The 144179-nt window shown below is 35.9% G+C and overlaps 6 protein-coding genes, 3 long non-coding RNA genes and 1 pseudogene across 12 annotated transcripts; 5 read left to right on the top strand and 5 right to left on the bottom strand.

Annotated features, from left to right (window-relative positions):
* The first annotated feature begins 37660 nt into the window (after positions 1–37660).
* On the top strand, positions 37661–38560 carry LOC120777182 (peptide deformylase, mitochondrial-like). Its single transcript, XM_040108346.1, has 2 exons — positions 37661–38141; positions 38192–38560. The coding sequence occupies exons 1-2, from the start codon at positions 37734–37736 to the stop codon at positions 38501–38503; spliced, it is 720 nt and encodes a 239-aa protein (XP_039964280.1). The 5' UTR covers positions 37661–37733; the 3' UTR covers positions 38504–38560.
* A 3626-nt stretch (positions 38561–42186) lies between these two features.
* LOC120766604 lies at positions 42187–61506 on the top strand (annotated as a pseudogene).
* On the bottom strand, positions 61493–77624 carry LOC120766790 (C-1-tetrahydrofolate synthase, cytoplasmic). 4 transcript variants are annotated; one of them, XR_005704619.1, is made up of 13 exons: positions 77433–77619; positions 66956–67027; positions 66682–66892; positions 66088–66447; positions 65648–65759; positions 64737–64962; positions 64500–64673; positions 63288–64439; positions 62939–63224; positions 62601–62870; positions 62396–62524; positions 61923–62285; positions 61493–61803 (listed from the first exon to the last, which is right to left on the bottom strand). XR_005704619.1 is itself a non-coding variant. In XM_040092489.1 (11 exons), exons 2-11 carry the CDS (start codon positions 77070–77072, stop codon positions 62628–62630), a joined length of 2901 nt encoding a protein of 966 aa, XP_039948423.1. In that variant the 5' UTR covers positions 77073–77378; positions 77433–77517. The 4 variants fall into 4 exon arrangements, 3 of the variants coding, with proteins under 3 accessions (XP_039948422.1, XP_039948423.1, XP_039948424.1); XM_040092489.1 differs by lacking the exons at positions 61493–61803; positions 61923–62285; positions 62396–62524 and adding an exon at positions 77008–77378 and having other exon boundaries at positions 62628–62870; positions 77433–77517; XM_040092488.1 differs by lacking the exons at positions 61493–61803; positions 61923–62285; positions 62396–62524 and having other exon boundaries at positions 62560–62870.
* Positions 74659–75806, bottom strand: LOC120766791 (probable methyltransferase-like protein 15 homolog). Its single transcript, XM_040092491.1, has one exon. It carries the CDS (start codon positions 75779–75781, stop codon positions 74702–74704), a length of 1080 nt encoding a protein of 359 aa, XP_039948425.1. The 5' UTR covers positions 75782–75806; the 3' UTR covers positions 74659–74701.
* A 1961-nt stretch (positions 77625–79585) lies between the features above and the next one.
* LOC120781943 (dihydrolipoyllysine-residue succinyltransferase component of 2-oxoglutarate dehydrogenase complex, mitochondrial) lies at positions 79586–83882 on the top strand. The gene is made up of 7 exons (XM_040114109.1): positions 79586–79669; positions 79927–80036; positions 80090–80200; positions 82366–82950; positions 83097–83241; positions 83307–83612; positions 83672–83882. Exons 1-7 carry the CDS (start codon positions 79586–79588, stop codon positions 83804–83806), a joined length of 1476 nt encoding a protein of 491 aa, XP_039970043.1. The 3' UTR covers positions 83807–83882.
* Positions 83883–85931: 2049 nt separating this feature from the next.
* On the bottom strand, positions 85932–87294 carry LOC120782518. The gene is made up of 3 exons (XM_040114827.1): positions 86737–87294; positions 86316–86642; positions 85932–86208 (listed from the first exon to the last, which is right to left on the bottom strand). Exons 1-3 carry the CDS (start codon positions 86794–86796, stop codon positions 86026–86028), a joined length of 570 nt encoding a protein of 189 aa, XP_039970761.1. The 5' UTR covers positions 86797–87294; the 3' UTR covers positions 85932–86025.
* Positions 87295–89421: 2127 nt separating this feature from the next.
* LOC120767049 lies at positions 89422–89753 on the top strand. Its single transcript, XR_005704639.1, has 2 exons — positions 89422–89564; positions 89622–89753. It is a non-coding gene; the product is annotated as an uncharacterized LOC120767049 (long non-coding RNA).
* A 3992-nt stretch (positions 89754–93745) lies between these two features.
* Positions 93746–95031, bottom strand: LOC120782438. Its single transcript, XR_005706253.1, has 3 exons — positions 94936–95031; positions 94529–94878; positions 93746–94475 (listed from the first exon to the last, which is right to left on the bottom strand). It is a non-coding gene; the product is annotated as an uncharacterized LOC120782438 (long non-coding RNA).
* Positions 95032–99774: 4743 nt separating this feature from the next.
* Positions 99775–100175, top strand: LOC120766995. Its single transcript, XR_005704634.1, has 2 exons — positions 99775–99851; positions 99911–100175. It is a non-coding gene; the product is annotated as an uncharacterized LOC120766995 (long non-coding RNA).
* Positions 100176–116668: 16493 nt separating this feature from the next.
* Positions 116669–118099, bottom strand: LOC120778773. Its single transcript, XM_040110754.1, has 3 exons — positions 117955–118099; positions 117592–117897; positions 116669–117383 (listed from the first exon to the last, which is right to left on the bottom strand). The coding sequence occupies exons 1-3, from the start codon at positions 117956–117958 to the stop codon at positions 117070–117072; spliced, it is 624 nt and encodes a 207-aa protein (XP_039966688.1). The 5' UTR covers positions 117959–118099; the 3' UTR covers positions 116669–117069.
* Positions 118100–144179: the final 26080 nt, after the last annotated feature.

Below are 144179 nucleotides of genomic sequence, written 5' to 3'. Positions count from 1 at the left end.
ATCTGTCCTATTTTATTGAATATAGAAAAAATTAAAATCATGTCAATAGGTCGCTCCGTTTCATAACGGGGCATCTCGACAGGATAGAATTTATAGAATACTAACTGTCAAACGTATTGCTATTGCCATTGCCAAATCTGTATGTGGGCATTTGCTATCATAATACTCGTATAATCATTTGCGCAAAGGTGTAGGGTAGGTAGGTTCGAGCTGATGTAGCGCATGCTTTGAGCTCTTGAATAATTTATTTTATCACTTGCGAAATGACGTCGGGTATGTAGTAGCTGATGTAGGGCACGTTTTGAGCTTTTGAACTCCTTAAATCTTTTTTGTGGAAAATAAAAAAAGGATCTATATCCTTTCTTACAAATGGATTTCTGGGAAAAATAAGAATTCATATTTTTGGACTACTATATAATAATTGTGCTTAAGCATTCCTATATAAACAATGTAATATTTATTTTATATTCATTTGTGGTTTTGCGCGAGTTAAGGAATGTATTCCTTATAATAGTAACAAATACCAAAACAACCTTTTGTTTCAGTAAACAGAATGTAGAAACAACCTTGAGATGGAACAATTGAAATGCACTATCACTCCAACAAACAATCCGAAACAAACAAGTATCAAAACAACATTGAGTTTGAATACCACAACAACCTTATCTTAAAACAAAGCTATTGTATCTAAGCAACCAATATATGTATATGTATGTAAACAAACCTAAACAAATAATATAATCTGTATCTTAACAAACTATCAACTAGTAAAGCTTAGTACGCAGCTCGCAAGAAACGTAAAAACTTCATATAAAAAAACGCTTAAGAAACGGTCAAGATACTTTCCTGCGACAAACTTACTTGTGCTAGTACGCAGCTCTCAAGAAATCTAGTACCAATTTTTGATACTTTTTTTCAGTAAAATGTGAATATGGCAAACCTTGTTTTGCGAAGAAACATCAAATCAACAATTGTTTCTTGAAGGAAATTCGAAGTAATCGTCAAATTCATCCTAAATTAGTTGAAATCATTATTATGAAGTATATTCCATTTTGAAATGTTGTATAAAACCTACCAATCATCAACAACATTTCTTAAATCTCAATGAAAATATTTATGTTACCATATACATACACACATACATATTACGCACAAAGTTTGTTTTCTTTGTTTATTCTCTCTTGCTCTTCTAATGTAGATCATTCACAATGCGTAACCAGCTGCCAAAATTACTTGAGAAATAATGTATTTTTTTTCTTGAGCAATTACTTGAGAGCTGCGTACCAACCTTTAAGCTTAGTACGCAGCTCTCAAGAAACGTAAAAACTTCATATAAAAAAACGCTTAAGAAACGGTCAAGATACTTTCCTGCGACAAACTTACTTGTGCTAGTACGCAGCTCTCAAGAAATCTAGTACCAATTTTTGATACTTTTTTTCAGTAAAATGTGAATATGGCAAACCTTGTTTTGCGAAGAAACATCAAATCAACAATTGTTTCTTGAAGGAAATTCGAAGTAATCGTCAAATTCATCCTAAATTAGTTGAAATCATTATTATGAAGTATATTCCATTTTGAAATGTTGTATAAAACCTACCAATCATCAACAACATTTCTTAAATCTCAATGAAAATATTTATGTTACCATACACATACACACATACATATTACGCACAAAGTTTGTTTTCTTTGTTTATTCTCTCTTGCTCTTCTAATGTAGATCATTCACAATGCGTAACCAGCTGCCAAAATTACTTGAGAAATAATGTATTTTTTTTCTTGAGCAATTACTTGAGAGCTGCGTACCAACCTTAAATAGAAGTAAGAACCATGTAATAAGTTAGTCTTAAAGGTTGTTACGCAGCTCTCAAGTAATTGCTCAAGAAAAAAAATACATTATTTCTCAAGGAATTTTGACAGCTGGCACAAACTTTGTGCGTAATATGTATGTGTGTATGTGTATGGTAACATACTTAAATATTTTCATTGAGATTTAAGAAATGTTGTTGATGATTGGTAGGTTTTATACAACATTTCAAAATGGAATATACTTCATAATAATGATTTCAACTAATTTAGGATGAATTTGACGATTACTTCGAATTTCCTTTAAGAAACAATTGTTGATTTGATGTTTCTTCGCAAAACCAGGTTTGCCATATTCACATTTTGCTGAAAAAAGTATCAAAAATTAGTAGTAGATTTCTTGAGAGCTGCGTATTAGCACAAGTAAATTTATCGCAGGAAAGTTTCTTGACCGTTTCTTAAGCGTTTTTTTATATGAAGTTTTTACGTTTCTTGAGAGCTGCGTACTAAGCTTAATGAAGCATTGTTGTTGTCTTACGTGAGGTTTATTAAAGGTGAGAAAATATGTGAAGAACTATTATTTGATAGAAATTTAGAGACCGATACAAAAGGCGAAACCATATTCAATATATTGGAAAAGTTTTGCGTTGAGAAAGAGATTCCTTTGAAAAATATTATTTCAATTGCTACGGATGGCGCACCGGCTATGATAGGGTGCCATAAAGGCTTAATAGCGCACTTAAAAAATAAAATTCCAGATGTCCTTGGTGTACATTGCGTTATTCATAGACATTTAGTTGCTAGAAACTTAAGTGAAACACTATTTCAATCACTGCAATATGTCATCAAAGCAGTCAATAAAATCCGCAACAGCTCTTTGAATGATAGATTATTTCATCAGCCTTGTGTTACTAATGACGAGGATTTCAATCGTTTGTTGTTTCCAGTGGCGTAACTATAGGGTGGCAAGTCGGCAAAACGCCACGGGCCCCCAGCCCGAAGGGGCCCCCGGTCAGAGGAAATCTCAATTCCCAACATTTATTATTACACATACACATTACTTAAGTAAAAAGAAAAGTTTTGTCTTTAATTTATTTGTTACCTTCTTAGTTGCATACACAACTAATAAAAATATACATAGGTATTAAACTTTCAATGCATTAGTAAAAAAAAAATTTAACCCAGTTTTAGAAACAATGGTCAAAATCCAATTACTCGTAATAATTTCGGAAACATGTGTGGACAAACATACCTCAAAAATGTGTATATTGGTTTACATTTATATTCACTGGGCATGTCTCAGGGTGTCTCATCAGTGTTGCCGTTTTAGCGCATTACGCGCTAGATAGCGCAATTCTAGACTCTTCAGCGCTTTTTTTCTCAATACAATGCGCTAATAATTTTTCGGAATCTAGTAGAAAATTGTAAAAATTATTGACGATCGTAAATTTAAGCCAATAAGTTAATTGCCAGAGCCGTAAAACGTTAGGAAAATAACGAGCTGGGAATTCCCCAAAGGATTTAGTATTCCCCGACCACAATGTTATTGATGCGTTTAATATTTTGTCTCTTTTTTACATTAAAGTGTTATGTTATGACTGTCTCTGATTTTACTAACAGAGTTCAATTATAATGATACGTCATCAGTTGAAAGTTCTTAAGAAAAATTGCCACACTTTTATGTTGCCTGAACACGGTTTGAAGAAAATGACTAAAACTGTCAAAAAAGAAACGGCATCTGGTGAAGGCACACCACCGCACCCGAACGTAATGATGACCAGAAAGATATGTAGTTATTTAATTTAGTTGATTTTGATAAATGTAATAATGGTTAAATAAATTCACATAAAAACACATCTTCTCTTATCGCCATTAAAAATTCACAGCTAAAATTTAGCGCAATTTTGAAATGAGTTTGGTGTATTTTTTTCTTTCTCAAACGGTAAACCTGCTTAAAATTAATGTTGGTAATACTTGCTGATGCTTGGGGAATCCCCGATTCGAGTTTGTATATATGAAAAACTCCACTATTGTATTACGCAAGAACTCACCAAGCAATTAGCAGTTTATTGTTGTAAGAATTGGTTGTTTGTTGCAAGTGAGGATATATTTAATTAGTTAATTATGAAAATAGGTTGACAATGTCTACTCGGTAAGAATTTTATTCTAATATTTAAAATAATTTATACTATTACAATTATTTTAATTTTTAATCTACCCATAAAATTAATCATTTACATCGTCGGTAGGTATCGGTAGTAAAGTTTGAAATCACAAGATACGAAATTATTATTTAAAATAATGATTTTCATAGCGCATTTCAAAATCAATTCACTATTTTGACATTCGTAACCACCAAAACTATTTCGGTACCTATGTTCATCATTCTTTCAAAACTTACAAAATTTGACACTTGAATTGAACTTTGAACAATCGGTGGACTTTCGTTATAAACATTTTAACGGTCGCTTTTTTGGCATTTGTTAGCAATTGAGTAGATTTTTCAATAAATAAAAACTATAGTATTATTACAAACTTTTTGCGCTTTTGTTCTAGAAAGTATCAGAGTGGAAGCGAAAAACGAAAGCGAAAGAAGGAGTCTGAAGAACAAAATAAAAAGTTACCTAAAATAAGTCAGTACTTTAATAATCAAGATAGTATACAAGAAGAATCAAATGAACAGCGCGACGGAAAGGCAGAAAATGATGACATAAGTGGCAATATCGTAGGGCCCGATAACAGTGAATATTTAGATTCAGAGCAACCACAACCAGGTACGAGTAAATCTTTAAATGAATCATGTTTGGACATAGAAAAATTTAAATCTTTACCGCATGTTACTGATAAAGGTAACTTTAAAGAACTCAATTTTCAAGTAAAACGGTTTGTGATCGAAAACGGACACTGTAAACCAAAAGGCCCCTTTTTAAGGGATAGTAACAATAGATCTTTCTTAGATAAATATTATTACACTGTTTCTAAATCTGGCGTAAAGCTAGAACGTGCATGACTGTCCTATTCTCTATTGCTTCAAAAAGCATATTGTGAATCATGTTGGTTATTCGCAAATAGGGCATCTAAAAATATACAAAATAGGCTATGTTCGTAAATGCATCATGACGCGCATCATGACGATTGCATAACAAACAGAACGTTCAGAAATGCAATATTGCAACACTACAATAATCAAGCGTTCAAAAAAGCAACACTTCTATCAACTGTCATACATAATTTCTATCAAAAAATTGTTTACTGCATTTAACTACGATGTCTGACGAAAAGTAAGTGCAAAACATTTTTATTTTAATTTTTGTATTGAATTTAGTTAAATTATGTTGATAATAATTGTATAAATTAATATTTTTAAATTTTTAGTGAAAATCTCAGTAATGCGGGAGACGCAGTTATTGCTGAGAGTACGGTTGAATATGTCCTCGGGAAACGACTTTATTGTTTTAATAAATGATTTGTTTTTAGGTATTTTTCTTTTTAAAGACAAACATTTGTACCTACAAATTTTTCTTTTTGACTTTGTGTACCTACAAATACCCTTCTTTCTTAAATTTAAAGAAAATCTATCATTTCTTTGCTCACAAATTTCGTCTAGTGTTAGATTCAGCAAAATTTCCATTTTAGTACTATACGCGTTCAAAAATGCAAACAAATGTATCTGCAAATTGTCAAAAATAGTATAAGAAGTATCAAACGTCAAACTTGCAGTGTTGCTACTGTTGCTTATGCTGCAAGTCATGATGCATTTACGAACATAGCCATATTTGGATGGAAGGCTATGATGATTGGAAACATATTGTGGAAGCCATAGAAAGACATGAGACATCGAAAGAACATTTGCATTCATGTTTTGTACATCGACAGTGGCAGTTACATGGAACACTAGATGAAGAGCAAGAGTCCATCATCAAGAGAGAAAAATTTTTTTGGCGACAGGTACTCACTAGACTCCTTGATGTTACTCTGACACTTTCAACCTGTAATTTAGCTTTTCGTGGCCATAAAAAACTTTTTTGAGTATTGTTGAGTTTTTAGCCAAATACGAACCTATTTTACAAGAGTTGCTAAGCAAACCTTAGGGCCAGATTAAATACTTAAGTCCAAAAATACAAAATGAGCTCTCTGCTGTTCTGGTTCAAAAAGTGGAAAATACTCTGGTAAATGAAATAGTCACCGCACCGTTTTATTCCATTTTGTTTGATACTACTCAAGATATTTCCAAAACAGATCAATTGTGTGAACTTTACCGTTACTGTGTAATCGAGAAAGATGAAAATGGAACTCCAAATTAAAGAGTCATTTTTAGGATTTCATAAGGTTAAGGATCAAACTGCCTTAGCAATGTCCAAGCAGATAATAGAAATTGACAACAGTATTTCTCTGAATAAGTGCCGTGGACAAGGGTACGATGGAGCTAATACCATGAAAGGTACTTATGGCGGAGTTCAAAAACTCATAAGAGATATAGAGCCAAATGCAGAGCCAAAGCCATCGATCTTTCAAATGCTTCAAAGCGGTTGCAAGTCTGTCTAGAAGAACTTGAAAAGTATCGACATGAATTTGAAGATTTAAAAACGGAAGCAGATAGTATTGCAGTTAAATGGTCTATAAACCCTGAATTTCCTAAAACTCGTCAGAGAAAAGTGAAACGTCATTTTGATGAAATTTGTGAGGATGAACGTCTCCAAAATCCTGAAAGCTTGTTTAAAGTGAACGTATTCTATCGTGTATTAGACATCATCATTAATCAACTTAGATCGCGTTTCCTTGGAATGAATGAAATTGTTTCCAATTTTAGTGTCTTGCAGCCTGCCACTTTGCAAAACTTGAATGATACTGATTTATTGGAAAAGGCTTTAGCATTTGTCCATTAATATAAAAAAGATATATCTATGTCGTTTTCCAAAGAATTTCTCAGTTTTCGATCCTCCTTTAAACACGAAATAGAAAGGTCATCTTCTATAAGAGAACTTGCTGACTTATTAATAATAAAGAATCATTTTATATCTTCAAGCTTTCCTGAAGTGTGCACTGCATTTCTGTTATTTCTCACCATTCCTGTAACTACGGCTAGTGCCGAGCGATCATTTTCAAAACTGAAATTGATAAAAACTTATTTAAGAAATTCTATGGGACAAGAAAGGTTAAGCAATTTGGCTATTCTATCCATCGAAAATTCTATGGCCCGAAATTTGAACTTTGATGATGTCATTAACACTTTTGCTGAACAGAAAGTCCGAAGAAAGGAATTTTAATAATTAAAATTGTGTACTTAAAATAAAATTGTGATTTCAGTTCAATATGTACTTTAAATTAGGTACCTTTAATTAAAAGTGAATAATTAGAAAATCAGGAAATTAGAATTCGATGAATTTTGCAGCCTTGAACGGTATAGTTACGCCACTGGTTGTTTCATACTGAAGTTCGTTGGCTATCAAGAGGCAATTGTCTGACTCGATTCTACAACCTGTTTGACTCTGTTATAGAGTTCTTGGAAACTAAAGATACAGAAATTCAAGACAAGCTCATAACATCAAAGAATGATATAGCTTACGTGACAGACCTGTATAAATTGTTCAACGACATGAATCTCCAACTGCAAGGCGATAAACTAAATTTAATTAAAACAAAAAACGTCGTTGCTGCTTTCGCAGCCAAACTGCTTCTACACAAAAAGAATCTGGGCAGACGTGAGTTTCACAATTTTCCGAATTTATCAGTATCATTCAGTAACGACGAATTGTTTGCCTACTGCCAACATTTGGAAAACCTCCACATTGACTTCACCGAACGATACCAGGACATTTTGAACTTGGAAATACCAGACTGGGTGTTGGATCCGTTTTCAAATGTCAACACAGCAATGTCACCTCAGCTGGAAGAAAAACTTATAGAATTGACAACAAACGAGAAAATAAAAATCAAGTTCAAAAATGGTTACCAAGAATTTTGGCTACAAAAACCGATCTCGCAATTGTACCCTGGATTGTGGTCAATCGTTCAACGATTCATGATAGCATTCCCATCGTCATATTTGTGTGAACGTGGGTTTAGTGCTGTGACAACACTGCTTACTAAAAATAGAAATCGTTTGCTTGTTACCGAACGTGGCGACTTGCGACTGTTCTTGAGTAAATTGGAACCTGATATTACAAACTTATTAAACAGCATCAGATTCATCCTTCACATTAGTTTTTATATATAGATCGATTATTTTAGTTTTATTTTTAATAAAAGATTCTCTGTTTTAATACTATAAAGTTGTATTTCAATAATCATTCTTATTGGCAGGTGGAGCCCGTAAGAGTTAACTTGAGACCTAAGCGCCGTTGTATGTTACCTACTGCGCTTAGGTTTCAAGTTGCTGGTTATAGTAAATGTTTCGTTTAGAATTCTCCGTTAATATACATATATAGGTCACAATAATTAATTTGAAGTTATAGTGGTTTTTAAATATGTGAAAAAATGGGGGCGCTACAAAAATAATTATTCTCAAAGTGGGCGGTAGACAAAATAAGTTTGGGAACCACTGCTCTACAGGGTAGAGATTTAGAGCTATTTTCTTTCAATACCCTTGAACATTTCAAGGTTTGTCAAGACCGTTCTTATACAGCCCCTATAATGCTAGGAATTGTATCGAAATCGATGTAATTGAAAGCGATTTCCTACAGCGAAATTCATTTGCATATTTTTGTGGTTATATGTATCATGAATATTTTAAATTGCATAATTGTTCCCAGCCTTTGCCACTTTTTGAAAAAGATCAGATCCCTGAAGACGCATTCACTTTTACAAAATAAAAAGTGTACGATTTGTCAAATCTGGTAAAAGCTCCTGAACCCTTCATAGATTTTTTAAAAAAACTTGATGCAATATTGAATGACAATTTTGATTCTTGTTGTCATCTTGGAGGATTTTCGAAAAAATTACATAGTGTGATGAAGGATGTAGAATCTTTTTATTGCTGCGAAAATTCCTCCCCCTTCTAAAAGTTAACTTCTGTATTTTAATGTATTTAATAGAGTAGTAGGATTTTTGATGCATCTACTGTGGGAGCTTAGGAATCTTTATTAATTATTAAATTATTTTGTGCAATATTTTTATTAATATAATTTTTATTTAAATTTTTATGTAAATTATTAATTATGTTTATTTTAAGTTGTAAAGGTGAAAATTGGTCTACCGGGGAACCGAACACCTAAAAAAAGTCGGTAACTCGCCTTATTGCAAACCTCAGGGGTGGTGTGGAAAATGCAAAACTTAAAAATTCAAAAATAAATTATCAAAAATATTTATAATGTTAAGTCTGAAAATAATTATATGTATACATTTATATGCAATATCACAAACTTTATAAGGAAATAATGTATTATGTATTAAAATCCAGCTTAAAATGCCTAAATATCTTCTTTTTTCTTCTTTCTAAATTAAAATTATTGGTAATAATATTTCAAAAACTTACGAATACAAACCGTTTTATGTTTTCTGTCTGTCAATTGTAAACAAATACATTCAGAAGAAAGCTCACCACCGAGAAATATAAAAACTGGGCTGCATTTTATTAATAAGAACTCACTCTTCTTCTTCTTTATTGGCGTAGACACCGCTTACGCGATTATAGCCGAGTTAACAACAGCGCGCCAGTCGTTTCTTCAATAAGAACTCACTACATAAAGAATATCTGACTATCAGTAAAAGATATTTTTATGAGCGAAATATTGCACGCTATTGCGTTTAAATCAAATATTAGTAAATATATATCATTAATAAACAATTTCCTTTTATATTAAGCAACAATATTTATAGTTTTTGTTATTTAATAAAATAAATTTTCTAAGTGTTTACTTCCTCAATATATACAGCACTGCGTTGCTACCTCTGAAAATCCAAGATGGCCGCTATTCACCCCTCAGAAAGCTACCACGAAAAGGTTATCTACTGTATATACTGTGCCTGTGCGCAAATCTGCGAGAACTTCGCTTTAATGTGGATTGTGGCGAGACGTTCATCCACCGGAGTGAATGACAGTACTCGGCGACGAAGTCTCTCTCCTACTATAGTACTGCAGTAAATGTCACAAGGACCTCCTCGCCTCAGTCCTTATCCCGTCTTGGATGGTGGTAACGCCAGCCTTCACTCAAAAGAGGACATCAACCAGCTGGGTGGTATAGTAATCCTTAATTCGTTTGCCATGCCATGGTCGTCATCAAAAGTTACCCTGAAGTCGTGATCTGCTTGAGCCATATGTAAAAGAATCGTTTCTAGTGACTCCCAGGTGAATGGCAATCAGAGAACTTTCCTAACATGCGTGAACTTCTACACAAGACCCCATCCTCCATTCCAGACCTTGCATAATAAAAAAAGACGTCCCAAATCATGACACTTTCACCACCTTGGTAATTAAATCCACTAGGACCGTTGAGTGTAAATTTTTTCTCGTCGGAAAAAATTACCTTTTCCATTTTATCGTCCATTTCATGTGCGTTTTTGCGAACTGCATCCTATCGTCCTTTTGTCGGTGCCGGTGCTTTTGATTGCTTTTTATAAACAACGTTTTGTGTTGTGTTTAAAATTTTCTGAGCACGACAACTCTCGAAGCAATTAACTTTTTTTTTGCTGCCAGGTCCTTAATTTGAAATTTTGGTATTTTTTTGTTACCTTTGGTTTTGTTTCTTCTGGCCATAATTTCTGCCCAATCGTAAATAAATTCTGATAACTTTCTCAGATCTGCGAATTTTTAAAGCAATCTGCACATTACTCAAGCCATTTTCTTTATTTGCCGTTATAACTGCTTTCTCTTCATTTGACAAGTAGGGTCCCTTCGGCATGAATTTAAAGGATATGAAAAAAAAAACAAAACATAATAACTTAGACGATTCCAATAAATCCATGCAATGTCAGTTTTAAGATTTTTCCTTAAAAAAATATAACTTACCTATTTACCTATTAAATGCGCACTGAAATTAACAATGATTACCGTTTTTCACTGACAATACTTTAGGTTTGACATGTGCATGCTAATTACAACTAAAAAATAAATGGTTGCGTATGCAAAATGAAAATTATTCTCAGCCGGCGTAAAGTACCGTAGCTATTTTCAGAATAACATAATAGGAACTAATTGCTATTCGGCTAAACGAAATGGGCACACTGTATATACTTACATTCAAATATTATCCCCCGAAATAATATAAGAGGGTTTTAAAGGGTCGGTGTCAATATTGGAAGATGGGCGTGGCCGGACCGATTTCAACCAAATTTGGTACGTGACATTTACCTGATATGTTTATATTATGATGTGAAAATGGACGTAATCAGCCTACTTCACACATAACACAAATTTTAAACTTTCACTTTTCAGCATATAAATCAAGAATCAATTAATATATCAGAATAAAACTTCGCCGAACAGTGCATTTGAGGTGGGCCACCTTATGACTAACAATTGCACAAATTGAGCCTAACCGGTCAAGCACTTAGGTACTGAATATGTGAACCCAACGCTTAAAGTTGAATTTACCGAAAATATCAGTCAATGATGGAATATATAACAAAAATTAAGAGAGAATCCTCGCCTGATATACGTATGCTTGTGTGTTCCAAATGAGATGCATGAGGTCAATAATTCTCAATACTTAAAATTGAGAGATTACCTTACCTGGCTTTATTCCTTGTAAGTTACAAGAGTATTAAATGTTCCGTTACACCTGAACTTAGCTCTTTCTTTCTTGTTTTTTTGTTCATGTCTTGTTTTATAAATAAATCCAAAATTTATTTCATAAAAATGATGAGTACAAAGCTAAGATCTTTTAATTTTTTTGCAGCGAAAATTAGATAGATTTCAAAGTAAAAGGACACATTATTACTAAGAAAAGATGTTCTCTAAGTTTCATATTATCGATAAAATTCATCCATGAGTACTTAGATTCACATATCCTGTAACTAGGGGCTATAATTTCATTTCTAATATACATACATATTTGAACGTGAGATGTTACACCTTGAGTGCGCTATATGTGCAAACCTATATCTTGATACTCGTATGTATATCTTTTTTCTTGAATTATATACTGTTTAGTGAAAGAAACATAGGTGGAATGTGAGATATATCGGGTGATTTTTTAAGAGCTTGATAACTTTTTTAAAAAAAACGCATAAAATTTGCAAAATCTCATCGGTTCTTTATTTGAAACGTTAGATTGGTTCATGACATTTACTTTTGAAGATAATTTCATTTAAATGTTGACCGCGGCTGCGTCTTAGGTGGTCCATTCGAAAGTCCAATTTTGGGCAACTTTTTCGAGCATTTCGGCCGGAATAGCCCGAATTTCTTCGGAAATGTTGTCTTCCAAAGCTGGAATAGTTGCTGGCTTATTTCTGTAGACTTTAGACTTGACGTAGCCCCACAAAAAATAGTCTAAAGGCGTTAAATCGCATGATCTTGGTGGCAACTTACGGGTCCATTTCTTGAGATGAATTGTTCTCCGAAGTTTTCCCTCAAAATGGCCATAGAATCGCGAGCTGTGTGGCATGTAGCGCCATCTTGTTGAAACCACATGTCAACCAAGTTCAGTTCTTCCATTTCTAAAGTCTACAGAAATAAGCCAGCAACTATTCCAGCTTTGGAAGACAACATTTCCGAAGAAATTCGGGCTATTCCGGCCGAAATGCTCGAAAAGTTGCCCAAAATTGACTTTCCGAATGGACCACCTAAGACGCAGCCGCGGTCAACATTTAAATGAAATTATCTTCAAAAAGTAAATGTCATGAACCAATCTAACGTTTCAAATAAAGAACCGATGAGATTTTGCAAATTTTATGCGTTTTTTTTTTAAAAAAGTTATCAAGCTCTTAAAAAATCACCCGATATATGTATGTACATACATTAAACCTATTAGGCAGGAAGGCCGCGTCCATTGAATTTGAAGTTTAGTTATAGCACTTTAGGCTAAGTTCGGCTATTGTGATTGTTCGGATTCTTCCACCTGCATAAAATGAGCTAAATTTTCGATCTTCAATAGGAACTTCTTTTAATAAAGCAATGGCTTTCACGAAACAAAATGAACTTGTTTTTCGACGAAAAAAGGGAAAGTAGGCGTTTAACTATGTCATTGTTCGAAAATTATTTAAAAAATAAAAATTAAACTCCCAAAAATTTAAGCCAAAAAAAACGAAAAACGAATCGTCAAATATAATTTGATTTCGAAAATCTCTTAACTTTGCAGACTCTGAACGCGAAGATATCTTTGTAGCCAACATAGAAACGGAATGTCATTTTCGTGGAACTGTTGGTGAAAAAATATATGTAGTTAAAAAAAAAACAAAAAAATGCACTTTTTTAACATAAGCTGACAGTAATAAGACTGAAAATTCTACAGTTGTTGTGAGAACAGTGTGATGAGCTCGACATACGAAAAATATGACACAGCATACTACACTTTTTTCAAATACATTTTTTTGTTTTTAAATCTCGCTTTCACTATTATACTACATATTATTTTGGCATTAATGACGTTGATAGTAAAATGGTGCACGTAATACCCAATAGCCCGATTACGTCCAAATACAATACCGACCTCCGCATAGTCAACCAGGGAACCAGGGAAGTTTCAATATTTCACGGCGTTTTCAGGTGGACGGAAAGGAAAAATTTTAAAGGTCATAAAAAAAACTGACACATACGAACGCCACACCCTTTGAGGGTTTTACTATACTGACCTAGTACCATCACTCTGACTTGGAATTTCTCACCCCCCAGATTAGCTGTTGTACTGTGTTATTAATAGTATTTTACTTTGTGGTTTTCTTTATTTTCATATTTTCGAGTGGAGTTTCGCGCGGAATAAACCAGCAAAAATCTGCAAGCATTCCTTCTGCCCATTTTCCATTGTAGCGCCTCTCTATGTGCATAATATCTTGATGAAACCTCTCACCATGTTCATCTGATACCGCTCCAAGGTTTTTTTTCTTCTTAATTGGCGTAGACACCGCTTACGCGATTATAACCGAGTTAACAACAGTGCGCCAGTCGTTTCTTCTTTTCGCTATGTGGCGCCAATTGGATATTCCAAGCGTAGCTATGTCCTTCTCCAGCTGGTCCTTCCAAAGGAGTGGAGGTCTTCCTCTTCCTCTACTTCCCCGGCGGGTACGGCGTCGAATACTTTCAGAGCTGGAGTATTTTAGTCCATTCAGACAACATGACCAAGCCAACGTAGCCGCTGTCTTTTAATTCGCTGAACTATGTCAATGTCGCCATATATCTCAGACAGCTCATCGTTCCATCGAATGCGATATTCGCCGTGGCCAATGCGCAAAGGACCGTAAATCTTTCGCAGAACTTTTCCCTCGAAAACTCGCAACGTCAACAAATCAGTTGTTGTCATCGTCCAAGCCTCTGCACCATATAGCAGGACGTCAATTATGATTGACTTATAGAGTTTGGTTTTTGTTCGTCGACCGAGGACTTTACTTCTCAATTGCCTACTCAGTCCGAAGTAGCACCTGTTGGCAAGAGTTATCCTGCGTTGGATTTCTAGGCTGACATTGTTGGTGGTGTTTACACAGGTTCCCAAATATACGAAACTACAACTTCAAAGTTATGACTGTCACTCCTTTGAAGTTGGTCGCCTTGTCGTGGCGAAGGGGCTTAAGTAAGAGTAAAGTGTGCATCCCAAAGGAAACGCACTCTAATCTTACGAACTAAGAGGGACACTTCATAATTCCCACAATAGCGATATGGATGAATAAACCCTAGGTTTTACGCCCATCTCCTATTGTGGAAGTATGAGGATACCCGAACCAACACCACCCTAAGCCAAGGTGTCGAGGTACCCGTGCCGAGGGCTGAATGGTCAGCGGGGGGTAATAAATAGCTGATCGCGAACGGTCCCCTCCGATGCCCGGGCGAGGTTAGGAGGTATAAAAGCTATAGGACATGAGCTATCGGAATCCTATAAGGGAATCCGATGAGGACGAACTACTTGCCTCCAGCCAGGAGACGAGTAAGAGTACTACCGAACATACCAAACAAAGTATACCGGTAGATACAGCAGTGAAAACCACAGAGGTAAGGGACGAAGCGTCCACCTCCAAGGCTGCCATGAGCACCAACCAAAGTGCACTGGCGGCTAAAAGTGAGATCAAAAAGAAGCGCAAGAAATCCCAAAATCAGCTGAGGAAAAACCGGCACCAGAGGGCGGTCTTCATACTAGGGAAGATAGCCAAAGACCAGGCAGCCGGTACCCCAGTTGATGAGGCCGAAACAAAGCGCCTCAAAACCATCGTAGACGAATATGAAGGCTACCTGAAAAGGAAGCAATCACAACCTCAAGAAGAGAGCAAGCGAGAGAGCACTTCTCAGAAGAGAAATCGCTCCATCACAGAAGTACCCGGAACTCAGCCCAAAAAACCGAGGCGAAGCGAAGGTGAACACAGCAGCACAACAACGGCAAGGCATTTTTGCGATGTTGCCAGAGATAGCCTGCAAGTGGCCATTATAGATGGAAATTCCTCCTCTCCGAGCACAATGCAGGAGAGATGGGTGGAGATCGACGTCAGATTGTCGAGTATGGTGCTAAGCTATGTACTCGATAATCCTGCGGGTCCTCACCCGGAGTTTGACTCTTCTGAGACCCTCAGGGGCTACAGGGTCATCAAGTGCGCGGACCAGGCCTCGCTGGATTTCCTGACGGGTAGTGTGGCTAAAATTAGCAACGCCTTTGTAGGCCTCCAATTGAGGCTTATACCCGCCAAGGACATTCCGAAGAGACCTCGTGCTCGCATTTGGTTACCCCTCTAGAGGAGCCAGGCGAAAAACTCCTGCGTGCATCAAGCTGCAGAACAAATCTATACCTAGTATAGATGAGTGGCAGCTAATCAAGGAGGAAAAACCGAATAAAGCAAGCAAGCCAATACTAGTGGCCATTTGTGATGAGTCCATTGAGGCTCTGAAGAAGACTGACTACAAAATCAGCTTCGGAATCCGCAAAGCCAGACTAAAAATATTCCAAGGCGACAAAGCGGCTGACGAAGACGACACGGAAGAGGTCGACGACGCCAGCCAGTTGCTAAAGAATGTGGGCATCGAAGAAACCCGAGATGCCCAATAACATAAGATGCGTACAGATAAACCTGCAGCACTCGAAGAGTGCTACAGCGAATCTGACAACCCTCGTGAACGAGGGAAGCATCGACATCAGCCTAGTACAGGAGCCCTGGGTCAATGATGATACCATTAAAGGGCTAAACAGCAGCAACTATAACCTGTTTTACACACGGAACAGAGGTAAACCTAGGGCATGCATTCTTATCAATAAAAGTATAAATGCATTTCTTTGTCCCAATTACAGCACAGCAGATATCACAGTGGTAAAGGTGGAACAGAAGGATAAGCCCTTCTTCTTGGTCTCGGCCTACTTGGCCCATGACGAAGACATACCACCGGCCCCACTCACCAGACTAGTAGAGGAGAACAGGAAGGAAGATGTCCTAATAGGGTGTGATGCAAACGCAAGGCACACCGTATGGGGTAGCTCCAGTATAAACACCAGAGGTGAGTCACTCTTGCAGTATATTTTGAATAGTAATCTAAGTATTTGCAACAAGGTCGGTAAGCCAACTTTTATTTTCCCAAGCTCGGATAGGTTTCCGGGGTGGGAGGAAGTGCTTGACCTCACGCTATCAACAGACACAGACAGTCTCGTTGTGGATAACTGGAGGGTATCCGGTAAGCCTTCCATGTCGGATCACTCCTGGATACTCTTCAGCATCCGCGAGAAGTACAGTGCGCCTCTCACTTACCGGAACCCTAGAAGAACGGCATGGGGAAAATTTACCAGTATAGCAACAAAATGCCTTGAAAAGGGAGGCAATAAGAGCATCAGAAATCCTGAGGAATTAGATACAGAAGTAGAGAAGTTAGAAAAAATCCTAACCACAACTTTTAATAAATCTACTCCGCTAACAGTTTTGAAAAAGATAAAGTCTCTTCCTTGGTGGAACAGTGAACTCAAGAATTTGAGAACACAACTAAGGAAGGCTTTCAATGAGAGTTTTAGAACCAAAATCTGGCAGCCATATAAAGACAGTATGAAAGAATACAAAAAGCAGTCAGGAAAGCTAAAAGGACTCATGGCGATCTTTCTGTACATCGATAGAAAGTTGCACAGAAGCCGCCAGGCTGAGTAAAATGCTATCCAAAGATCATATTAATACTGCCTACATTAGGGCGGAGGAAGTGATTGGACCTCCTCGGCAAAAGAGTCTCTGGAGGTACTAATCACAACGCACTTCCCCGGGAGTCAGCAAATACCTTCAACGAGGGTTCAACCAGAACCACCGCTGAAAGCAGCTGACTATCGAAGCCAAATAGTAGACAAAAGAAAAATCAAATACGCCATAAACAGTTTTGCACCATATAAAGCGGCAGGTCCTGACGGGATTATGCCCATAATGCTGCAAAAACTGGCAGAACCAATGGTTCTAAGGCTAGAAAATTTATACAAAGCTAGCATACAACTATCTTACATCCCAAGAAGTTGGAAAAGAAGTAAAGTTGTGTTCCTCCCAAAACCAACCAGGCAGAAGAACACACGAGAATGCCAAGGATTTTAGACCTATAAGCCTTACCTCCTTTATGCTGAAGGTACTAGAAAGGCTAATAGATCTACACGTAAGAACAATAATGGCGGAGAAGTTATCGAAGTCCCAACATGCGTACATGAAGGGCCGATCAACCGAAACCGCCCTTCACGAGGTGATAAGTGTAATTGAAAAATCACTACATCACAAACAATACACCATGGCTGCATTTCTAGACATAGAGGGCGCCTTCAACAACATAGAAGTAAATGCGATAATTAATTCTCTGGCACATGGTGGGATAGATGACACTGTGTGCAGATGGATACTATCGATGCTTGAGAATAGGAAGATTATAGCTTCAAACGGCGCTGCAACACAAACAAGCTATGTGAGTAGAGGAACGCCTCAAGGGGGTCCTCTCTCCGCTTCTATGGGTTGCAGCGCTGAACGAAATACTACTCCAACAAAACGGTGGAGGAGTGAAAGCAGTAGCGTATGCAGACGATATAGTGTTGTTGGTCTCAGGCATGTTTCCTTCAACAGTCAGCGAGATTATGGAAAGAGCACTTCGTAGGTTAAACCTATGGGCTAAAAACAATGGTCTAGGAGTTAACCCGAACAAAACAGAACTGATGCTATTCACTAGCAGAACCAAAATACCTCAGTTTCAACTTCCGGTACTAAACGGTACTACACTCACTCTATCCCCCACAGCTAAATACTTGGGGGTGGAGATTGACACCAAACTGTCCTGGAAAATAAATATAGAAAAAAGAATAAATAAAGCATACATGGCCTACTATACTTGTAAGAAAATCGTAAACAAGAATTGGGGCCTTAAACCAAGTATAATCATGTGGATGTATACGGCTGTCATAAGACCTATACTTACATATGGAGCTCTGGTATGGTGGCCAGCGCTAAACAAACAATACAATATTAGAAAATTAAATGGAATACAAAGAGCAGCATGTGCGGGTGTTACGGGTGCAATCAGGTCATGTCCGACTGATGCGCTCAATGTGATCCTGCATCAACTACCAATGGACATTTTTATTCACAAAACAGCAGCTATTGCGGCGATAAGAATAAAAGAATTGGGAGGTTGGAATCAGCAGAACTACGGACATAGTGTAATTCTAAAGAAGTTCACTATTAATAAATCAGACTACATTCTCCCAAAGCTGGATTTCAATAGACACTTCCAGGTGAGGATACCATCTAGACGAAAATGGAGAAGAGGTTCAATGGTAGAGGAAGATACCACCTCAAACTATACCGACGGGTCCAAAATGGACTGTGGAGTAGGCACGGGGGTATTTTCCGCTGATCTAGGCATATCTCTCTCTATACGTCTACCGAACTCGGCCAGCATCTTCCAAGCAGAAGTACTAGGCATAGAAAAAGCCTGCGAAGTTCTATTAGAAAACCACGGGAATATACATAAAGCAACTATATTTACGGACAGCCAGGCGGCCCTCCTGGCATTGTCTTCACCCATGACAAATTCCAGTACAGTTCACAACTGCAAGAGATCACTAAGCTCAATAAAAGACAAGCACCAGCTAAACTTGATCTGGGTTCCCGGCCACAGGAACATTTTCGGTAACGAAAAAGCAGGCGAGTTGGCAAAGGCAGGAGCTTTCCTCAATGAATCCATGGCGGAGCTAATACCAAGCCCGCTAGGATCGATAAAAGGAGAGATCAATAGACAATTTCAGCAAATTGCAAACAACAGGTGGAAAAACATTACAAAATGCGTCATAACTAAACAATTATGGCCAACATATGACAGGAAAAGAACCAATGACTTAATAAATAGGTCAAGAAAAAGTATTTACAGAATAACAGCTACCACAACAGGGCACTGGCCATTTGGGGAACATGCGTCCAAAATGGGATTGCCCTACAACGACATCTGCCGTGGCTGCGGAGTAGCAGGGAACAAGGAAACAATCTTCCACTTTCTTCTGCGAATGCCCAGCTCTAGCACAGATCCGACACAAAAACACTCGAATCCACCAAGCACCAAACCTTGAATGGATTTCCACCAAAAGCATATCGGACATAAGTAGTTTCATCGAAACCTCAAAATGGTTTCAGAGAGAAGGTAATAGCAGATACAGGAGGTTCTACGAATAGTGTATCAAAATGGCACATCAAGTGCTAATTGAGCCCGATAGGGCTGCACTCCTACCTACCTACCTACCTATGACTGTCAACAGGGACGTGAGAGCCAAGTCGCGAGTGCGATGACTGTTTGTTTGATGACAGGAGATATTTCGTGTTACCCTCGTTCACCCATTTGTTTTGCTTCCTTGTTCAGTCTGGAGAAAGCAGAACTAACGGCGCAGGTGTTGAGGCCAATGATATCAATATCATCGGCATACGCCAGCAGCTGTACACTCTTATAAAAGACTGCACCTGTTCGATTAAGTTCTGCAGCTCGAATTATTTTCTCCAGAAGCAGATTGAAGAAGTCGCACGATAGGGAGTCGCCTTGTCTGAAACCTCATTTGGTATCGAACGGAGCTGACGGAGCTTTTCGTGTTGCTCAACGTCAGTTTACACATCCGTATTAGTTTTGCGGGGATACCAAATTCAGACATCGCGGCATAGAGGCAGCTCCTTTTCGTGCTGTCGAAAGCAGCTTTGAAATCGACGAAAAGGTGGGGTGTGTCGATTCTTCTATCACGGGTCATTTCCAAAATTTGGCGTATGGTGAATATCTGGTGGGTTGTTGATTTGCCAGGTCTAAAGCCACACTGATAATGTCCAATCAGTTTGTTGACGGTGGGCTTTAATCTTTCGGTAGAACCATATATGCGACATTTAAGTGGCTTATCACACGGTAGTTGGCGCAGTTTGCGGTTTCTCCCTTTTTGTGGATTGAGCAGAGCATACTTAAATTCCAATCGTTGGGCATGCTTTCGCCCGACCATATTCTGCAAAGACGCTGATCCATGCTTCTCAGTTCTTCGCCGCCGTGTTTGAATAGCTCGGCCGGTAATCCATCGGCAGACGGGTAATTGATATTCGAACTGCCTCATGGTCGGGCAATGGAACGTCTGCTCCATCGTCATCGATTGGGTAATCGGGTTCGCCTTCTCTTAGTGTTGGTTGGTGATTTTTCGATCCGGAGACATCCAGGTAGCCTGATGAATTTTCTTATGCTGGAGTCTTGAAATAACCATATTTCGGGACACGGCTAAGTCGTTCAGCCTCAACCCATTTGGGGTTGTTTCAACTGTGAGGCTGAATTTACCGACCGTAGTGCCAAAGTTACCTTCTTTGTCCAGCCTGGCGTTAAAGTCGCCAAGCACGATTTTGATATCGTGGCGGGGGCAGCTCTCATAGGTACGCTCCAAGCGCTCATAGAAGGCATCTTTGGTCACATCGTCCTTTTCTTCCGTCGGGGCGTGGGCGCGGATCAGCAATATGGTGAAGAACCTAGCTTTGATGCGGATTATGGCGAGGCGTTCATCCACCGGAGTGAATGACAGTACTCGGCGACGAAGTCTCTCTCCCACCACGAATCCCACATCAAATTTGCGCCCCTTTATATGGCCACTGAAGAACCTACTCGTCTCTGTCCTTGTCCCGTCCATCGCATTTCTTGAACGGCGGTGATGTCAGCCTTTATTTTCGCGAGGGCAGCGGCACCTTCCCAATTAAGGGTCGGGACATTCCAGGTGCATGCACTGAAATCGTGGTCCTTAATTCGTTTGCCATGGTCGTCATCAACAGGGGGATCTCTTATCCGGGGCTTATTGGTATGATTTTTTACGTGGCGGGTCCCAAATCCAGCGCACAACCCTATGTAGGTGATGTTTCGCCTTCTTACTTTAGCTCGCCTTCAAACGGATGTTCTTAGGCTACCCAGAGCATACTTGGTCAAAGACCGGAAGTCGTGAGCTGCTTGAGCCAAATGTAAAATAATCGCTTCTGGCCACTCCCAAGTGAATGGCGATCAGAGAACTTTCCTCACTTGCGTAAACTTCTACACATGACTCCCTCCTCCCAGTACACAACATTATGTTCATTAAACAGACAATTAGGTTCCGGCATGGTGCATCGCATTCTTCATCAGACTAACTGGGTTACATTCTTTCATATTAAATTTATCTAGAACATTGTTAATGTACGCTGTCTGACTTAGATATAATTTATCTTCATATCTTTCTACTTTTATTGACTTGAAGTATCTAATTCCTAATAAATCTGCCATTCTAAATTACGCATTAGGTAACATACAAAAGCACATATGTACATGTTTTTATTTATATTTCCATGGTCAAGAAGGCAAATGCATCAATCTACAGCTGAATTAACGAATCCTATTTCTTTTAAAGCGTTTTCAAAAGCCTCAAACCACCATCTAGCCGCCTACTTCAACCCGTAAAGTGATTTATTTAATTTACATATTTTGTTACTCGGATGTGATAATCATTCAGGAATTTAGATTTCCTCTGTTAAAGTACCATTCAGGAATGCAGTTTTGACATCCATATGATGAATTTTAGGATTAAATTGGTTTGCTATAGATAATATAAATCGAAAGTTGGATATTCTTGCAACTGAAGCGAATGTCTCTTCATAATCTATAAGATACTCTTGTGGGAATCCACGAGCAAGTAATCTGACTTTATATTTGCTTGGATTTCCAAATTCATCAATTTTAATAGTAAAAGCCCATCTTCAATCCACGATATTTTAGTTAGGTAAGTTTTACTATAAATATGAGAATCTAACTCCTCTTGTATAGCTGCTTCTCAATTAGTTCTATCTCTTCTATTCCTAATCTCATCATATGTTGTTGGTATATCGTTACAAAAAATGTACGCATTCGTTAAACAATTATTCAAAAATCTATATGAGGTCTGTGGCTTATATTTTAACCTTTCATTTCTTCTGACTTCAGTTTCCTCATTATTTGTTTGAGTTGTTGGTAATTTTTCACTGATAATTATATTTGGATCAGTATTTTCAAATGCTGTTGTATCACCAGGCTGTTTATCTGATTTTAAATTATCAGATTTCTTTTCCGTACTGTGATTCAGGAAATTAGAGTCTTTCGATTCTGAATTAGAATTCGATATATATCATTCAGGATATTTTCTACCTGTTCCATACTAGTATTTTGGAACTTTGAGTCATTTAACACAGTCCTAGAATTTTCCAGATTTTTCTCATCTAGTATAAATTTATTTGAATTCACATCACATAACTTATAGCCATTTGGTTCATACCCAACGAGTACAGCTTTTATTAATTTATCATTAAATTTTCGCTTTCTCATTTTATTATACACATACACTATGAAACCAAATATTTTTAAATATTTGGAATTAGGCTTTTCGTTATGCCACATTTCAAATGGAGTTTTCTTATCCCGCAAAGCTCTACTTGGAGTTCGGTTAATTAAATATGTTGTTGTTAAAACAGCTTCACCCCAAAAACATTTAATTCTAATTTGGCCTCGCTGATCATTGCTCTTGCTTTTAATACGCTTTTATTAGCTTCACTTGTATGTATGTTTATTTGTAACTTTTTTAAGTGGTACTGAATCTAGAATATTTGAGCGACACTGTAGGAAGGCGACAGTAAGTTTAAGCAGCTCACCAAAAAAATGCGATTAAAAGTATGCAACATCCATATAAAACTAGTTTGGGTGACATTTGAAGAGCATATGTATATACTGAAATATATGTATATCCTCAAAGGAAGTATACTTTATATAGATATATGTACATATATACTATAACCGCGCACCAGAAGAAATAATATCAAGTATGTAATACAAAACATGTGACTTTTAGGTAATAAAAAATTAATACTTATTATAAAATTTTTGTAGTAGAAAAAAATTCAGTTCCTCATATAGATTTTCGAATAATTGTTTAACGAATGCGTACATTTTTTGTAACGATATACCAACAACATACTACTAATACAACTAATTGAGAAGCAGCTATACAAGAGGATTTAGATTCTCATAGTTATAGTAAAACTTACCTAACCTTAGCAGAGACACCAGAGGATAAAAATATCGTGGATTGAAGATGGGCTTTTACTATTAAAATTGATGAATTTGGAAATCCAACCAAATATAAAGTCAGATTAGTTGCTCGTGGATTCACACAAGAGTATCTTATAGATTATGAAGAGACATTCGCTTCAGTTGCAAGAATATCCAACTTTCGATTTATATTATCTATAGCAAACCAATTTAATCCTAAAATTCACCATATGGATGTTAAAACTGCATTCCTGAATGGTACTTTAACAGAGGAAATCTAAATTCCTGAATGATTATCACATCCGAGTAACAAAATATGTAAATTAAATAAATCACTTTACGGGTTGAAGTAGGCGGCTAGATGATGGTTTGAGGCTTTTGAAAAAGCTTTAAAAGAAATGGGATTCGTTAGTTCAGCTGTAGATTGATGCATTTGCCTTCTTGACCATGGAAATATAAATAAAAACATGTACATATGTGCTTTTGTATGTTACCTAATGCGTAATTTAGAATGGCAGATTTATTAGGAATTAGATACTTCATGTCAATAAAAGTAGAGAGATATGAAGATAAATTATATCTAAGTCAGACAGCGTACATTAACAATGTTCTAGATAAATTTAATATGAAAGAATGTAACCCAGTTAGTCTGATGAAGAATGCGATGCACCATGCCGGAACCTAATTGTCTGTTTAATGAACATAATGTTGTGTACTGGGAGGAGGGAGTCATGTGTAGAAGTTTACGCAAGTGAGGAAAGTTCTCTGATCGCCATTCACTTGAGAGTGGCCAGAAACGATTATTTTACATTTGGCTCAAGCAGCTCACGACTTCCGGTCGTTGACCAAGTATCCTCTGGGTAGCCTTAGAACATCCTTTTGAAGGCGAGCTAAAGTGAGAAGGCGAAACATCACCTTAAGAGGGTTGTGCGCTGGGTTTGGGATCCACCACGTAAAAAATCATACCAATGAAAAAGAACAGAAGAACAAGCTATTTTCACAGTAATGCATGAATTTTTCCTTCATTATTATTGTTAGTTTATACAAAGAATTATTTTTCACTTTTTAGTTTGATATGCTTTAAAAGCGTGTTTTTTAGTTTTTTAAACTATATTTATTCTGTTATAGATCTTATCAAATGTTCGGAAACTTTTTAACGGTGGTGTATGTGGAACAGTCAAATGATAGCTTATACCTTTTTCAACACAATAATCTCGCATTTCATTGGATAAATATTCTCCACCATTATCAATTTAGAACCCTTAGATTAAAATGAACTTCGATTTTTGATATAAAATCTTTAAAAGTTGAAAATACGTCAGATTTATAAGTTATTAAATAGGTTACACAATAATGTGTAAATTGATCCACAAAAATTTCATAATAATTTTTCCCATCAATACTAGATATCAGAGTGAACGACGAATAGTGGCCTCTTAATATACTCTTTATTTTAAAAATTTTCAAAGGGAATTCGAGTTCGTTATTTACCACAACATTTTTTTAAAGTTCTACGTCTTCAAACATATTGTTTCGCACAATTTCTAGGAACTTCTCTTTGCTCATGTGTCCCAATCTCTCATGCCACAAACGATAATTTTTATTTACTATTAATTCATTTGCATAAACTTTACTCTCCTTGTTTTACGATTGCAATCTCAATTGGTGATTCCAAAATAACATAATTGGTAAAAAGATTTATGTTATTTATCATATTATCTGATGCTCCAGATTCCAGTCTGAATGATAATGTATCGTCTTCCCTTTTATGCATATTTTGCTTCAACATAAATACATATAAAACCTCTCTCTGGTTACGTAGTTGCCACTTGAGCCTGTTTTTCTTTTTCCTGATGTTGCATACTCTTTTTAAATATAAAGCAATCCCTTTTGAAATGACCATTCTTCCCACAACGATGGCATTTTAAGTTAGCCTTATATTCTTAACTTGTTTGGGTTTGAATTTACTTTTCCATAAAATATTTTTACTTTATTTTAATTTTTGTCATTTGTTGATACCGCTTGCAAAATTTTAATGCTAGTATCTTTACTGGAGTTTTTAAGTTTAATTTCGTTATCTAACAAGTGATTTTTAACAAATACCAAAGTCAAGTTTTCGACTGACAAAGTTTCGATGGTAGTTACAACTCCATCATAAGAGGATGATAAATCCACCTCCTCAATTTTTGCTCCCGATGCCATTAATTCATTAATCAATTAATCAAATTTATTAAATTACCTTATTAATGACACTTAAAATCATCCAGTGGAACATAAACGGGTACAACAACAATTATGATGAACTCTTATTACTCACAAAAGAGCAAAACCCAGACGTTATTTGTATTCAAGTAACACATATGTATCTCAGTTACTCCCAGTAACAACATTTCCTGTCCCAGGCAATACAGAGGTTATTTTTCGAATTTACATAATATCCAAAGCAATAAGCAAGGCGCTTGCATTTTAATAAAAAAATCATACCACATGAAATTATCGATTTAAATTCCACACCGTCAACAATAGTTCTTAAAATCAACTTGAATTTTAGCTTTACTATCATTAATACGTATATACCACCTCAACAAGTTTGTAACGAAACTGATTTGAAAGACTTACTTTCCCAACTATCCCCACCGGTTTTGTGGACAGGAGACTTCAACGCGTGGAATACACATTGGGGTTCCCGAAAATCAAACACAAGGGGTGCAATCATCGAGAATTTCTTATTGAACATCAACCTAGAGTGCGATATTACTACGTGAACTAAAGTCTGCATTACAAAATGGCAAAGCATCGATAGGGTATTCTACCCGATGCTTGCAAACTTACCTACAGCTGCTAAAGAAAGACTACTCTGCCTGTACAACACAATTTTCCTCAAAGGATCACACCAACAAAACTGGCGAATAACCACCATTGTCATAATTATTAAACCAAATAAACCATCGAACCTAACTACTTCTTACAGACCAATTTCCTTGCTATCCTGTTTAAGTAAAATTTACGAAAAAATGGTTTTCATGGTTTGCTACAAAAAATAATTTTATAAATCACAACCAATCGGCTTTTAAATATCAGCAGAATACAATGGAATCACTTATTCAACTCCAACACTATGTATCTGACACTCTTTCCACCAAAAACCATGCCACTATCCTGGTCACAGATTTCGAGAGAGCTTTTGATCGCATTGGAATTCATGCAGTGTTAAGCCAATTAGCAGCTTGGAAGACAGATCCAAAAGTTTTTAGAATAGTAAAAGCTTTTATGATCCTAAAAAAATTTCAGGTTCGCATAAGCAATGTTTTATCTAGTTTGCATCCTCTCAAAAATGGTATACCGCAAGGCTCGCCACTATCGGTGACGCCTTTTATTACAGCTTTTGATAAATTAACTGAGATATGCCTTAAAACTAAAGGCGGTACGCGGACGACGCTATTTTTTAATGTAATACAAAAGATCTCCAACTGCTAACAATATTTTTAAGAAAATACTAACAGAGTTTAAGAAATGGGGCATCAAATCTGGTGCAACAATTTCTATTCCAAAATGTAAATTACTACAAACATATTTGTAAAAAGACAAAATGTATATATCTACATACAGTTAGTTATTGTAAAGAATCCGTAAGCAATTCAAACATTTTAGGAGTATATTTTGATAAAAGGTTTAATTTCCGGTATCAATGTTTAACCTAAGAAATAACTTAACAAAAAGAGTACACAAAATTATATATTTAACTACAAGAGCTTTAATTCTCACTAAAATCGACTACAGTTTACCTATTTTTTGATAGTGCGTAAACTCTAATCTGAAACTGTTGGATTCTCCTTATCATGCAGCGATCCGTCGGAATATAAACGCTTTCCCTACATCACCTATTAAGTGTATCTTGGCGAAATGTGGCCTACCAACAATAAAAGGTAGGGTATACGAACGAACGATGCAACTAATTCCAAAACTGATATTACTCCAAATCCCAGCTTACATAAAACCGTAATTTACGCGTCACGACATAAACGGAACTTCACGACATTTTAGACAAAAACCACTTTTTGCCTTTGTATCAAATACGGAAAAGACTTAAACATAAGTATATCCGCCCCTAAAGTACAAGAGGGTCAGCAAACAGCCGGAGTGGTTGTTAAAAGAAAGAAACTATCAACATGTTTCTTCACGCCTTCAAAAAGAGCAACACCAGTAATTTAGTATTTCAGAAACTCTTCTTAGAGTTAATGAAAACCTATGAAAAAAACAATTGGACTGCAATTTACACAGACGGGTTCAAAGCGGTAAGTACAACTTTTGATCTCACCATACCAAATGGAGAATTTTACAGCCGAGGCTTTTGCCGTTTTCAAAGCAGTAGAATATGCGATATATGTAAGTATAGTAAAGGCAATTTGTTAGTTGCTCAGACAGACTTTCTTGTCTATCTGCTGTTTGTAACAGCTGCAACACTGCCTCATTTATCTTGAATATTCCTGACCTGTGCGTTAAATACAGTCATAAAGTTGCACTACTCCGGGTACCAAGAAATGTTGGCTACAATAATAGCCACATGACAGAAACGATCTCTGTAATATGCTGGATCGCTACGTTCACGAAATTAAACAGACGGAATGGAAACGTTTGACCATCGGTACTCAACCTTCAATCCCACAAGGACAAAAGTTGTACATCCTAGGAATATATCTCGCCTACAAGCTACCATCTTTACACGTCTAAGGATCGGCCACACACAACTCACACATAAGCACCTTTTTACTGGCAAAGTAAAACCATCTTGCCCTCTCTGCGCAAGCACGCTATCACTTCATCACATCTTTAACGAGTGTTCGGCTTTATTAGGCAAAAGCACACTTTTTTTCCAAACTATCAAGAATTATTAAAACTTCCTTCGTTTGCAAATTTTATAAGTATTTATAACTTTATTACCGACTGTAACCTACAAAACAAAATATAACTTTATATACATATACATATGTACTTATTTGTTTGTTCAGAGTCGATGGCTTTAATAGCTCGTACTCTCTTTTAAAAAAAGGTTTAATACTTCTTTGTAAATTTTTCCTAATAAATAAATTATAAAAATTAAATGAATAACAAGTGAAGTGTCACCCTTTAATTTAAATGTTAGTAATTGTTGCCTAATTGATAGCAGAGAAGCGAAACTTTTACGTTCATATACAAATGTATCTTGTCTAGTTTTCGTCAAGTTTCTTTGGCAGAACTATCGCCATCGGTAAAAGAAAGAAAAGAGTCACTTAAAAATTCAATTAAAATACTTTTGGCAGTTCTTTCTGCTCTAGACTTTTTTTTTAATTTCATAAATGTACAAGAACACAATACGTCATTTCACTTGAGCCGTCGCCTCACCCGAGTCGTTGTTTCACTTGAATCGTTACTTTATTTGAATCGTCATTTCACCCGAAACGTTTAACTTGAATAGTCGTTTCATTCGAATCGTCACTTCACCCGAATCCAAGAATGATAGAATACAAGATTACGACACTAGTTTACAGTTAGTTTTTTTCGGTTTAGCTCTTGACAATTCTTACAAAAACAAATACATTGTTCAACAATTTCGTGACGTAACAGTTTTGCGTTGAGAAGAACAAGCATAGAAATGCATACAAATTGTAAACCGAATAGTAAACACTTTTTGAAATTCCCAAAATAATATTAATTCATTCGTCTTTGCAGGAAAAATTTCAGTGGAATGTTTAGAATATTGTTGCGAGAAAATATGTATATAATTAGTTTTAGGCACATCCGCAATAAATAGAGTAACATGTGTGGAAATTGTTCAAATGAAGAAAACCAGTGAAAGTGTACTGTTGTATTTATTTAAATTTCTAAGCATAAATATATTAATTTTTTAAAATGAAATGTGCAGTGGCTTGTTGTAATAATTATTGTGCAATTAAAGGATCGAAAACGAGTTTTTTCAGTTTTCCGGCCGATTTAAAAGTTGCCAAAAAATGGGTGTTATTTTGCAAAATAAATGATATATTTAATACTAAATTAATAATTTCACAATTCTTTTATCATATTTTCATACATCTGATACATCTGAACTTATAATATACTTATGTATGTATATATTTATACATATACATCACAAGAAACGTCTTCTCCATTTGAATCACAACTTAATAGACAATTTTATTATCAATAGGCCGATATATTTCTTTAGAAATGATTCAAATCTTTTCACTCAACAATATTCAATCGCTTCACTAAAACTTTTCATTAAAATCGAAAGAATTAATAATATTTTGCGAATTTACAAAAGTGTTTACTTTTCTGTTTACAATTTGCAAGCCATTTGACTGTTTTTCACTCTTGTTCTTCTCAACACGGAACTATGACGTTTCGTAATGGCGGTTGTCGTAATCTTGTATTCTATCATTCTTGCCCGAATCACTTGAATCGTCGTTTCTTTTTATTTTATTTTTATAATTTTTGACGTTGACTGGGCCCATAACCTATAGTATTTAACCTTTAGTTCTTCCAAAGTTTAAATGAAAAACCGATCATCTTTTCTTGTTTTATTATTTGTATTTTTAATTTTCACTTCTGCACAACTAGTCTGTTCTAAGAATTTTTAAAGAATGAATTTAACGAAAAGAACTAAAGAAGAGCAAACCATAAAACTGCTGATCCTGCCACTTGCTCTCTGCTCTGCTGTAGCTGTTAAATGTTTGCATGAAGCAAACCGATGTCACATTTCTTAGAAAGATAGTATGTTGGTTTACTTCAACAATGGGTTTTTCCCAAAATTTGGGCGGTTCCAAGCCCATCGTCCAATTTCGACCCCTGCTTTTATAAAGCCCTCTTGTGTTATCCTAGATGTAAAATTGAATGCCCTGACAGATTTAGTTAGCCACGCCCAAATTTCTAAAATTTTAAGTCCATATGTGCCCCTCACCTCTGCGATCCTATGTACCAAGTTACAGTTTTATCTCTTAATGTTCGGCTTAAACAAATTGTCAAAATCGGATCATAACTTTCCAGAAACAGACCATAACTTTAGTCCACAGATACCGAATATGTGAACCACACATTTTGACTTTTTACCATATTCCATAAATACATAATATATAAACTTTCGAACTTCTGGTTAACTTAATACTGCCTATAGGCCAACATGTGAATTATGTACATCAATGAACTTCTGAGAAATTTTCTTCATAATAATAATTTACCTTGGTGACTTCTTCTTCTTCTTAATTGGCGTAGACACCGCTTACGCGATTATAGCCGAGTTAACAACAGCGCGCCAGTCGTTTCTTCTTTTCGCTACGTGACGCCAATTGGATATTCCAAGCGAAGCCAGGTCCTTCTCCACTTGGTCCTTCCAACGGAGTGGAGGTCTTCCTCTTCCTCTGCTTCCCCCGGTGGGTACTGCGTCGAATACTTTCAGAGCTGGAGTGTTTTCATCCATCCGGACAACATGACCTAGCCAGCGTAGCCGCTGTCTTTTAATTCGCTGAACTATGTCAATGTCGTCGTATATCTCGTACAGCTCATCGTTGCATCGAATGGACCATAAATCTTTCGCAGAACCTTTCTCTCGAAAACTCGTAACGTCGATTCATCGTCCAAGCCTCTGCACCATATAGCAGGACAGGAATTATGAGCGACTTATAGAGTTTAGCTTTTGTTCGTCGAGAGAGGACTTTACTTTTCAATTGCCTACTCAGTCCGAAGTAACACCTGTTGGCAAGAGCAATCCTGCGTTGGATTTCCAGGCTGACATTGTTGGTGGTGTTAATGCTGGTTCCTAAGTAGACGAAATTATCTACAACTTCAAAGTTATGACTGTCAACAGTGACGTGAGAGCCAAGTCGCAAGTGCGACGACTGTTTGTTTGATGACAGGAGATATTTCGTTTTGCCCTCGTTCACTGCCAGACCTATTTTCTGTGCTTCCTTGTCAAGCCTGGAGAAAGCAGAACTAACGGCGCGGGTGTTGAGGCCGATGATATCAATATCATCGGCATACGCCAGCAGCTGTACACTCTTATAGAAGATGGTCTCTCATCCGAGGCTGGTTATAGCTATTCACTGGCGGTGTTTTTGACGTGGCGGGTCCCAAACCCAGCGCACAACCCTATGTAGGGGATGTTTCGCCTTCTCACTTTAGCTCGCCTTCGAACGCATGTTCTTAGGCTACCCAGAGGATACTTGGTGACTAAAATTGATAAAATACGATGTTTATTTCCAAATATGGATAGGTAATTCTGAGAATGGTCCCCATATACATATCTCCTAAAATTTTAAACTTTCGGGAGATTTTATACTGTAAGTAAGCGTAAGTAAGTATGCGGCACCGGTGCACACGCCCTGAGTACTCGTTTGGGCCACGTGCTCACATATCCACACGATTTATATTGGGTTTACATATTATGGGAATGAATCTGTGGCCCCAGAAGAAAGTGAAATTGTGTTTGGCCTGAGCAGTTTAGATACTCAAAATGCGTCAGAGGCGAACAAAATATATGGCTATTTGGTTCAATGAGAACAGGGGGATGGTTTTTTGTAATAGTATTTTTTTCCTTTTAGTATTGAAATTACCCATACAAAAACAATGACAACATTCAAATCTACAACTATGTACTAGAAGGAATGTAATGCTCGTCTCAATAAACATCATCATCGTCTTCTGAGTCACAAAAATCTGACAGATCGGAGAGATCAGCATTCAAAGTTTAATTTTTCTCTTTATCACTAAGTTTTTTCCTTGACATCTTTTATTTTTTCAAATTAACTGAATTAACTCGTCTAAAGCAATAATGAAAGAAAAAAATGTTAAGTGTGCACCGGTGATCACGCGACCACAGTAAGTAGTTTTACTTCCTGGGGCTGCGTGATCACCGGTGCACACACGGAAAATTGATGGAAAAAGTAAACATTTTTGCTTTCTGTTTTCAAATATTTAATAAATGGACATAAATATAATGATATCAGAAAAAAAAAATTTTGATCCGATTGAGTAAATCACGATTTTGGGGCTTTGCGCGAGATGTGTTAAGATAATTTAGTAATTTAAAAGTGAAAATGCATAAAATTGATCAACGAAAGCTGGTGTATTTCGTTGATCATAGACTCATAGACTACATACATACATATGTATGTATAAAGATTTTCGTTATTCTAGCAGGCTTTATGATCTACATATTCGGACCGTGTGAGTTAAATGCAATAAATTGCATGGAAACATGTGCTGTGTATACTTAAGTAAAGCCAAAAGTTAATGCAATCAGTCCTAATCCTGTTCTAATCCCACCTGACGTCAATCAACAAGTATAAAATTTAAATGAAATTAAGGTCGATTTCAAAATAAATATTTCGGACACGATTCGAAATATTTTACTGACACTAAGTGAGTCTATGATTTACTATATACATACTATAAGTAAATAAGAAGATGGAGGATGGAGTCATGTGTAGAAGTTCACGCAAGTGAGGAAAGTTCTCTGATCGCCATTCACTTGGGAGTGGCCAGAAACGATTCTTTTACATATGACTCAAGCAGCTCACGACTTCCGGTCTTTGACCAAGTATCCTCTGGGTATTCTAAGAACATTCGTTTGAAGGCGAAATATCCCCTCCGCAGGGTTGTGCGTTGTGTTTGGGTCCCGCCACGTAAAAAATCATACCAATGAAAAGGAGCAACAGGCATCGTGCTTGGCGACTTTAACGCCAGAGTGGGCTAAGAAGGTATCTTTGGCACTACGGTCGGTAAATTCAGCCTCCACGACGAAACATCCCCAAATGAGTTGAGGCTGATCGACTTCGCCGGGGCTCGAAATATGGTTATCTGTGGTACTAGACTCCAGCACAAGAAGATACATCAAGCTACCTGGCAGTCTCCGGATCGAAAAGCCAACAACCAGATCGATCATGTTGTGATAGACGGAAGACACGTCTCCAGTGTTCTAGACGTGTGTACGCTCCGAGGTCCTAACATCTACTCGGACCACTATCTTGCTCAAGCCAAGATTCGCACCCGCCTCTGTGCAGCAAAAAACGCACGTCAACAAACACACGGAAGGTTCGATGACGAGAAGCTGCAATCACAACAGACAGCCGAACGATTTGCTACTCGGCTTGCACTCCTGCTCTCTGAGAGCACTCGTCAACAATTCGGTATAAGGGAACGGTGGAACGGCATTTCAAACTCCTTTCGTACAGCTGCAACCGAAACCATTGGTTTCCGGAAAGTGAGACGCATTTGCAGGCAGAAAAAGAAATAGGCCGAAATGCGTAAGTACGAAGAGCTTGATAAGCTGGCCGACAGAAGAAATGCTCAAAAATTCTACGAACAAATGCGGCGGCTTACAGAAGGTTTCAAAACCGAAGCATACTCTTATAGATCCCCCAAAGGTGATCTAGTGACCGATGCCCAGAGCATACTTATATATGGAGGGAACACTTCTCCAGCCTGCTGAATGGCAGTGAATGCACAACGCCAGGAGAAGGCGAACCCGATTCCCCAATCGATAACAATGGAGCAGACGTTCCATTGCCCGACCATGAAGAAGTTCGAATAGCAATTGCCGCCTGAAGAACAACAAAGCGGCAGGGGCCGACGGATTGCCGGCCGAGCTATTCAAACACGGCGGCGAAGAACTGAAAATCTTGGAAAAGACCCGTTAGAAGAAAATCGACACACACCACCTCTTCGTCGATTTCAAAGCTGCCTTTGACAGCACGAAAACGAGCTGCCTTTATGCCGCGATGTCTGAATTTTATATCCCCGCAAAACTAATACGGCTGTGTAAACTGACGTTGAGCAACACGAAAAGCTCCGTCAGGATCGGGAAGGACCTCTCCGAGCCGTTCGATACCAAACGAGGTTTCAGACAAGGCGACTCCCTATCGTGCGACTTCTTCAACCTGCTTCTGGAGAAAATAGTTCGAGCAGCAGAACTAAATAGAGAAGGTACCATCTTCTATAAGAGTGTACAGCTGCTAGCGTATGTCGATGATATTGATATCATCGCCCTCAACACCCGCGCCGTTAGTTCTGCTTTCTCCAGGCTTGACAAGGAAGCACAGAAAATAGGTCTGGCAGTGAACGAGGGCAAAACGAAATATCTCCTGTCATCAAACAAACAGTCGTCGCACTCGCGACTTGGCTCTCACGTCACTGTTGACAGTCATAACTTTGAAGTTGTAGATAATTTCGTCTACTTAGGAACCAGCATTAACACCACCAACAATGTCAGCCTGGAAATCCAACGCAGGATTCCTCTTGCCAATAGGTGTTACTTCGGACTGAGTAGGCAATTGAAAAGTAAAGTCCTCTCTCGACGAACAAGAGCCAAACTCTATAAGTCGCTCATAATTCCCGTCCTGCTATATGGTGCAGAGGCTTGGACGATGAGTCGACGTTACGAGTTTTCGAGAGAAAGGTTCTGCGAAAGATTTATGGTCCATTCGATGCAACGATGAGCTGTACGAGATATACGAGGACATAGCCAATTAAGAAGAAGATTAAGATATTATATAAAATATGAGTATAGTCCTATCACAATTTCATGAAATAAAGAATTTTCAATTCATATACACAAAGTTCCTCATTTGTTTATATCGATCCTCGTCATGCTCAAGCTTACTGACCCAAACACTTCGACTATTCAGGAGATTAAACAGTGCAATTTAATTCAAAAACATTTCGAAGTTTTGAAAATTTTATTTTTACCCATTAAGATAACATTATTTTACTTAATACTGTAATTTTTAGGGCATAATTCTGATTTCTCTGGCGCCGCAATCTGAAGGTACCGTTGGATTAAAAAATATAAAGAGTTATAGTTACCGTAAACGCTTAGTTTACGAGATATTCGACTTTAAAGTTTAAAAATTCCCAAAATTCTAACAATTCAACAAGCTATTTCACTACATTTAACACACTTTATGCACACTTTTCACTTCAAATTCATTTAATTAAACTGTAAACATTTAAACAAATTCACAATTTACACTTTTTGCAGATTTTATAAGTAAGAAATTTATATTTTAAAAATTTCCTTTTACACTCGTAGTGAGCATCATTTATGTGCTAACAAATATGAGAAAATGAAGCGCTGCCATATGATAATAAGCAAATATAAGTATGTATGTAATTCGCTGATTTTCTCTTTTTCGCTATAATTCCTCTTTCTTTATTTAGCAATCTTAGTTCTAATAAAAGCAAGCGTCTATAAATTATATTTCAAATTACAATGAGTATAAACAAACTTTCCATGCTTATGGATGTTTTCTTATTTAAGGGGTCCCGGTGGTCTAGAATTTTCAAAAAATCGATTTTCAATAGTTCGAAAGTATTGTCCTTTAAGAATATACTGTAAAATTTTTGGAAGATTATTTACAATAGGGGTATTCTCTTGCTCTTGCAAAACCCGGTGCACGGTGCAAGAATTGCAGATTTACAACGGCACAACAACAACCACACGCAGAAAAATATTTGCAAGGGCTATAAAATATGTCAGACCAAAACCTATGTATATTTGCGTGCAATGTCAAGCAAAAATATAATTGCAACCCTGTTGTAGTTGCCATTTTACATAAAGACATATTACGTCGTTAAATTATTGAGGAAGATAAGTTTTAAATGGATTTTATTATTTCTATTTAAATTTTAAAGATTTGTTACAGTTTTTTTTTTTAAAAATGTATGCAGAAGGTGCGCCAATTCACAATAGCCATCCTTAATAGTCATTCACAACAAATTGACCGAATTAGCCATTCATATATCACTAGATTCTGCAATGGGTGCTCTCGTGCTCTTGTATATTTCGGTATAGTATTTTTGCAATCTGCAATTCTCTTGCTCGAATACCCCTATTATTTTAGCTTCTACAGCCGTTTTAGCAGGTAGCGCGCGGTCGAGGGGCTCAATGAATGGATGCTTTGTACGTCATTTATCTCAAAACTACTTTTTTCGGCATGCCGTTGATAAAAAAAAAAAAAAAACTGTCCATCTGAATCACTTGAAATTTAAATATGGTGTTTATAAGATCAATATCTATCGCTGGGACTACGATCAAATTTTAATTTTAAGAACTTCGATTTTTTTTCGATCTAAAACTGGTCCAAAAGTTGCTGTTTTCAGAATCTGAACTTCAAAAGCGCAAAATTTTTTTAATTTTCAATTTTTTTTTTTTGTAGTCCCACCGATAGCTGCACTCCTACTGATTAATAATTTATTTGGTTTTTATGTTTTAGATTTTCTGAAGAGTCAAAATCAACAACGGCACCGGGAGTCATTTTTGAAGATAGCTTTTTTTGGACGTCATTTTTAAGATTGTTAAAAATTTATTTTATTTAAAAAATATATATATTTTTGTACTTTTCATAAGTGTATAAATAAACTGTAAAACTTTTAAATCATTGCTCTTTTTTTAAACCTTGAAAAAAAATCAGAAAACACCCTTAATTTGGAGGTTATAGACCACCGGGACCCCTTAAATTTAATAAAAAGCTAAGTAATATTAAATAATAATATTACGTTTGTTACGTAACTTAGATTTTTACTACGCAAATGTACTTCAGTCACCCTCGGCATTGGCTCGACCAGGGTTATTTTTTTAAAGCGCGGTCGAATGCCGCCAACACAGAAATGAGTACTACGCGAAAGTACTTCAGTCACCTCGATATGATATAAATTTTATATTATCATAGAGTTTTACTCATTTGTGTATATTAATAATATAACACACATATTGTACATTTACATACATATGTATAAGGATGTTTACAATCGAATTATAGCTTGACAAATTTTGGAAAGTATTTTTTATTATAGTTAATACAGAAAAAAGGATCACGTGAAAATACAAACAAAGAATAATCGTTGAAAATCATACATAAGTATTTGGTGTTTAAGATGTGGCAACATACGTTTTCCTCATAATTATAAACAATCTAACCTTTTCAACGATGTGTGTGCTAAGTGATTTTTAAATTAATAAATATAGCTAAAATATAACAAAATAAAAGTGAAAATTGAACTAATTTCAATGTTTAGAGTGAATATTAAAATATACAACTAAACTATACTGGAAAAGCTCCCCTATCCACACATGCTCCATTTATACCGAAATTCGTATTTTTACCCGACCGCCAAAGTAATCGGAATCGTCACTTTTTCGGTGAAAGCAGAATTTTCTCAAATATTTGCATCTCTGTGGCAGCATTGTCCACAGCTGATGGATTGATAAGACAGATGTTCATATAATACTGAACATAAAGTTTTTGAAGAATCACTTGTATATATTGTTTATTAGCCGTTAACAATGCAATTGCAAATAGTACGGTTATTAGCATGGAAGATAGCGAACCATGGAAAACGATTTATAACTACAAGCAACAGGAAGGAGAAAACCTTTCGAAAACTTTACCAAGAGTTTTGGTCGCCCAAGTCTATACGTAATCCTCCTTATGAGCATTTCACACAAATTGGGGATCCAGTTTTACGCACAAAAGCTGCAGAAGTGCCTGGAGACCTTATTAACAGTAAAGAGGTAGAACATATTGTTGAAAAAATGATCAAAGTATTACGAAAGTTCGATTGCGTTGGCGTTGCAGCACCACAAATTGGAATTTCGCTTCGAATCATTGTGATGGAGTTTCGAGAAGGATTAATAGACATATTGCCAAAACCTGTTTACGAAGCGAGAAAGATGTCTACACTACCACTAACAGTAATATGTGAAATAATTTAAAAATTTGCAATTAATGAATTATTTACCAGGTTGTAATAAATCCAACATTGACTGTAACTAACTACGAAAAGCATAAACATCCGGAAGGTTGTATGAGTGTTCGAGGTTATTCTGCAGAAGTGGAACGTTTTCATTCAGTTATGTTAAAAGGAAAAAATTTCAACGGCGTAGAAAATAAAGTTGAATTAAGTGGTTGGAACGCAAGAATAGCGCAACATGAAATGGACCACTTGGACGGAAAACTTTATACTGATCGCATGGATAGTTCAACTTTTATTTGTACATGCTGGGAGACAGTTAATGCTAAAAGTGGGCGTGTTGAGATACCTTTTTATAAATAAGTTTTTATATATGTATGTACTTATGCAAAGCTTGCCTCCACACTTAAATTTTTTGTCGGACTTTTTCGTTCGTTCGAAATTGTCTTCTATTTCGTTTTTTTTATGTTTTAGTAAGAATAAGTAAACTAAATTATGTTATCTATTATAATTATAGTTTTTTAATTTATTACGTTTAATGAGTAAAACACAAACTAGCTTTTCTGTGCTTATACAAGTTAAAAACGTAATTATTTATTTTCCAATTTATTTCGAATGTTAATATTTTCACGTTTACTTTACATCTCGCGTAACTAAAGCCCAAACATATACTTCGCAGCTTTTCTATGTTGGTGCAGCAACATCTTATTTGTGGCTACCTTTACAAGAGGTAAAATATCCTTCTTGCTATGCGATCTTACTCTTCAGGCGATCATGCTGTGAGCAGCTTTATTTTTTCATCGCATGCCGGTCTTTTATATTTCGAGCTAATTTTGTAAAGCACACAAACTTTCAAATGATTTACAAAACAAATTCATGGGAAATCTTCATAGAAATTATTTATAAATGCAAAAATATATTTTTTTGCAAAATTACCTTAAAATTAGAATAACAAAAAAATAAAAAGTACTGTTAACATGGAAATGCATTTTCACTATACAATGCGAGGCATTCTGTAGCTGAAAAAAAATTTTAATCAAGCTATAGCCAAAATATATAAAATTGCAAATTCAAATTAATTGCCCGTTGTGTACAGTGAGTAACAGAGTAAAAAATTTTTGGACATATAATAGAGGTAATATTTACGCGATTTTACAGTTCTGTTCCGATTTTGACCATTTTAAGCCATTATATACATATGTACATATATGACTTTAAAGGTACTATGTGTGGAAAGTCTTACCTCGATATTTTTATTGATGCCTGATTTGTAAACTGGGAAGACTGGAAAGTAAAAGAATCCGATGGAATTTGTAATTGTTTTATATAGGAAGTGGGCGTGGTAGTTTCCGGCTCCTATACAGCCTCCTCGTAGTGAGTTATGTATATGGATTTGAAATTTGTGTATTCCTATATCCCTGCGGATTTTTTCTTTAAATGTGAACGTTTACTTAAAAAGGCATGTAAAATTGTATTATTTAAAGTAATGGCGATTTGAGGCTATAATATATTTCCATTTTTCTGAATTTGATGAATAGTTTCACCCGGTTTGAAAAGCTCATTATACAGCACGCGCTTCTGATCCCACCAAAAACAGAGAATTACATTGACGTCATGGGTATTCCGATTTATAGTTGAAATGGCTGGTTAGACAGGTTTCACATATGTATTTTTTTGTGTTTCAGGCACAAAGGTTCGACATATTAGTTGTTTACGCCTCAGATGAATAACAGATACTGAACAAGTATGGAAGGGCTAATTTCGGATGTAACCAAAAATTTCATACTCTTGCAACTTACAAGGACCAAAGCTGGAAATACCTTCTGGTGTTGACATAGCTATTAAAAAAAATTTGCGAGAGAATTCAACATTCATTATTCGATCACCTTTGGTGTTTTATTAAGTTATATAATGTGTATTTTTGTTTAATAAATATATTTTACTTCCCGTCAGAAAAATTATATTAAAATCACCCTCAAATAAGTAATACATATCTGGCATAAACTTAACCAAAGAGACAAAATTTAATATATTGAGTTGATGTGCAAAACGTCCACCAGAAGATGGAAATTGATGATCTTGACCATATATACGGCATAAAGCTAACCGGAAGTTTCAAAATATTTTAATATATAAATGGGGAGATGGGTGGAGTATTGCCTTTATCTATTTTTGGCATTACTACATATTATTAACAGAAACAGATGCTCTCTGAGTTTCAGTAAGGTACTAACATACCTTCAACAATATACCATATAAAGTGTAAAGTCAACCGGGTGTTTGTTTCCTGATTTTGGTTATACATATATTCTGAGGGCTAGTACAAGTTTTCAGCCGGTTTTATCCAATTTCAGCACATATGTAGATGCTTCCTTAGGAGAAAAATAAGTCCACTTAATATAATTAAAATAATTCACATTTTGGCCGATATATGGGGTATACCGACAGCCGGAAGTTTGAAAATTTGTCTATTAGGTATATGGGGACTTGGGGAAGTATCAATCCAATGCAAGCCTTTTTTGTTACACAGTTCTCTCTTAATTTCAATTATATATCTCACACATTGGCCGATATTTTCAGCAAAAGAATGGGCGTTATTATCACCAAATTTCATTTGAATATTATCAAGCTGTCGCAAGAGCTGCCAAAATGATTAAATTAATGTAATTAGGAAGGAACCACAAATAGTGACCCGATCCTGTGGGAAATAGTTACCCGATTTTACCCCTTTTTTCACAAGGTGACATCTCTCAGAATTTCAATAATATACCGCAGAGTTTTACAAATATTTTCGCTAATACATCAACTATAGGCACTGTATAAGTAGACTAAAATGTTCGGTTATACCCGAACATAGGACGTCCTTATGTATTTTTCTATAAATATATTAAAAACGAATATTGTTCTTGGACCCTTTTTAGGAAACCATCGCGATTGATGTACCCTAACATGTATTTATACAAGGTTTTAGATTATGAATTAAGGGGCACATCTGAGGTGAAAATTCGAAAAAATATCTTTTTTTGTTTTTGCTTTTTTTGGCTGCAGCTGTAACTCGAAAACAAATCATCCTAAAGTTTTGATTTTTTATAACGCTTTTATTAGCTTCACCTGTATACAAGGAGTAATACATTTTTGTTCATACTCGAATGCTGGTCCTTTACTCTGGTTGATTTTGTCAGTTTAATTTGGGTTATTTTTCCCATACAATGACATTGGAGCCAAAAATTATTTAATTTTTGGGCAAAATTTTACATTTTTTTAAGTGTGCAACTTAAATTTAGATAAATTTTTTTTTTTTTTTTATTCAAGTTAAATTTACAATCTGTCTTAATGTTAATAGACAATAAGTAAATGTGCTGTTAAGGTACAAACAAATTGTGAGTGTTACTTCATTAAGTGACCCTCTGTTTAGTGACAGTATAATAAAAATAAAAATCCAAACGACATACATACTAATTTACATAATTATTTGCTATTTTCTTATGTTAAAATAACATAATCATACACTAGTTTGTGCTAAAGTTATGTATTTACATTACGTGCATGCGTGCTGGTTTACAAGTTTAATATGTCTTTTCTTTTTAACCTTGTTGTAGTGGGTGCCTGTAGTAATGCCACTGCTAAAGGATTGGGATGGATCTCTAACCTGATTTTGTATCTTTCACTAAACTTTTTTATTTCATCTTTCACTTTGCATATTTTTAAATCTCTGTGAATAGTATGATTTGAAACATACCATGGAGCTTTTGTAATTGACCTGAGAGTTTTTGATTGAACGCGCTGTATTATTTCAATATATGTAAATAAAAAAATAATAACAAAAATTTTATATAATTTATTGGATTTTTATCTTGTGGAAATACATATGTGTACTACATTACTCTGAATTTCTAACTGATAACTGCTTGTAATTTATACTATATATTGGTTAAATGGAAACTTCTGCATTGAACTTTATAGGTATTTTGTTATAACATTTGGGAAAGATCACTTTCTCGTGAGACACAAAACGCGATTGAAAAACGAAAATATTTTAAATAATAATAGTGTTAAAGTTATTAACGCAAGTGCCTTTGGCCATACATATGCTACATATACAATTTGAAATTTTTTTTTATTCTGTAGTTAATAATATAATGGTAAAAACAAAGAATCCATAACTATTTATTTGAAAACATTTAAGTAATACATAAAACAAGACCAAATGTCGTCAGTATAGTAATTCACCTAAAAAGAAGTGAACTTGTCACATGTGGAAATGGCAAACATTTTTAAAATTTTTCTTTCATAGATTGTTTTTTCATATGAAAAATTTTGGGAGTATATGAGTAATGTGAAACTACCTAACGTATCTATGACGACATGATAAACTACAGTAACTGTGCATTCAGAGTGAAATCTGAGTGAATTATGTATATCTGACTGAAATCTGTATTTAACTGATATACAGATTTCAGTCAGATATACATAAGTATGTACATAATATGTTATATAAGTCTGATCCACAATATTAAATATTCTGCATAAAACTTGTTAGAACAACGAAAATTATTATAAGTTGTATTTAGGAGTTGGGGGTAGTATTCAATAAGATATAGAACTGTAATTTGACAGAGGGGATGGCAATAGCAAAGGACACTTGTATAACTCGCACATTGGCCAATATATGTAGTATAAAGTCAGCCGAATTCTACCCATATTATTTTCAGATAAGGATTCTCTTAGTTTCTGTAATATATCTCAGAGATTAACCTATATTTTTGATAAAAAGTTCGCAATAAAAATTGGGGTCTATACATTCAATGCCTTGCGGTTTGAATAATTTTATCCAACAGTTTTCGTCTGATATGTGAATTTTTAATTATAAGGTTTAGCCCGATAAATTCGTTGGTGCTTAGTTTGAATATTGGAAAGTGAAAGAATCAGATGGAATTCAAAATTGTGTTATATCAGAAGTATGCGTGATTGCAGTCCGATTTCACCCATTTTCGCACTGTAATATAATAATATCAAATTAATGTTAGTGTCGAATATAGTTGATATTAAACCTTTTAAGAGCCAAAAAACTAATATATGTAATAACATGATGCTAGAGTATATTGAAAATTAGTAAAAAATGTTCTTGTCCTCTCTGCTTGTAATCATGATATGAGGTCTACTGACCTTAGGATGTAGGTTGACTTTATTGGAGAAACAAAATAACTTTTATAAAACGGAATGACCTTTGTAGAGTTGGCAACTAGTTCATTTCAGTTCATATTTTAACAATTTGTTTGTGTAATTAAATTTCAATTGGAAGCGGTTACATACCCAATATGCCCTTTATGAAAGAAATTCCTCCTATTTTCAACTTTTGAGATGGATACACTAATTCTCCCCAACATTTTAAAATATTGACTGGATTTACAATTTTAATAGTTGGTCCGGATGCTCTTTTACTGATAATTTTCAAAAATCGTTATTAAGTTTATTGGTTTAATAGCGAGAATGACTTATTAACTTTGTTGTATTCATACATAAGTACTCTGTAGCTACATGTTTCAAGATTATACGAATTGGGAGAAATTAAGCATTCATTGTTAGACGCAATATTTATAGAGTCACATAGTTTTATTGCCATATTTAACCTCGTGCCAGCAAAAATGACAATCATCATATAGGCCAACTACATTCATAGTTAGGTAAACCTTTAATACATGGTGGCGCAAAAGTTCTCCTCCTATCAGAAGATGCTATAAATTTTGCAATTGACCTCTAATGTCAGTTCTGTTTCGACATTTGTGTAGTTAACACATGCGAAATACACGTACATATATAAACAATGGTACGCTACACTGCTCCAGAAAAATTTATTTGACCAATAATCCGTAGGTGACTTTGGCACAACGTGAATTTCGTCGCAGATTTCCTGGCCGTCCGACGCCTACTGGTGAAACACTGCGACGTTTAGCGGCTCGCCTCGAAGGGACTGGCACAACACGAGATGCTGCCAAGCGTGGCAGACCCCGGAGTAGCCGTTCTGCAGATAATATTGCTGCTGTTGCCGAGGATGTCATGGAATCGCCGTCGACATCGACCAGACGACGTGCCACGCAAATGGCTATCAGTCGACGGTGTTTACAGCGAATTTTGGTACAAGATTTGAAGATGTTTCCGTACAAAATCCAGACGGGTCATCACCTGTTAGCTGCTAACCGCCAATCGCGTCTAACATACGCTCAAGTCATCCTTAATCACCACCAAAACCGCCAAACGGTTACTGTGAGTAGTGAGCGCTACAGAGCAATGACCAGCAAGTTCTTTTTGCCGCAACTTGATGAATTGGGATTGGAAAACATGTGGTTCTAACAGGACGGTGCAACGGCACACACTGCGCCACAACAAAAAAAAAAATACAGCCAAAAAACATTTATTAATTTGATTAAAATATCGCACATTTCGAAAGACTTAAACGGTTTAAATTCGGGCAAAAATCACTATGCATATATATTTTTATTTTTTACTATTTACGAAAACCGGATGTTTGAAAATTCTAATATTAATTGTATATGGGTAAGATCCAGTTATCACCTTATTTTATTAATTTTTTGCGATTTCATTAAGATAACACAAATATTCGCCGATATGTGCAGATAAAGTTAGCCGTGTGCAAAGTTTTATTCGAGATATTCGTTGATGGTTTATTTTAATACTGGAAAGTGAAAGTGTCAGATGAAATTTAAAAGCGTGTTATACTATATAAGAAGTAGGCGTGGCCCCACCCATTTACGCACTGTAACATAGGAATGTAAACATAATGTCACCTACAGAATTTGGTTGAAATTGGTCGAGTAGAACCCGGATATGGGTTTTCACCAAAATGTGGGCGGCGTCACGATTTCGACATCGGCTCACATAAAGACCCCTGTTCATTTATATATATTCCATTATTATGACATAAATTTTTTAATTGGATTGAAAATTTATTTTTGTATATCAATAGTTGTATGTAAGATATTTATTTAATAATTTTGTGTTATCCCACTGTAGCATCGCAAATAACCACAATAACCATGCACAAGGGTCTAGGACAAAATGGGGTAAAACCCCTTGTGGTCATTTGGTATTAATTATGGTATATATGTAAGTTTTATAATATTTACAGAAAAATATTTTAGCCAACAAGGACATTATGATTGAAACCGATGGAGAAATTTTCGCTTTTCGCAGGTGCCAAAATGTATTTTAGGAATCCTAAAGTGTTTTGACAACAAGAAGCAGTTAATTTTAGATGATTCAACAAACAAACGTCTAGCACGATCTGAAAGGGAAGATAATGCTGCTCCAATATGGATAAACGCGTTATTATTTGCAACATTTAATGAGAAAGAAGAACAGGTAAAACACAATTTCTAAACAAGTAAGGAAGGGCTAAGTTATTTTATACTCTTGCACGTATCACAGTCAGCTAAATACATTGAGCTGTTGGCAATATTGGAAAATATATGTAGCTTAAGGCTTCAACTTCACTGTTCGACGAAATCGCTAATGGATTACAATCAAAAAGAAAATTATACTAAACCATCCTCACTCGCTTTTATCTATTTTAGCCACTGCCACATACTATTAACATGTCACATACTAATTAAATGCTCTCTGAGTTTTATTAAGGGGGGGAGGGGATAGGGTTTTTCACTTTCGAAAAATCGATTTTTTTGGCTTATCTTATTGTTTAACATTTCACAAAATGGTTTATCCACCCACAAAATGGCGGAATTTTTAGTGGAAAATAACAGTTTACACTTTAGAAGGCCGCCAAAAATTTTTGAATGCAAAAAAAAAAAAATATCAGAGAACGTTGGGGGGAAGATTTGATTATACTTTGACTAATTTGTCTTGGTTTTTTATTTTCGGATAATTCCTAGCCGAGTAATGGTGAACACCGCAAAGTGTTTTTTTTTTCAAGACGTTCTGGGGAAAGCACTGTTACCGGCTTATGCCTGTTATATTCTGTAGCAATATGTTGCAAAAGTATAAATACATATATGTATGATTTGTATAAACCTATTCTAGTTATGCTCAATTATGTAATTGTATGTATGTATATTTTCATGCGATTAATTAAGTCCTTATTTATTTTTACAGTACTTCTACTTGAAGGCTATTGATGCACCAGTATGCATCATCCCAATTCAGCTATTCGAAGTTTATCAAAATTTGTAATTCAAGATCTTAACGGTCATATCCCGGAGATAGTTATATATCCAATGAGCATTCAACTATTGGAGTCGAAATTGGATGTTTTACTATTCCAAGAGCTAGGAAATGACTCGCATTGCAAATTGAACTTGTTAACTGGAACGATGAATGGCCAACGTTTGAGAAAGAAATTTACGATATTAATGTTTTCGAAAACAGCAGCAGTGGTACATATATAGCACAGTTATTGGCGACTGATTTGGATGTTGATGACGTTGTAATGTAAGTATGTAGTAAGTGATATTAAAATACAAAACAACTGTAACTAAGTCACACATAACGTTTTTTTTTAAATAGACATTCTATTGTTGGTAATTTGGCTGGTTTTGAAATCAATGCAACTACGGACGAAATTACCCTTAGAGGAGATAACGTTTTAGACTACGAATGCCAAAGGACTGTGGTGCTACAAGCAAAAGCAGTAGATTCATTAGTCACATCATATGCAAATAGACTGCATAGCTCATTTGCGCAATTAAATATTAATGTTTTGGATATTAATGACGAGACTCCTGTTTTGAGTGTGGTAATTATCTGGATAGCAATAACCAGTATAAATTGACATATTCCATCAATTAATTACTTAGTAAAATTTTTATTTACGTTTCGGCGAGTTTTAAAAGCGTTCTGTTTAATTTGTCAGCAAAAATCATCAATTTTTGTAGTCGAAAATGCTGAAAGTCTCACTTTGCTTACGAACCAAATTGTAGTCTACGATCCTGACACGACTGCTAAATTGAACCTTGAAATCAATTGGGACAAATCCAATGCCACCAAAAGTGGACAACCAGTTGCCAAAGAACTATTTATGAGGTCTGTATTAAGTCAATATATTACCTGATAAGTAACATACATTTTTCTGTTTTAATAGCTGTTTCAAAATTGACTCTGAAATCGGTGGAAAGCACACAGTCCAAGGTTATTTACGTGTTAATCCAGATTTTGATCGATTAATAGATTATGAAGTATATGACTCAATCGTTTTGGTGATTGAAGTTATAAATTTCCAACAAGAAATCAATGATGCTTCCTCAGCAGGTTTGTTTAAAGTTAATAACGCATAAACGTTATAACATAAAATAGTGTGCAGTAACTTTTCAAACAAATATTACTTAAACCTGTTTTATTGAAAGATTAATAGTTCGATAAAGATCTTGTTTGGGTAGACTCTCAATTACTATTTCTAAAAAATGTTTCCAGTTCGTAAGTGCAGTCCTTCAAAATAATATTTTTGACACTGCCAATGGGTTAAAATGTTTCAAAAATTGATTTTTATATTTTATATAAATATTGATTCTCTCGATTGTTTAACATTTATTAAGCTTTATGTTGGTGCACATTGAGGACGCTTCAACCGGGCTCTCTTGAAGTGTTTAAAAGTATACCAGAAAGGGAAGCTAACCATACTCCTATAGGTAATTAAAGGGAGATTCTTGTAAATATTAGACATATTAGCTGTACATATAATTCATGGTAATTTAAATTTACAGGTACTATTTGCGCTTTTGACATAGATGGCCTGGCAATAATAATATTTCTTTTACTTTACGGTGAGTGATTATTTCAAATACTGAAGTAATTCCACTGAAATGCCATAAATTAAAATTTAACTTCAGCTCAATTGACAACTTCATTGAAGATGGAATGATTAGTATAAATAATTTGAGTGGCGAATTAAGCGTCAGCGATAACATACAGTGCGATATACCGAAAATTTATACCTTGAATTATAATATCATTTTAAAGGACGGACAGCATATGACATCCGGAAAGGTAAAGAAATGTATAATTTAAAAGTTTGTGTAATCACATTACAAAACGTTGAAAATGTTTACATACATACATATGTATATGTATATTCCATTTCCATTGCTTTACAAATAATAGATATTAATAATCAGATTCCAAAATTGGATAACTTTAAACAAACTATTTCATTATACGAAAACGCCAGTACCGGTTTCTATATAACTCAAATGAGAGCACACGACGACGACAGAGACGGTAACACTCGCAAGATATGTGTTAAACAGAATTCCTATTATTCTTACTCTGAAATCTAAACGTTTTTGCCAAATTAGTCGGTTCTAAAATAAAGTATTTGAGCACTTTGATTGTTTTCTGGTACGAATAGCAGAAGTCCTAACCGTGCCTCAAGTTCATAAAACAACAATCGAAATGGTTTACATATGTTTATTTCAGCTCCACATAATGTATTGGAATACAATATCGTGAATGGAGGATCTAAAGAAATCAATAAATTTTTTTATTTAATTTTTTTTTTTTTTTTTGCATTTATTTATTTACAATCTATCAGTAAGACAATAAGTAAATTAGTTCAAAAATAATAATATAACATAAATAGTTGAACTCCAGTGAGAACAGCTATTATATTCAAAATTCTATAATTAAGAATTTATTTACAATATTTACAAAGTTTAATCTCTAAAAGGTAAATCTAAAACGTGATTTCTTTTAAGCCTTCGAGTTGTATCGCTATTATCCAGTAGAGTTATTGCCAGAACATTTTCATGAACATGTAGCTTTTCAACATACCTTGTGCTTATACTTTTTATTTCTTCTTTAACATATTTAATATTTAAATCTTTGTGTATTTGATCATTAGCCACAAACCAAGGGGCGTCAACAATAAGTCTAAGAGTGATGGACTGATATCGTTGAAGGATTTCAATATTTGATTGGCTTGCAGTACCCCATAACTGGATACCATAGGTCCACATAGGCTTCAAGATACCCTTATAAAGTCGAACTTTGTTCTCCAAACTAAGCTGTGATTTTCGCCCAAGAAGCCAATTCATTTTTTTTTGTTTTAATATTGAGCTTCTTTCTCAAGCTTTTAATGTGGCTTTCCCAAGTTACTCTTCGATTAATATCGAGTCCGAGATAATTTGCGGAATCACTAAGTCGAATTTGTGTATTATTCAAAAATACAGGCGGACAGTCTCCTCTTCTCAGAGCAAATGTGACGTGTTTCGATTTCTCAGCATTAACCTTTATTTTCCATTTCTTAAGCCATCGCTCAATTTCTATTATTTCATTTTGAATAACTTCAGTTACTTCCACCGCAGTAGTTTTGGATGCAATTATAGCTGTATCATCAGCGTAAGTGGCTACTTGAACATCACTAACAACAGGAAGATCAGCAGTGAATATTGTGTAAAGGATAGGTCCCAGAACACTGCCCTGTGGGACACCAGCACGGATACTGTATAGTTTTGACGTTTCTCCTTCCATTTGAAAATAAAAGTGGCGATTGTCTAAATATGATTTCAATAAGAGAAAAAATGGAGCAGGAAGTAGTTTTTTCAGTTTATTTAACAAGCCTGGATGCCAGAAATACTGCCACAGAATACAGCTTTTCCTCTAAACCATCTGTAATTATATTCACTATACGATGACATTGCTCTGGAGTCCCATGACCTCTCCTAAACCCAAACTGATGTTCCGGTATTATATTGCATTTATACAAAACTGGTAACAATCTCCTCATAAGTATTCTTTCGAAGACTTTAGAGAATGTCACCAGCAAGCTAATAGGACGGTAGGACGACAAAATATTTTCGGGTTTGTTTGGTTTTGGAATCATTATAACCTCCGCACATTTCCATTGTGTAGGAAAGTGGTGTAACCTCAAAATTGCATTATAAATTAGGGATAAAAATATAATACTCTTTTGAGTGAGCATTTTCGTAACTCTTCCGTCAATTTTATCGTAGCCTGGTGCCTTTTTTTGGTTCAGTTTGGCGAATTCTTCTTTAATTTCAGAAACAGTTATTTTACGAATTGGAAGACACATTTGACAAGGTACATCCAGGAACTGTATTATTTCAGTATCTTCAGGTGCAAGGTTTGAATTTGGTTGAAACGTTGAGTATAAATGTTGTGCAAATGCTTCAACCTTATCTATGGCAGTTTTACACCAATCTCCGTTATAATTACGTATGGAAACATTTCGCTTTGTAGGTCGCTTTAAATATTTGGTAACTCTCCAAAGGCTGTATTCGTAGTCTTTCGCGTTAGGTTCCAGACTTTTAAGAAACTCTGCAGTTGCTTCATTTCTTATTTCATGTAAGCGTTTTTTAAGTTGGTTTGATGCTGTATTGTACCTTGTTTTATCTAATGGACACCTACTGGTTTGCCAAATTTTCCGAAGCTTTCGCTTGTTACTTATAAGGTTCCTAAGCTCAGCTGACATAAAAACAGTATTCGCTACCATAGTTTTAGCTGGTGCAGTACTCCTCATACCTCCTTCATGAATGATGTTTGTAAATGTTTCCACAGCCGTATCCACTTCTAAATCAGTTTTGAGAGAAATATTTGTATTTAGTTTGGTATCTATCCAATCTTGAAGTAGCAAAATATTTGTCCTAGGTGTGACAATTTTATATTTATTTGAGAGTGCTGGAAGAGCAGCGCCATAAGTAATTATAATAGGCCAATGGTCTGAGCTTAGGTCAAAGTTGTCAGAAATATCCAGATGATGTCGTGATACTCCAAAATAAACTGCAAAATCCAAAATATCTGGTATTTTACGGGGGTCTGATGGCCAATACGTTGGTTTCCCCGTAGATATTGTTGAAAAATTGTTGGTATTTATACATTTATACAACTCTCTTCCCTTGGGATTTGCCAATCTTGATCCCCACCAAGGATGCTTGGCATTATAATCACCGCCTATAAACTTACAGCCAAGTTTTCTAAAAAAAATTGCAATAGTCTTGTTCTTTGAAACAAAATCGTGGTGGAAAATACACTGAGCACACATTAATATTAAATGACATGCATTTAACATTAATGCAAGCGGCCTGTATAGCGTTTTCATTTATTATTTCCACGATATTATATTTAAGCCCGCTTTTTATTAATATCGCAGAGCCACCATGAGCTCTATTATCTGGATGATTTGCAACAATTAGATCATATCCATGAATTTTAAAGTCTGACCTATTTGTAAAATGAGTTTCTGATATCAAAAATATATCAATGTAATTAGATTTGAGGGCACAATTCCGATTTCTTTGGCGCCGCGATTTGAAGGTACCGTTGGAAAGAGGAAGTCCTCCTGATTAAAAAATATATAGGGTTATTGGTACCGCAAACGCTTAGTTTACGAGATATTCGAACTTAAAGTTCAAAAATTCCCAAAATTCGAGCATTTCAACAAGCTATTTTACCGCATTAAACACACTTTACTCACATTTTTCACTTCAAATTAATTAATTTAAACTATAAACTTTTAAATAAATCCACATTTTACACTTTTAACAGTTTTTTTACCGAAGAAATCTTTATTTTAAAATTACATTTTACACTCGTAGTGAACATCATGTGTGTGCTAAAATTACGACGAAATGGAGCGCTGCCATGTGATAATAAGGAAATTCGCTGAAATGCCTTTTTTCCCAAAATTCCTCTATCCATTCATATGGATATGTTCTTTAATTAAATTTAATAAACAAATATGTAATATAATATACTAATATTATATAATAATATTATATAATAATATTTAACCATTTTGTAATGAAAACTCAAAGTTTGTTTGAATATTAGTGCAAGATAACCAAAAAATATAACCACTTTATAACGAAACTCAATATATTTTTTTTATTTTAACGCAGAAAGGAGTACTACGCAAAAGTACTTCAGTCACCCCGGGTATTCGCTCGAAGTATTTTTTTAAAGCGCGGCCGAAGGCCGCCAACGCAGAAAGGAGTATTACGCGAAAGTACTTCAGTCACCCCGATATGATATAAATTTTACAATATTATTATAGATTTTTACTTATTTATTTTTATTAAACATAAATCGCATATTATACATATACTTACATATGTATAGTATATATGTAAACATATGTATATATACATATGTATATAAACAAAGAAAAATCGTTAAGAATCCTACAAATTTGGTGTTTGAGATGTGGCAACGCTCGTTTTCCTCATAATTGTAAACAATCTAACCTTTTCAACGATTAGTGTTCTAAGTGATTTTTAAATTAATAAATATAGGTAAAAAATTACAAAATAAAAGTGAAATGTGAACTTATTTCAATCTTTAAAGTGTATATTTAAATATAACAAGAGAAAAATGTGAAAAAATTTAGAGAAACATAGAGAAATAACATGTTTTCTTAGTGCAAATTTTTGAATTTTTAAACGTGAATATTTCAAAAAATTTTAGTTATTTTTACATTATTTTCGGATATTCCTCCTCTGGAGAAGCTACCCTATCCGCACATACCCCATTTATATGGAAATTCGTTTTCTTTACCCCGCCGCCAAAGTAATCGGAATCGTGCCGATTTGAGGATAATTTTTACTTCTTCTGTGTGGTTGGTAAGCCCATTCGCATTCCATATAGCAATTCGAATATCTACTTACATATTTTTGATATTAACAGAGATATCATATTGAGGAGATTGTTTGTTAATTCAAATTGTTTTGCTAATAAAGCCTCGATTCTTTCGAATGGATCCTCGTTACTTAAATTTCTATTTCCGCGTAGTATCTGTGCATAAGTTGGGCAGCTACTCCTGTTGTTAAAATCATTTGTCCCGTAAGAAGTGGAAACCTTATGCTCCTGAGGAGCTTTACTTGATTGCTGACTAAAGAAACGACTATTAGGTTTCTGCTTTGCAACTAATTCTTCATAAATTTTGCAGCCCTTATAGCTAGCAGCATGATCTTGTAAGCAATTAACACATTTGGCAGGTAAATCCTTGTCTTTCTGACACTCTGTGGTTGGATGGCACATAGAACATTTAACGCATCTAAATGTCTTTGTACAATACATCTTGGTATGTCCATATTCCTGACATCGAAAGCATTGTACTATATCAGTTACTTTCCTGGGAGGCTCTACTTTAATAACTGCATTGCTTAAGTATTTCAAATTATATATTTCCGCATTGTTATTGTTCGGTTCAAGATCAATAAAAAATATATTTAATGGATGCTTAGTAATGCGATTCCTAATATTACTAATATTCCTTACGCTATGTCCTAACTCTTCAATTTCACTTTTAATTGAGTCAATTGGTGTAGAGAAATGTAGATTCTTAACTACAACTCTAAAAGAACGCTCTTGTTTTAACTGATATGTGTGAAATAAAACCTCGTCTTTCTTAAGTGTTGTTATAAATTTTCTATAAGTATCCACGGATTTAATCATAACGCGTATTTGACCATCGCGTTGTGACTTATATGTAAAAACTTCTTTGGAAACAGTTTTCGATATGTAATTTAGCATACCCTTAATATCATTAACGTTAGCCAGTATTATTGGCGGAGGCTTCGGAATCGTATTTCGCTCAGTTGATTCATCTTTGTCTTTTTGTGTTTTCTTTTCAGCACTTCCAGTCTCCTCTTTATCCTCTGTCTCCACTCTGCTTTCAAGAATCGCAAACCGATTAGAATTCTTGGACGTTCCAGGTGTTGGGTCTAACAATAGTTTTTTCTTTGAAACGTTTGGTGAGCTGTAAATAGGCCGTTTGTTTGTCTTTTTTGTCTCAATCCTTTGCCAGTCCATAACAGCTTCAATACCGCCGTCACTACTCATGATGCAAATATGCACCAGGTAGGCAGATGTACTGATAACGAAGGTTTCTTTGTTCACTTATGTTATTGGTGCTTTTTATTGTGCTAAAGTGAAAATAAATTAATTTAATATATTTTTACTATTAATTCTTTTTAGAAATATTCTATTTTTCTTTGGACAATTCTAATCCAGTCGACTCGATTTTTTATTAAAATACTCAAAGGTCTTTTAAATAAATTGGATGGAATTTTATCTGTGAATTTCCAAAATAATACGGTTTTAGACAGAGACAATGGTGTAACATTTTACGTAATTGAAATTGAGATTAGAGACCACAATTCCGGAAGTGGACGTAAGTACGAAATTTATAGCAAAACTATTTTTGAATATAAAACTCATAACTAATAAATACTAATACAAACTTTACAGTAACTTTAGCAATTAGCTCTATTGCGCTAAATGTAATGTTAATTAAGAAAGAAATGTTACTTGGGCAAGGTAATGCAATTTTACTACTTTCTAATAAATATACATACGTTCTCTGCAGTACTTGCTCAAAGAATGACGTTTTTATGAAACAAATTTATGCCAGGTACTTCTTCTTTTCCGTTTAAAATTCTTTCTGAGTGGGAGCTTTGTTTCTATTTACAATTTTATATAAATTAAAAACGCAGTACTTAAGTCAAGTCAATATTGTCTCTCATATAATTATCCAACAACTATTGCCAATAAGGGGAAAACATTTCCATAAATTAATTAAATGGTTCTATATATATTGAGAGAATATTTATGTTAACAATACATAAAAATAAGATTAGTATGCAAATATTTCCTTGAAAATATGTTGTCGTATGAAAATAGTGGCTTTGGGAAAATGTAATTTTTTAAAACGGTTTTAGCTATAAATCAGATATACACTTTTGCTAATATAACGCTGTTGGATGTCAAAGACAATGCGCTTACAATGATACATTCTTCAATATTCTCGCCAGAGTTCTCAGAAACTGATTTAAAGGTAACCATTTTAAGAGTATATATTACATAACTATATATATTTTATTAAAAATAAAAACTAATATCGGTTAATTAAGCACATTTAGCGTTTTTTAACATATTTTCTTTTAAGGAAACATACAGCAAGATCGCATTAAAAGCTGTAGACATAGATGAAGAGAATACCCCTTACTCACAGATAAGTTTCGCCATAGCAAATATTTCACCAGGTAATATCTTGATCAAACTATTTGATGCTATAATAACATAGTCATTTTGTTAGGCTCTTGAGTTCTGAGAGCTCTACATACATACATATGTACATAATTGAAATATTTAAATTTCTTATATTCATGTCATGAAAATACGATTTCATTAATTTCATTTTTCACAAGGTAAGTTTTAAGAAATTCGTGATACCTGTATACATTTGAATTCACGATGATGCTTGGGTTGTTATAGTATAGAATTGATAAATTATAGAGCGATTCTTTCGAAGGACAGCGTCAGAGGTCAACGTTTTCCTTTTTTTTACTATTTTGAAAAATTTGTTATTTCTGATATATTATTTACTCATAACAATAAAATCTGAACTCTAGTGCAGTCAACTACAATCAAACATTTTATCTGACCAGAGTATTTGTAACCAGAAACTTTATCAAAAAGAACACTTTTTTCAGCGCAAAGTAATGCCATTCATGTAAAAAATTACAACGACTTATTCCGAATTGACAACAATGGATATTTAATCACTAACAAGAATTTAAGGGGTTATTATGAGCTTTGGCGTATAGAAATTGCTGCATCTCGCTTATCCAGATTGACTAGTTCTTCTACATATACGTACATGCATATAATTTTCACGCCCCAAAAATAATTTTTCCCAAACCCAATAAAGCCATCAGACTTTGGTAAATATACATTTTGAATATACACACATTTACTTAATAACATATTTACTTATACTATATTATAGTACATAAACTTTCTCAAACTTGTAACGCAAGGTATTTCCATGTAGATCACAATAGTATTATTATATCCTGAACAGGGTATATTAAGTTTGTCACGAAGTTTGCAACACCCAGAAGGAAGCGTCGGAGACCCTATAAAGTGTATATATAAATGATCAGTATGTTGAGCTGAGTCGGTTTAGCCATGTCCGTCTGTCTGTGTGGAGTATATATACGAACTAGCCCCTCAGTTTTAAAGATATCGTTTTGAAATTTTGTAAACGTCATTTTCTCTTCAAGAAGCTGCTCATTTGTCGGAACGGTATCGGAACACTATAACATATAGCTGCCATACAAAGTGAACAATCGAAATAAAGTTCTTGTATGGAAAACTTTCACATTTGACAATGCATCTTCACAAAAGTTGGCACAGGTTATTTTCTAAGATAATAATGTAATCTCCGAAGAAATTGTTCAGATCGATTAACTATAGCATATAGCTGCCATACAAACTGAATGATCGGAATCAAATGCTTGCATGGGAAACTTCCTCATTTGACGATATACATATCTTCACGAAATTTGGTATGATTTATTGTTTATAGAAATAATGTAATATCGAAAGAAATTGTTCTGATCGGCTCACTATAGCATATAGTTGCCATACAAACCGAACGATCGGAATCAAGGGCATGTATTGAAAACTTTCGCATTTGACGTGGTATCTTCACGACATCTTATATGGATTACTGCTAAAAGTAATAACATAATCTCCGAAAAATTGTTCATATCGGATTACTATAGCATATAGCTTCCATACAAACCGGACACCTAGTTACTAAAAGCAATGCACCTGTGAAGGGTATATTAGCTTCGGTGCAGCCGAAGTTAATGTTCTTTTTTGTTTTGATTATTTTCATATGTCAGATATCTTAGCTCGCCTACTCCTTATTAAAGTTTTATTCATATGGATCCCGTTATTCAGATATATAATTCAATTAGCTAAACACCAAACCCTTAATTGTGAATAATGTAAAATAGCTTTTATTATCTCGATACAAAAATCAAATACTTAACGTCGAAATTTTTAAAAACAATTTATAAAGTCATAAACATTATTAGAGAAGATAAGTTGCTTAGTTACGTAAAGTAATTACCAATAGTTAAGGTACTTAATTTTTGTATAGCTCACAACGAAAAACAATACGCATAGTGTAATATACCAAAACCAATCTCTCGCTAATACTTTTCACAGATGCCCATGAGTATTATTATATTAAAGAAAATCGGAAGCAATCTAGTCTTTACGTGAAACATAAACTTCCGGCCGACGTTTATTACGTAAGAGTATAAATCAATAATAATAGAGTAACAAATTTTACCCATATGCGTCACGTTGCAATTTTTTCATTTGCTAAACTTGCTTTTTAACCGAGGCGTCATTAAATTCCTGCTATAGGATGTATAAAAAAACAATGTTCAGATACATATGTATGTATGTATGTAAGTATGTATATAATTTGTAGACCTATAATATTTCTATTTCGTAGTAACCATTAAAATTTGCCATACATGACTATTTCTAAATTACATCTAAATTTCGTGTATCTCAGAAAGTATTTTTATATCAAACATTTTTAGAAATATTGTGTAGGCATTAGAGTATTCTGTTTATTGTAAAAATTATTTAAAAAAAAATTTCTATATTTAATAATGAAGCGACAGTTATTGGCAGAGTCCATTCTGATTACTTAGACCCAACTAACATCTTCGGTTGATATTGCACACTAACTCGAAATAAAGCATTATTTGACTGCCGTCTTAAGAATTCCTGCTTCATGTTATCAAGAAACTATATATTTTTTAAATGAATAAGAAGCATAATATTGTAATGAATAGTCCAACTTGTCATTAATTATTTTATCCTTTAATTTTAATTATTTCTGTTGATTTCAATGTATTTATTCGATTTCATATAATTAATTTTCTTTAAAATGTGCACGAAATAAATCTACTATTTCCCTCAATAAATGAAAATTTAATAATATCCTTAAATCAGTTAAATATTCATGCAGTGCATGGCGGAGGCACTTCTTCCAGTGAAATTCACAATCTTAAAGTCGTTTGCGTAGACAGATCAGAAAATCCGGTATTCCTTAATAATTTCTTTTATACCAACTTCACAGGTTTGTATGAAATTCAAAAAAATATAATTTTATTATTAAATCTTATTTTTTTAGAAAATGAATTGGGTATGCAAGAAGTGCGTGTTTTACCAGAAGCTTATGATCCCAAGGTTTGGAGGTTTGGAGAAAAATGAGGACCGTTTCAAACTTTACTATTTCATCTTAGGTGTGATTTGTTATAATGTCATGTAAATAATATACGAATACACAAATTTGGTCATTTCAGGTGATGTATTTATACATCATGCCAAATATTTTCAGCTGAACAAGAATACGCTATCGCTGCGACTATTTAAATCACTGGATCGGGAATTGGAACCCCAACTCCAAATACGCATTAAGCTCTCAAATGATAAAAATGGGAACGTCACAAACGCGAAAAACGCGAATTTCATCCTTGACGTAATTATAGAGACAAGTCAGTACATATGTATGTAAGTTAGCCAATAACATTTCCTGCTGGAATTTACGGAATGAACAATAATGTTAGGGCAAATAAAAATTATTTTTACTTTACAAAATTACGTTTTAAGTTAACAATTGAAAACGTCAAAAGTTATTCAAAATATAATTTTATATACCTATCTAACACCTTTTCCATATATAGCGGGTTAATCTACGCATTTGCGTAGCTAGCTAATTTCGCTCAGCGCTGCTCGGTTTTAGCTACCGCAGAGTGGTTGTGAGTTCAGTGCCGAATTCCACGTGCATTTTCTATTATACTTTTTGGCTCTGTTCTGTTTCTTGTTCCTAACAGTTCCTTTTAACCGCAAAGGATTTTGTTCGAATATCATTTTATTTAAAACAAGAAATACTTTAATTAATTAATGTTTTGAGCTTAAAAGAAAACAAGAAAAAACGTTAACTTCGGTTGCACCGAAGCTAAATACCCTTCACAGGTGCATTTCTGTTAGTAACTAAGTGTATACAAACTGAACACAAGCTATATGCTATAGTTAACCGATCTGATCAATTTCTTCGGAGATTACATTGTTGCTTTAGAAAATAATATATACCAAATTTCGTGAATATATCTTGTCAAATGTGAAAGTTGTCCATACAAGAACTTGATTCCGATAGTTCAGTTCGTATGGCAGCTATATGCTATAGTTAACCGATCTGAACAATTTCTTCGGAGATTACATTGTTGCCTTAGAAAATAATATATAACAAATTTCGTGAATATATCTTGTCAAATGTGAAAGTTTTCCATACAAGATTCCGATCGTTCAGTTTGTATGGCAGCTATATGTTATAGTGGTCCGATATCGGCCGTTCCGACAAATGTGCAGCTTCTTGAAGAAAAAATGACGTTTGCAAAATTTCAAAACGATATCTTAAAAACTGAGGGACTAGTTCGTATATATACAGACAGACAGACGGACAGACGGACATGGCTAAATCGACTCAGCTCGACATACTGATCATTTATATATATACTTTATAGGGTCTCCGACGATTCCTTCTGGGTGTTACAAACTTCGTGACAAACTTAATATACCCTGTTCAGGGTATAAAAAATAGGGCGTAAAAAACACGAATATTTACTACTGCCGTAATTGGCCTTGAATGTATTAATAGTGGATATTTAATAAATTCTGATGAATTAGGTATCGACTCATCGTAAGATTATTTGTATATAGAAGAAATCTAATATCTGAATACTAAAGTGTTCATTGAGTTTTGAAGTTGAGGGGTAATGTGCAAAAACAATAAAATAGAAAAATAATTTAGGTCCAAGCAACTTTTTCTTGCATTGCTATCTTTTATTACTATTTTTTAACTAGCACAACACAGTTACTCATTTAAGAAGACATTGAAAATTTGTTTTCTAAATATAGGGTAGTTGTAGTTAATTTTGAAAGGTTCTTCTGCTGAGCTAGGCGAATTTTCGCATACGCTCTTGATTTGAGTAACCAATAATTTTCTTATTGAACTTAATTCATAAAAAAGATCATAATCGTTGTTCGACTGCTCACTTATAGGTTAACGATGTCAATGATAATGCGCCAATATTTTCTCAAGCTTTGTACTCTGGAGGAGTTTCTGTAAATGATGCGATTGGAAAGGAGATATTGGTCGGAAAGGCAAGAAAGAGTTTATATATGTAATGTATAGATAAATAATTTATAATTCAGATGCGGATGATGTTGACGTTAACGATACAGTATTTTATAATATCGGCGAAACCTCCATTGAAAGCATCGCTGCTGGTATTGACAGGCATAAAACAAATCGTTTTACCATGAATCATACGACTGGAACTCTTAGATTGGAAAATTATATCCCTGAGGATATGCATGGATTTTTTGATAAACAAGTTATTGCTAAAGATACATCTAATCCTCCCCATAAAACCAATGCAGCCATAAAGATTTACGTTGTATCTAAGAAAGATCGCGTTAAGTTTGTGTTCTTGAGTTCGGTTGTAGCTATCAACAGCAACGTAGGATTTGTATGTTTCATTTCGGTTTCCTGTGAAATACACATTTCACTTAATAATAATATTATATTTTACTGCTATCTTCATCTGGTTAGATTCGCGAAATATTTCAAGAAGCATACGGCTACGATATGTGCAACATTGATCTCATCGAAGACAGCACCCACCATATACTTCTTAATAGACTCGAAAGCAACGACACAATGGTTTTCATAACAAATGTCATTGCCCATTTTGTCAAAAATAATGATCCTGTAGATGGTTTCGAGATACAAAGGTAAAAATTTGAATTGATCATTAAATCCATATGTGACTTACATATGTATGTATGTATATACATGTATATATGTACATATACATACGTTAATAAAAATAAAGTTACAAATTTTGTTGCAAAAACGGCAACTAATTTTGAATGATGTCCCTCACTTGGCTTCGGAAAATGTTGTGGATCCAACTGTTGTTAACTGGGTGCTGATTGCTTTGATAGCTGCATGCGCAATTTTGTCTCTAACCACAATCACCTTGACATTACTATTTGTATTGAAAACACGTGCTTTCAAGCGACAAATAAAAGCATTCGAGGCTCCTAAGTTTGGCTCAATGTCATCGACTTTGAACCGCCATAATATACCGAATACAAATATTTTTTCAGTGGAAGGTTCAAATCCTGTGATTAATCGTAAATTATCACTGCGAGGTGCTTACGATCAATCAACCAGGTGACTGCCATTGTTTTTTTACTCTGTAAATTCACTATATATGAATTATCTGTATACATATTGTACATAATCACAGTTCTGACGAAAATAACGAATTATTTGATTTACATGAAGATGCAACTTTCGAAGTGAGTATGTAGTTTTGAAAAAAATTTGGTACGTAGTATTTTTGCGTAAAATATTTTTCAATTATTATACATGAATATCCCTTTAGGATAACTTGTGCGTGCGCAAATATTTCATTGTTGCGATTGAGGCCTCATGAGTATCACTTTCCTCTATTATCTTCTTTATTTTTCCTCTTGTATCTTCTTTAGCAGTGGGTTCATCGCCTTCGGTTCTCATATATTCCGGAATTTAGCAAATCACTTACGAATGGTTTCCTCGCTTGACAGAGAGTTCGAACAATACCATTCGAATAATAGTTTGGCTTTATTATTCAGCAATATATTAGTTCTTCATTAACATCACATACTTTTTAAAAAAATGTTTAACTTTCCGCCATTAAAAATGTCATTCTCACGAACCAATTGCTTGACTACTGTTAAATTTGTACATGTATCTTTTAACAAATAAAACGCAATAATAAAATAATAAGTTAAGCCGTTATGAAATTAATTTTAACAGTATATTAATTGAGATTTCTAATTATTTTTAAAAATGTTTAAGTTTACATATTACCTGGGCTGAAGTCTTTATCCTACAATCTGCCTTAATTTTGATCACAAATCGAAATCTATCAAACAATTCACGGCAGTATTTATTATTGATGGTTTCACCATGTTTGAGGTTGACGTTGGAAATAATTCTTCTGAGTCCAAATGGGTGGATAAACTAGTAATTGACATTCGAAGATGCTGGTGCAGTTGTAACGTAACACAACAGTTTATATATATACGCGAACTAGAACCTCAGTTTTTAAAATATCAATTTAATTTTGCTTACGTCCTTTTCTCCCAATGAAGCTGCTAATTTGACGGAACCGCCAAATCGGACCACTATAAGATAAAGCTGTCATACTAACTGATCCATCAAACTCAAGCCCTTATTGTATGGAAAATTTTATATTTAATAATGTATCTTCATGAAATTTGGCATTTAATGCGTTAAAATTTCTGAAAAAATTGTTCAAAGCGGACGACTATAGCATTTACCTGCATTTCATACTGATCGATCCAAGTGAAGATCAAGATATCTTGATTCCCTTTTATGCTATAAAAAGCTTCTGTGAAGAGTAATATAGTTTTGGTGCGGCCGACGATAGCATTTCTTTTAATTGAAAACTTAATTTAAAATGAATGAAAGGACATTTTATAAATGTAAGTTTACACATTTATTTATTAATTATATATTATTTACTTTATAGTACATAAGAAGCGATCAACCTTAGAACAATCCTTCAATTTCTCCAGTTTCAGTGTTTAAATCAATGTCGTATATTGCAGGACGAGTTGAAAGACCAGGCATTTTAGTGATTTCTCCACACATAGCAACGACGAAGCCAGCTCCTGCAGAGACGTACATATCTTGAACAGTGAGAGTAAATCCTTTGGGCGCTCCCTTAATGGCGGCATCGCCAGTTAATGAGCCGGAAGTTTTAGACATGCAGACCGGTAAGGTACCGAAACCCTTAAAAATAATTAGAAGAATTATAGACATTTATTAGGTATTAGAACTAATAAAATCATTTTACTTACAGCAGCATTCAGTTTTTTCAAAGAATCCATAGCTTTTGGAGTTAACTCAACTTTGGCTGCCCCATACATATTTTGTGCAATTATATTCATTTTATCCTCCAGAGGTAAATTAATATCATATAATAATTTAAAACCACTTGGACTTTCACACGCCTTTATCACCGCATCGGCAAGCTCGGAGGCACCTTCACCACCATCGCTCCAATGCGTACATAAGACAGCTGCAAATGCACCGGCTTTTAAAGCAGCTTGCTTTATGAGATTGTGTTCCGCCTCCGTGTCGGACCTAAAAATACACATACATATTTTATATAATTTTAATGGAACATAATCGGATGGTATAACTTACGTGTGGCGATTAATGGCTACTATAACTGGGAAACCGAATTTCTGACCATTGGAAATGTGTTGAAGAAGGTTAGGTAATCCTTTTTCAAGCAATTCCAAATTCTCTTCGGTATATTGCTTATTGAGCGGAGCTCCTGGGGTGACTGCAGCTCCACCACCATGCATTTTCAGAGCCCGAACTGTGGCTACTAGCACCATTGCATTTGGTTTGAGACCAGAGAAACGACATTTGACGTTACAGAACTTTTCCATGCCAATATCAGAACCAAAACCAGCTTCTGTACAAACGAAACCTTTTTTACCCACCAATTTCAGGCCGATTCTATCAGCAACTATTGAGGAACATCCATGCGCAATATTTGCAAATGGACCAGTGTGTACCAGAACAGGTGTACCTTCTAAAGTTTGCATTAAAGTAGGATCTAAAGCATCCTTCAGTAGAACAGTTAGTGCACCAGTAACACCTAGATCATCGGCAGTCACAGGCCTACCCTTGCGATCGAATGCCACCACCATGTTTGCTAGCCGCTGTTTCATATCTTCCATGTCTGTAGCAAGTGCCAACACAGCCATTATTTCGCTAGCAACTGAGATGGCAAATGAGGTTTTACGAGTGAAATTCTTCTCGGAGGGCGATTGACCAATTGTTACTTCACGTAAATAACGATCGTTAATATCAATGACACGTTCCCACATTATTGTGTCGGGATCGATATCCAAACGGGCAAAACGGCTTTGTTCTTCTGGTGTTAATGAATCAGGATCGGTTTTCGAAATTCCCAACCGCTGTAAACGGCGCAGTTGAATATTCGAAAATTTACGGTGACCTTTAATTCGTGGTACCAGCCGATCGTACAACGATTGATCCTTTTGGGTATTTTCATGGAAAATACGGGTATCCAATTGGGCAGCAAGCAAGTTATTGGCTGCCGAAACAGCATGGATATCGCCCGTTAAATGCAAATTAAATTCATCCATTGGAATGACTTGTGCATAGCCACCGCCAGCAGCTCCACCCTTGATTCCAAAAGTGGGACCTTGTGATGGTTGTCTCATGCAAGCAATTGCATTACGACCTTTATGGGCACAAAGTGCCTGAACAAGCCCAATCAGTGTTGTACTTTTACCTTCTCCAAGGGGAGTGGGTGTAATACTAACGAAAATAAAAAAGAATAAAAAAAAAATACTAGTTACATAAAAATAAAATACTAACCCAGCTACCACTATGTATGAACCATCAGAACGACTTTTCAAGCGGTCTACCGTACTCAAGGATATTTTTGCTTTTTTGTCTCCATAAAGTGAAATCTCCCTGCCTATCAACCCAATCTCTTTGGCCAAATTGGAGATATGTTTGGGCTTTTGAGATCTCGCAATAATGATGTCTCTATAAACATAAATACAAAAGGTGTTACACTAATAAGACGTACAAAAAACAAACAACACCTACGATGGTACAGGTCTAACTTTAGCCAAAGTAAGCGGTGCCAAATCCCAAGTGGTTTGTACTAATTTTTCAGCAGCTGACAAAGCCGAACGAACAGTGTTTTTCATTAGCATGGCTACAGTCATTGGTCCAACGCCGCCAGGAACTGGAGTAATAAATGAAGCTACTTGTTTTGCTTCGTCAAAAAGAACATCACCGACCAGCCGCGAGTTTCCTTGTTTGGTAGAATCTAGAACATTTACAACATTTACTTTATTTGATTAAGAGCAGATCAAAAGAATTATTTTTATTATTTAAAAGTTCAGAAATGATGTTATGAAGATATGGCATCGCACGCTGCTATAATGCTCCTATTCGAATCACGAAAAGTTGTTTACGCAAATACTGACCCGGGGCCAAACAACTTGAACTGATAACAACTTGACTTAATCTCTTCGACTAGTTATAGACCATCTCTATGTTTTTCTTATCTCAATCTTGACTTTTAACCAATCACGTACTCCAGTTTCCCAGGGGAAAAATACCGTATATGTTAAAGTAATTATAAATCCACATATTGCGGAAGAAGAATTTTTAAAATACAGAAAGCATTTTAAAACAAAACAGTAAGAAATGAAATCGCAGCCAGGTCTAACCTTCTATACTTTTTTATACTAATTGTGATTAAATATAATTCTTACCTTATTTATAGTAGATAGTTTATATATGTACATTCAGAAAGGTGAAACACCCCATATTTAATATATGGGAGAAGTAAAATGATTTATATACGGTTTAAGTTCAAAATAAAAAGCTGTTTACATTGGAACTTTTTTAGGGCAAAAACTGAAACTTCAGGAGGCGTTTGCAAATAAAATTAACTTGGAAAATAACAGACACCCTAATATACATAGTATACGGAAGAATGTATTTACCTGGCTTAACATTAATGCCACAGTCAATAACAACAGCTCCTGGTTTGATCCAGCTTCCTTTTACTAATTCTGGCACACCAATGGCAACGACTAGAATGTCGGCGTTTCGGCACTAGAAATAAATAAATACACAATTGAATTACTTAATTACCAGATGAAGTTCGACTACAAGGAGAACACAAATCCAAGTTAAACAATTCTTCCTTTATTGATAGGAAAAAATATTTAAAATTTTTTATGTAATTACAAACTATATTTTTTATGTTCCAGTTGCACATCCACTTTACCAATTTTTTATAAAAAAACCATCATCAAATTATTATTTTTGTATGTAGAGAATTGTGCAACAATTAAGAGGGAGTTATTTATTAATTATCACATTCCAAATGACATAAAAATTAAGAAACAAATATTCAGCATTATTGCTCGAATATACTCACAATTTGCTCCAGGTTTTTAGTTTTGGAATGGCAAACGGTCACTGTGGCGTTCTCCCATTTTAACAGCTGTGACACAGGCGTACCAACGATTTTACTTCTACCTAGGACAACAGCTTGTGCTCCTGCAATTTGGACACCCGTCCGTTTAATCAATTCAATACAACCCCATGGTGTACATGGTAGATATCCATTTAAATCTCCGATAGAAACACGTCCCTCATTTACGGTATGTAGCCCATCGACATCCTTATCTGGACAAACGGCGTCGGTTACCTTATGAGAATCAATTTTAGTCTCAGAATCAAGAGGCATTTGCACTATAATGCCATGTACATTGGGATCTAAGTTCAGTTCCGTTATCTAGAATAGATAGATTACATTCTTGATATACATATGTATAAGTATGTTCATATATCTGTGTACAAAAATGTTTATAGATATATACATCTGAAGTATACGTATGTATGAACTACTTAAATATTTGTTCACAACAATTACTGATTATCACTGTCCATTTATCCGCGGACTATTTTTTGATTGATTTATTGTTGATAAACGTTTTGGCATAAACACTTGACTGAAGGGATGACTTACCTTCTCCAGCAAATCGACTTCGGCCACAGTACTTGGAAGTTTTATGTGTTCAACGGTAATGCCAATTTCTGTTGCAGCCTTTACCTTCATGCGAATGTAAACGTTTGAATCTTCACGCCCACCCACTTGTAAAATTCGCAAGCCGGGTGTAAAACTGGAAAGCTTAGCCTTTACATCTTCAATTTGCCGTTTTAAAGACGCACGAATTTCACTTAAAAACGATTAGGAAATGTTGAGTCTGACACACTGATTTCATGAATTCAATAACACTTACTTGGCCACTTCGGTGCCTGAAATCAGTTTGGCGCTACCCGACATCTTTTTTGTTGAAGTTTCTGGAAAGGATCTAAAGCACAAAAAAGTCCGTTCAAAAAATATGCCACTCTCCTTTACAAAAGTTAATCTGAACCGTTCTATTCAAAAGTCAAAAGCGAAATGCACTTCTATGACTAGTGTTTAACGAATTTGTAGCACAGCTTGATCAGCAACACAAATTAAGTTCGGTTTGTACTGGATTATCGATGTGATCTTCAGGTCATGCAAGTAAACTTGTTTTAATTCTACAACTGATTGCAAGTATTATCACCCAAATGTGTCGATAATGTCTATTTGAGGGTAAAATAGGCGTGATGACATTTAATATTTTGTAAATTGTGCATATGTATGATACCAGAACTGCAAACTGGTAAAGACATAGAAGCCTTAAAAATTATCTGTTGGCAGTGTTGATCGTTCTCTTATAATTTTGAGCGCGAGCGATAGCTTGTAGGACGTATTTAAGAGTAGGTGCATATCAACGGTATATGACGACTGATTGGGGATATTTAAACTAATCTTGGTAAACTGCTAAGAAAATCAAATTTAAGCTAATTAACTAATTAAATAAACTAAATATATTTCATTCGCGGTGCACAAGAGGTTTAGAACTGAATATGTATAGTAGGTGATTTAATGCTAAATTATAGCCAAGTAATTTGTTATGTAAAGATTTTATAGCCTGGTTGTAACTTGACAACGTGCGACGGATACGCTGAGAACGCTACTATCTCTCTTATAAATCCAAATAAAAGTATTAGGACACTCCAAAAAATTCCGAAACGGTATATACCTTGCTTTTATAAAATATTGTATAATTTACCTCGTTTGATTGGCTTTGAATTCTTAAACTTAAAATAAGAACGCATGTTCAAAATCTGTTTGATTAGAACTCAGCGTTGACCATTGCTAACAACAGAGTCCGAAAATAGAAATATGTACATATATACGTGTTACTTCTTATTTTGTACAAAATGTACACTAAAACAAATTTTGTATTTTCAAAAACTTATTTGTAGGTTTTGATATGCAATTTTACGGTGTTTTTGGAGATAGATAAGTATAGTTCTCTATGAAATGTTTGCTAATATTTTTGTTCCACATACATAACATATACATACATAAGTTTCAGTAAGTGTATAGCGACATTGTATAAACAATGAGACACCCTAATAAACTGGTATACTATATATGTATGTATATTCCCAAATGTTATATACTTGCATGTTTGGTTCCAGACTGTGATTATATTGTAACAATTGGTAGAATGTATTATCACAATTTTGTATATGAAAGCTTATAATTTAAGTTTATATACATGCATACATATACCTTCTATAAATGTCAAACATATTGATCGACACTAAAGGTAAATAAATTCTGTGTGAAACCCGGTAAATCTGCGACAGAGACTTTCGATATGATCAAGCAGGCTTACCCAGATGCTGCTTTAGTAAGAAGTGGTGTTTTTCGGTGGCACCAGGCCTTTTTTGACAATATGACTTGTGTGCGCAAAGTTTTGAACTCGGACCGTCGACTAAGTATTCGTTTAATTGCCCAGATATTAAATTTGTCAAAATCTGTGGTTCTTTTGCCATTGTGATGGAGCACTTGAACATGCGAAAGGTGTGGGCGAAGATGGTCCCAAAAGTGCTCACTGACGACCAGAAATTGCAACGAATGTAAGTGTGCCAAGAAAATTTTAACATGTGTGAAAGTGACCCCCAATTTTTGAATAACGTAATCACAGGTGACGAGTCATGGATATTTGTGTATGATCCTGAATTTTTTTTGTTTCCTTGCCTGAAAAGGCCGATGAAAGGCAAGCATTTTGAGACTTCAGAAGGGATCCAAGCAGCATGCTCCTCGGCTCTTAAGGCTAATCGCGCTGGCAGCGCTGCATCAAAACAGAGGAGCCTATTTTAAAAGTTTTTAAAAAATTGAAACGATTGGTTCAATAATTTTTTTAAAATCGACTCAGCCCTATTACTTTCCGGACAAACCCAGTATATTTTTTGCTCGTTTGCTTCACTGAAAAGTTATTTTATCTGTTAATTACTTTGTAGTGATCGCCAGTTGTATTAATAATCGTATTTAAATAGGAATTTTAAGTTGCAAAGGCATGTATTACATAATTTTTCATCAGAATCCTCATCGTTTTCCTGACTCTATAATTCATAGTCGTTGGGTCTGTAATATTCGGTTTTACAATATTATAACAATTGATTATTCGGCTTAGCAAATCTCAATGCCCTCCTTAATATAGATAGATAGACAGACAGATAATTAAATGAGGATTACACCGCGACCTAGGGTCTATTGTGCCCTCTCCTCACTCACAACGTCTTAACTAGTCTCAGCAAATTGACGAGTTCCAATATACTGCTAGGTGCTATTGAGGCGATGTGATCCCTATTTAGAAACATGAATCTAAGGGCCTTAGTCCTGCGTCTATAGACTGCTGTGCAGCAGGTGTTCTGGAGTTTCAGACTCCAAGTCGCAAAACCGACAATTTGCACAAGAAGCTAGGCCCATGTTAAATAAGTGCTTCTTGACTTGCAATGGCCAGTGTAGAAGGCTACCAGTAGCCTGAGTTTTTCCCTTGGGAGACTGATTACATATTTAAACCTTTTGAGGTTGTAACCATTCATTAGCAACTTTGCATGGCGCATGCCTGGGAGTTATTGTCAATGCCTCTCCCTACCCACTTCATCATTACGGAGCAGCTCCTTTATGATGTGGGGACCAACCGCTATGAAATGTTCCGGTTCTACCATGTTGGTGGATGCTGCAGAGCGGGCAAGCTGATCAGCCAGTTCGTTCCCGGCTATCCACCTCAATATAATCTGTAATAGTAACATTTGAAGGAATAAATACGCCCGGCGACTTCTACATGAGCAACTGTTTTTAATGTGGAATTTCCCGAAAAACGTGACTTAGAGAATAATAGTTCTTATTAAAGATAGGCAAAATCAGTCTATTGATATAAATTACCGGAAAGATTGTAAAGAATGCATATGAGTAAAAAACTGACAGTAGGTGGGACAATGACGGACCTTTTCGACAAATTTTATCCCATTTTGGGACATTACATTCTCTTGTCAGCTTTATGGAAGGGTTTAAAAATTTGTATAGGAAATGGGAAGACATTATACTTCCCATATAACAAAATTTTAAATTCTATCTGATTTTGTCACTCTTTGTTTTGGTTTTCTCGTTGTAAAATTGAGATAATCTCTGATCTGATGAATCTAAACATAAAGATTTTTAATTAATATAATATTATTTCATATAAAGTAATATAAGAGTATAGATCGCACCACTGTTAGACTGCTTTTGTGTCAAAGTTTCTGACAATAAGCGATCTCACATTCGTCATTTCATTTTTATTATTGCAAACTTCTTTGAAAATCAAATCACTAGTAAAATAGATATTGAACCGAATAACCTTTATGTATAAAATTGGAAATTCTATCCATATTTGTACACCATACAAAGTTTGACTTAAATGTAACGCTAACGGGAAACTGCACTAAGTTAAATTGAAAAGGCCCTAGATGATGTGAATTTCAACTCACGGAGCAATGTTATACACTCTACTGGATAAGTGACATCTGTTCAGCTTATTTGTGGTACTGTACAAATTTCCTTGTTGCAGATGATAACAAAATGTATGTATACGTGATGATACCTATTAGAAAGCTTCTGTCTGTGTATACAAAATATATTTGAACGTTATTTTATTTAGACCCCTATTACGGTTTCAACACAACTGCATTTTGGTTTAAGTTTCGATACTATCGATATCAACTCAAATAATCAATAATCAAAATAATTCGGTTGAACTGCAGTCAAAATTCAATTATTTTTTGGTATTATAGATTTCTACTCTGTGCTAATTGAATTTACTAGAGTACGTGGGGATGTTTTTCCTGTCAAAACGTTAGTTCTTTATTTTGTATAAAAGACACATTGACCGCTTTTGAGAGAAGTTATGCGGGGATATGCTGAAGAAAACTTACATAGAGGTTGGTATCTGAGTGATTCAAGGAGACAAAAGTGATCTGTATGCAGTTGCCTAGTCAATCTCCTGATCTCAACCCGATTGAGAACATATAGAGTGACCTTTAAAGGAGCAATTGTGGTGGAAAGCATAGAAACTTTGGGATGATACCCCATTGAAAATACATTGTATTATGTTGTCCATATATAGATAAAATTTCAAAAAGCAATTTAGAGGCAATATAAACGTAACCCAATTAATTCAAAAGTTAAAATTATATTGCAGGAACTGTTATGAAAATCAATAAAGCTTTCACATTGTCCGACAGTATCAGTTGCAATACTTTACGCTATATAGTTTAGAAAAATATCGCTCACTATACATAAGGTACAATTTTGTAAACGGTATGATAACACATCCCAACAGTAGAACCTTTAAGTCTAAGGTTTTGAAAATTTAAATTACTGAACGCGATACATAATTCGAGAATTGTATCTTTAAAATTTATTGAAAGTAAATTTCCGTCCTATTTAACTAATTTAATAACCGTTTCAATATACATAAGTGACATTATATGAATAAAGAATAATAGACATTGATTTATTACCACCTATACGATTTTGACATCATCTCCTTAATTTCTAATTTCGTTGAATTCTATTCAAAGAAGCTAATATGAAACTTGGCACTTTTACTAAACTGCTCTTATGTTGAACGCGTAAATAAAATTACTACTACTACTACTACTTCTATATATAAATCTAGGAGGATGGAGTCATGTGTAGAAGTTCACGCATGTGGGAAAGTTCTCTGATCGCCATTCACTTGCGAGTGGCCAGAAACGATTCTTTTACACATGGCTCAAGCAGCTCACAACTTCCGGTCTTTGACCAAGTATCCTCTGGGTAGCCTAAGAACATCCGTTCGAAGGCGAGCTAAAGTGAGAAGGCGAAATGAAAAGGAACAACAAGCCTCGGATGAGAGACCCTCCTTTTGATGACGACCAGGGCAAACGAAATAAGGACTACGATATCAGGGCATGCACCTGGAATGTCCGGACCCTTAATTGGGAAGGTGCCGCTGCCCAGCTGGTTGATGTCCTCGCGAAAATAAAGGCTGACATCATCGCCGTCCAAGAAATGCGATGGACGGGACAAGGACTGAGACGAGTAGGTCCTTGTGACATTTACTACAGTGGCCATATAAAGGAGCGCAGGTTTGGTGTGGGATTCGTGGTGGGAGAGAGACTCCATCGCCGAGTACTATCATTCACTGCGGTGAATGAACGTCTAGCCACAATCCGCATCAAAGCGAGGTTCTTCAACATATCGCTGATTTGCGCCCACGCCCCGACGGAAGAGAAGGACGAGGTGACCAAAGATGCCTTCTATGAGCGCTTGGAACGCGCTTATGAGAGCTGTCCCCGCCACGATGTCAAAATCGTGCTTGGCGACTTTAACGCCAAGGTGGGCAAATAAGGTATCTATGGCACTACGGTCGGTAAATTCGGCCTCCACGAAGAAACTTCCCCAAATGGGTTGAGGCTGATCGACTTCGCCGGGGCTCGAAATATGGTTATCTGTGGTACTAGATTCCAGCACAAGGAGATATATCAAGCTTCCTGGCTGTCTCCGGATCGAAAAGCCACCAACCAGATCGATCATGTTGTGATAGACGGAAGACACGTCTCCAGTGTTCTAGACGTGCGTACGCTCCGAGGTCCTAACATCGACTCGGACCACTATCTTGTTGCAGCCAAGATTCGCACCCGTCTCTGTGCAGCAAAAAACGCACGTCAACAAACACAAGGAAGGTTCGACGCCGAGAAGCTGTAATCACAACAGACAGCCGAACGATTTGCATACAGAAAAAGAAAGAGACCGAAATGCGTGAGTATGAAGATCTTGACAAGCTGGCCGACAGGGGTAATGCTCGAAAATTCTACGAACAAATGCGGCGGCTTACAGAAGGTTTCAAAACCGAAGCATACTCTTATAGAACCCCCAAAGGTGATCTAGTCACCGATGCCCAGAGCATACTTAAATTATGGAGGGAACACTTCTCCAGCCTGCTGAATGGCAGTGAACGCACAACGCCAGGAGAAGGCGAACCCGATTCCCCAATCGATGACGATGGATCAGACGTTCCATTGCCCGACCATGAAGAAGTTCGAATAGCAATTACCCGCCTGAAGAACAACAAAGCGGCGGGGGCCGATGGATTACCGGCCGAGCTATTCAAACACAGCTGCGAAGAACTGATAAGGAGCATGCATCAGCTTCTTTGTAAAATATGGTCGGACGAAAGCATGCCCAACGATTGGAATTTAAGTGTGCTCTGCCCAATCCATAAAAAAGGAGACCCCACAATCTGCGCCAATACCGTGGGATAAGCCTCCTCAACATCGTATATAATGTTCTATCGAGCGTATTGTGTGAAAGATTAAGGCCCACCGTCAACAAACTGATTGGACCTTATCAGTGTGGCTTTAGACCTGGTAAATCAACAACCGACCAGGTATTCACCATGCGCCAAATCTTGGGAAAGACCCGTTAGAAGAGAATCGACACACACCACCTCTTCGTCGATTTCAAAGCTGCCTTTGTCAGCACGAAAAGGAGCTGCCTTTATGCCGCGATGTCTGAATTTGGTATCCCCGCAAAACTAATACGGCTGTGTAAACTGACGTTGAGCAACACGAAAAGCTCCGTCAGGATCGGGAAGGACCTCTCCGAGCCGTTCGATACCAAACGAGGTTTCAGACAAGGCGACTCCCTATCGTGAAGAAAATAGTTCGGGCTGCAGAACTAAATAGAGAAGGTACCATCTTCTATAAGAGTGTACAGCTGCTTGCGTATGCCGATGATATTGATATCATCGGCCTCAACACCCGCGCCGTTAGTTCTGCTTTCTCCAGGTTGGACAAGGAAGCACAGAAAATTGGTCTGGCAGTGAACGAGGGCAAGACGAAATATGTCCTGTCATCAAACAAACAGTTGTCGCACTCGCGACTTGGCTCTCACGTCACTGTTGACAGTCATAACTTTGAAGTTGTAGATAATTTCGTCTATTTAGGAACCAGTATTAACACCACCAACAATGTCAGCCTGGAAATCCAACGCAGGATTGCTCTTGCAAACAGGTGCTACTTCGGACTGAGTAGGCAATTAAAAAGTAAAGTCCTCTCTCGACGAACAAAAGCCAAACTCTATAAGTCGCTCATAATTCCCGCCCTGCTACATGGTGCAGAGGCTTGGACGATGAATGTATTCGACGCAGTACCCGCCGGGGGAAGCAGAGGAAGAGGAAGACCTCCACTCCGTTGGAAGGACCAAGTGGAGAAGGACCAGGCTTCGCTTGGAATATCCAATTGGCGTCACGTAGCGAAAAGAAGAAACGACTGGCGCGCTGTTGTTAACTCGGCTATAATCGCGTAAGCGGTTTCTACGCCAATTAAGAAGAAGAAGATAAATAAATCTTAATATGACCTTTTCTGACATAATTCAAAATTAATATATCACTACACTTGAAGATTGAAGATGTGTTGAGGAAATATATGAAATTGTTCGTTTCTTAAATTTTTTTATTTTCATTCCTTTCCTGTTATAATTTATACATATGAGTTCTGTATAGCATCTAAAATTGTTTAGCTTATTGGCTGAATATTCTTTTTTTAACTTTATTATTTTCTTTTCAACAATGTCATTTTACTTTAATTGCAGCTCGTAGTTTAGCAGATCTACTTCGGCTGTTTTTCATCACTTCCTCCTCGTTGGGAAGAATTACGTGTTTATGTAGCTGCTTCCAATTCGATCGTACAAACATTTCAATTAATTCCTTATCATGTGATATATCATGACCACAATATTTCAACGGCACCGGATTTGCAAGGCCTTCGATTACATTCCCGTTTATATGTCGCTTTACTATTGTATCCTCAAGTGAATGAAAGGTTATAGCGACAAGTCGGCCTTCGTGTCTCAAATACTCGTTAGCTAATATCATACCGTAATTGATCTCATTTAATTCATTATTAATGAATATGCGCAATGCCTGAAACGTCTTTGTGGCTATGTGTGTGGGCCGCTGAATTTTGTCCAATCGATGTGTATCTTGAAGACACGAGGCCACTAAATCAGATAGCTGTTTGGTAGTATCAATCTTATAAAAACAGCGTGCCTCAACGATCGCACGAGCAATTTTTTTCGCTCCCTTCTCTTCACCATACATTCGCAGTATTTTCACAAGGTCAGCTTCCTCGGCACGAGCAAGAACATCTGCGGCTGTAACTTGGTCACCATTTCGTCCACGATCCATGCGCATGTCCAAAGGACCATTTTTAGAAATAGAAAAGCCACGGTCCGCGTCGTCAAATTGCATCGAAGAGCAACCGAAATCAAACAGTATGCCATCAATGGAATGCTTCTTTATTTTATGCTCTTTTAAAAGCTTCGGCAAATCAGAAAATTTTCCCAATAATGGTATTAGTCGATTTGAATATTTTTTACTTAAGGAAATAGCGAGCTCATATGCAACTGGATCTCGATCAAGAGCAAATACTTTTATATCGTTGTGTTTTTCTAAAATCTGTTTACTGTGACCACCGGCCCCGAAAGTCATATCGATAAAAATTTTTCGAGGACCTGGGTTAAGATAGTTAATTGCTTGCTCACAGAGCACAGGTACATGTCTAACTATTCGTCCATCAGTGCTATTCGTAGCAGTGTTGTAGTTAGACTTTAAATATATTAAGGGTTGGTTAATTCGACGAAGCATTATCATTAATAAGATATTTAAAACACGATCCCTTGCTAATTATAAACTAATGTTTGTTTTGGTTTTTATAACAGTTTTTCGTATAATATTTTAATCACTTTCGCCCTTTTCGCCTACTTTTTCATCATTGAGGTACTGTAAAAATTCAGACGACAGCACTTGACTGCACTGTTCCGCTGACAATCCTGTTGCTGTAGAAGCGTACCTCCGCTGATATTTCTTAGCGTAAATATTACTAGCTAATCTTTCTAAAGAATCAATTTGTGCATTTAATTCGACATTGACCTCAGCAGTAAGGCCAGCTGGATTAGAGAGAATTTTGACTTGCTTTCGTATCTGCTCTCCCAAGTCCCTATTAAAATTCGATAAATGTATGTTAGAATGAAACGAACTACAAAATAACATTTAAAATATCAATGAAAAGAAGGATTTATAACATGTTTGTAGCAATAGACACGCTTTTAAATGTACGATACAGATATAAAAGTTCTTAAAGAGGTGTGAGGAAGTTATAATTACTTTTCTTACGAATTGGGATGATCTGTTAACAAGTTCTTGATATTGTGAACTTCAATTCTAATTTCAAATATGATTCTATATAACCATCGAAATTAGAGTTGAAGCAATTCTGACATTAATGAATGGAAGAAATTAATTCAATCACACCGAATTCAAATAATTTTTAACTTAATCTGAGTAATAAAAAAAATTTCTACAACAAAAAACCTTCAACTTTGTTGATCACTACTACCTTCTTATCAGCGTCTTCAAACTGTAGGATAATTCTGCCTGTATCGATTCATATAAAAAAAAACTCAACATATTAAACCATTTAAGTTTTTGTCTTCAGTAATCAAGTATCATCAGTGGGTGATTAGCCCGGGGCTGTTGTTGTTGTTATTGTTGTATCGGCAGAATTCTACCAAAATGACAGACCCTGGTCGGATAAAAATTTCGGGTCCGTTCCGGTTACGTAGATTCGACTGTCGTGGAAACGGTAGCCCAGGTTCTTTAGTTCGTTGGTAGGTCTACTAATTTTTTATCCTCGTAAAATGATTGTGTTATGTGGATTGTTTTGTCTTCAGCATACACCTTTGACCTTATCGGATTGGGAGGTCCTGCCAGTAGCTAAGCTACTGCCGGCCTCATCGCGACAAGATAACAATTCACGAGGAGGCCTTACGCTTCAGCCGGATTTAGACGAAATACTATATATAAAGGATTTAACTTACTCGTTAGATGAAACACCAAGGATGTATTCTTCCGAAATTTTTTGATAAGCGTATTTTGAGCACATTTTCAACAGTAACAATCAACACACTGTGCAAAATCTTTTGATTTATTAGGAGGCCCAAATAGTAATGACACAAAAATTGATCTTGCGCCAGCTTAACTACCTTTTAGCGACAGCACCTCTTTTAAGAATATTATAATACTGCAACTATAATAGTAGTAGTGCAATAAGTCAATAATCAAACGAAAAGCCAAGTAATCTGTACTTGAGATGCACTTCTGTAAAACACAAATCAAGTACTTTCAATAATCAGCAATAGTATTGACTGATAGAACGTAATTTATCGTAAGTACATTAGATAACGTGTTGCTACAATGAGAATGGAAAGATGAAAAGTTATGAGTGAATAACGTTATTGCATACCTGCCCACTTTTGTTTTGTCCGTCGGCCACTTCTCCAGAACTTTAAGAAATCTTTTATATTGAACTGACATAACTCGCCTTGATAAACAATGTTGTTCTACGATAAGGTATTGTTACTAGGAATCCACTAACATTTCCATTAGACAATGCGATTTCATAAGACCAAGTATTCGAGAAAACAGCTGATAATACAGTTTGAGAGCCGCTATTAAAAAGTTCTATCAAATTAATAAATCGATAGAAAGTATTCCATTTTCGTTCGATAAGCATATTACACTTTAAGCTGACAACATCAGAACATTTCAACAGAAGACTAAAAGCCCAATGAGAAACATTTGTACGTCTAACGTTGTTTGTATTAATGTTTCAGTTGTCATTTATATTTATCAGGTAAAACTAATAAATCATTCGCAGTCATAATCGTTAATAATTATTGCTCAAGTTATAAAATGATAAATACTTTGATCAGCTCGTTTGCATATGGTGTTCTCAGGCCTATTTTTGATGATGGATTGCAACTATTTCATTAATTCACTCTTAAACTTGAAAATTTTTTTTTGTCAAATTCTTACGCATCCAAAACCAAATAAATTAGGTTAGTGTTTATAATCCTAGTTACGACTGGGCAAAAGCTGTTTTGAATACTACATATATATATTAATTTTGATAAAATCAATTTAAAAAAGTTTTTAGCCCTATTTTTCAAGATAAAAAAAAAACAATACAAAGAATCGAAAAAAAATTGAAAAAACTTTTCTACAACATTGGAAGATGTTTTGTGAACTATGTTTGGGCAATGTAGCGAGGAATGTGTGAACAGTCAGCGGTGGCCGGGTTCGGAATTTCGAAAACGAATATGATATCGACCAAACCCATTATAGGTTAAGTTTCCAATTATGTCTAAACTTTAAATACGCAAAGAATCGTGTTCAAATTTCGGAGGAACTCGATCCCCTAACACCTTCCTGTTATGAATAAAGATACATATGCATATTTTTGTTTAAAAATTTCAGACAAAATTTTATTTGTAAATATGTATGTATGTATTTAATACATGTGCGGATAAAAAGATATGTATGTTGAAATAATACCCTGTAATGCTGCAGCTGCTCCTGAGTTGTTCTTTCACATTTGAAATCTAAAAAAAAATTAAATTATTATATATGCACCAAATTCAATAGATTTGCAGAATTACTCACTTTTCTTGGTTGTCCATTTCTTTATTTTGTCTTGTTGTTTTTGAAAAATAGCTGGTTTACAGCAAAGTGCTTTTCACCTCATGTGGTGACTATTTTGTACTTATTTCTTGTGAGGTTTGAGCAAAATAACCTCACAAAATGAACCTCAAAGCAAACCTCACAAACCTGTTTTGAAGTTTTCTCAGAATAGGGCTGTTATTTAACAATCCAGTGATTGAACTCAATAGTGAGTTACGTGGTAGACGATTTATTAAGAAATCCGTTATCTTTATTGTCATTTTCAATAAGTTTTACTTTCCTATTGACAACAAGTTGTGTTTGTGAAGGTTCGTTTAAACGCGTTTTATAAATAAATGGATTTTAACTAAAGTTTGATATGGAATTAAATTTTTTTTTGCACTATTTATTATAAAATTAATGATTAGAAACGAATTAGTGAAGTGTTAGTGGATATAAAAGTTAAAAATATAAGTGTAAAATGCGTTATAAATCGGAGAAACACGCATTTTAAATGGTTGATTTTTTGAACTTTAAATGCAAATACATATGTATATATATTTTAACCCCGTAATCGGAGGATGCTATTCTAAATCGCATTTATTTGTGAATGTTTCTAAAGTACGAACAGTCCATTTCCAGTCACAGAAGAAGTGTAAGTATATATGTATGCATTCCTTCAAATTTGAAGTTATTGTGTCGAATGACTTCTTAAAAATATTCGAAATACATAACTCTTCAAAATTAAAGTCAATGGAAACGATTTATTATTTTTTACCAGTTGTTGCGTATCTTTCGCTGTCAGATGATTTTCCAGTGCTATGACAGCAGTGCAAGATTGCTTTCGATTGGTTCGTTTGCGGGAAAGTGTGTGGTGTAGGAAATAACAAGAAAGTTTCGGGAATCCGAAATATAAAATATTTCAATTAGAAAATCTCTTGAATTAAGCGCATTGTAATGTCGGGCTTAATTTCGATAACAGTACGACGTCTCCCACGCGATGTCCTTAAACTGGGAATGCAAGCTGCACTTACTCAGGAGGTATGTATTGATAAAATATGTGTTCTAGTAGTGCGAAAACAGTACAGAGCAAGTGCAGAAATTTGGAGGCCAATCCGGAGTAAAGACAGTATTTGCGACTGATGGTTATGTAACATATCAAAAAATTCTGAAACTTTAAATGAAAATGAATTATTTTATTTCATTTAATGATTTTTATATGTATCACATGACGTTACAAATCTGTTGTGCAATCAATTTTTGTTCAGATCAAAGTTGATGCTTTATTTCTCTTTTAGGTTAAATCAGCATGTGTAATACGCCAATTTTCAAAGTTGGCAGTGGTAACACAAATTCAGGCCATTACAAGAAGTGATGCCCTTCCTTCCGTCGCATACCCCTCTCAAAGGTAATATTGAATATTTAATGGTTTGCAAGAAAAGCTAACGAAAACGGTTTCAGAACTATCAATTCTTTTGGAACTCAAGGTTTTCACACCACTAGTAATTTGTGGACCACTGAGACGGTAAAAACGCCTCCTTTCCCTGAGTCCGTAGCCGAAGGAGATGTCAAGTGAGTGAGCATTTTTATTTATTTACAGTTATAAAGTGTACATAACTCTAGTTTTTCTTATCTCCTTTTTGATTGTTAATTTAAAAAAGCAGAATAAGTAAATTAGCAAAGCGATATAAAATATTAACAAGCTTTATATATATTATATTATAAATATATTTATATTTATATTCTCACCTAATTTGACTCGGACTGAACCATTAAACTTTAACTTCGCAACTGATGAGACTTGGTATACATATTATTTGGCTCCATGAGAAGGTTGGAATTGAAGATGGCCGGAAAAGTATAAACTGCCACAGCTAAACTCCATGCTATGAAACAAAACTGTAATTAAGTACAACGAATCTATTAGAAAGCGTCATCTGTGGTTTGGAAATGTTTAAAAAGTACTTTAGCTTAATGCGAAAAATATCCACGGTATAAATTATTCCAGTCCCATATTTTAACAAAATTTATGCTGGATATGTCGATCAGTGATCACATAGTTGCGTGGAAATATGTTCTTAAGTATACTTGCGTAATTCCATAGGTTTATGCAATCACCAGACCTTCCCTCAGCTGCATATATCCGATATAGTTATTTCCGACTTTCTACATGGCATTAAACCCTTTATGTTGGTCGAAATGTGTGATATTTTAATGAAATTAACTGCACAAGTTTTTTTTTTTATTCATGTAGTTTATCGCCGAATTTGAATGGAAATGATATAAACCTCTTATCACTAATATCATAAAGTTCAATAAATTAAAGAAAGTAGTTAGTGTTGTAAAGGTGTACTTCTTATTGTTTAATATAATACACTACGTTAACTATTAATTAAATTATATGTATTTACCATTAAACTGCACAAAATTTGTCGCAAAAACAAAAAATGCTTGTAAAACAATATTCAGTCTTCTGGGGTGTGATGCATTGATGTTCAACATTTCTTCACTCGAAACTTCAATATCTCCTTAAGTAAGTTTTCTGCCTGCGTAGAGTCGAAAACGTGCTTTCACAGAAAATGTTTTCAATTAATGTTTTTAGTTCTTTCCCATCTGAATCTGAAATTCAAAATTTTTTAATTAATAACATTTATTAATTTAAGATTGTTTCGAGCAACAAAAAAAATTCATTACCCATTTTTTATTTCCTTTAGAACAAAGTTAAATGAGTTTTAAATTTTGCATATTTAGATATACTGTGAGTGTTTGTGAGGTTACTGTCGTAGAGCACAGATTTCATTGTCGTCTTCATTAGCTAGTGCTTTTGCAGTGCCTACTCCTATTTCTGCTTTAGTTCATTTTTTAACCTTGATAACTGCTGGTGTTTATTTATTAAATTGGCTGAGCTAAAGCAGGCATTCAAAATGTGCGAGCGATTACGAACTCAGAAGCGAGCAATACGCATTGACGAACTCTTTCAACTGAGGTCATAATTTGATCGCATTCTTCAAAAGCCAAACAAATACTCTCACACACTAAAAAAATCGATGCAAGGACTCAAGGTGCTCTACAGTTTCGCATAATTAAAGCGTTAATTATCTTATTCGGTGGTAGTACGACATTGCGATAGTTGCCTATCAGCGCGAGCACGTAAGCTAATTAGTTCGACAGAAAGTAGAAATGCAATGCGAACTTGAAACTTATTTTTATGACTATAAGGCAGAATTTTAGCTATAAAATAAATATCGATTCTTTGAAAATCCTACGGTGGCCATATCCCTTAACACAAAGTTTTCATCCTTACAAATTGTGAGAGCACAAAATGCCCGAATTTAGCTTCTCCTTACTTATTTTTTCTAGATTGGTTCAACCTTTTTATGTTCGTGTAAAGTTGTTGGGACGTCTACTTTATCACGAGCACACGTATTTTAGTGGCATAAAGATTCAGTAAAGGTTGTGAAGTAATCGAAAACTTGTCTGATACAAGTCGTCTAATGACTTTTGATGAGAAGTGAGTTTATGAATATGACCTCTAAACTGTTTAGCATTCTGTCGAATAGCGCTTATATTGCTTAGAGCCTTTTTTGGAGGCGATAATAAAGATTTGTATTATTTGTTTTATCGGCACGGTTCAAATACGATCAGAAGGTACAGAAGGTTTATAGATGCATACATAATAAAATTATATAATATACTTCCAGAACGCTCTAAATTAAAAAGTAATTCTTTTTTTTAAGGTTCACTGTAAAAGTTGGAGATTATGTGGCTCAAGATCAGGTTGTTATGGAAGTTGAAACCGATAAAACTGCAATGCCTGTCCCTGCGCCTTTCGGAGGTGTAATTCGTGAGATATTAGTAGAAGATGGTGTGACAGTGAAAGCCGGTCAACCTTTGTTCAAAATAGAAAAGGCGGAAGGTACGCCAACTGCCGCTGCCGCTGCACCGGCAGCTGCAGTACCTCCACCTGCAAAACCTGCTGCTCCTGTACCAGCTCCAGCTGCACCCGCAGCTGCAGCACCGCCACCAAAACCAGCTCCTCAGGCTGCAAGACCACCACCACCACCTGCAGCAAGAGCTGCTCCTCCACCACCACCACCAAAGCCCTCAGCACCTGTGGGCCAAATTCCAGTTGCTTCAGTGCCACCTGCCCAAGCCGCTCCACAAATAAAGGTACCACCAAGTGATTATTCGCGTCAGATTACCGGCACCCGAACCGAGCAACGTGTGAAAATGAATCGAATGCGCCAAAAGATTGCTTCTCGTTTGAAGGACGCACAAAATACAAACGCGATGTTGACTACATTCAACGAAATCGATATGAGGTAAGTGCTACTTTAAAAACCATTTAATTAGGCAATCGTTTGTCATTTGTACATTTCTTGGTTTTAAGTTCATTCATTGTTTTATTTTTTCCTTTAAAAATCTTTTCTTATTATTATTATTATTTAAAAATATAAATTTTTTTTAGTGCTGCCATGGAATTCCGTAAAGCTAATCTAGATGCTTTCCAAAAGAAGTTTGGCATCAAGATTGGATTTATGTCTATATTCTCTAAAGCTTCTGCTTACGCATTACAAGATCAGCCCGTAGTTAATGCTGTTATTGACGGTCAGGTAATTCTATAATAACGTTTTATTTAATTTTAAGTCAGTAACGTATTGTATTTATATAATTTTAGGAAATCGTGTATCGCGATTACGTGGATATCTCAGTGGCTGTTGCTACACCCAAGGGTTTAGTAGTGCCCGTGATAAGAAATGTCGAAAGTATGAATTATGCGGATATTGAAATTGCCTTGGCTGCACTTGGGGAAAAAGCAAAACGGAATGCAATCGCCATTGAAGATATGGATGGTGGAACCTTCACCATCAGTAATGGAGGCGTATTCGGTTCATTGATGGGAACGCCAATCATCAATCCTCCCCAAAGTGCTATATTAGGCATGCATGGCATATTTGAGCGACCAGTTGCGGTAAAGGGACAAGTGAGTAAAACTTTCTTTTTAAGTGTAAACAAATTAATTTATTCATATTAAATCATTAGGTTGTCATACGTCCAATGATGTATGTTGCTCTTACTTACGACCATCGACTGATTGATGGACGTGAGGCTGTGATGTTCTTGCGTAAAATCAAGGCTGCTGTAGAAGATCCCAGAATAATGCTGGCTGGATTATAAATTCAATCTCAAACGAAAAAATTCAAAGAAAGCTTAAAGCGCTAATAAAAAATGGAATATGTCTAACATATAAATATTGAACGGCTTATTTATTTTGGTTTTACACTCATTTATTGTTTTACTTCTACGTTTAAAAAAATCTTTTTAATTATGAAATTTTTATATTAATTTATGAACTAAAAAATGTATTATTTACTTAAAATCTATTCACACATACGCTTTAATACTAAAATTACTGTATCACATTTTCTTTATTTTAAATCGGTGTTTTAATTGATGTTTATTAAATATTTCCTCAAGATGTAAATATATTTATTACACCTATCACGTATTTATAGTGAATGAATATTGCTGAAAATATATAAATAATCCAGTCGAGAAGCTAACGAAAATTGATGTAGAAAATGCTTTTTATTATTTAATATAACTTATAACGAAATTGTTGTATATCTACGCTCTAATTGCCAGAATAGTTTAAAAATCGTATATCGGAGCGTTTGATTTGCTGAATTTAATATCGCAATGAAAAATCCCATTGCTCTCCCTCAGCTGATGATGCAAAATCTTTTCATCAACATTGTTATTAAGAATGATAGAAAATATCTACTTTTGTCATTGTTGCATTATTTTTTTAACTCGAGTACGAGGGCGGTACATTGCTTACCTGTCTTAGAAAAGAAAAAGTGTTATCTTTTTTGCTACATTATAATACATTTTGTGAAAGAGATAATCTCAAATTCAGTTCTGTTATGCCTGGCGAGTGACATTTGCAAATTTGGAAAAAAAATCAGACCCGGTGCGTTTTTATGGCGGAAAATCACTTTTCTTCTCGACGGACGGATCTCATCTCGTAAATTTCGGCAAATATGATCGAAAGAAGTTCACACAATGATAGTGATGTTTACCTAACGGTTGTTATATACCATGACATGACTGAAATACATAACAATGGGATTTTCCACAACAAAGTGCCAGACTGACACAACGAATTGATTTCGCGATGCTTTTTGTTTCGGTGTTATCATTTGAATATTCGTTGTTATAAGTCCTAATTGTTCTAGTTTACAGATTCAGATCAATAAAAACAAAAAAAAAACAAAAGCATACACGCTTAATATTCACTTTGCTTAGTAAGTGCCTACATATACATACATACATATGTACATATGTACATCTGTATTTACTAATAAAGTAAAGTGGCTTATTATATTTTTTAAATTTGCATGAATAATGAACTCGCTTGCGAATTTTGTATTTGCGGTATTTTTAATCCGGTTTTTGGGATTAAAATCTCTTTTTGTTAACGCCGTTTTGGAAATTTGTTTATTTTGTCTTTTCAGTTCGTTATTTGGAGTTAAAAATTAAATTCAATTAGATTTTAAGGATTACAAGAAAATTGAACTCAAATGTTAATTGAATTAATTTTTATTTATTTGTAATCTTTTGCTAAGTAATAATTACATATGTACTATATATCTTTCAAAACATTCTTACTGGAGATTTACGTTAAATTAATCTTAATACACCCAACTCTTTTTTTGCACCGTAGATAAGTTCCTCAGAAATCCGTGTAAAAAAGAGGCGTTTCCTATACTAAAATGGGGGATACGTTCCATGTCATCTGAAAACCGTGTAAGATGGAATAAAGAACTATATTTACTTATAAAAACCGTGTAAAAATGTTAAAAACTATAAAATTTCAGATATGTATACAAGTTGTATGTTCATATGGCATTTTATTGAACATTAAAACTTAAAACACATAATTCATAAAGGTGGTAAATTGGTAGATTAAGCGAAAAACAAAAGAAATCTGTTAATCCAGAATTAAGAACAGAAAAATTAGAATCGAAATAAAGAAAAAATATTTACATAGCTACATGATTGTTCGTCGCTACTTGATAACAAGTGCAATTGTTTGCGACGAACTGGACTAAAGTCGGTATCATCGCTGGAGATATCCATTTCAGCAATGTAAATATCATGCGAACAGAATGTGTATCGAATACGGGGATTTCCCAGTTACTACTATGTATGTTCATTTCAGCAATGGTGCTAAGTGTGGTAAAAACAAACATTATTACAAGACAGTGATTTTGAAACCGTACAAGATTAAAAATTTGTTAAAATTATTTGTTTTTTTTTCAACCGTGTAACTTCAAATCCATGTAAAAAGAAACCGTGTAAAAAAGAGTTGGGCGCATTTCCAATAGCCTCCATTATTTATTTGATTGCTGTTTCGTAATACGTTTTTTCATATCAACCCTTCCAATAACATTGAGGTTAAAAAGGGGCATGTATTTTTCCCACAGTCGCACTTCTGTCTTGAAACCTGTTTGTGGTACATATGGGGGAAACCTTTCCGGATCCAATGACATGTTCTTCACATGTATTTCCGTGCCCTGCATATAAGTATATAGTCACAACAGTAAATCAAGTATTAATATGTTTACTGATATAATACATATATGTATGTATGTACATATTAGTATTTTCAGTTTTCACTGACCTTTGCCACTGGGCACTTATTTGGCATTTTCGCAAATTTTTCGAATTCATTGCGCAAAATTTTCAATAAATTGAAGCGGTTGCTGTTCTGTAGAAATTTGCAGCCATCAAACTGTGTTATGTTGACAATTACAAACTCCGATTGAGAGCTCCGAGTAGCTGTTACTATTAGGTCGAGGTAGGGATTCACAATGGCAGTAGAAAACTTCAAGCTAAGTGAAAGGCCGTCCCTAGGTCCAGTTGGTTGCGGAATTGAACAATTTATGTATGAGATAAGTTGTGATCGTTTCGTACATTGTATTGCAGAGAAGCGAAATGTAAATGAGCGCTATTTAATATACATAAGTAAACCAACAAATGAAGTAAATACAATTCTTTTAAATTTAACGCTTCTACTTCATGCTTAACAAGATTACAATTACCCAAGTTGTGACAAATTGTGTGTTACACAAGAAAACGAAAAGGTAGAATGTATACTTCATTGCGAGATTAGTTTAAACTAAAAGCTTTAAGTTAGAGATAAATACTGATTTATATACATATGTAAGTACATATTTTTATTTATATTTTCATATATTTCAAAACGCAATAATTCGTTAAATACTTTCAATCGGCTAATTATTGTTTTGACTAATGTATCATGTTTCACAGGGTATAACAGCTTAGTCCTCGAAAGCCTTATCAAAAATTTCAAATTGAAATGAATAATTTATGAATAGATAAGGTACTACAATACTGTTCATTCGTCGACCTTCCCTACGCTTAGTCCTTAACTAGAAATTTGTTCGGCAAAAGAATTATTTCAATGGTCTGCCGCATCGGGTCAGCTGTAACAGAACTGTTTTGTGTACACTTGTTTGTAAACTTACATATAACTTATAAGTACTTGAATAAAGATTACGAAATTTTTTCATGAACTTGGTTCCCATGTTTCTTGTCAAAAAAGTAAGTACGAGTTCATAAATGGGTGCAATGGGACAACTGCCACGCCTATTAATGGAAAGCGTATAAAGAGCCATACCCCAAACTTGGCACAACGAATCACACTTATGGTTTGAAAATCTTTAAACGGTGGGCGTGGTTCGGCCTCCCAAAAAGTTTAATGTATATATTTTCCAAACCAAAAAGCACGATAGTATGAAAATGGTGAAATCGGTAGAGTACCCCGCCCAATCCCCATATAACGGATTTGTTAAAAACCACTAGAAGTGATAAATCAATAACTAAATGCGTCAGAGACATTAAATTTGACTTATACGATGACACAATAGGGTCAAAAAAATTATACTATGGGCGTGGCACCATCCACTTAGAAAACATATACATGTATGTATATCGGGACATGCTCCACCGATTTCGGTATATATATGTATATATATATATATGTTTGCCTTCTATAGTATATTTCGGGATTTGGCAATCATAGTGTGGCAGTTTGGCAACTCTCAACTTTATAGTAAAGTTTGACACTTTTGACATTCTAAAATAAGATAGGATAAGAGTGCGAAAATGGAAGAAATCGTACCACAACCACGCCTACTTCTCATATGACATAACACTAAATTCCATCTGATTATTTTCCTTTCCAATATACACGTCAAGCATCAATCAATGTATCGGAACAAAACTTTGCACGAGTAATGTGCCACCATAGGACCAAAAATTTACCAAATCGAACCAAACTGTTCAAGCCCCTAGGTACCGAATAAGTGGATTCAGGTCCTATAGTTGACTTTTCACCAAAAATATCAGTCAATGTGTGGGATATATCAGCGAAATTTGGAATGAATCCTATTTTGATAATAGTATGTCTGTGTGTCAACAATGGGTTGAATCCTACCAATGAAAGAGGATGTTTTAGGAGAGAACTTGACCTAGCCTCTATATTACTAATATCCGAATTTTCGAAGATCCAGCTGACTTTACTAAATATAGATGGAAATGAAATGTGCGCTACCTTAATTAAACCCAGGGAGCTTTTTATTAGTATGTGGCACGTTAATAGTATAATTGGTAAATTAGTAATTGGTAAAAATAGATAAAATCGGGTCAATACAACCCCCAACTCCTATATTTCAATATTATATTTTGCCAGCACCAGAAGGAAGTTCTCGGACTTTGATTGCAAGAGTATAAAATGTTCGAATACACCCGAACTTAGCCTTCCTTACTTGTTTTCTTTTGATATTGTTGAAATTAATGGAAAGCATTTAACAGTATTAAATAAATTGCTGCCACTGATTATAATGCTTTTATGCGGCCGGTCGACATTAAATACGAGTAAACAATTGCATTTTGGTTATACAGGGCGTTTATTGGGAAAAATGTTATAATTCTAGAAAATGCATTGCTTTGTTATAGGTACCGTTTATTCAACACTTGCTCCCTTTTCCCGCGTTATTTATTATAGCCTGATATCTTTGATGCAACTAAATTTTCCGCATACTTCACAGGAGGGATCTCCAGGTATGTTGGAGCATTTTTATTTCATAAAATTTAAATTTGTAAACTTTTTATCAACACCCTCATCAAATAAAATTGTATAACGATGAAGATTCCAAATTTTCAGCACTTATTAATTACGATACTTTCACAATAATTGAAAATACAAAATTTGCTTGAAATTATTTTTTCCATGCACTCTTAAGCGGGATATACACATGCAGACTTGTATGCAAGTTATCACAGCTATGTAGCATAGCCAACAAAATGCTAGCAAAATATACCGATATTACTCAATTCAGCAATATTCTGTAAATATACAATATCATTGCTCAATAAAGTTAATTTCGAAAATTTACAACAGCACATTTCGTCGGCACTAAACCAGAACGGAAGCCGTGCCGCCTCAATGTAAGCCGTTTCTCGACCAAACTGAGGTTTGCCGTTTTGCTATAATATATAATTATTGCTTACGTTATCATTATAGAGTATTTAGAAATAAGTACTAGTAAGTAAGAATTCGTACATATGTAAGTTTATAGTAAATAAGCAAATTCTGTATAAAAGAAATTGTTTAATAAAGAAAGTTGAGTTCAACTTCACCATTCAAAACAGCGTGTTATCAATCATCTGGTGGCAACCATTAACTTGCATACCGTGTCGCAAGTCAGTTCACTATACACTTGTGCGACATGTTGTTCAGACATAATTTCGTTGTCATCGTTGAAGTGCACGGATATGGCCTCAGAAGAGGAAATTATAGCGCTACTTGTAATTTCGGTGTGCGCGGATATGTTGGCTCATATAAGTATGTCCTGCACCAGACTTTTCCGATTTTTTAATTTTGTACAATTCTCTCTTTTAGGAATTTCGCATGTCATTAATGCGCTTTCCTACTATATCAATTGTGGCATCATCATCAATTTGTTTACAAGTCTATGTCAACTTTGTATTCTTTTTAACTTTTTCTTGCAAAATTCATTTTTTATTTCCCAAAGCACTTTTTATCCTCTAAAGGCTTCAATAAATTCCCGCCAAAATTCGGTTTCGATTATAGCCATTGGGATGTGCGCACAACCTTTCACTACAAAATTTAACCCTCATCGAGACCCTCGGGTCTGGCCAGGCATATTTTGTTTTTAAATGTTATTTAAATATATTTAGAGTGTAGCAAACGACTTGCACTTCCAGGTAGCTTCCTAGAATTTTATTGTCTATAGAATTCAGAAAAATATTCAAGGATATCGTATCGAAAAGGACGAAAAAAGGATATAATATTACACCTTAGTGCACCAATGATGCTTGGCTAGACCCCATATATTTTGTATGAAAATATATGAACTTTGGTATGTTTCTATCACTTCGCACGGTTGATTTATCTGTTTTCATGTTCGTTACATGTTCAAATTGGTTAGTATGTTTATCTAGGTCAAATACTTTAGCCGCTAGAGCGTTTCAAAGGTTGAGAAAAATGTAATTTTTCTCAAAATTTTACATTTTTTGTGAACGCTATTGCCACGTCCCTGGTAGGGATAGAGAGGAGGTTGAGGGCTTTCCTGAAAGCCCCAGGGGTGAACTAACTGCAAAATGGTTTTGATACCCCCCAACTGTAGTGAAACAAAATGGGGGATATGGTGAAAACCCATTTTCGCCTATTGCCACGCCTCCGGTGGGTCCTTGGGGCGAATTATACATTTCCTGAAAGCTCTTTAAATTACCTAACCGGTGCAATTTATTTGACCCACCTAGGTCGAATACTATAGCCGCTAGAGCGTGTTAAAAGGTGAAGAAAAAATGTAATTTTTCTCAAAATGTTACATTTTTTGTGAACGCTATTGCCACGCCAAGCGTGAACAAGGCAGTTAATTTGATTTCAATCAAATCGAGAGGTAAGAAATTTCAAAAATGTGTATATATTGTACATATATGAGCGTAAATACAACACGTATTTCCATACAAATGTATGTAAACTAGCCTAGGCCCAGCCAAGCACCATTGGTCTCGACCAGTGTTAAACAAGAATGAGATCGGTCTGCATACCGCACTATACAAATTAATTATTCGTTTTGTGTTTCGTGGGCAACTACGGGCAACTGCCTCGTTTTCTTTATTACATTTTCTTAAATACAATATTTTGCTTAAGCCTAGATACAAATATTGATCTTACATTCTAGGAAGTACCTCTAGTGAAATATTCATCTTACAATCTGTGAATTACATCTTGGGACCACTTAAGGCGGACCGTGTTAGCAAAGTACAATGTTTCAAAACTGACCATATGGGTCTTAAGTGTCATGTTACATATTTATGACAAATAAAAGATGTGTTCGTGTAATATGAACTGGTGGTATTAACTTACACGTTGTTACACGTCGCAACAACGAGCAGAAAAATTGAAAGATTTCAATTTTGTTCATACTTGTATGCATATCCGCCTATACACGATGCGACGGTAGGAAATACTTGACATGTAGCACAGACATGTCTGCAAGTGTATATCCTGAAGTCAAAACGTAAATGACTGCAAATCTCACACACAAGTGGCGACTGAGCTAATAGATAACGGATATATCAAAGCAACATGTGACCTGATGTAATATTTAAAAATGCATGTTTATACATGAAAACTTTAAAATAGTAGTAGTTTTTGAAGGAACCGCTAGGCGTTTAATGGTTAAATGCTTTATTGATATTTTGCCTTTCACTTAAGCTCAAACATTCTCTATTGGTTTGGCATTTGGTGACTGCGTTTGCCAATCTAAAACACCAATATGGTTTTATTTTTCCTTTGAGTATCATTCGTATCATTATCTTCTTCCAGAATCCAATCCTGATCATTTCAGGGGACTTCAGTAAACCCTTTTTATACAAATTTTCCATTCTAACGCACTTCAGGCTTTCTGTGAAACAGCTCAAAACCCCAAATCCATAGCAGAGAAGCATATACATATGTATGTACATATGTACATATGTTTATATAAACATTACTTAACACTACTTTGAATAAAGGGCTTGAACAATACAAAAGTTCACTCATCTGTAAATAATACATTGATCTAATAACTGTTAAGGGGTCAGTAGGGTAATCTGTTTTCAATTTTTTTTTTATTTATTTTTTTTTGCATTTTCTGATCCCTTATACCCTTAGATTTAATGTAGAAACCCACTTTACCATTGGAAGATTTCGAAAAAGGCCCAAAAATAATAATTAAGGATATGCTAATTTTTCAACGTTTATGTCCATCTTTGTATGCTTTTTCAGTACCTAAAACTTTAAACGCGTTTTTCTCAAAACACATTTTTTTAAACTGGCGGACATAATTCCGGTCGAACTACTCAACCGTGTTGTTTAATTTTTTTTAATGGTCACAAAATGTTCACAGTTTAAAAAAATTGGAAAACATAATATAAAACGTTAATTACGTTTTCATTTATCAACATTTTTTCATGATTCTAGTAGGGCCTATAACCATTCACCTACGTTTTAAGAATAAATTGGGTTTTTGTGTTTCAGATGATTTAAACATGAGAAATCGCGTCTGCCAGTGAAAAAACGCATCTCATTCACCCAGCCATTCCCCAAAAGATGTCATCAAAAAATTCCGAAAAAATTTGTTTATATCCGTATACTTCACGATATACTACCTCATGATATGTGAAAAAAGTTCTATTGTAAAATAAAATATTGTAAAATAAAAATTTCTATGAAAAAAATGTAAAAAAAACAGGACAGATTATCCTACTGACCCCTTAATCTTTTCCTGCACCCAATGCTACATTTTTATACTCTTACAACATGCTGCTACATTATTAGAAGAATATATTATATACAAAAATATCAAAATAAATCTGCGATTAGTTTAAGGTGATACAAACAACCGTTAGGTAAACAAAATTATTATACTCTATATATTGTATAAATACATATGTATGTACATATATATAAATGATTAGAATGACGAAACGACTGAATTCCTAGAAACTGTCTGTCGGTCCATCTGTTTGTCTGGGCAAGCTGTAACTTGAGTAAAAATAAACCAGTAAGAAAGGGCTAAGTTCGGGTGTAACCTAACATTTTATACTCTTGCAACTTGCAAAAATCAACCAGAGGATCGGAATCTAAGCAATTTTATACATATACAGCAACAATCACCAGAATACACAAAAAAACTTAGAGTTATAGAAGTTTGTATATGTGTATATGTGTGTGTGTATATACATACATATGTATAATACAATAAGAATATGTCCTTTTTATGAAGACCTTCACGTGATATTTGCACGTCGCATAAGTGTTCAGCCACCAGCGATTTATCAATCAACAGAGTTGGTGTCAGCGTTGGACGATACATATATACGAGTAGAATATATTACCCCAGAGATAGACCCCGACACTAGTTCTTCGAGTCCGTTACCCAGTCCGTCCGTTATTATGTATCCGTCTGCAGATGAAGTAGTTAGTCCGTCCGCTAATTTTGCATGCACATCTACACCTAGAAGAAATATGAAAAGATCTCATAGCAATTCAAATCCATTTTCATTACTTTTCGAAATCTAAAATAAGAAGTTGGAACTAGAAACGAAAAAATTGGAATTTGAAAAAGAGAGAGAGGAAAACAACTTTCAATTGCAGAAATTACGGTTGGAGAAAGAAATGGGAGTAGAAATGGAAAAAGTCAGATTGGAACACGAACGATTGAAAAGCTTAAATAGCTCATAAGTTGCCAAAATGTAATCATCTGTATTCCAATATAACATTTTTTCCTTTTTGACTCTTTCTGCCTAATACATTTGTTGGTTTGTTTTACTTGTAGTGATTTAGTGAATATGGTCCACCTTGCTTTTTTTACTTTATCCGTATTAAGTTATTTCTAGTCAAATAATTTATGTTACTTGTTTATTTAAAGAAATTGAATTTTATTTGAAAAAATAAATAAGAAAAGAATTTTTAAATTAAGATATTTATTGATTAAAACAATTGTTCAAAGATTTGTCGTCGCCTTATCTCCACTTCATTGGTACGAGCATTTGGTTCCCATAACGACTCTTCAATACTGTGCTCCGATTTCTCAGGTTGGTAATCGAAATAATCGTCTTGTTGGAGTATAAAGTTGTGTAACAATACACAACAGAGAATCCATTTGTTAACTTTTCTCATACCATTTTCATTTTTTATTTGAAGCCTTAAACCTTTTAAACTACCAAATCTTTCCTTCAGCATTCCAAAACAATGTTCAATTCGAATTCTATATCGACTGAATGTTTTGTTAAAAGAATTCCTTTGGCTTAGTGTTAAATTTCTAGAATATTCTCTAAATGGCGTTATAACAGTACTCGATAATTTATATGCACTGTCACCTGCAATCCATTCACCTTCTCCAAAAAATGTATGTGCTTCAATGGACAATTCGCTGTTATTAAAAATACGTGCATCATGAACGCTACCTGAAAAGCCTAACATCAAGTGCCTTATTTGTAATCTATGAGCGCACACGGCTTGTGCCTTAACGGAGTAAATATGTTTTAATGAAAAATACGCTTCTGGGTCCTGTGACGGTTTTTCCGCCAATGGAATTTCGGTACCATCAACGTATCCTATGCAGTTAGGTAACTCACTCTAAGTTTCTAAAACGAGCTTTTTGTGTTCTTCCGTATTTGGCCAAAATAAATACTGGTCCTTGTATTTCAACAACGCATTAAATATTCGTTCAGTTAAATTCTAAAATATAAAAACATGTTCAGGTATTATGAGGAAAACTGACGAATTCTGACCTGAATGACACCACCATCACTGATTCCAAATAAACCTGCAATCTTCGAAAGAGTAGCTCCTTCATCGCTAGAGCCTAAGCGATACAACACAATTGCAATTTGTTTGCCCGACCGAATTTTGTTGAAAATATTGTCTCCCTTTATTAGATCCAAAATAGCATCGAAAGTTTTCCAAGTGACACGTGTGATCTTCTTGAATCGGGTTTCATCAAGTTCCCATCAGAATTCATTTAAATATGCCCTGGATTTCGATACACTATTTTGAATAAATTGTACGCTGTATCTGTATTCTAAAGCCAATACATGCATCAGGTCCTCCATTATTTCATCTTCTTTACTTTTCCTCTCTTCTGCAAAACAAAAAATGTAGTCATTTAAAATAAAACCAATTTAATTTAAATACATACCATTGTCCTCACAAAAGAATTCAATAATCATTAAATCATTTAACGCTGCTACTTCCAATAAGTTCAAAAGATTTTGTTTATTACTGATTCTCGGCATTTTTTATTACCCACAAATGAAAAAATAACATACTTATAGTAATACTGCCACAGTTGCCGAAGAGCGCTCATTTAACTTGGGTTGTTACCATATTGCAAATTTACTATTTTTCTATAATTGCGACGTTAAATGAGTACCACTATTGTTTGCTTAGATACATTTGCTTTGTTTTAAGATAAGGTTGTTGTGGTACAGGTTTATACAATGATACAAACTCAATGTTGTTTTGATACTTATTTGTTTAGGATTGTTTGTTGTAGTGATAGTGCATTTCAATTGTTCCAACTCAAGGTTGTTTTAATGTTTGTTACTAGTACAGTGTATAAGGAATACGTTCCTTAACTCGCGCGTGATCATGGTGCAAAAGCAAATTTTTTTCTTACATCTAATCATTCTAATCAGGACAAATTGCGCATAACTTCCAGTTAATATTTTTTATTGACCGTACGATCCTTTGGCAAGAGCTCCTGATGCACGATGCCTCTACAAACGAAGAAAATTGTTAGCCTAACATTTAACATGGGGTCATGTGTAGAAGTTCACGCAAGTGAGGAAAGTTCTCTGATCGCCATTCACTTGGGAGTGGCCAGAAACGATTCTTTTACATATGACTCAAGCAGCTCACGACTTCCGGTCTTTGACCAAGTGTATCCTCTGGTTAGCCTAAGAACATCCGTTCGAAGGTGAGCTAAAGTGAGAAGGCGAAACATCCCTGCATAGGGTTGTGCGCTGGGTTTGGGACCCGCCACGTAAAAAGCCTACCCCAATGAACAGTAACAACCAGCCTCGGATGAGAGACCCCCCATTTGATGACGACCACGGCAAACGAAATAAGGACTACGATTTAAGGGCATGCACCTGGAATGTCCGGTCCCTTAATTGGGAAGGTGCCGCTGCCCAGCTGGTTGATGTCCTCGTGAAAATAAAGGCTGACATCACCGCCGTCCAAGAAATGCGATGGACGGGACAAGGACAAAGACGAGTAGGTCCTTGTGACATTTACTACAGTGGCCATATAAAGGAGCGCAAGTTTGGTGTGGGATTCGTGGTGGGAGAGAGACTCCGTCGCCGAGTACTATCATTCACTCCGGTGAATGAACGTCTAGCCACAATCCGCATCAAAGCGAGGTTCTTTAACATATCGCTGATCTGCGCCCACGCTCCGACGGATGAGAAGGACGATGTGATCAAAGATGCCTTTTATGAGTGCTTAGAACGCACTTATGAGAGATGCCCCCGCCACGATGTCAAAATCGTTCTTGGCGCCTTTAACGCCAGGGTGGGCAAAGAAGGTATCTTCGGCACTACGGTCGGTAAATTCAGCCTCCACGAGGAAACATCCCCAAATGGGTTGAGGCTGATCGACTTCGCCGGGGCCCGAAATATGGTTATCTGTAGTACTAGATTCCAGCACAAAAATTCATCAAGCTACCTGGCTGTCTCCGGATCGAAAAACTACCAACCAGATCGATCATGTTGTGATAGACGGAAGACACGTCTCCAGTGTTTTAGATGTGCGTGCGCTCCGAGGTCCTAACATCGACTCGGACCACTATCTTGTTGCAGCCAAGATTCGCACCCGCCTCTGTGCAGCAAAAACGCGCGCCAACAAACACAAGGAAGGTTCGACGTCGAAAAGCTGCAATCACAACAGACTGCCGAACGATTTTCTACTCGGCTTGCACTCCTGCTCTCTGAGAGCACTCATCAACAACTCGGTATAAAGGGAACTGTGGGACGGCATTTCAAACTCCTTACGTACAGCTGCATCCGAAACCCTTGGTTTTCGGAAAGTGCAAAGGAACAACTGGTACGACGAGGAGTGCCGCGCCGCAGCGGAGAGAAAAACAGGCTGCCTACCTCGCAACGTTACGATCGACCACAACACGTGCGGGATGGGATAGATACCGAGAATTGAAGAGGGAAGCGAGACGCATCTGCAGACAGAAAAGAAAGAGGCCGAAATGCGTGAGTATGAAGAGCTTGATAAGCTGGCCGACAGGGGTAATGCTCGAAAATTCTACGAAAAAATGCGGCGGCTTACAGAAGGTTTCAAGACCGGAGCATACTCTTGTAGAACCCCCAAAGGTGATCTAGTGACCGATGCCCAGAGCATACTTAAATTATGGAGGGAACACTTCTCCAGCCTGCTGAATGGCAGTGAATGCACAACGCCAGGAGAAAGCGAACCCGATTCCCCAATCGATGACGATGGAGCAGACGTTCCATTACCCGACCATGAAGAAGTTCGAATAGCAATTGCCCGCCTGAAGAACAACAAAGCGGAAGGGGCCGACGGATTGCCGGCCGAGCTATTCAAACACGGCGGCGAAGAACTGATAAGGTGCATGCATCAGCTTCTTTGTAAAATATGGTCGGACGAAAGCATGCCCAACGATTGGAATTTAAGTGTGCTATGCCCAATCCATAAAAAGGAGACCCCACAATCTGCGCCAACTACCGTGGGATTAGCCTCCTCAACATCGCATATAAGGTTCTATCGAGCGTATTGAGTGAAAGATTAAAGCCCACCGTCAACAAACTGATTGGACCTTATCAGTGTGGCTTTAGACCTGGAAAATCAACAACCGACCAGATATTCACCATGCGCCAAATCTTGGAAAAGACCCGTGAAAGGAGAATCGACACACACCACCTCTTCGTCGATTTCAAAGCTGCTTTCGACAGCACGAAAAGGAGCTGCCTCTATGCCGCGATGTCTGAATTTGGTATCCCCGCAAAACTAATACGGCTGTGTAAACTGACTCTGAGCAACACGAAGAGCTCCGTCAGAATCGGGAAGGACCTCTCCGAGCCGTTCGATACCAAACGAGGTTTCAGACAAGGCGATTCCCTATCGTGTGACTTTTTCAACCTGCTTCTGGAGAAAATAGTTCGAGCTGCAGAACTTAGTAGAGAAGGTACCATCTTTTATAAGAGTGTACAGCTGCTGGCGTATGCTGATGATATTGATATCATCGGCCTTAACACCCGCGCCGTTAGTTCTGCTTTCTCCAGACTAGACAAGGAAGCAAAACAAATGGGTCTGGCAGTGAACGAGGGCAAGACGAAATATCTCCTGTCATCAAACAAACAGTCGTCGCACTCGCGACTTGGCACTCACGTCACTGTTGACAGTCATAACTTTGAAGTTGTAGATAATTTCGTCTATTTAGGAACCAGTATTAACACCACCAACAATGTCAGCCTGGAAATCCAACGCAGGATTGCTCTTGCCAACAGGTGCTACTTCGGACTGAGTAGGCAATTGAAAAGTAAAGTCCTCTCTCGACGAACAAAAGCCAAACTCTATAAGTCGCTCATAATTCCCGTCCTGCTATATGGTGCAGAGGCTTGGACGATGTCAACAACTGATGAGTCGACATTGCGAGTTTTCGAGAGAAAAGTTCTGCGAAAGATTTATGGTCCTTTGCGCGTTGGCCACGGCGAATATCGCATTCGATGGAACGATGAGCTGTACGAGATATACGACGACATTGACATAGTTCAGCGAATTAAAAGACAGCGGCTACGCTGGCTAGGTCATGTTGTCCGGATGGACGAAAACACTCCAGCTCTGAAAGTATTCGACGCTGTACCCGCCGGGGAAGCAGAGGAAGAGGAAGACCTCCACTCCGTTGGAAGGACCAAGTGGAGAAAGGACCTGGCTACGCTTGGAATATCCAATTGGCGCCACGTAGCGAAAAGGAGAAACGACTGGCGCGCTGTTGTTAGCTCGGCTATAATCGCGTAAGCGGTGTCTACGCCAATTAAGAAGAAGAAGAACATTTAAATTTTTTGTTCTTAGCTAATGCGGCAGTTTCAATTAGGATGATTGAGCTTTGGTTTCCACTTCATAACCATAAACTTTGGCGCAAAATTCCCAGCGACCTGAATGGCACGAGACAATTGATACGTTTAGCTGGTGATTTGACGATTTGCCAATACTATTTTCTTTACTTTATTAATATTTTCATCTTTTCTTGACGGGCTTGTGAGTCTGCCACGCTCTTTGTCGTTCACACCTTCTTGTCCCTCTGAGAACATTTTGTTCAACTGATAAATTTGCTTTTCCTTTTGTCTAAGGTAGCTTCGCCCTATGCCACAGTCAACATTCGGATTGCTTCCCGCATTTCATTTTGTTTTTCCTACAAAATTTTATAATAAAATCATTCATAAAATTGAATGAAAACATGTTCTAGAACTTGGATATAGCACCGGTATATCCGTTATAGTGATTTCTATCCATTTTGACGTTAAACTTTTTATGTTATTATAAAGTGGTTTAGCGCTGAATATGAATGAAATTGGTCGGGATCTTGTTTTAAACCTCATATCTCTCTCAAATAGTTTTGCGAACACCTGAAAGTATTTCACAGCCTTTGGTCTTTGAAAATTGTGAGAGTACAAATGCTCGGTTGCACTCTTCCTTACTTTAAATATTTAGATCAGTTAATAAAATAAAATATAATTCTCAATATTTAAGTTTGATGGTTGAATACTTTTCCTCGATACCTTATTTGGTGACTAGCATTTACTCGATCATCACACACTCACAATCCTGTGCATTTCTTTCTAACATATTAGGGGTTTTCAAACCGAAACCTGTTAATTTGGTAATTCGTTAGTTGATACTTCGTTAAAAGGCTTAACTGTGAACATACTTACTTTTTGCTCTACCTCTGTAGTATGGTAAATTTTATTCCGAAACAGCTGATTCAATTTTATTAAAGAGTTAAAATGCCTCAACAAAGTGCAAAATCAAAAATTGTCAGTAATTTAATTGAAAATTATGTGGAGCAGATCAAATTTATTACTGGTAAGTACTTTAAATTGATGTACAGAGGGGCATGGAACTAACTTTCAAATCATTTCAAGACATATTCAGTGAAGATGAAGATTTGGTAGAGGATACCATTGACTGCGTGTAGACCCTCATATCAAGTGACGAAGTTTTTAAAAAATGTAGTGGCAAGCAATTCCCGATTGATATACAGCTAGCTGTCGTTCTATATAGAATGGATACTAGTATGCTGCATTCTTCACAATATAAGACACAAATTAAAAAGACAATCGTTATATCATTTTCTGTTTCCAAATACTGTTTAATTAAATTAAAAATTACAATTATATCAAAAATTAATTTTTCATTTTTATATATGGGGTATTCCATACCAAATCGACCAATTTTGAACCCGACCCCTTTAGATTTTGCTGAAACTTATCCATCCTTTTCTACCCTTTGAAAAACATTTTTGAGAATTTTTTCAAAATAATTTGTCCAACTTCAAAAAAAGTTATGATTTTTTTAAAAAAAAGCTTTTTTATTTTCAAATAGACATAACTTTTGTAGAAATTGAATTTTGGGTATCTTTTTTTAAATTTTTGTTTTTGAATGAACTTTTCGAAAAAATACGAACTAGTCCCTCAGTTTTTAAGATATCGTTTTGTCGGAACGGCCGATATCGGACCACTATAACATATAGCTGCCATACAAACTGAACGATTGGAATCAAATGCTTGTATGGAAAACTTTCACATTTGAGAAGATATATTCACGAATTTTGGAATTTATTATTTTATAAGGCAACCATGTAATCTCCGAAGAAATTGATCAGATCGGTTAACTATAGCCTATATGTCATACAAACTGAACGATCGGAATCAAGTTCTTGTATGCACAACTTTCACATTTGACAAGATCTATTAACAAAATTTGGGATATGTTATTTTCTAAGGCAAAAATGTAATCTCCGAAGAAATTGTTCATATCGGTTAACTATAGCATATAGCTGTCATACAAACTGAACGATCGGAATCAAGTTCTTGTATGGACAACTTTCACATTTGACAAGATATATTCACGAAATTTGGTACATATTATTTTCTAAGGCAACAATGTAATCTCCGAAGAAATTGATCAGATCGGTTAACTATAGCATATAGCTTCCATACAAAGTGAACACATAGTTACTAACAGAAATGCACCTGTGAAGGGTATTTAGCTTCGGTGCAACCTAAGTTAACGTTTTTTCTTGTTTTTAAGTAAAATCGTCATTTTTTATCCCTGCTAGTCCCGGAGCGGGCCGATTTTTTTTTATATTTTTTTTATTAATTAAAAAAAATTGTAAAATTTTCAAAAATGAAAAAAATAAAAAAATATAAACAAAAATCGGCCCACTCCCATTTAGATATTATTATACAAAACATATAAAATTGTTACATATAGATTATATTTGTACTTTAGTTCAATCATTACCAGTCTTTCTTTTTGCTCTAGCTCCAATTTTTTTTTATTTCAAAATCTTTATTTAACTTTTTTCTGTCCAATTCTATCTTTAATTGTAATTTTTAAAGTGTCGTAAAATGGCGCATCCTGGTGACATTGATCCTAAAAGAAATTCTAAATCAGTAAGGATGCTGTTATAGTCCCTATTTCAGGGAACACGAAAAAATTTTTTTGAAAAATGGCGACTGCCTGAAAATAAAAATCATTTTTTACGTTTTTTTTGAAATTCCTGAATTTTTTTTAAATATTAAAAACAAAAATTTTGACATGATGCTGGTAATAACGATAAAGGATTATATCTTTATATAATTCACACATTTCAAGTAAACCGGTTGTATAGAACTTGAGATAATGCCGGTACCGTGTGGAAAAAAATAGTTTTGAGAAAAACGCGTTTAAAAAATTCGATACGGCCGAACCGGGCTAGGTACTGCGTCACTAAAGTAACTGTAGCTCTTAAAATAATTTTAACTTTTAAAAATCCTTTGGAGTATATGTTCTTAAGGGTCTAAACTTTAAATATATGAAAAAAAAATCGAATTTTTCAAAATTCTAGAGTAGAATACCCCCTTAGCTTTTTCAAATTTAACTTTTCTTTTTCAATTTCTATTCGTTGCTCAAAAAACTGTTCTCTTCTCTTTTGTATATCTTTAAATTCACTAAGAATATTCTTTGAAGCACGTTTTTTCACTTTTTCGAGGAACGACGGAGTGGTAGGAGGAACTGTTGCTACCTCTGCTCCTACTGTTGTCAGTTCTGCTTTGTCGTTAAGTGAACCCGATGGTTCTGCAGATGATTGTGATGATTCGGCTGGATTTTCCACTACCTCTACAAGGTCTGCAAAATCGCTGCAGTATTGTGACACTTCAGAGTTGCACGTCTCTACAACACAATTGGCTTCGGATTTAATCCCAAATAGAGCCGAAAACCGTTCATAATTCGGACACATTTGTGAAAGTTTTTCTGAAAGAACGGAGAATTATTAAAAAACCAAAAAAGTTTCACTTAACATTATAGCCGTATTTACCTTTTATTGAGGAAACATCATGGCCAACGTCTATTCCAGCACCTGTCGATTTGCGCCTCTCCTCAGCTTTATTATACATATGTACATCTGCTTCCAGTACCGGACCTTGCAGCGCAACATGTTCGTAGTCGCATCGATATTTGTTGTTTCAATTAATTTTTATACTCTCGCAACAAAGTTGCTAAGGAGAGTATTATAGTTTTGTTCACATAACGGTTGTTGTAAGTCCTAAAACTAAAAGAGTCAGATATAGGGTTATATATACCAAAGTGATCAGGGTGACGAGTAGAGTTGAAATCCGGATGTCTGTCTGTCTGTCCGTGCAAGCTGTAACTTGAGTAAAAATTGAGATATCATAATGAAACTTGGTACACGTATTTCTTGGCTCCATAAGAAGGTTAAGTTCGAAGATGGGCAAAATCGGCCTACTGCCATAAATAAAGATATTAAAGTGAAATTTGGCACAAGGGATCGTATTGGGGAGGGGCATATTTGGACGTAATTTTTTTGGAAAAGTGGGCGTGGCCCCGCCCCCTACTAAGTTTTTTGTACATATCTCTGAAACTTCTATAGCTATGTCAACCAAACTCTATATAATCGTTTCCTTTAGGCATTTCCGTATACAGTTTAAAAATGGAAGAAATCGGATAATAACCACGCCCACCTCCCATACAAAGGTTATGTTGAAAATCACTAAAAGTGCGTTAACCGACTAACAAAAAACGTCAGAAGCACTAAATTTTACGGAAGAAATGGCAGAAGGAAGCTGCAGCCAGGCTTTTTTTAAAAATTGAAAATGGGTGTGGCGTCGCCCACTTATGGACCAAAAACCATATCTCAGGAACTACTATACCGATTTCAATGAAATTCGGTATATAATATTTTCTTAACACCCTGATGACATGTATGAAATATGGGTGACATCGTTTCACAACCACGGCTTCTTCCAATATAACGCTCTTTTGAATTCCATCTGATGCCTTATCTGTATAATACATATGTACATACATTAGGAACCAATGATGATAGCGGAATAAAACTTTACACAAATACGGTATTTGAAAACTATGTAAATGACGGATAATGAAATCTCGATCATGCGAGAGTATAAAATGTTCGGTGACACCCGAACTTAGCCCTTCCTTACTTGTTGGTAGTACAATTGGGCGCTTGGTTTCTATAAAAAGACGTATTAAAGTGTTTAGTTGAAGCTAATTGTATAAAGAACTACCTCAATTTCCACATTTTCTAGTAAATAATCTAGAACCAAATGGTTTTCCTCCTCACTCCATTTTTTCTGAGGCTTTGCCCTCTTGCGTATTTTCTTTTGAGGTTCCACTGAAAATAAGTATTTAATGAAATAAAAAGCAATTATTTGTTAAAGATATACTTACTTTTGCAAAATTTTTCCAAATTCACAATTACCAAGCTTGCCAGATGAATAGTTCGTTACTCGGTAGAACGATAGTCTGTTAATTTTACAAAAACAAAATACATGTAAAAACTACAGAATAACGACTAACGAATTATCAAGGCTGGTGTGAATACCTCTATTATAATTTAACACAAACACATCATACACAGATCTTGTGTCTTTGCTGGTTTAGACTTTATACCATGCCTTCAGGACTTGGAGAAATGATGTTGAACATTTAACTAGGTTTGGTTCTACTTTCCAAAAAACCAAATTAATGTATTAAATCTGAAATTATTATTAAATATTTTTTAAACTCTTTCAACGTGTTGCTAAAGAGTATAATACTTGTATCACCTAAAACTAATCAAGATGTGTTGAAATACGGTTGACTGTCCTTCCGTCTGTCCACGTGGGCGTGGCTCTGCCCATTAAAAAGTTGAATGCATATTCCAAACCAATACATCAAATACATTGGGACCTGCTCGGCCGTTTCGGTATATAGCATCCTTCTGACACTAATATCTTACAGTGCGAAAATTTAGCAAATCGGACTACAATCGTGCCTACTTCCCATATAACACAATTAATTGAAAATATTATGTTTGTGTCAAAAATGGCTTGAATCGGGTCAATAGGTACCCAATATTAAGATTTTCGAACTTCCGGTTTACTTTCTTCTTCTTCTTAATTGGCGTAGACACCGCTTACGCGATTATAGCCGAGTTAACAACAGCGCGCCAGTCGTTTCGTCTTTTCGCTACGTGGCGCCAATTGGATATTCCAAGCGAAGCCAGGTCCTTCTTCACTTGGTCCTTCCAACGGAGTGGAGGTCTTCCTCTTCCTCTGCTTCCCCCGGCGGGTACTGCGTCGAATACTTTCAGAGCTGGAGTGTTTTCGTCCATCCGGACAACATGACCAAGGTAGCGTAGCCGCTGTCTTTTAATTCGCTGAACTATGCCAATGTCGTCGTATATCTCGTACAGCTCATCGTTCCATCGAATGCGATATTCGCAGTGGTCAATGCGCAAAGGACCATAAATCTTTCGCAGAACTTTTTTATCGAAAACTCGCAACGTCGACTCATCGGTTGCTGTCATCGTCCAAGCCTCTGCACCATATAGCAGGACGGGAATTATGAGCGACTTATAGAGTTTGGCTTTTGTTCGTCGAGAGAGGACTTTACTTTTCAATTGCCTACTCAGTCCGAAGTAGCACCTGTTGGCAACAGCAATCCTGCGTTGTAGACGAAATTATCTACAACTTCAAAGTTTTGACTCTCAACAATGACGTGATAGCCAAGTCGCGAGTGCGACGATTGTTTGTTTGATGAGAGGAGATATTTCGTCTTGCCCTCGTTCACGGCCAGACCCATTTTCTTCCTTGCTTCCTTGTCCAGCCTGGAGAAAGCAGAACTCGCGGCGCGGGTGTTAAGGCCGATGATATCAATATCATCGCCATACACCAGCAGCTGCACACTCTTATAAAAGATTGTACCTGCTCGATTAAGTTCTGCAGCTCGAATAATTTTCTCCAGCAGCAGATTAAAGAAGTCGGACGATAGGGAGTCGCTTTGTCTGAAACCTCGTTTGGTATCGAAAGGCTCGGAGAGGTTTTCGTGTTGCTCAACGTCAGTTTACACAGCCGTATTAGTTTTGCGGGGATATCAAATTCAGATATCGCGGCATAAAGGCATCTCCTTTTTGTGCTGTCGAAAGCAGCTTTGAAATCGACGAAGAGATGGTGTGTGTCGATTCTCCTTTCACGGGTCTTTTCCAAGATTTGGCGCATGGTGAATATCTGGTCGGTTGTTGATTTTCCAGGTCTGAAGCCACACTGATAAGGTCCAATCAGTTTGTTGACGGTGGGCTTTAATCCTTCACACAATACGCTCGATAGAACCTTATATGCGGTAGTTTGCGCAGATTGTGGGGTCACCTTTTTTATGGATTGGGCAGAGCACACTTAAATTCCCATCGTTGGGCATGCTTTCGTCCGACCATATTTTAGAAAGAAGCCGACGCATGCTCCCTATCAGTTCTTCGCCGCCGTGGTTGAATAGCTCGGCCGGCAATCCATCGACCCCGCCGCTTTGTTGTTCTTCAGGCGGGTAATTGCTATTCGAACTTCTTCATGGTCAGGCAATGGAACGTCTGCTCCATCATCATCGATTGGGAAATCGGGTTCGCCTTCTCCTGGCGTTGTACTTTCACTGCCTTCCAGCAGGCTGGAGAAGTGTTCCCTCCATAACTTAAGTATGCTCTGGGCATCGGTCACTAGATCACCTTTGGGGGTTCTACAAGAGTGTGCTTCGGTCTTGAAACCTTCTGTAAGCCGCCACATTTTTTCGTAGAAATTTCGAGCATTACCCCTGTCAGCCAGCTTATTGAGCTCTTCGTACTCACGCATTTCGGCCTCTTTCTTTTTCTGTCTGCAAATGCGTCTCGCTTCCCTCTTCAACTCTCGGTATCTATCCCATCCCGCACGTGTTGTGGTCGATCGTAACGTTGCGAGGTAGGCAGCCTGTTTTCTCTCCACTGCGACACGGCACTCCTCGTCGTACCAGCTGTTCTTTTGTACTTTCCGAAAACCAATGGTTTCGGTTGCAGCTGTACGTAAGGAGTTTGAAATGCCGTTCCACAGTTCCCTTATACCGAGTTGTTGACGAGTGATCTCAGAGAGCAGGAGTGCAAGCCGAGTAGAAAATCGTTCGGCTGTCTGTTGTGATTGCAGCTTCTCGACGTCGGACCTTCCTTGTATTTGTTGGCGTGCGTTTTTCGCTGCACAGAGGCGGGTGCGAATCTTGGCTGCAACAAAATAGTGGTCCGAGTCGATGTTAGGACCTCGGAGCGCACGCACATCTAAAACACTGGAGAAGTGTCTTCCGTCTATCACAACATGATCGATCTGGTTGGTAGTTTTCGATCCGGAGACAGCCAGGTAGCTTGATGAATCTTCTTATGCTGGAATCTAGTACTACCTACCTTATTTCGGGCCCCGGCGAATTCGATCAGTCTCAGCCCATTTGGGGATGATTCGTCGTGGAGGCTGAATTTACCGACCAAAGTGCCGTAGTGCCCTGGCGTTAAGGTCGCCAAGCACGATTTTGACATCGTGGCGGGGGCAGCTCTCATAAGTGCGCTCCAAGCATTCATAAAAAGCATACGCTTTGATGCGGATTGTGGCTAGATGTTCATTCACCGGACTGAATGATAGAATCCCACACCAAACTTGCGCTCCTTTATATGGCCCCTGTAGTAAATGCCACAAGGACCTACTCGTGTCTGTCCTTGTCCCGTCCATCACATTTCTTGGATGGCGGTGATGTCAGCCTTTGTTTTCACGAGGACATCAACCAGCTGGGCAGCGGCACTTTCCCAATTAAAGGACTGGACATTCCAGGTGCATACCCTTAAATCGCAGTCCTTATTTCCCAAACCCAGCGCACAACCCTGTGTAGGGGATATTTCGCCTTCTCACTTTAGCTCACCCTCAAACGGATGTTCTTAGGCTACCCAGAGGATACTTGGTCAAAGACCGGAAGTCGTGAGCTTGAGTCATATGTAAAAGAATCGTTTCTGGCCACTCCCAAGTGAATGGCGATCAGAGAACTTTCCTCACTTGCGTGAACTTCTACACATGACTCCATTCTACCAACTTCATACCGCATATATCGGCCAGTTATCTTAGTGAAAACGAGTGTATAGTCATAACAGTGTATCTTTCTGCCTTAAATGGAAAAAATCGGGCAAAACCAGAATTTTCGAACACCCAGCTGACTTTACGGCATATGAGTAGTGATTGTATAGTATATGAGGTACTTGTGGTGTGTGTGTGTTAATAGTATGTGATGCAGTGTCGTAGCTACCTAAGGGCTAGGCGGGGCAGTGCCTCGGGCCCCTCAAGCTCAGGGAGCCTTCGAATCCCTATCACAAATCTGGATCGAATTGAACTTTTGGAAATGTCTCTCATATTCAAATAAATATGACATATGCAACCTCACTATAATCATGACAACTCGGTTGAGAAAAATTCAAAAGTTATGTGTAGGGCATTCCCCTATATTCTTTCTGTAGGTTGGCAGTGTCAATTTGATGGATAGTGATATATTTTTTTTTCGAGAACAAATAAGAAATTAAAGTTGTATCAGCAATAAGTAAGCTAAACTTTCTTGTACTGGTCAATATAGTGGATCAGCGCGAAATATCGTGAAAAAATGCAAGTCACCTGCAGTAGGCCCATTAATTCAGGTCCGCGGCCTGGAGATCGTACATCGTCTCCACCGTTAAATGTGGTAACAGTAACGGCGATAATTTCTTTTCCGGTGATTCCCCAATGACACTTGTTGCATATCATGGCGTTTCTCTTTCCGTTTATTATACCCTGAACAGGGTATATTAAGTTTGTCACGAAGTTTGTAACACCCAGAAGGAAGGGTCGCAGACCCTATAAAGTACATAAGTATATAAATGATCAGTATGTCGAGCTGAGTCGATTTAGCCATGTCCGTCTGCTTGTCTCATTTTCTTTTCGAGAATCTGCTCATTTGTCGGAACTGCCTATATCGGACCACTATAACATATAGCTGCCATATAAACTGAACGATCGGAATCAAGTTCTTCTATGGAAACCCTTCACATTTGACAATGTATCTTCACGAAATTTGGTATAGATTATTTTCTAAGACAACAATGTAATCTCCGAAGAAATTGTTCAGATCGGTTAACTATAGCATATAGCTACCATACAAACGGAACGATCGGAATCTAGTGCTGGTATGGAAACCCTTCACATTTGACAATGTATCTTCACGAAATTTGGTAAAGATTATTTTCTAAGACAACAATGTAATATCCGAAGAAATTACTATAGCATATAGCTGACATACAAACTGAATGCTCGGAATAAAATGCATTCATGGGAAACTTCCTCATTTGACGATATATCTTCACGAAATTTGGTATGAGTTATTGTTTATAGAAATAATGTAATATCAGAAGAAATTGCTCAGATCGGATTACTATAGCATATAGCTGCTATACAAACCGAACGATCGGATTCAAGAGCTTGTATGGAAAACTTTCGCATTTGACGTGGTATCTTCACGAAGTTTGGCATGGATTACTTCTTAAGGTAACAATATAATCTTCAAAAAAAATTGTTCAGAACGAATTACTATAGCATATAGCTGCCATACAAACTGAACGATCGGAAACATGTTCTTGTATGGACAACTTTCACATTTGACAAGATATATTAACGAGATTTAGTATATATTATTTTCTAAAGCAACAATGTAATCTCCGAAGAAATTGATCAGATCGGTTAACTATAGCATATAGCTTCCATACAAACACATAGTTACTAACAGAAATGCACCTGTGAAGGGTATTTAGCTTCGGTGCAATCGAAGTTAACGTTTTTTCTAGTTTTACTTTTAACGTCGTCAGTGAACAGTGAGTACCTACATACTTACTCGAGCACAATCTAATATTTTAGAAAACAAAAATTATGGATAAAAAGAAGAAAACCAGTGGTGCATCTTAACGCAAACAATGCCAAGTTCCACAAGTACAGCTGTCCAAAATATTTCTATTGATAGTAACTCGAATAATGTGGCAACTGCAGTGTTAGTTGATAAGCCTACTGAAGAAAATTCCACAATTATTGCAGTGGGAGATACCTCCGCCACCAATCATGTGAACGTGGATGTTCTTTGCATGACACACGTCAGAGCGGAGGGTTTGGAGGAACCACAGACCTCTACATTTTTTAAAAATGTGTACAACAAATTTTTTTATGACTTGGGAAACTTCACGAACAATATATTAAGTAATAACGAGAAACGTCAAATTCTTGATATGGGGTCTTTACAGCCTTCAGGATACTTTCCAACAGACATCAACCAGAACAATATTTGTTTTTCAAAATAGTACTACGATTCGTGTTCTAAATATGGGCCAGTCAATCGTTTATTATTCCAGGTTGCGTATTGTCAACCCTGCTGGTAATTTGCTTCACAAAGGAATAAAGAATTAAACAACACAGTTGTTCGAGTGGCCATTTGGAAGCATATGCTGTGTATGAATTTTGGAAAAAAAACGTTACTAATACTATCGAAAAGGAACTTGAAAATGAAATTCGCAAAGAAATATAATTTTGGAAAATGGTTCTTCAAAGGTTATTCGATATTATACTTATCCTACCAAAGAGTTCTTTGGCTTTGAGAGGACATCAAGAAGACTTAAGTCAGGAAAGATACCACGGAAATTTTCTGTTCTCTGTTTGGTTTTCTTTTGTGGTCCGATATCATCACATTTTGCGGCAAGTTTTAGATATGCTCGAAGGTAATAATAATTATTTCTACGTTTTTTTATCGTTTTGTTTATAATTATTAACTGTTAATATCAGGACTTTTTTGAAATTGTGGTTTTTATGTGTTTAGGATCTACAAGATATCTGAGTGCAACAATTCAAAATGAAATAATTGAGAGTTTGGGGATCAAACTCGAAACCCATCTACTGGAACAAATAGGAGCGTTACCGTTCTTTGCCATCATCAGTACGATGAGTGGTGTGTAAAGTGGTGTTCAAAAACATTTTAATGATATCCAGCCTAACGCAGAGTACGTACATTGTGAAACTCACATGTTTGGTGATAAATGATGCCATTAGTAGTTGTGTGAAAATACAGTTCTTTTTACAGCGTTGCAAGATTTGTATAACTTTTTACTGTCAAAATTCACTGACGAATCTAAAAAAAACACTAAATCCGACATTTTGGTCTATTATTTAGCGTCGATACGATATCAGCAATAAAACCTCGTTATTTTGATGTTATTAAAAAGTTATCGGAAATGTAATAGTTCTAAAGAGTCCTAATAAAGATGAGCGAACTTAAGCAGAGAGTATGAAAATAAGGGTTCGTGTTGCTTTGTGAATTCATGCACAGTGTATTGAACATCAATTAGGCATCCAAAACTTTACAAAAATGTGACATCAAATTGGGCGAGGCGAGTAAAGTTTTAGCAGAGATCAACGCAAAGTTGGATATTTATAGAAATCATTTCGAATTATTCAAGTGTAAAGTCAATGAAACTGCAAGAAAATTAAAACCCATTTAAAAAAAAAATAGGCAAAGAAAAGTTAAAAAACATTCCGATGAATTAGCTGCTGATAACCGAGAAAAAAATTTAATATTGAGATTTTCAATAATTTACTAGACACAGTAATATCTCAATTAGATACACGTTTTGTTGGTATAAGTGCAATCTGTCATATGTATATTCGATTTTTTAACACCAATATTTTTATTACTTTTCGATAAAGTAAGCTTATTAAAAAAGTGTGACGAATCCCAAAAAAAAAATATTCAGATGTAATAGGTCTTAGTTTTTCACTTCAATTTATTAATATTACCTCCTAGTTTTACCTCAACTAACTCAAGGATGAACTGTTCACCAATTATGCAATGTTATTATTCTTTATAATTCCTGTCACCTCTGCAGCAGCTGCAAGGCACTTAGCAAATTAATAATACAAAATTATTTAAAAAATAATATGGGCCAAACTCGACTCCAACATTTATCGCTAATAGCAATTGAAAACAAAACCGCATTAAGCCTGGATTTAAACGAAGTCATTGATACTTTTGAGAAAATTCAAGCTAGGAAAAAATTGTAAATAATGTATATTATTTAGTCAGTTGGTAGGCCCGACCTTTATATAATAAACCCTTGAATCTTTTTTATTTCGTTTTTTAGGCAAACCGACACCAAGTAATAATTATGTACAATTTATATTGTTTACTGTTTAATATTTTCATTACCTGCCCTACAGTGCACAAAGAGCTTAGGTAGCTAAGCATTTTAAATTATGTGTATATTTCATACTTTTATTTGATAAAACCTCACCCAGGGCCTTTGGTTACTTAGCTAGGCCACTGATGTGGTGTCACCGATAAGTGGAGCGAATTCAACTCATATTTGGTTTATGGTTTATTTCGCAGTGTGTCCTTCCATTTTCTTAGTTGGCTGATTGAAAACAAAAATATACCACGATTTACGATTCGCCACAGCTTATAAGCACAAAAATTTGCATTTACCATACAGATCAGCACAGCAGAATGTGGGAACTGCACATTGCGATTTAAAAACAACAAGCATACACATAGTATGTATGTAGATCATTTAACGCAATTTGCGCCCATCTGTTTTTGCGAAGGAAGAATGGTAACAAAATAAACACCAAGTGAGCAGAAACTGTAAAAAGTGAAATTTAATTTAATTAATTTCATTAATTTAAGACTTAGCCAGCATAATTATGTTGACTTCTCATAGGCTATCATACAGAGATAAAGAGATCCCCAATTCTCCTGTCCATTGTATAAACTTACAAGTAACAAATGCTATAATTTTCACCCATACATACGCAAGCGAAAGCTTACAGAATGACAGAAATTACATTAAGAATGCTACAAGAATGATAGAAACATGATTGCGCAATGACGAGTTCAAATTTTGTTCGTTCTGATTTTCAATTGCTTGTGTTTCTTTGCAATAAGAATCAATTTTGTATTGTAAGTATACAAAAACATGAATATCATCAAAAGTTAACATCAATATAAGTGAATATTTTATAGTGAACATTTACCTACATATCGTCGGCTTAACGTGCAAAGGTGCTAAGTCCACTTATGGTCAAAATTGATATTTTGAAGAGATTCGATAGATAAATATAAAACACATCAGCTACAAAAAAAAATTGGTCTACTTTATTTTAAAGCTATTTTGGGCAGTGGTGTGCAAAAGTGCTAAGTCCGCAACCGTCAGATCGCGCGGGCTAAGTCCACATGACAATGTGGTTGCTACCTAAAGTGTGCTTTGTCTTTTTTGCTGGGTAACACGGCAAAGCTGCTGTGTTATTCGACACTTCGCTTAGATGTTTTTTTGTGATACTTGGAGTTGACGAAGCGGCAATCGTGCTCCCGAACGACTAGAAAATTTGGTTAGAAAAAATGTATATAAGCGCGACGAACAAGCTTAAGATTTATGTACGTAAGTGAAATAATTATAATTATAAAGTGCTAAAGTAGTTATTCAAATAATTTCAATAAAAACTATTTATTTTTTTCTTTTAGGATGAATTTCAATTCAATGGATAGTGATAAAAGCAGTAACGAGCATTGCAGCGATTATGGCAATGACGCAGATGATGGAGTTTTAGGACTGGTGCCTTATGGCTTTAATAGCGATTCGGATGAATCATTTGACCTTCCTTCTAAGTCACAAACGCACAAAAGAAGAGGAAAAATGGTTAATCCAACTTGGTTCGCAGCAAAAAATAAAAAAAAACAGAGAGAAAATGGGAAACTTTATCTGTGGAAAAAGAAAGAGAATTTCCTGTGGAATCATCGAAGAGTTAGAAATACAAAAGTCATTGGAGAGCGATGTAGCTGTAAAAAAGCCACTAGTTCTGCTGCTCTCCACTGTGCAAAAATTACCGAAGACCAAAGACAAGCATTGTTTAAACAATTCTGGCAAATGGACTGGAAAGAGAAACAGACTTATGTAAATACATACATTGATTCAAGTAACAACTCCTGCAAGAATGCGAAATCGCAAAGATAAACATAAGAGCAGAAGGAGTCGAACATTTCAATACCATGTAAGAGTCGAGCAAAAAAGTGTTAAAGTTTGCAGAAAATTCTTCTTGAACACTCTTAGTATTGGCAGACGTACGTTGCTAAATTGGGTTAAGCAGCCTACGATTTCAAGAAACAGAACGCACCACAACAAAATTGTAGCATTGCACGTGAATCTCTAAATTCGTTTTTCAATTCTCTGCCAACCATGGAATCACATTACTGCCGTGCAACAACTCAAAAAAAATATCTTTTGCCAGAATGGTCGTCAAAGAAACAACTCTTCGAATTTTACGTAGAGGATTGGTGTAATACACATGGAAAACCCCCACTCTCTATTTCAGCATTTTATAACGCCTTTGCGGATCAAAAGCTTAGTCTATTCTTCCCTAAAAAAGATCAGTGAAATCTGTGCGCGACATACTGTGGGAGATATTTTGGATGACGTCTACAATCTTCACCAGGCAAAAAAACATGAAGCTAGGGAAGAGAAACAAAAGGACAAAATCCTTCGTGTTTACTATTGATCTGCAAGCGGTCTTAATGGCACCAAAATCCCAAGTAAGCAGCCTTTATTACCGCACGAAGTTGCAAGTCCACGTTTTGGTGTTTTACAATTTGATAAATCATGCTTATTGCTTCATATGGAACGAAGTAGAAGGTGGATTATCTGCCGAAGAATTTGCTAGCATTTGGGTGTACTTCATCGAAAATAAAATAATTCCAAATCTTACCGAGAATGCAGCTGCTACGAAAATTATTCTTTATAGTGATGGATGTACGTACCAGAATAGGAATGTTTCTATGAGTAACGCTTTGCTCAATACATCTATTAAACATGGCGTAATAATTGAGCATAAAATACTAGAAACGGGGCACACCCAAATGGAAGCTGACAGCGTACATTCAGTTATCGAGCGTGTTATTAAACACCGAATTGTTAATGTACCAGCACAGTATATTCAAATATGTCAGAATGCTCAAAAGAAACCTACACCTTATATGGTAGAGTATTTGGATCATACTTTTTTCAAATGTTTCAAGAGCATACAATTTTTAAAAACAATTCGTCCTGGTCGCGGAAAGGGTGAATCAAAAGTCACCGATATTCGTGCGATTAAATACACACCGGAAAGGGAAATATTTTATAAATTGCGTTTTCCCGAGCCATGGAGCTATTTACAGCAAAGACTGGACAGAAGTGTTGTGCCAACGGATTGGTCTAATTTGACACAGCGTCACCAAGAAAGAAGAAAATTAACAGCAAAAAAATACGCAGATTTGCAATATTTAAAAACTTCTTTACTAAGAGACTACTATCAATATTATGACGACCTGCCACATGAGTGATATCTTCTTATTTTTTAATACCTATATTTTTTTGCTTTGCTTAATTTATAATTTCCAAACAGCAATGAATTAAGACTGAACTGATATATTAACTTTTTGTGATAGCTTAAAGTTTAAGGCTTAAACAAAGTTTTTCCATTTAAGTACTTATGTATTCCTTTAAACGACAGCAACGAAGCAATACTGTATAATATTTTTTTGTGATAATAAAATACGCCATTTGCAAAAAAAACTGCAATATTTCTTTTTCGAAAATGTGCTAAGTCCAATACATCCAAGTGCAAATAACTCCAGAAAATGTGCTAAGTCCAAAAAAGGCCTATATAAAGGCGCTCATTAAATTTTTTATTATATTTTTTTTGTACTTAAATAAAATATCACAGTTGACGAAACTGCGTTAGAAAAATAAAAAAAAATTTTGAACTTCAATTTTTATTCAGTTTTTTTTGTTTTATTTAATAATTCGAAAATGGCACTTAGCACCTTTGCACGTTAAGCCGACGATATTCATTTCATTGTATTTTCGTTGTATTATGCAAATAAAAATACCTATTGAATATTTTGTGACTAACTATCAATTTATTGTCTTATTTAATTTTCTTTTTTGCTGTACATATTTTCAATTAAGTTTTTATTTAAGGAACGAATCCTAAAATACATTCTAGCTCTGAAAAACAATTCTTTTACTTTTGTGCTTCAATTTACAAAATTACTTAAATCTAAGTGCCTCTCGACGTTATTTTTACTTACAGTAGCATGCTCCTGAGTAAATGATTACCAATGTTGCACATATAATTATATAAAAATGTTAATAACACATCAATTTAAACAAAACTTTCAGAATTTCTTTATTTTTATTGTATTAAAAAACAGAAAATATAACACTAAAGATAAGAGATCAACTTTTTTAAATAATGAAGTAATTCAAAGTATACTAATATTTACTCGGTTTTGCTCGTTTTGCAATAACCATAATAACTTATTAATTTTTAATATTTTGTCCACAGTTCTTTATTTTTCATTACGCTTTTTATTGATGCGTTTTGGCATACTCTCAACTAATTTTTGAATAAATTCATTCGGTATTTTGTTCCATTCCGTTTGTATGCGACTGTACAGCTCATCCAGGATTTTCGGTGCTCTTTCGTACTTTCCCAATCGCATTTTCATTATTGCCCATAAATTCTCAATGGGATTGAGATCAGGACTTTGTGCAGGCCGCTCCATCACCGAAAATTTTTGAAGCGCCAACCATTCCTTCACAATTTTAGCGGTGTGTTTGGGATCACCGTCCTGCTGAAATACTACTTCTTCCTCCGGGTACGCGCTTTTGTCTACAAAATCGGGCAAGTAGGTCTTTAATATATCTTTTTTCATTATTCCATCGATTTTATGGATTGGTCCAATATGCCACCATGTGAAGCAGCCCCACATCATCAAGCTGCCTCCGCTATGCTTAATAGTTTGCTCCACGTGATGCCTTTGAATCCTTTCATTGGGTCGCTGCTAGTAATAAATTTTTCCATCCGATTGAAAACGATTTATTTTCACCTCGTCAGACCAAATTACACGTTTCCAGTCATCAACGTTCCAATGTTTATGGCTTTTGCAGAAACTGAGTCGTGCTTTTCTATTTTTCTCAGATAATGCCGGCTTTTTTTTTCTTACTGCTGACTCAAAACCAATCCGATTCAGTGCTCTGCGTGCTGTCCATTCGCTCTCATCCCTATATATAGCTTTTACGGCCCTTTCTGGTGTAGCTGTGTTGCCCCTTTGCATTTCCCGGATCATTAGACGTGCATCTGCGTCCGTGAGCAATTTTGGTCGGCCACCTTTGTTTGTTTTCCGGACAACATTTCGCCTTTTTTGCACGTTGGTTACAGTACGCTGGCTAACACCTAGTTTATCTGCAATTTGCCTAGACGAGAGATCATCTCTTGTCAATGTCACGATGCTGTTTTCTAATTCAACAGATATTTTCTTCATTTTTTTTAAGTAGATGTTATCTCGTCAAAAAACTTTAAAAAAGTGAAACACGTGTACAGAAAATGCAACTGAATAAGTAAACGAAAAATAGTGGTAAATCCCCGTTATGTTGATCACGCGATCGTTTTATTTTTTCCAATGTGCAAAACGTGCAATTCTGAGTAAATGCGGCATTGCAAAGATTTCGTTAGAAAACTGGTCGTTCCAAAAGCGATAGGAGGCTTTTGTAAGAGGAAAAATAAGTGAACAAATTCCAAAAGTTTTGTTAAAATTGATGAAGTACTAAAATTTTTACGGGACCATACATGCAGTATTGATAACCATTTACTCAGTTATGCACGCTATTGTATGTACATATATGCAAATCAGTACCATTTAAGGCGTCAAATACTGCTTGCAAGGCTCTCATATGCTCCATCAACATATGTATCTGTTGGTTTTGAAAGTCCTCCTTCAGATAGGTGATCCACCCAAGTATAAGACGAACAATTTTCTGAATTGGCACAAGTTTCGGGGTTATCTTTACCAAGTTTGTGGCAGAAAAATTTTCAAGCCCGTCGTTGTTGAGAATCTTCAAGTCATAATTTTTTTCAATTGGGTCAGCGGAATTTAAATCAACTGACACACGTTGAAAAATATTACCTGCATGCGTATAAATAAATGGAATAAATTGTTAGCTAAGATTATTATTACAATTAGGATAAAAAACAGTGGTTAGTATGCAAAAACTTAGTTTGTATGTAAGTACATACATATTTGCATTTGTTAACATCAATACATTTTTATATAAGAATGTTTTCTGTAGTTTTAGGTTTATAATACTATGTACGTTTAATATTTTGATAATTACCGGTTAGAGATAAGTAATTCCCTTCGAAATCTGGGGTGTTGTCGACTTCAATATTTCCTTCATCTGTAATCGGTCTTTCGTTGTGACCAAGTATATAGGAACGTAGCCTATACTTGAATTCCTTCCTGTCAGGGTGATCGTGAAGACCGCCTTTTAACCTGATTACGCCAAACAAATTTTCTAAAACGTCCTGATTTAAACGATACTCCATCCTTTTCTGCCGTTCATCAGTCTCTGCAGGAGTTATTCTGGTTAACGTGAGAAAAGCGCTAAGTAGCAACTTCGTTAGACTCCGCGAACTTAAACCTGCAAGAGTGTTTGGTTATAAAAGCAAAATTATTGTAATCAAAATGCTATAATTACCCATTTCAAACTGCAAATTTCTTTCGAAGGTTTCTGGCGCGAAGTGCACAAAAATTAATCCACTGTTTTAGTACTGGGGAAGAATTTAGTATACCATCCCAGGATTTCGGGAATAAAATGGGTATGGTCGGATAGAGGAGATTCTCCAGATCACGAATATATATGGTTATAGCCGCAGGAAGCTTATAGTTTTCGAGTTATTCGCGTTTTAAGTTGAAAATTTGCAATATTTTAATTACATATTTTCGATATATAAAATTAATTTTGCACTTATATTTTTCACTTTTATATACGCTAACACAGCACTTATTCATTTGCACACATTTATTTTATATAATATAGTGCAAAAATAGCTTTTAATAAACATTTAAAATATTGTTGAATTTGATTACTTAAGAATAACAAATGAATTACAAACTGTCATATAATCAGTGTTACCTTATCGACATCATTTGTAAAATAACTAAATGAAATAAAGGGAACAGATTATACCCCAAATGCGAAAATCAACAACCTATAAAAAACAATATCCCTGGTCGGTCCAACACCAGGGTGTATCAGAATTTTTTCGCGTTGAACTCCTTTTTGCGTGGGCGGCCTTCGGCCGCGCTTCAAAAAAATAAACTGGTCGGTCCAGCACCAGGGTGTATCAAATTATTTTAACGTAGAATTCCTTTTTGCGTGGGCGGTCTTCGGCCGCGCTTCAAAAAAATAACCCTAGTCGGTCCAACACCGGGGTGTATCAAATTTTTTCCCGTAGAACTCCTTTTGGCGTGGGCGGCCTTCGGCCGCGCTTCAAAAAAAATAATCATGGCCGGTCCAACACCGATGTGTATCAAATGTTTTTCGCGTAGAACTCTTTTTTGCGTGGGAAGCCTTCGGCCGCGCTTCAAAAAAAATAACCCTGGTCGGTCCAACACCACGGTGTATCAAATTTGTTTCGCGTTGAACTCACTTTTTGCGTGGGCGGCCTTCGGCCTGCGCTTCAAAAAAATAAAACTGGTCGGTCCAGCACCAGGGTGTATCAAATTATTTTAACGTAGAATTCCTTTTTGCGTGGGCGGTCTTCGGCCGCGCTTCAAAAAAATAACCCTAGTCGGTCCAACACCGGGGTGTATTAAATTTTTTTCGCGTTGAACTCCTTTTTGCGTGGGCGGCCTTCGTCCGTGCTTCAAAAAAATAACCCTAGTCGGTCCAACACCGGGGTGTATCAAATTTTTTTCGCGTTGAACTTCTTTTTGCGTGGGCGGACTTCGGTCGCGCTTCAAAAAAAAAAAACCCTGGTCGGTCCAGCACCGGGTATATACATTTTTTTTCTCCCGTAGAACTCATTTTTACATTGGCAGCCACTTAAATTTTTTTATATTTTTTTTAATGTTTATCAACGATTATGTTTCCTGTATTTAGGGTATAATATTTCTTTATATTTTTTTTTATTTTAGTTTGTAAAATATTTTATCATAGTAACACTGATTATTTGACACATTTATTTTTACAAATGATGTCGATAAGGTAACACTGATTATATGACAGTTTGTAATTCATTTGTTATTCTTAAATAATCAAATTCAACAATAATTTAAATGTTTATTAAAAGCTATTTTTGCACTATATTATATAAAATAAATGTGTGCAAATGAATAAGTGCTGTGTTAGCGTATATAAAAGTGAAAAATATAAGTGCAAAATTAATTTTATATATCGAAAATATGTAATTAAAATATTGCAAATTTTCAACTTAAAACGCGAATAACTCGAAAACTATAAGCTTCCTGCGGCTATAACCATATATATTCGTGATCTGGAGAATCTCCTCTATCCGACCATACCCATTTTATTCCCGAAATCCTGGGATGGTATACTAAAGCCGACCCTAGTACTGTTTTATCCTAAGGGAAATGGAAAAATCTCCATTTCGTAGCACTATTTTTAACATTGTTCCGAACACTGCACAACTCATTTTAAAAAATATAAAATTTCACAATTAATACTACACGCGAAAATACAATTCGAATTCACATTCAAAGGCGCGGGCGAATAATAAGTCAACCGTGACGTGAGCAAGAACAGCTGACTGAAAACAAACATGCGCATTGCATAATCTCTTTCTCAAGCATTCTTGAGAATGCTATAGAATGAGGGAGACTCAGGGCAAAAGGCCAGGCAGTTCATTAGGGTTTCCTAAATATTCTCCGACTAAATCGGCCAAATGCCTTAAAAAAGGCAAGTGTGTGTTGCCGTGTTATGCTATACAATTTATTACTTTAAGTACGTTTTTGTTCAATTTTGAAATATATTTCGATTATTCAAATTCATAAAGATTAAATTTACCAAGATTGATTAAAATTTTATTTATTGTATCAAAATATTGGTAAATCTTTTTTCTTTTATTAAAAATATTTGAAGAATACATCTATTTTTGTTTAAATTATTACAAATAGTTTTGTTTAGTATTGTATATATTATATGGGTGAAAACAGACCTCCGAGGGAACCTAACACTCAAAAAATATCAGTAACGCGCCTATACTGCAACCTCTTTACTGTTTTTAAGTCCTTTTATTTAAATCTCTGTGCCGAAAAATCAACTATTTCGATCAGGTGATTTCAGCTGTTGACGACCATATGATTCTTTTGTTACTTGTATGTTTCTACAATGATCCTGTCACTGGAAATGTGAGAACCGCTCACCTACCGAACTTTGACAGTTGACTGGATTGGGTAGGTTTTGACGTTTTGCAATTGGAATGACTGGAACGGCCAAATTGAAATTATACCAAAAATATATGTGAACGGAGGAATTTGTTGCCGCCGTTCAAGATCGCTAATAAAAATTTAAAACAATGAAAATCAAAGATAATGCGAAATTTAAATATTGTATGTATATCATGAAACGTTTTGATGCATAATAGAATTAATTATACCCTGATCAGGGTATATTAAGTTTATCACGTCTGTCTGTCTGTCTGTCCGTCCGCCTGTCTGTCTGTATATATACGAACTAGTCCCTCAGTTTTTAAGATATCGTTTTGAAATTTTGCAAACGTCATTTTCTTTTCAAGAAGCTGCTCATTTGTCGGAACGGCCGATATCGGACTACTATAACATAAAGCTGCCATAAAAACTGAACGATCGGAATCAAATGCTTGTATGGAAAACTTTCACATTTGACAAGATATATTCACGAAATTTGGTATATATTATTTCCTAAAGCAACAAGTAATCTCCGAAGAAATTGATCAGATCGGTTGACTATAGCATATAGCTTCCATACAAACTGAACACATAGTTACTAACAGAAATGCACCTGTGAAGGGTATTTAGCTTCGGTGCAACCGAAGTAAACGTTTTTTCTTGTTTTCAATTACAAATGATTAAAAACATTTATTAATTGAGAACTAACAGGCTTCTTCTTCTTCTTAAATGGCGTAGACAGCGCTTACGCGATTATAGCCGAGTTAACAACAGCGCGCCAGTCGTTACTTCTTTTCGCTACGTGGCGCCAATTGGATATTCCAAGCGAAGCCAGGTCCTCCTCCACTTGGTCCTTCCAACGGAGTGGAGGTCTTCTTCTTTCTTTGCTTCCCCCGGCGGGTACTGCGTCGAATACTTTCAGAGCTGGAATATTTTCATCCATTCGGACGACATGACCTAGCCAGCGTAGCTGCTGTTTCTTAATTCACTGAACTACGTCAATTTCGTCGTATATCTTGTACAGCTGATAGTTCCATCGAATGCGATATTCGCCGTGGCCAATGTGCAAAGGACCATATTTCGTTTGCCATGGTTACCCAGAGGATACTTGGTCAAAGACTGGAAGTTGTGAGCTGCTTGAGCCATGTGTAAAAGAATCGTTTCTGGCCACTCCCAAGTGAATGGCAGAGAACTTTCCTCACTTGCGTGAATTTCTACACATGGCTCCATCCTCCACCTTATTAAGTATTGAAAGATCAAAAGTCAGTTGTTTTAATATACCATAAAATCATAAAAAAGGATTTAAGTAGTTTCGCCATATGTATATTAAAAGTCCAATACATAATAATTTGCAATCGTAATAAATGTTGGGTGTTTTGATTTAAAATGCCCAAAAATTCTTATTTTGTTCGATCTGGCCATAATGGAAAATGTTATAAAAGACGCTTATTTTGAGGCGCTCTCACAATGAAATAAGTTGGGCATCCCATTATCCCTGCTATCATAGCTTGCATATTGAACTAGACTCTAGTTACTAGAGGCATTGACAGTGCCATGCCTTTTTTCATTCTCAATAGCTAGGTCTTTTCCAAATAGTAGTTGGCAATAGCGGGAAACCTTATTTTGACAAATGAAAATGTAAACAAATCAAAATTACAGATTTTTTGGATGAGTGTTGGGTTAGAATTAAGACAAATATGAACACTTGTTTTCAGTTTTTTTTTTATTCTAGACCTCAAATAAATAAAACAAATATATTTGTATGGTATATTAATATTCCGATCACAAATTTGAAATTTCAAACCAAATTGCATATCAGCTGATTTTTCTTGTCCGCATTGCCAACACAAGTCGTTTTTAAGCGAATATATGAAATAAGCTAAGTGCGTTGTATTTGTCCATGATTTTTAGTTTATGATGGTCAAATAAAACACGGCTAATAGACGGCTTGTATTAGGGTGGGTACAAATCTATAACATACCCGCCCCATGGAAAACCCTGATTTGCCACCATCAATGTCCAGAGCAGCAAGTTTTGAGATTACGCAACGTTTCACTCCTCCGGAAGTTCGTATTTCTGCTCGTCGTACCTCCCCATTCGGCCTTCCCACTCTACCTTCATTCTCGTCGTGGAACGGTAGGATCGCAAATGAACAATAAACCCGATTCTTACGTGGCACCATTTTACTCACGTAATACAAAGTTCTTTCCTGTTTGCTACATTTGCTGCTCCCAGAATGAAATCATTGGGAGTTAGCGGCTGTTCTTGGTCTGCGAATGCGTCAATGGCCGAGAATTAATGATGTTCTCAGCTTCAGTAAGAATACTATTTAGTTTTGTGTGACGTAAAACACGTTTGAAACACTCTAACATAATAATATGTACTCGATATCGGCTTCTTGGGCATCACCAACGAAATTCTTTCCATTATCCGAGCTTATCCTCACGGGTATACCTTGTCGGTTCATACAATTACATACATGTATAGTAATGATATTGGAGTCGGTGCATAAGATATGAGCCATTTTGATAGTTGATAGCCACCTAGCTGAGTCAATGGGTCCCTGCACTCGAAGGACGCCTGCTATGTACGATAAAAGTTTTAATAACGGGCTATTGCGAGGAATGTCCTGACCGTTTTCTATGGACTGGATCACTATATTCTCTACTTCTTTAGCGGTCAAACCATAGCATTGGTCTAGCTCTCCACGGCGACGACAATTTTTGATAAAGCGTAAAAACCAGCAACGGTTCTTACCAATCTTTGCTTTTACCAATTACGTTGAGCTAAGTGGACAACCGTCGCTAATTGGAAACGTTTGTAGTGGCCAATATCTCGGCTATTATATTCTGAACGAAGGGTTGTAACGACGATGTTGACTTTGAATCCATTTGGTGACCGTTTTTGAGTCACTCCCCAGAATGCAGTCTGCAATTTCGAAAGAGTGTTCGTCGCGAATACAGTGCATGAGACAAGTGCCCTAAACAGCTACCTGAAGTTAAAGCTATGGAACAGTACGAGTTTTCATTGGCGCGTATTTTGACTTGGCAGAGAAGAATGCTACATCAATTTTTCCCAATGAAGATTGTGATCGAAGATAGGCAACAGCGGGAAATTCATCTTCACTAGCGTCGACGAATATGTGGAGCTAAAATTTTTGAGGTACACATTTTCCCAAATAAAAACGAGGTATAATATATTTCACAACCTCTCGTAGTTGTTTACACCACTTCTCTCAGGCAGTGTTAATGTCGTTTGGTAACGGGTCGTTAAGCCCCAAGCAACCAGACAATGAGTGTGAAAACAATCCAATCACCCGCTCTCCAATGAAACTTTCTTTCTTGTCAGTTGGATGTAAAATTGTGAAGCTCAAACCCAGCATCGATATGAATCGCTCGGACCTGTTTAGATACGGAAATGACCTCTCCGAGCAGAAGCTATCAACGAAGTCATATTGGTTATCCAATATCGCCTTAATCCCACGTTGTCTTGCGGTCAGCATGTTCACATGTTAGGTACGGCTCACGATATAACAACCTGACCGGTATACAACACGGCACACAGGGAGTCCTTGAAAGTTAAAGAACTTAGTTCCTTCGGTGAAAATTCGATCAAAAACATCAGACAGGCGTTCGCGGGCACGCCGACGGCTTAAGATCAAGATTGGATGGGTGGTCTGCGGAATAATCAGGTGCCTGAAATATAGGCATCTGTCGAGGGCGTGTACGAGTGAGGATGACCGAAGCAAATAATGTGCCAAGTGTGATGAAAAGAAGAATGTGATATAAGCCCATCGTGTGCAGGGACACGAGATTACGAAAGAATCGTCGATGAACTAGTTTGAGACACCCTTAATACCACGCAAGCAAATACAAACCCGATCGAGTTTGAAAAATCACAGGAAAAAGGATGGAAGGTTGAAAAGTTGGATGAGGAAACATTGAAACTCATGTTGGATGGGATCCTAGGTGGCGCGAACAACGTAGAAGTGCTGAAAAGCATGTAAGGTACATAAGTCAAGCCCGCGATGCTACCATGATTAGGAAAAGACAAAATATATCTCAATGGTCCGCATACTTGTGGAACGGGAATATCAGAACAGAGACGCGTCTACCAAAGAAGCCAAAGTAAGTTAGACCACACAAGACTGCGAGAATGATTCAAGAATTCAAGAAGGCTATCAAAAAAAGTAAGTAAAAAAGTAAAATCAGAGGTGTTAAAAGTCAAGCCTGTCCAATCCTTCTTGTGCATCTGTGACACTTGCGTGAACAATGCTTTCAACTCGGCATACTGGCATATACTGAGGGCATTAGAGGCAAGGAACACCCCGGGGTACCTTCTGAGGATTGCTGGGCGATACCGTTGTAGATCCAAAAACCTTCATGGTGACAGGTGATGCTCCGTACTAGGTCCATTACTGTGGAATCTGGTGTACGATAGGGTGTTACGAATACCGCTGCCAGAAGAAGAACAGATAATTGGCTATGCGGACGACATTGTCGTAACGATATAAATGATCAGTATGTCGAGCTGAGTCGATTTAGCCATGTCCGTCTGTCTGTCTGTCCGTCTGTCCGTCTGTTTGTATATATACGAACTAGTCCCTCAGTTTTTAAGATATCGTTTTGAAATTTTGCAAACGTCATTTTCTCTTCAAGAAGCTGCTCATTTGTCGGAACGGCCGATATCGGACCACTATAACATATAGCTGCCATACAAACTGAACGATCGGAATCAAATGCTTGTATGGAAAACTTTTACATTTGAAAAGATATATTCACGAAATTTGGTATATGTTATTTTCTATGGCAACAATGTAATCTCCGAAGAAATTGATCAGATCGGTTAACTATAGCATATAGCTGCCATACAAACTGAACGATCGGAATCAAGTTCTTGTATGGACAACTTTCACATTTGACAAGATATATTCACGAAATTTGGTATATGTTATTTTCTAAGGCAACAATGTAATCTCCGAAGAAATTGTTCAGATCGGTTAACTATAGCATATAGCTGCCATACAAACTGAACGATCGGAATCAAGTTCTTGTATGGAAAACTTTCACATTTGACAAGATATATTCACGAAATTTGGTATATGTTGTTTCCTAAGCCAACAATGTAATTTCCGAAGAAATTGTTCAGATCGGTTTACTATAGTATATAGTTGCCATACAAACTGAACGATCGGAATCAAGTTCTTGTATGGACAACTTTCACATTTGACACGATATATTCACGAAATTTGGTATATGTTATTTTTTAAGGCAACAAAGTAATCTCTAAAAAACTTGTTTAGAACGGATTACTATAGCATATAGCTTCCATACAAACTGAACACATAGTTACTAACAGAAATGCACCTGTGAAGGGTATTTAGCTTCGGTGCAACCGAAGTTAACGTTTTTCTTGTTTGAATTCAGAATATGTGCAATGAGATCGTAGCGAAAATTATAAACCACCTCACAAAAATTAAGCTGCATCTTGCCGGTGAAAAATCAGAGACAATGCTTATGACAAGCAGAAAAAAGCTGGAGGCGGTCATCCTGAACATTGACGGCAGTAACGTTGTAACGCAAATTTTATTGAGGTACCTTGGCTTTATGATCAATTTCAAGGCGTACATTGAAAAAGCCTGTAGTAGGACGGCTAGAGTGAATGCGGTTTTGTCAAGAATCATGACCAACATTGGTAGCCCACTCTAAAGTAGAAGAGTAGAAGGCTAATGTTAGCCAGTCAATGCTTATATACGAAGTTCCGATATGGGGACAGCTCATTGTCAAAAAACATGTATCAAAAACGCAAAAGCTGTGTCCAGGTTATGCGCCGTTAGAGTTGCGTACGTTTAGAACGGTGTCGCACGGAGCGGTTGCAATCATATCTGGTGATATGCCACTTGTTATAATGGCCTCTGAGTTAAGATCGTAAAGCAAAAGTCATGAATAGACCTCCAATGACAGACGAGTTCAAGTCTGGATGAGTGACGAATGCAACGGGATGGACCTTTAAAAAAGCACAATTGCTACATAGCTTTGTTGCAAATGGCATGGTATTAGACATTGCATTCATTGCATAGGTTACTAAACTTTAACAACTCGATTACATTACAGACCATGTTCGGTCGATTGCTGTTATGTATGTTAATTGAACGGTTACCAATTGTACTGTGGCCCTCGAGTTTTGCGAAACTGAAACCTCGTTAGACGCTTCACGTGGTTGTTGCTCCCAAATTTCGCACAAACCACTCTCCAGGATGTCGATGCGTTGTAATCTCTGGCTATATTGGAGGCGGTTGACGCATTGTTACCCCAGCGGGGTTTTGATGATGCGGGAGTACTTCAATTTATCCCTGGCGAACTGGTTGAAGTCTGGCGGCGGGGAGACTTACTCTCGAAATTAATTTCATAAACCAAACACGCAAAGTAGGGTATTGCGAAATAAAGAATCTGTCATCGATAAGTAGAGCGAATTTAATATTGCGAATGTGGGGCAGTCTTTGTTTATCGAGGGTCGCACAAATCGTTTACTCAAAAGCTTTTGCAATGCCTTAATTCCGGGATGTGCAAGGGAATGTAATGAATCGCATATACGTTAAGTGAAACTAGGACGTATGGTCGTACATATCCAGTAGTTATATTACAGTACAGAGCTGGTTCGGTGGCACCTGTCTGTATTCTCTGCAGTGATAGTGATGTTGGCGCATTGCTGAGTAACTGCTGCAGTTCTGTGTCATTTTGCTGTGCTCTCGCTAAGCTTTGTGTAGTGACTGATTCAGAAATTGCAACGATCTTCTGGTATCCTGAAATGTGTCTGATATCCGAAGTAAATTGGTCAATGAAATCCAAACGACGGGACTGCCAAGAGGAAGCGCGTTTTGTGCGTTGGCGAAAAGCGTGCAGTAGCGGGTTATGGTATGTGAAGACGATCGCGTGGCGTCCTTCAAAGATGTGTCGGAAATATTTTAATGATTGCCAATTGTTGTTGACATGTTGCTGTAAGACAGCGCCCCATGGCCCATTGTTTGTTTGTATTTGGATGCATCAGTATTGTTGTTTGAGCGAGTGCTTGTTTTGCTTTGTTGAACGACAATTGAAGTTTTTTGGTGCAAGTTGCACCGTGCAACTATTCTTTGGGAATTTTCACGTTTGGCCCTTCCAGAAATGAATTGAGAGGAGCGAGAATTTCGGCCTCTTGTTTGATGAATTTTCTTTAAAAATTTATTGTAACAAGATATCTCGTAAATTTTTCTTAAACTGTTGATAGTAGTAGGAAATTCAATACTTAGGATAGCGTTAACCTTATCTTTTAATGGCGTTATGCCAATCTTGTTGACGGTGTGGCCCAAGAATTTTACCTCGGTGTTTAAATAAAATTTCAAGATGTTGTAAATGGTCGCGCTAGTTGGTTGAAGCTACCAGGATATCGTCGATATATACGAATAAGAATGAAAGATCTCGTATTACATCATCGATGAACCTTTGAAACGCTTCAGCGGCGTTTCTCCATGGTCATGACGTGCAGTTTATCCGGTGGTAAACGACGCGCTTTGCTGGTCACTGGCGGTTCGTTTGAAGTTCGTATGTGGTGGAAAGTGTTGTCTTTCTTCCATCTTGTTACGTCATCTGAATTTGTAATCTCGGGAAATTTTCGTAGTAATTTGTGGTATATTGTATCTTCTTTGTTTGCTCGGAGGGAAACTGTGCAATTAGAGCGGGTGATGTTAATTCAGCGCTTCCTTCGAGAAGACATCTTCGCTGGTTTGCACCAAATAGCGTTTTCACCGTATTTCGAGTGGTAGTAAAATCCAGGTAGATCCCAGCCTACGTTGTTGGGACTAGCTAGCCTTAAGTACATCTTTGTCTACGTCGTTGTGATGGCGTACGATCGCCAACCTGTTCACCATCGAGAAGTTGTTGTAGCTTCTCTTCCTTTGATTTAGAAAAACCCCTAATTAGTGCCATTTTGAGTGCAGTGGAAGTACCACATGTCGCGTGTCGATGATGGAAACCGCGTGGTAAAATTTGTCAAGATCTCTTACCGCACCCAGAATCCCAAACTGTACTTCGATTAAGGCGATACCCAGCGATGGCTTGACAGGATTAAACTGTATAGGTCGAATGATGTTAGATGTTGGCTGTAGCGGTTTCCTGTCTTCGGAATTGTCTTCCGATGGTGATAGCTTTAAGTTGGTCATCTTGGTATCGGGTTGGTACTGGAGAGAAGTTACAGGTTTAGTGTCTTTTGCTGTAGCCGCGTGGGGTGATATAGTTTATTATGCGAGTGCAACTCCTATATCAAAACTTATTTTGACGAATGTGGCTCACCGATATAGAGGTTATGGTGCGCGCATCGCAAATATATTTTGAGTGAGGTGAGGTGAGGTGAGTTGGATATCTCTTTATCGCTGTTTACAATGGATAAAAATATCGAACAAAGGATTTGTCTCAAGTTTTATATTTCTAACCAAATTTCGTATGCGGAATCGTTACGAATGTTGGGAAAAGACTTACGGTGATTCAGATTGATCAAAAACACAATAATACCATCGATTAACCACCATATTCTCCAGATTTGGCTCCGTGTGATTTTTTCTTGTTCTCTAAACTAGTCGATCGAAGAGATATGTACATAAAACAAAATTCGTTTAAGCAGCTGAAGGTTATCCCATAAAGTGCTTATCAAAAGTATTTCGAGGTATTACATCTTACGGGGATTATTTTGAAGGCCATAAAATAAATATCGATGAATAATTAAATGTTTTGCGTTTTCCGTGCACTCTTTGTTACAATGTATAATAATTTTGTTCATCTAAAGGTGGTGTCCCGGTATGAAATGAGCATTTTTTTGTGAAAATTAAATACTAATTTTGAGTGGCAAAGTAAAACAAAATGAGGTCAAAGTATTGACCATTGCTTTTTACACATTTTGACCTCCTTCTGTCAGTTCGTGGATACCATGCCAATAGAAATGTTCGTCTTTTGAAGCAAGCCAATAACACACCCAATTTTCGATTTCTGCGTAGTAATCGAAATGTTACTCAGCCAATGCTTGTCTCATCGATGAAAACAAGTAGTAAAAGAGACGTATTTTGCTGAATACGATGGTTGGGGTAGCAGCTTCCACCCAAGTATTTTGATGGTATCCTGAACCTATTTTGCTTTGTGTGGGTGCATTATCGTGTAACAAAATTACTTTCTTGTGTCTTTTGGCCCATTCTGGTCATATGTTCAAATAGAACATTTTTTGTACATCAGGTTTTAGAAGCTCATGATATACCACACCAGTCAATGTTGATGGTTGTCTCGGAATAACATATTACTTTCTTTATGATATTTAAAATAAATTTTATTTTTTATCACCAGTGACAATTCGATACAAAACTGATTTTCTTACGTGTCGTTGAAGCAAATTTTCACAAGTATTTTTTCCGTTTTCCATTTGTCTTTAATTCAATTCATGTTGCACCCATTTTTCACACTATTGAATTTTTTCCATAGCTCTCAAACCGTCCGAAATTCTTTGTTGTGCAACAATTAACATGGCTGGCATTTGCTTTTGACTTAAAGTATCATCTTCATCCAATATTGCTTATAGTTCGGCGTCTACAAACATTTTTGGTGGTCTTCCACGTTCTTCATTTCTCACGTCAAAATCCTTATCTCTGGACCGTTGAACCGTTTTGCATGTTGATTTTGATAGATCATGATCACCATATGCCTCGATTAGGATCCGATGCTACTCTGCAGCACTTTTCTTCAAATGGAAACAATGAAAAAATATGACGTTGATTGTTCAATGACTGTAAGCCTATTGAATATGTTAGATATATGTATGTCAAACCAACCGAACAGAAAATGTTTTCCCTACCAACACATTTGTATATTAATGATTCCTTCATATCGGTACATGATAAATGATCAGGATGATGAGTTGAAATTTTGGTGGCTGCCTGTCTGTAAGTCCGTCTGTGCACGCGATAATTTGAGTAAAAATTGAGATACACTTGCCACCATTAGGATGTAGGTTTGTCGAAGGGGTGGAATCGGACTATAGCCAAGCCTATAACTTGTTGGGAAGAAGTCTTCTTTTTCTCGTTTCATACAATGTGAAAACGAGAAGTCAGATGACGATCACGCCCATTTTCCATATAATTCTATCATCCGTATACTCGCGAACAAATGTGGGAATTTGTGATGTTTCCAACAGATAACGTAAACAAAGTTTTAAAGAAAGATTATATATAAGAAAGACGGATGGATGAGAGTGGTTATGGAAGAAGGACGGAACAGAAATATTCGTGTCCGCAATATAACGGGTGAGGAAGCAAACACTTGAACTCTGGTAAGATCGGTAGACCCACTAATCAAAGAGCTAGAGATGTGGTTCAGTAGAAAAAATGGCGAGGTGAACCACTACATGGTGCTACAGAGTATAATAGTATAAATGTTTACCTAACGCTTGTTTGTACCACTTTAAAATGGTGGAGTTACAAGTTTACCTAAATAAAAGCGTTGAGTGGCGCGATTTTTACCGCTCAGCGTTAACGCCGACGCGGCAAGTTTAATTCACTTAAAACCTAAAATTAGTACAAAAGAAATTAGAAGCAAAATTAATTAATTTATTATCATTACTACGTAATATGTATCGGGATTGGCCAACACTATTTTTGCAATCTGGAAACCCTTCTTCTCCTTTACTGGCGTAGAAACGCGGTTTTAGCCGAGTTAACAACACTGCGCCAGTCATTTCTTCTTTTCGCAAAGTGGCGCCACTTTAGGATTCCAAGCAAAGCAAGGTCCTTCTCCGCCTGGTCCCAACAACGGAGTGTAGGTCTTCCTCTTCCTCTGCTTCCCCGGATACTGCGCCAAATACTTTCAGAGCTGGAGTGATTTCATCCATTCGGACGTCATGACCTAGCCAGCGTTGCCGCTGTTTCTTAATTCGCTAAACTATGTCAATGTAGTTCCATCGAATGCGACATTCATCGTAGCCAACGCGCAAAGGACCATAAATCTTCGCAGAACCTTTTTCTCTAAAACTCGTAACGTCGACTCATCAGATGTTGTCATCGTCCATGCCTCTACACCATATAGCAGGTCGAGAATTATGAGTGACTTATACAGTTTTGGTATTTTAGTATTTGGAAACTCACAATCGTAAATACGAGAGCTGTTTTGTTGTTTACAGTAACTACTCCAAGTTCGTCATGTGACCTGTGAAATTGAGACAACTATGGTCATTACAGGCATACATTCAATATTGCATGAACATTTAATTGTAAACAAAAATTTGTTCACGTTGGATCCCACACAATTTGTCAATGGCTCAAAAAAAGTGTCTATTGGTCGATACGAATGTTAACAAAATGCGAAAGCGGTGCTTCGAAACACTTCTATGATATCGTGACAGATGATGAATCGTAGATCGAAATATAAAAAAAAACCAACGTAACATCCATTTGTACAGGCATTAAACATCGCGCGTAAAGAAAGTTTTCAAAAAAATTACAATTCTTCGTTTCCGGCAGCCAACTTTAATTCTTAACGCACTGTAAAATCGAATTTTTCAACGCTCAGCGTTGCCGCCACGTTTATTTAGGTATGCTCCATACAAAATTTATGGGTATGTTAAATATGTTGGTTTATTAGTACACCTCTGGACGCGACATGATAGCCAAAATCCAACTGCTATGCTTATCTTAGAATTTAATACCTTATATATGAGTAATTAGGTAACAGGTTAATTGATGATGTTATCAATATGTAATGCATTATTATGATAGCTTTATTCATGTACATATGTAAGGCAGAGCCGTTGTAGCTCTTAGAATAACAATGTAAAGTCGAATGTAGGATAACTTAATCTTTAGTTGTACAATGAAACCTCCTATAAATGGACACTGACGGGTCAATTTTTGTCCGCTTATGGGGATTTCTTGGTCATTTTATTTACATATTTCCTTTTTATTGTGAGATGTTTCATAGTTCATATTTATTAATGTTGATTTTTTTATATAAAACAATTTTCAAGATGACTTTTCAAATTTTTGGCGTGCTAAAATCCAGTGACGTCGTCACTAACGAATTTTTTAATGCGGCGAAGTTGCTTCTGTAGTCACAATTTCGACGATTAACACGTCGGAATGCTGCCCTTGACCATTTTCATTTAAAAGCTTTATCAAAGTCGATAACGTCGATATGCCAATAGTGATCTCTGTATCGAAATCAGGAATTTCGTTCAAACTTTTTTGAAAACACGCTTTCGAAATTTTTTTTTTTTTGAATTTTTAATTGTTTGCATTGTTACGTCGTCCCATACACTATTAATAAAATAAACAGAATCTAAAATGTCAAATGTTTTTGAAAGTTTGTTCATTGAAATGTCATCTGCTCTAGGCAATACATGTTTTATAATATTGCACCTGTGGTGACGTTTAAAATTCTATATAATGCCTTGAACAAGGGGCTGACAAACGGATGTTGTATTAGCAGGTAAAAATATCAACTTTATGTTTAGTTTACACTTACACTTTTCTTTATCTCCATTATCTCCAGCCATATTGGCACACAATAGCACTGTTAATCTTTCTTTCGATAATTTTTTTATAATACTCAACGATTACCTTCCTCCCGGCCAACCGACGCGAGGAGCGCAATCTGCAAACGAGCGGAATTAGCCGAGTCATAAAAGGCAAGGGAGTTTTAAGCGTTGCGATCTTAAGCTGCTCAGCTATAGAAACAAAAATTTCTACAGCCAAAATTTAGAACTAGTTTAAAGTAAGTTTATTATTTTTAAACGTTATTTGTTAAGAGTAGATAAAATAATTTTTTTAATGGTAAAGAGTGAGTCTGTTAGATCAAATGTGATGGAATGAGAATTAAAACCGTGACATCTACGGCGGGATGGTTCATTTAACTCGAAAGTTATTCGAGAAAATTTTAAAAGTAAAGGTCTAAACAGGCTGGTGAGCGAGCGAGAACGTTAAAATTAATATGAAAGAAGAGAGATGGGCTACAGACTGATCCATTCATGAGTTTTACAAGAAATATTATATCAAGCATATCTCTACGACTAGCGAGTGGAGGGAGATTTATAAGTTTTAAACGGTTAGTGTAAGGGGAAGATTTAAACTGGAATCCCAATGCAAATGTGAAAAGCACATAGTTTTACATGTTTTTAGGGTTCTATGGCATGCCATCACCTTTCGCTATTTAAAGTACATATATGTACATATGTTTTAAAAAGTTTTACATTGTCAGCACATAATAAAACTCTTGAATACTTAATAACAGATGATATGTCATTAATAAGTAACAATAACAGAATTGGACCACGATGGCTACCTTGAGGAACGCCTGAAGGAACATTGATTATATCAGAAAAAGTATCGTTAAATATAACTTGTTGAATTCTATTACTAAGGTAAGAAGCAACCCAGTTTAGAAATATTGGTTCAAAACTAAGAAGATCTAGTTTATTCAAGAGAATTATCACAAGCTTTACTAAAATCTCTGTATATAACACCACTATGCTTATTCTCCCTAAAGCCCGTTGATGCATGTGATACAAATTCAAGCAAATTAGTTACTGTAATTTCCCTTTAAACCATGCTGAGAACATGAAATTAGTGGAGAAATCCGGAAGGTTATGTCGTCTGTTCTAATTGCTTCAAAAAGTTTAGGTATTGCTGGCAACTTTGCAATTCCCCTATAGTTTTCAATAGATGACCTAAATCCACTCTTATGTTAAGGAATTATAAATCCATATAGAGGGTAATAAGCCTTACTTAAGAGATAAATTAAATAGTTTTGTTAACCCTATATACATATATTTGGCACATTTTTTAAGAAAGTATGAGGGAATCATATCTGGGCCATAATTAAATGATTGTTTTAACATATTTAACTGATATAAGACCTCTGCTTCGGAAATGTGGGGTGCATTAATTAAATCGGACATAACTTGTACTGATGCGGAACATTTTTTGGAGATTTTTGAGAGTAATTGGACCCAAAGAATTCAGCAAACATATTTGAAATTGTGTGATTGTCACTAAACATAGTAGACTTACATTTCATCGCGGACGGAAAATTAGAAATCTTGCGTTTGGAGTTGACGAACAATTTTGGATTACGTATAATATTATTTTTTACTTTGTTTATATAATTGTTATAACATATTTTTTTAAGTTCAGCAAATTGTTGACGCAATTTAGAATATTTTGAATAGCAACTAAAAAGTTTAAAAGCACGAGATTTTATATTTTTTAATTTACATATCTCTCTCGAAAACCATAAATTAGAACTCATTCTATGAGTAACAACACATTTCGGAACATATTTTTCAAATAAATTTGAAATAGTTTCATTAAAATGGGAAGCACTAAAATATATTTTAGAAAATTCGTAATTAATCTTCTTAAAATTAGCTTTCGCATAATTGAACCAAGAACAAAGGTCTTGTTTATTATTATGAACAAAGTTGGCTATGATTTCGATATTAATTTCCAAAGCAGGCAGAACCGAACGGAATGATCACATCGGACAACAGAGAATATTGAAGCGTTATCAACGTAAACCAGATCTAAGAACTTATCAAACTTATTTGAAATCAAATAAATTTGGTTAAGACCCAACTCCGACGTTTCATCTAAAAACTCGTTAAAACATAAGCGGGTACTAACAGGAATGATGTAATCATCGATAGATTTCCATGCTACACACGGTTAATTGAAATCTGCCAAAACAATTATGGAATCAGTATTATTAGCCATTGAGAAAACATTATTTATTAAAGAAGCATGCTGCATATATACAGATAAGTCCGATTGAGGCGGTGTATAAGATAAAGCTAAGTAGATAGCGCAATTCCAATACACTTTGATGAAATTGAAGAATGAACAGCAAAAAAGACATCAACTCCTATTCAGCTCAGCCGGTCATATCAAAAGATTTCAAATTCGCTATTGAATATTTCATTATCAAAAATGTGGGGCTTTAGCCAAGTCTCTGTGAAAGCAATGATTTTAAAATTACAATTAATGGTTTTTAAATACAGATTTTGTATTAAGACCTCTAACATTTTGATGATACTCAGCGAATTATTGTTAATCAGTGTTTTGTATCCACGAGCTTTTTGGAATTTTAGTGACAACTACAGGGGGTTTATCACGTTTATGCTCGAATTCGCGCACAATTTTTTGAAGGACCCCACATGGCCAGAATGAGTTGTCAAGGACCAATTGAAAATTGTCAGCGGATATGTCGATCTTAAAAGACGAAATATCCCTGTCGTATTTGAAATTAAATTTACGGATGTCTGTATCGTCCGTTTTTAATTTCGTCGAGATATAACTCTTTATGTCATCGTCTGTGGTATCCGCAGCAAGTCTTGAGATAAAAATTGCCTTTTTCCGCGGTATTAGAACTAAATTTTTATTACCTTACTTACACTTATTTGGAGGCGCATCCAGAGAAGTTTTTCGCTTACCATGTTCAGTAACGGTTTTCTCTGTATTCTGATCAGACGAAACCTTCTCTCCTTGAGGAAAGATTGATGAGGTCAATGTTGGGTGGGGGCATTCTTTTGAAGGAAGATGCAGTGGTCCTTTCATCAGACCTTTTAGAGGAAGGTTTTGCATTCTCTTTCTGAACATTTAGGCATTTAAATGATTGAAACAACGTTTCGTAATACCTAAATTTTTCGGCAAGGGTTTCATGATCACGACCAATCTCCTGAAATTATTACGCGCCCTTTAAGGGGGAGGCTTCAAAAAATTGATTTTTTTGAGGATTTTTTTGGGAGAGAAAGAAATAATTGATTAAAGCGAAATTTCCAGAGTTTATAGTTATATATTTAAGCATCACTCTTAAATTTTTTGGATACGAAATCTTTGATATTCCGCCTTTGGGAAACAATTGCCCGATAAATCTCGCATGTGCATTTGTCGAATGGCGGGCAGGATGCAGGTCGCAATTTCTAACGGAAACAAAAAAATCAAAGAGATTCATATTTTTTAATAATTTATCTTCTAGTTAAACTAAGAAAATTCCAAAAAAGTGTGTTTACAATTTTTTATAAATTGAAAAAAGTGGTTTTTGACCCAAGAAATTTTACTTTATGTTGTTTAAAAATACATATGTTCAAACTTGACTTTTCTTAGTTTTTTTAGTTTAAATAGGAGATAATTTAATGCCAAAGATAATAAACTTTGTCCCAATTCCATACGACGTTTAGTTTTTTTTACTATCCTGCCCGCCAATTAAGAAAAATCGTATAAATTAAAAACCGATTGCGCGTCAAAGTTTTCGCTTTCTGCTCAAGCACTCATATATCTGCTAGACGCTCGGTCACTATTTCCCTTCTAGCTTCGAAAATATTTTGAATTCCCATCTATAACTTTGAGGACACATTCTTAGATAATTTTTAAAGAGATTTAAGCTTCTAAAGTAGGCTGCCCCCTTAAATAATTCAATTTTAGTTGGTCTACATTTTATGGAAGACCAGCGCAAGCCCTAACTATCAAGAACAGAATCCAAAATCCTGCCTGTCAGTCCATCACATTAAAGATGGGGAAGTCCGTCACATAGCCAGCAAGAAACAAAGCATTCCGACTCGCCTTTCACAGAACAGTTCGGGAAATTGCAAGTCATGATAAAACACAATATTAAATAAAAATATAAAAAATTTAAATAGTTATGAGTAGTAAAAGTAAAAATAGCAATGACAAAAATATTCATAACAAATAAATGCAATAAAAAAATTGGTTATCAAAGGTAACAACCAATGTAGCGAGCAGTTTGAGATGCACTGTGACACACGAAAAGTTAGAAACGTGCAAACAGCTGTGAACAAAGATGGAAAACGAATAAAAACAAGAAAGAAATTTTAGTAAGCAATATAAATTAACATTAACAATTGCCTATTTAAATGACTCGGCGGAATAAATTAAAATTGGCCAACACACAATTAAAGTAAATTTCAATTGCTTTCATAGTACAATATAACAGTGATACTTATCTTACCAAACAGAGCTCTAAAGGTAGCCATAATCTCAAAGCCCACTTTTTTCGCAAAAATGTACAACGCATGTATAAAAGAAGGGATGTTCCCCGATCCCTGGAAAATCCAGCGCCTGGTTTTAATCCCAAAACCAAAAAAAACCACCAGATGAACCTTCTTCGTATCGACCTCTGTGTATGCTCGACACAATGGGAGATTGCAATCCAGGAGGCCGGCGGACTATCAGAAAGACAATAAGGCTTCAGAAAACAGAGGTCTACTATCGATGCACTGAAAGAAGTTGTCGACACTGCGAAAAGAGCAGCAAGTGGCAAAAGATGGAAAAGTGGTACAAAAAAATATTGTGCGCTGATCACCCTGGATGTGAAGAATGCATTCAACTCTCCTAAATGGAAAAATATATTCGAAGCCTTATATGGAATACGCGCCCCTCATAAATATCATTATGAGTTATTTTAAAAATAGAAGGCTGATCTACGACACCACCGAAGGCATCAAGAGCTACCCCATTACAAGCGGAGTACCACAAGGATCTGTTTTAGGCCCTCTCTTATGGAGTCTAGTTTATGATGGGGTGCTAAGAATTCCACAGCCTAAAGATGTTAAGCAAATCGCATACGCGGACGACCTTATAGTGGTAGCAGTAGGTAAACAACTTGAAGACCTACAAAATAAATGTAATGAATGCATAAATGGTCTACGCCAACGGCTTTCTTCCAAGAGTTTGGAACTGGCTGAGCACAAAACAGATGTACTGCTCATAAGCACCAGGAAAATTGAGGAAAAAATAACTCTCACTATGGGAGAGTGTATGATTACTTCACAACCACAATTGAAGTATTTAGGGGTAATATTGGACTCCAAACTGAAATTCAAGCAGCACTTGGCAAACATAGCAAATAAAGCAAATAGGATTTATAACGCGTTATCAAGAATGATGCAAATAGAGGCTGTGTGCGCTCCAGCCGCCGACTTCTAATCGCAAAAGCTATGAGCTCAGTTATACTATATGCAGCTCCAGTATGGATGCAGACGCTAAACATAAAAGCGTATGCCAAACCAATAAATGCGGTGCACAGACTCACAGCAATAAGAGTAACAAGTGCTTTCCGAACTATTTCCAGCGAAGCATCTGAAGTACTAGCTGGTATGCCGCCCATAGACATCCAGGGTGACGAGCTCCCGAGATTATGTGAGCTATCAGCGCCAATTACAGAAATCCAAAAGAGAGAAGAGAGAAAGAAGAGCATAACTATGTGGCAGTAACGGTGGTAAACCTCAACTAAAGGACGGTGGACCCACAGACTTATACCTGACATCCATACGTGGATAAGTAGAAAACATGGGGACCTGGATTTCCACCTGCCCAAATATTAAGCGGCCATGGGTGCTTCAGAGGCTATCTATATAAATTTCAAAACGACGTCAGTCCGTATTGTTTGATGTGTACGGAGTCAATAGAAGACTCTGAGCACGTGTTCTTCCATTGTCCTCGGTTTCTTAACATAAGGGAAAAGTTAGAAACAGCACTAGGTGGTAGTTTAAAAGTGGAAAGTTTGACTGCACTTATGTGTCAGTCCTCTGAGAAGTGGAAAGCTGTTCGCGAAGCGGCAACTTCCATCATGACAATATTAAGACAGATACATACAGCAGGATAGGCGTAAGTCCGTATGTGCTACAGTCACCGAAATAAGTATAGTGTACAAGCTAAAAATCTCTTTTATGCATCTTTAAATTTCATATGATTATTTTTTATTTTATTTATTAATGGAATCAACATCGAGAATTATGTATTTACACTATATTTAAAACCAAAAGTTACTACTTATTAATAAAATAATTCAAAAATTCAATACACTTGGTACGAAAAATGAAGTAATACCTTATCTGGTGGTTCCGTGGGAGAGTCTTGAGTTGGGAGTAGGTTAGGCTTAGCGGACTAAAGTCCCGCACTCCGGCTTTCGATGCTTCGTCCTACTATACAAAAAAAAAAAAAAAATTATCTTAACAGATCACTTAATTCAGATATCTGTCCAAAGTATTAAATATAAATTAAACAAATTTCTAAGAGCACGAAACTTCACAGCTAAACATAAGAATTCTTCAAAGCATTTTTCGTTCTTCAAGGCAAGATTCTTATTACCAAAGCACTGAAAAAAAGTTCAGTTTCATCTGCGTTAAATACATATATCTTCTGGTCTGCAGCCCAATAACATGTCTGGCAGCTTTTGTCCTCAGCCGATTCTCCATATACACTTTTGAACGTCACATTATGCCGTTTCCGCCATTTTTCCAACCATCCATTTGATGCCGAAAAAGTTTGAACTCCTAATTGACCCGCAACTTTATTTGCTTTTTATTTATAATAGGGTCCGACACTGGTATATTTTGATTTCTGGCTTTGACAAACCACTCAAAGCACAAATTGTCTATCTTTCAGCTATCATTATTTGAGAACTTTTTCTTTTTATTTATGTTATCACCACTCAACCATAACCTTTTAACGTCTTTCTTTTTTCACAATAGTGGCAGCCTGAGTTTTCCCAGTATCGAATCTTTAAAAACAAACAAATAAAAGTAAAGAAATTTCTATTTTTATAAAGATTTTATAAAGTACTAACCTTTTTCCGAGTGCACGAACTGATAAAATTACTTTCTCCAACACATTTAAAATTTCCATTTTCTTTGATATAACGACTAAACGATTTGCGACAATTCGAATTAATCATAAGTTTTGTTTCTTTCATATTCATAGCTACAAATTGTTACATATAAGTATGTAGATCCCGTTACATCTTAACATATTAATTCTAGTCCTCATGAACTGTATATGGAACTGCCTGAAGGAAACGAGTCTATAGAATTTGGTTGACATAGCTATAGTAGTTTCTGAGATATGGGCCACGCCCACTTTTCCAAAAAAATTACGTCCAAATATGCCCCTCCCTAATGCGATCCTTTGTGCCAAATTTCACTTTAATATCTTTATTTATGGCTTAGTTATGACACTTTATAGGTTTTCGGTTTCCGCCATTTTGTGGGCGTGGCAGTGGGCCGATTTTGCCCATTTTCGAACTTAACCTTCTTATGGAGCCAAGAAATACGTGTACCAAGTTTTATCGTGATATCTCAATTTTTACTCAAGTTACAGCTTGTACGGACGGACGGACAGACAGACATCCGGATTTCAACTCTACTCGTCACCCTGATCACTTTGGTATATATAACCCTATATCTGACTCTTTTAGTTTTAGGACTTACAAACAACCGTTATGTGAACAAAACTATAATACTCTCCTTAGCAACTTTGTTGCGAGAGTATAAAAACTACTAAATGCGCGATAAATCAATAAATAAATACGTCAGCGACATCAAATTTTACACCTCGGATGATACAAGAGGACTTTATAGAAGCCGGTGAATTGAATTTCGGATTTTTTTAAATTAAAAATTTTCAAAAATTATCTGCTCTGTTATAAATCCTCAAAGCATTAAAAAAAAAAATTTTGTGATCTTGTTTAGCTTCACCTTCGACGTAGTTTTTTTCTCCTCAATCATAGCGCAGTCCTTTCAAGGGCCTCTTCAGTTTTGCGAACAAAGAAATTACAGGGAACCCCTAGCACTAGCAAGGGCGTGATCATGCTACAAATGCCAATTTTTTTCTTTCACAAATCCGGACGATTCTGGCGGATTGCTTGACGCAAATTTCGCATAACTACCAAGTAATATTTTTTATTGGCGAGAGCAAGAGCTCTTGATGCACGACGCTCTGCAAACGAAGAAAATTGTTAGCATAATCTAACTTCGTGCGTTTTTCGTTCTTAGCTCATGCGGTTGCTTTAATTGGGATGATTGAGCTTGGTTTTCACTTCATAACCATAAATCATTGATTCGTCACGGGTTATGTTTCTGGTCAAAAGTGATAATTTTTGGCACAAACTTCACAGCGACCTGATTATATCCAAATCATTAAAATCTAAAAAATATATTGATAAAATTGAATGGGGACATGTTTTAGAATATTTACACAATCAGTCCAGGTTTTCCCCTTTTGTCCATTTTGACGTTAAACTTCTAATGTTATGATAATGTGGTTTAGCGCTGAATATTAATGAAAATGGTCGGGATTTTCTTTAGACCTCATATCTCTCAAATAGCTTTGCCAACACCTGAAAGTATTTCAGGACAGATGCTGAACTTTTAACTAGCACAGTGGTAGGTACCACTTTCCAAAAAACCAAATATATATGTATATAAAATCTGAAATTACTATTAAATATTATACTCTTGCAGCATGTTGCTACAGACTATAATAGTTTTGTTCACCTAAAGGGGTTTTGTATGAAATCCCGGCGAATGTCCTTCCGTCTGTCCGTACAGGGATATAGTTTTCTTAAAAACTACTTAAAGTGCGATAAATTAATAGCTAAACGCGTCAGATTTATCGGGACATGTTCGACCGATTTCAAATTCGGTATATAACATTCTTCTGGCAATCCTATCTTACAGTGCGAAAATGGAGGAAATCGGATTGCAATACCACATAACACAATTAATTAAAAATCGTATGGCTTTGTGTCAAAAATGACTTGAATCGTATTTAGCCGGCTTTGATCGTTGCAAGTTGCTTAAATCTCTTGCTTGGTTACACCCGAACTTATTTACTTACTTGTATAACCAAGTTTTATGCTGAATATGTCGTTCAGTGTGTGTGTTATATATTTAATAAATTGCTTGAATCGTTTTCAAGTATACCTCAGTAATGTCCAAATTACTGCAATCAGCCCATCCCTTTTCTCTGCACCCAATATAAGATAAAGTGCCAGTAGCTGAAGGAATCTCCCGGGGTTAGCCCTTTCTTGCTTGTTTTATTTCACCATATTTCTTTGACTTCTCCAGCATAAGAGTATTCGAACTCTGGCAAGAAGTACAAAAATATGCGAGTTCATGGATTTTTTTGTTACCGCCTTATCATATTAGCTTCAAAGTAATGGCTAAAATTAGTACAGTTCTTATTCCCGTCCTTTAAGATGCCGATGAGAGGCACTTGAACTGCTTTTAGCATATGAATTAAGTATCATTATATTACTTCACCGTCTAGTACATTCAGCGGTTTCGATTTAAACAAAATCACCATCTCCAAAATGAAACTGAATTAAACGCATAATGTTTGAGTTGAGTTGAGTTTGTTTGTTTTATTAGGAGCAAATAGATTTGTACAATTGTATATTATTATTCGATTTAGATATAGATTTAGATTAAAACAGCAAAGCTTTACAGTTATATTATTCTATTTTATATTTGAGTGTTAACAATTTTTGAATACTTTACTCATATTTGAATAACCATGCAGTGAATATGTATATACATATGTATGTACCTATACCGGAAATTCTAGATCTATCAAAGAGATTAAATAACATTTTATCGGTTGTTACTACTATACAATTTTGTTTATATATTGAAATTAAGGAATATTTTTAAATAATGCAACAATCGTCTCATCTAAAATGTTTGCGAATACAAAAGTGATAAGAAGAGAACATTTTAGACAAAAGGATTGGCATTCACAATTTTAGCGCTGCATACAAGTTCTCTTTAAATCACCTGCATGACCAGCTTAACTTTTGATGATTCGAAAGGTCATCGATTTTGGCTTTTTTCAGTAAAAGTTCACGAATTTAAGGACATTTTTGCCTTCATTTTACTCGTTTTTTGGCGACAACAAAATGTGTCCACAATTGAGGGGATACAGAGTGTAGTTACATTATATTTTTTCTTTCGATAATGTTTGCGATTAGCCCTTGTAAGTTTTCTTCCGTAACCATGATGTGTCTTAGTTGTGATAACAATTTATTTGTAGCCATTATGGTTTTTTTGTTTCTTTGACTATTCTTTTGAATTTGTTTTTTGTGTTGTTTCCTTATTAGCTGAACCCACAAAACTATGTTGTTCGCTTTACGTCTCAAAATATTAATCATAAAACATAAAAAGATCAAGTTTATTTTCGAAATTGGTTCGAATCTCTAAAATATTAGTAGTGTGTTTAATTTATTTAAATTTAGTTGCCTCAATAATTTTTCGATTATTTACTTTTTCATTGCTTACATATGTACATACCTACATATACATACGTGAGTGTATGTATTTCGCTTTCTGGCACGTGGGCACAAAGCTCTTTTTCGTTCCTTGCGTATTTAAAGCAATTACACTGGGTATCCCCCCTGATGATTCTTTACCGCACAATCAAACAATATTTGATTTCGCAAGGCAATCTCTCTGGACAGATCCCAACTACATATTTTGAAAATCATTGACGCCGAAGAAATTTCGAAAGTGAGTCACACAGTATGTGTTAGTGCCAGAGAATATCAAAACATGTGTGTGTACAATGATGATTTAGTGGTAAACTACCGAAATAGTGAAGCTCTTCTGAACTGGACTGAATTGAATTTATTCATAATAACAATTTCGATCTCCATCCGCTTTTGCCTATGAATTGGTCAA

The sequence above is a fragment of the Bactrocera tryoni genome, chromosome 1, assembly GCF_016617805.1.
Source record: "Bactrocera tryoni isolate S06 chromosome 1, CSIRO_BtryS06_freeze2, whole genome shotgun sequence".
Taxonomy (NCBI): domain Eukaryota; kingdom Metazoa; phylum Arthropoda; class Insecta; order Diptera; family Tephritidae; genus Bactrocera; species Bactrocera tryoni.
The sequence above is the reverse complement of the archived record's forward strand: the minus strand, read 5'-3'. Positions and strand labels throughout refer to the sequence as shown.

What these genes read in the sequence shown, in the direction of transcription:
- LOC120777182 (XM_040108346.1), top strand. Translation starts at nt 37,734, where the DNA reads ATGCAATTGCAAATAGTACGGTTATTAGCATGGAAGATAGCGAACCAT. An exon ending in TGTCTACACTACCACTAACA is followed by an intron (nt 38,142 to 38,191) that starts GTAATATGTGAA and finishes ATTATTTACCAG; the next exon opens with GTTGTAATAAATCCAACATT.
- LOC120766791 (XM_040092491.1), bottom strand. Translation starts at nt 75,781, where the DNA reads ATGATAATGCTTCGTCGAATTAACCAACCCTTAATATATTTAAAGTCT.
- LOC120766790 (XM_040092488.1), bottom strand. Translation starts at nt 77,503, where the DNA reads ATGTCAGTTCAATATAAAAGATTTCTTAAAGTTCTGGAGAAGTGGCCG. An exon ending in AAGTCGATTTGCTGGAGAAG is followed by an intron (nt 66,448 to 66,681) that starts GTAAGTCATCCC and finishes TATCTATTCTAG; the next exon opens with ATAACGGAACTGAACTTAGA. An exon ending in TCATACATAGTGGTAGCTGG is followed by an intron (nt 64,440 to 64,499) that starts GTTAGTATTTTA and finishes TATTTTCGTTAG; the next exon opens with TATTACACCCACTCCCCTTG.
- LOC120781943 (XM_040114109.1), top strand. Translation starts at nt 79,586, where the DNA reads ATGTCGGGCTTAATTTCGATAACAGTACGACGTCTCCCACGCGATGTC. An exon ending in GTCGCATACCCCTCTCAAAG is followed by an intron (nt 80,037 to 80,089) that starts GTAATATTGAAT and finishes AAACGGTTTCAG; the next exon opens with AACTATCAATTCTTTTGGAA. An exon ending in CAGTTGCGGTAAAGGGACAA is followed by an intron (nt 83,613 to 83,671) that starts GTGAGTAAAACT and finishes TTAAATCATTAG; the next exon opens with GTTGTCATACGTCCAATGAT.
- LOC120782518 (XM_040114827.1), bottom strand. Translation starts at nt 86,796, where the DNA reads ATGAAGTATACATTCTACCTTTTCGTTTTCTTGTGTAACACACAATTT. An exon ending in CACAATTTGTCACAACTTGG is followed by an intron (nt 86,643 to 86,736) that starts GTAATTGTAATC and finishes TATATTAAATAG; the next exon opens with CGCTCATTTACATTTCGCTT. An exon ending in ATAAGTGCCCAGTGGCAAAG is followed by an intron (nt 86,209 to 86,315) that starts GTCAGTGAAAAC and finishes ACTTATATGCAG; the next exon opens with GGCACGGAAATACATGTGAA.
- LOC120778773 (XM_040110754.1), bottom strand. An exon ending in GAATTACTTATCTCTAACCG is followed by an intron (nt 117,384 to 117,591) that starts GTAATTATCAAA and finishes ATACGCATGCAG; the next exon opens with GTAATATTTTTCAACGTGTG.